The following is a 144,179-nucleotide window of genomic DNA, read 5'->3' on the forward strand; positions in this document are numbered from 1 at the left end:
TTTCAGCGAAACCTTTCACTGCCTCAGCGTAACTAATCCCTTGAGTTACTTTAACATATTGTATCTCAGCTGCCTTCTTGCTAATAATGCACCCTCGATAAGCTGCAGTGTTCCTCACCACAATTGCAACATTTCAGCCTAGCTCCCGCCTCACACTTTCCGTATTCATGTTCTCCAGCACATCTCCCACATCTTTGTTTCCCTCTGCAGACCGCTGCAATATGCCCAAATTTCTGACATTTAAAACATCTTAAAGGCAGTGGTATATATATATTCTGACCTCATAACATATATACCCTAAACAATCTCTCTTCATCAAAGTTAATCATCACCGATAAACTATCACACTTTTTTCCATCTCTTGTAACTTTCAAATGTTTGGTCTCAATAATCTTTGCTCCTTTTATGTTCTATTTAATCTCATCCATAGTAACTTTTGTTGCTATCTCCGAAATAACTCCTCTAGTCCACTTTCTATTGTCAAGTATTGAACATTGTACTATTTCACAGTCTATTTTATTTAATCTTATCACTTTGCCTTGCTGAGTGCTATCCCGACATATCACTAATAGCAATCCATTTTGTAATACCTTGGTTCTTTTAACTTCGCCTGTACATTTGTTGATTACTTTAGTCAAATAAATTGGGTTCCAATCCCCGAAAGATGCTCCGACTTCACTCAGTTTTATAATTGCTTTAATCTCATCTTCTTCCATTCTTTTGCTATCCCTTTTCAATCATCCCCTGGCCCCTCAGAATTTGACTGCTCATACCTCTGTTTTCTTTTCTTACTCTTTACACTCCATTCCTCTTTCCCGCCATCTTCCATCTCTAACTCACTTCCCGAATTGTCACTTCCTCCTGCCATCCTCTGTCCATTCACAGTCTAGTTGTTTAGCCAACCACCATCGTCTTCTGAAACACCAGCAAAAATCCAAAGCAAAACACTGCAGGCAGAACTCCAGTCGTCTCCCCTATAACTTCCTTTCTTCCTCTCTCCCTTCTTGAAGACTGGAGAGACATTTGCAATTTTCCAGTCCTCCAGAACCATGGCAGAATCCATTGATTCCTGAAAGATCATTACTCATGCCAACTGGCCCTGTCTACCATCTCCTCTTTCAGTTTCCTAAGTACCTCCACCCTAGTAATAGCAATTGCACGCACTTCTGCTCCCTGACACTCTCGAATTTAATGCATCCTGCTCATGTGTTCCACAGGCAAAAAATTGAGGAGAAACCACTTCACCAACAGAATGGTGTCCCTTTGGACCCCACCACGGAGAGCGAGAGGGGAACAGCAGGGATGGATTTAAAATGGCTGTTGTGAAACAGAAACGGTAGCAAGGACCAGCTCAGCTGATTTATATAGATATATAGACACACACACACACACACACACACACACACACACACACACATATATATAGAGAGAGAGAGAGACAGAGAGAGAGAGAGAGAGAGATATAGACATATATATATATATTTCTATCTCCTGACTGCACACAAGGTGTGTTGTAAATTCACTAGGTACCTGAGACAGAGTTTGAAATAGAACTGATTTATGTGTCAGAGATCCAGAACATTAAACTCCAGTCCCATTACAGGTGAACTTTAGTAGAAACACCTCCCAGTCCCAGTGACCAGGGTGCAGAACTGGATGTGGTGAGCAGCAGCAATAATTGCGGAGTTCGACACCAACAGTCAATTGTGAACTTGCCTCTGGATTGAGCATGCAGCTTATTTAAACATTTTCCCCAGTGTGAGCTTGCTTGTGTGTCACAAGGTTGGATGACAGAGTGAATCGGTTCGGGCAGTCTGGGCAGGTGAATGGTCTGTCCTCAGTGTGAGGTGACTGGTGTGGTCGGTAGGTGGGATCAGTGAGTGTACCCCTTCCCCCACAGTCTGAGCTGCTAAATAAGGGCCACTCATTTCAAACAGAGACGTGTGGAAATTTCTGGAATTCTATGTCTGAGTGTACAGTCTCTGGGATTCTCTACCCCTGTGAGTGGGGAGGCCTCATGTCTAAGTATATGTCAGGCAGAGATAAATAAATATTTAAGAAATTGAGGAACTGGGGGTTATAGGAACAGGTATAGGAGCTGGGATCAGTGACAATTGTGTGAATAACCACAAGACTATAAGATACAGGAGCAGAATTAGGCCATTCAGCCCCTTGAGCCTGTTCTGCCAATCCATCATGGCTGATTTGGCATCCTTATTGACACCATTCTCCTGTCTTCTCCTTGTTATTCTTCTCCCGGAGTTATTCATTATGGACTGTGCTTCTAAAAAGAGATAGAGAGCGTGCCGCTCTACAGCACAAACAGCTTATTATTGAGAGAGACAGTGAGGAAAAGGCTGCTCACAGTTTGTCTGGGATTTCTGCAAGGACACTGCCAGCTTCTGAGTTCCTACAGAGAGAGAAGGGAGGAGCTACTTGATGGACAGCTGGTGTTCAGCTCGACAATATTTAAACCAGCGTAATTGCCTGTTTCACAGGACACGCAGACACACTAAGGTGTGGTGAAGTTACCACTATCCTCTTCAGGTACCCACGAGTGTGGGACTGAGGATCGATTTTGAGGGATCAATCTGTGATTATTAGTGCATGAAAGAACGACCCTGTGGAGTTTACCCGAGTGTCTAAACTTTACCTGCGTTGGTAGATTATCACTTGAAGATGGTGCTCTTAAGTTGGTCAAGTTTGGCTAACTTGGAAGTCTCAGAGGGTAACGGGAAGATTGACGGCATCAACTCACCTGAAGAACTAGATCTCGATCTCTCTCTCTCTCTCTCTCACACACACATTCTCTTTCTCTCTCTTCCCCCCCCCAAACAATACCACAAACGGAACTGATTTCATTTACCAATCATCGTAAGTCTGTATCCATTTACCTCCTAACCTTGAAGAAGCTTGGCTTTTATATTTTTCCACATATATATATATATAAAATCATTGCTAACCTGTTTGATAGATCTGAATTTATACTACTGTATTGCATAATTACTAATAAATGAGCATTAGTTAACAGCAATACCAGACTCCAAGATGTTTTCCATTACTGCTGGTACGTTAACCTGTTATGGGGTACATTACAAAAATTGTGGCCTGCGTCCAGGATTTAAACAAATTGTTTGGAGGCTTATTTGAATTGATTGGAGAAAATCCCTTTTGATTGGTCGTGTGGAAAAACGGCAGACATGGATGTTCAAGATTTTCTGGCAGGGCCAGACCCTGTGGTTTTGAAGAGAGCTAGAAAGGATGAGTTGTGGAAAATTGTTGAGGAACTCGAACTTAAGGAGGTCAAGAAGGGTATGGCTAAGGTAGAAATTCAAAGAAAAGTAGTTGAATATTATATTTTGACAAAGCAATTTACTGAGGATGCGTTGAAAATGTTCGCGCAAGGTAAACCTACTAAGGCTGAGGTTCAGCTTCAGTTGGCAAAATTAAAGATGGAGCATGAATTTCAATTAAAAAGGCTTGAGGCTAGGGAGGCAGCAAAACAGAGACAGTTCGAGAGGGAGATGTGACAGCTGGGAGGTCCAGTGTTGGACCCTAATGATTTTTACAGCTTGAAAGAGCTTGTGTTGATTGAAGAATTTAAGAAGTGTGTCCCTGATGATGTAAGGCATACCAAGATGAAGAGGATACCGACACCCTGCAGGGGTCTGCTAAGACAGCAGACGAGGTTGTTTTAACCCACAAGGTTGAGTTTACTCCAGATGAGGGTTTCCCAGAGAGTAGCTGGGAGGTTCAGGGTAACCTTGAATTTGAAACTGGGACAAGTGATGATAGCCTAGAAGAGGCAGCTGTCCCGATTGCCTGTGTTCAGGTTGTTGAAGTACCTGTGGATTCACAGAGTACTGAACCTTGTGTTGAAGCTCAGTTAAGGTCTGAGGTGTCTGACTCGGTTGACAAGGAATGCAGACCTTTTTTGTCAGATGGTTTTGGTTCAGTGAATAAGGGGTTAACCTTGATACCAGTGGAAATTGAGTATTCACAGTCACTTGTAATAGACAGTGTTCTAAAAGTTGGTGAGGAGATGAAAATTGGTAAGGTAAATGTTACTGAAGATATTGAAGAAAGTGTTGTTTCTGGACTTTTGAATAAAGTACTTGTGAAGTTTGGATTGATTTCATGACCTTTGACCCTGCATTCAGGATAGCGGCCTACTGAAGAAGTATGTGCCACTCTGTTGAATTTTGGTTTAACATTTGGATGTAAACACCTTCAAAGTTGTGGAGTTGCTTTTCACGATTGTGATGTGGAGAAAAAGGATTGTTTTGGTTTTGAGAGGCCATTTGAAGAGGTTACTATGGAGATGGATTGAGCTGAAGGTTGTAACAATGGAATAAATGGATTGTTTGGAATTTTCACAATATACATATGGTTTTCGTAAGTCTGGGGATAGTGCTGAGTTTAGTAAACATTGGGGGTAGGTTGACACTTATCCAGGGTGATGTTTATTCAGCAGTGCAGCTAACGAGAAAGCCTGCTGCTGCTGAAGACCCAGCCATGGATACTGATGTTTACCCCACACGCGCAGTAACTCGAAGCATGTCAAAAAAGTCTGCTGATGCTCATGATGATTTATCAGAGACTTTCCTGCCATCCCTATTCCAATAGGACTTAGAGGGTAGTAAGGCTGATGAGAAAGGCTCGTCCTTATCTAGAAAGGAATTCATAGACGAACAGAAGCGATATTCTGAAGTTGTGACTTTAAAGGAGACATCCCTCTCTGATGATGAATTTCAGAAAGAGTCAGTGGGATACTACCTTAAAGATGGGGTGTTACTGAGGAAGTGGAGACCAACCACTGTGCTTGAAATTGAGGATTGGTCTATTGTGAACCAAGTTGTGGTCCCAAAAGTTTACAGGACTGAAATTTTAAACCTAGCCCATAATAACCCTTTAGGCGGACATTTTGAGGTAAAGAAGACAGTGCACAGGATTATGAGGGAATTTTATTGGCCCAATATGAGGAAGGATACTGTGAATAATTGCAAAATTTGCCATATGTGTCAGGTGGTGGGAAAACCTAATCAGGCCATCCCAAAAGCTCCACTTTGGCCAATACCTGCTTTTGGTGAACCGTGTTCCTGAATCATAGTGGATTGTATTGGCCCACTGCCAAGAACTGCAGCTGGCCATCAGTATGTGTTAACTAAAATGTGTGCCACTTCTAGGTTCCCTGAAGCAGTTCCTCTTCAAAATATTAGACTAAAACAGTGGTGAAGGCTCTCCTCAAGTTTTTTTACCATGGTTGGTTTGCTTAAAGAAATCCAGTCAGATCAGGGCAGTAACTTTACATTGGGAGTATTCCACCATATAGTTTCTGAGCTGGAGGCTAAACAAATTGTGTCATCTACATGCCACCCGGAGTCCCAAGGAGCCTTGGAACGGTTCCATTCCACTTTAAAGACAATGATTAAAACCTACTGTTATGAGAATAACAGGGACTGGGATGAAGACATATACTTATTTCTCTTTGTTGTTAGAGACTCAATTCAAGAATCATTAGGGTTTAGTCCGTTCAAGCTTGTTTTTGGTCACAGGCCCAGAGGACCTTTGACCTTGCTCAGAGAACAGTGGTCTGACCCGAAGGTATGTGTCAGTGTGCTGGATTATGTTTTGGAGTTTTGGGATAGGCTTAACAAGGCTTGTGACAAAGCAGAATTTGCAACACTCTCAAATTAAGATGAAGCTCTGGTATGATCCGAAAGCGAGTGAACAGGTGTTTCAGCTTGGAGATAAATTCTTGGTTTTGTTTCCCCTTTTGACCAATCCCTCCAAGTGCAATTTCATGGACCGTACCAGATTATTAAGAATATTGACACTCTGAATTATGTTGTTGAGACTCCTGACTGGAGGAAAGCTACTCAAGTGGTACAGGTAAACATAGTAAAGCCTTATTATTATGACTCGGAGATAGCACCTGTGAGTACTGTTATGAAAACAAATGGAGTCGTGGAGGCTGGTAATCAGATACCAGATAATTTTAACAAGCTGAATATAGTCTCAACCAGGCTCGAGAATTCAATTGTCTTGAAAAATATTAATAACAAAGTCCATCATTTGGAGCCTGCACAGCAAAAACAATTGAAAGAATTAATTGGCAATTGTGAGGATTTGTTGTCTGATGGCGGTGCCCAGACGGTGCACAGCTGCAGTGCATGATGTCATTGTAGGCTCAGCCGAGTTGATCAAACAGCATCCTTACAGGCGCTCGGCAGAGGATGGTGCTCAGGAGGCTGTATCGGAGACGCTTGTCAGAAGCTTGAAGTTTTCAGATGGATGGACTCAGTGTCAGCTGCTTCTAAGGTATCGGCAAGTTGACGGTGCCTGGAGGTTTATGGCAGGGAGTTTCTCCCTTTTGCCGCCTGCTATCGGGGACTCAGGAGATGACCAACTCGGGACTTTGAGACTGTTTTTTACTGTGCCCATGGTCTGTTCTTCATCAAATTATGGTATTGCTTTGCACTGCTGTAACTATATGTTATAATTATGTGGTTCTGTCAGTGTTGGTCTTTGGTTTGTCCTGTTTTCTGTGATGTCACTCCAGAAAAACATTGTATCATTTCTTAATGCATGTATGCATTTCTAAGTGACAATAAAAAGAGGACTGAGTGTTCTCATAATCTAAATACTTGGGAAAAGTGAAAGATTTGTATGGAGTGAGCTTTGCCAGGAAGCCTTTTAACGACTAAAAACTATTCTGTGTTACCAATATGTGCTAAAAGCACCAGATTTTTCAAAACCATTCTCTATAGTGACAGACACTAGTGGTGAAGCTGCTGGGTCAGTATTGTTACAGAAGAGTGAGGATGACATTGAACATCCTGTAGCATATTTCTCGAAGAAGTTTAATGTGCATCAGAAAAATTATTCCACTGTTGAAAAGGAGTTGCTATCACTTATTCTGGCTTTACAACATTTTGAAGTCTGTTTGTCCTGTCCAGAAACCATTGGTGATTTACACGGATCACAATCCATTAGTGTTTCTAACTAAGATGAAGGATAAGAATAGAAGTTTGTTAAACTGGAGTCTGATCTTGCAAGAATACGACCTGAAAATAAAACATGTGAAAGGTACTGACAACATTCGAGCTGATTGGTTATCCAGATGCTGAGTTAGAAGTTGCACACGTTTTACTCTGTTATCTGATAATTGTACATGTATCGTTTCAAACATTGTAATCTACAGTTAAACCAAAACTTTTGCTCCTTGATCAAAATTTTTCCCAAAAGGAGGGAGGTGTGATGATATCCGGAATTATTTATTATGGACTGTGCTTTTAAAAAGAGAGAGAAAGAGAGCGTGCAGCTGTACAGCACAAATAACTTGTAATTGAGAGAAAGTGAGAGGCGAAGGCAGCTCACAGTTTGTGATTTCTGCAAGGACACTGCCATCTTCTGAATTCCTACAGAGAGAAGGGAGGAGCTGGTGTTCAGCACAACAGTATTTAAACCAGCGTAATTGCCTGTTTCACAGGACACGCAGACACACTAAGGTGTGGTGAAGTTACCACTATCCTGTTCAGGTACCCACGAGTGTGGGACTGAGGATCGATTTTGAGGGATCAATCTGTGATTATTAGTGCGTGAAAGAGCGACCCTGTGGAGTCTACCTGAGTGTCTAACCTTTGCCTGCGTTGGTAGATTATCACTTGAAGATGGTGCTCTTAAGTTGGTCAAGTTTGGCTAACTTGGAAGTCTCAGAGGACAATGGAAAGATTGACGGCATCAGCTCACCTGAAGAACTAGACACCTCTCTCTCTCTCTGTCTTCAACACTACTCAAATCAATACCACAAACTGAACTGATTTCATTTACCAACCATTGTAAGACTGTATCCATTTACCTCTTAAGCTTGAAGAAGCTTGGCTTTTATATATTTCCGCATATATAATCATCACTAACCTGTTTGATATATCTGAATTTATATTACTGTATTGCATAGTTACTAAAAAACTCTAGCAAAGAATATCACAGATTCACCACCCACTGGCTAAAGAAATTCCACATCTCAGTTCCAAAGGCTGTGCCCTCTGGTCCTGGACTCTCACCTGTAGGGAAACATCCATTCTATTGAGGACTTTCAATATTCAAGGTCCTTCTCATTCTTCTAAGCTCCAGCAGCTGCATGCCCAGGGCCATCAAGCACTCCTTGTACATTGACCCTTTCAGTCCCAGAATCATTCTCACTAAGTTCCTCTGAATCCTCATACTATCCACCACCACCACAAATCTGGAATAGTCCATCAACCCCACCCCCAAGTCTGCTATGTCTCCACCCCCTGAAACTCTAACTGAGCTATATTTTCCTTTCTTTTTCCTCTCTCCTTTCTTAAAAAGTGGAATAAAATTTGCAGTTTTACAGTCCTCCAGAATCATACAATCAGGTTGGTGCTCGATTCAAGAGATGACAGAGGATATTGCTCAATGGGAAAAAGACACAGGAGAGTTAGTAATGGGTGACAAAGAAATGGGAGATGAACTTAATCAATATTTTGTGTTAGTCCTCACTGTTATAGACAACTGGAAGTCAGAACAGTGTGCCAGAAATTCGAGAGTGTTGGAGGCAGAGTGAGGGTAGTTGCTATGACTAAGGGGAAGGTACTTGGAATGTTGAAACGTCTAAAGGGAGATAAATCAACCAATCTGATGGACAACACCCCAGAGTTCTGAAGATTGGTTGACAGGCAGAATAAAGGAGGTCCTTTGGCTGCTGATGTCTAATGATGTTCCAAAGGGGTCAGTATTAAGATCACTACATTTCACGTTATAGGTCAGTGATTAAGATGACAATATTGATTGCTTAGTGGCTACGTTTGCAGACAGTACAAAGATAAGTGAAGGAGCAGTAAGTGTTGAGGAAGCAGGGAGTCTGTAGAAGGGTTTGGACAATTTGGAAGAAGGAGCAAAGAAGTCGCAGATGTAATATAGTGCAGGGAAGTGCATGGTCATGCACTTTGGAAGAAGGAATAAGGGTGTAGACTATTTCCTAAATGGGGAGAAAGTTCAAAAATCAAAGGTGCATAGAGACTTGGCAGTCCTTGTGCAGGATTCCCTAAAGGTTAACATGCAGGTTGAGTTGGTGGTAAGGAAGGCAAATGCAATGTTCGTATTCATTTCAAGAGGACTAGTATATAAAGGCAAGGATATAATTCTGAGGCTTTATAATGCATTGGTTAGGTTGCACTTGGAGTATTTTGAGCATTTTTGGCCCCTTATAAAGTCGTAGAAAAGTACAGCACAGAAACAGGCCCATTGACCCATCCTAGCCTGTGCCGAAACCAGTTAAACAGCTTATTCTGATTGACCTGCATTGGGACCATAGACCTTCATACCCCTACCATTCATGTACCTATCCAAACCTCTCTTAAACATTGAAATCAAGCTCGCAAGCACTACTTGCACTTGCATCTCAATCCCCACTATTCCGACCCTCTGAGTGAAGAGGTTCCTCCTCATGTTGCCATTAAACTTTTCACCTTTCACCCTAATCCATGACCCCTAGTTGTAATCCCACCCAACCTCAGTGGAAAAACCCTGCTTGCATTTATTCAGTCTTTACCCCTCACAATTTGGTATACCTCTATCACATCTCCTCTCATTCTTCTATGTTCCAAGGAATGAAGTTCTAACCTATTCAATCTTTCCTTTAACTCAGGTCCTGAAGACCCAGCACCATCCTTGTAAATTTTCCTTTGAACTCTTTCAACCTTATTTACGTTTTTCCTGAAGATAGGTGACCAAAACTGTACACAAGACTCCAAATTAGGCCCCACCAATGTCTTGTACAACTTCAACAAAACATCCCATCTCCTGTACTCAGTACTTTGGTTTATGAAGGCCAATATGCCAAAAGTTTTCTTTACAATCCTATCTAAAATATGATACCAATTTCAATGAATTATAAACCTGTATTCCCAGATCTCTTTGTTCTACCACACTTTTCAGCCCATTTTTCCAGCTGGTCCAGATTCTGCTGCAAGCTCTGAAAGTCTTCCTCACAGTCCACTACACCGCCAATCTTGGTGTCATCTGCAAATCTGCTATTCCAGTTAACCACATGTGTCATCCAGATCATTGATATAGATGACAAACAGCATCAGACCCAACATCAATCCCAGCAGGACATCATTAGTCACTAGTCTGCAGTCAGAGAGGCAACCGTCTACTACCACTCTCTTGCTTCTCCCACAAAACTAATGCCTAATCCAATTTACTACCTCATCTTGAATGCCAAGTGACTGAACCTTCCTGACCAGCCTCCCATGCTGGTCCTTGTCAAATGCCTTGCTAAAATCCAGGTAGACAACATCCACTGCTTTAACCTAATTTCCTGCTACTTCCTGAAGTTATGCATAAAGTGATGCTGGTTCTCCTTAATCAGTCCATGTCTAGCCAAATACTCGTATATCTGGTCCCTTAGAATACCTTTCAATAATCTTCCCACTACTTCTGGCAAGATGCTGGTGTGACTGGTTGCAGCATCTTCTACGGGGTCAACAAAAGGTGCTAATGTTCTACTTAAACCTACTTCAAATGATCACAAGATATTGCTAAATGTTGAGAACTCAAAGTAGCTCAGGTGTGCACCATCAGCGAGTTGCTCATTGGTGGAGATAATGAAGGAGCTGCTGCCCAAGTCGATGGAGGCTCACAGTCAAATAGCCAGTGGCCGTTATGGTCGATTTTCTTGTGATCACAAGACCCCTTCCCTTTCGACATTGTTCATCTGGTACACTGCAAGTTCAGTTCGCTGATTTATTGGATGAGAGCGGGGCGGAGGCAGGGAATCTTGCTGACCTCGGTTGCAGCGATCACTCGGGCTGAAGCCATGGTGTCACCTGTTTGCAGCCACAGGAGTGAAGGGACAAAGCCACGGTGCTTCACTGCGGGTGGTGTGGCACGGGATCCAGAATGGAATTGGCACTGCCCTCCCAGGGCTTTACTCGGCAGAAGACAAGCTCTGTTGAGGTCTGCTGCAGATTTGTTGGCATCACTCAATGGAATTGGGCCTCAAGCTGCAAGGTCACTTGATTTTCAGCCACTGGGGGCATGCGCTACAGGTGGAAGAGTAGCGCAGATGTGGTCAACTGAAGATTTCAATTGGAGTGCGGGGTCTGGACTATATACAGATATATTTGTCTGGTTGTATTGGGCATCGGGCATTCTGCCAGTCGAGAGATGATCTCAGAGGACTTGGAGGTCTGGATTATATACATACATATTCTGTGTTGTTGTATTTTTACTAATATTCTATATGTGCCTGTAGATGCCAGGAGTGGTCCTCTAACCCACAGTAACACCTAGTGGGTATTGGGGCAGATTGACAGATGATACTGAGGGGCTGTGGGGTCTGGACTATGTACATGCGTAATCTGCATCGTATTTTACTGATATTCTGAACGAGTTTGTTGATTTGTATGTGCCAGGCATGGGCATCAAGCTGCGATATTGTGGGGATGGGGACCCTGGGATTCTTTTATTCCGTGAATGAGTTTTTGTATGTGACTGTTGTTAATGTGTTTTTAGCACCTTGAACTGCAGTAATGCTGTCTTGTTTGACTGTATTCATGAGAATTCTTGTATGGTTGAGGGACAATTGAACTTGAATTGATGTCTGGCTCACTGACCTGTAATTCCTGTTTTATTTTCAGAGCCTTTCTTAAACATAGGAAGAACGCTGGCTACCCTCCAGTCCTCTGGTGCCTCACTTACCCAAGAAAAGATGTGCTGAGCACTAGAGAGGATCGAGAGGAGGTTCACAGAAATTATCCCAGGATTTAAAGTGTTAACATATGAGGAGCATTTGATGGCTCTGGGCCTGTATTCTGTGAAGTTTAGAAGAATGAGGGGGTCTCATAGAAAACTTTTGAATATTGAAAGGCTTAGAGTGGATGTGGGAAGGATGTTTCAATAGTGGGGCAGACTTGGACCAGAGGGCATGCCTCAGACTATGGGGACATCGATTTAAAACAGAGATGAGTTCTTCAATACCCTTGAGGGCCCTACTCATTTCCACAGATGCACCTGTGCTGTGCCTCCAGCTAAAGAGTTTTCTGTCACTGTTTCTCACCCAGAGCACAGAACAGTACAGCAGAGGAACAGACCCTTCTTCCCACAATGTCTGTGCTGAACACAATGCCAAAGGAAACTGAATCTCTTCTGCCTGCATGTGATTCATATCTTTCCATTTCCCATCTAAAAGCCTCTGAAATGTCATAATCATATCTGCTTTCACCACTCCCCATGGCAGGCCGTACCACTCTGTAAATAAAACCAAATTACTTACCCTGCATAACTCCTTTAACTTCTCACCCTGTGATCTTAAAGCAATGTCTTCTCATGTTTGATATTTCCACCCTGGGAAAATGACCCTGATTCTCTATCCTATCTAGACCTCATAGTTTTATAAATTTCTATCAGATTTTTCTTCAGCTTCTTTCGCTCCAGGGAAAATAGTCCCAGTCCATCCAATCTTTCCTTGTAACTCAAGCCCTCCAGCACAGGCAATATTTCTGTGAATCTTTTCTACATCTTTCCAGTTTAATCACATCTTTCCATTAGTGTGGTGTTGGAACTGCACAGGGATCTCTGGGTGTGGCCCAGTGAATGATTTGTACAATATGATGTCCCAACTCCTCTCACAGCCTTTGCTGATGAAGGTAAACATGCTGTGCACCTTCGTCACTACCTTGTCTCCCAATGTTGCTACTTTCAGTGAACCAGGTACAATATCAGTATCCGAAGAGCTTGCTGTTCATTCACAGTCTGCAGGACCATGACATTCACTGTGTGTGCCCTGGCCTGTTTTAACTTCCCAAAATCCATCTCTTCACTTGTCTGACACTGTAACAACAGTTCTCTGTTTCTCTGCACCAACCACCCAACAATAAACATCAATGCACCATTCACCATTGGCCACTCACTGTACCTGTCTGCTGTTTGTGTGTAACTCAACACCCAGACCCCATGTACTTCACTCATGTGCAGTCTCGCTCCACATAAATTATAGTCTCTCTTTTGATTCCTCCTACACGGGACAGAACCTCACATTTTCCCACATTAAACTCAATTTACTAAGTGTCCTCCCACTCACCCACCTCTCTGGTGGAGACACTGGCTTCATCATCAGTCACTGCTGAAGTTGCTGAAGACCAGAATGTGCTATTGTCATTCAATTGTTTAAAAAGTGCAGCAAGGATAAGCCAGGGAATGACAGGCCACTCAGACTCACATCAGGAGTGGGGCATTTACTGGAGGGGATTGTGAGGACAGAATCTACCAGTATTTGCACAGATGGAATCTGATTGTGAGGAGTTGGCATAGCTTTGTGTGTGTGAGAAATCGAGGCTGGGGACTTGTGATGTGCCACGGGTGTCAGTGTTGGCACCCTTGTTATTCTTTTGTAATATAAACGCTATATTACAGACGCACAAGGTTTTTACCAGTAAGTTTGTGGAGGACACAAAATGAAGAGGTATTTTTGATAGTGAAGATGACTACAGGGAGATCTTGCTCAGTTACTGAAGTGTAACTGAGAATTGACAAACGGATTACAATTCAGATGATGTATTTTGGAAAGTCAAACCAAGGTAGGGCTTATACATGGAATGGTGGGGAACTCGGGAGTGTCACGGGAGAGAGGGATTGAGAAGTACAAGAGCTTTGTTCATTGAAAGTGGCGTCACTGGCAGACTGGGCAGTGAAAGACGTGTTTAGCATCAGTCAGTCGGGGCATTTAATCCGGGAGTTGCGACGTTATACCGACAATTTATCTGCGCTTTGCTGCTCTATGACTCTACCGCCTAGCTTAGTGTCATCTTCAAACTTTCCATCGGTGTGTTGTACACTCTCATCCAAATCCTTTATATGAATGATGAAAAGCAATGGGCCCAGCACCGATCCCTGTGACTCGTCACTCCTCACTGATCTCCAGTCCCGTAAACAACCTTCGACCATCACCCCCGTCTCCTAACATCAAGCCGAGTATCTATCCACTTCTCCCTCTCCCTGGATTCCCGTATCATCTAACCTTCCAGACTGCAGTTCCATGGGGACTTTGTCTAATTAATGTTTCATTGATGCTTTTCTTGTGATGATATAATACGATGTGGCTGTGATACACTCGCCAAATCTCTGGGTTACCTCTTCAAGGAACTAGAACAGATTTGTGAGAGTAACTGAGGAATTGAACAGAAAAGCAGAGCGGTTTGTGTCAATTCTATCGAATTTTGTTGATCAAACAGCAGGACACAGCAAATGGTCTTCATCTCCTATTTAAACTGAACGTGCAGCCCACGTAAAGAGGAGATGAATCCAACCCAAACCAAGGGATCAGGGTGGTGAGGAGCGCCGGCCTCGGGGTGTTACTGATCTGGGAATCTACAAATAACACGCGATAATCCGGAGAGCAGGTCGAGCGGAGAGGAAAACCTGCGCTGGGAACGGTGCACCGGGCCAACAGTTGGTGCTGTGAATGTACAGATCTGAACGGTGTGTCAGGGAGAGTGTGCTAAGAGGCCTGACAGCTTAGACTGGTATCACTGTGTTTGTGAGTCCGGTCACATCGCTGAATTTTTCATCCCCACCTAGAGAAAATAAAACAATTTGCCTGCTCCGGGATAGCACAGTTCCCCAGCTCAGTCCTGAAGTGGGAATTAACCGCGATTTTTTAGTTGATTTCAATATTTCGATCGGAAAACAGAGAAAATGTCCTGATCCCGGGAAAGAATGAGGTCAGTGCAGCAGTGAAACGGGTTGATATAGAAACTGCTGCATTTAATTCGGACCAAACTTTCTTTACAGCAGAGAATCCGGCCTCGGGCACAGACAGAGAGCGGTCTGGGTCTTGGGGATGTCCTATTTTAATCGGAATCGGAGAGTTTTTCGGGAGAGAGAAACACAGAGAGACGGAGCGGCCGGGAGCTGACTGCAGGATGTCTCCGCCCCGTCCGCTCGCTGCCTTTAAATTGCTCAGCACCGCCGCCTCTCGCTTCATTTCTCACTCACTTCAGAGTTCGAGAGAGTTTGTGCAGAGTTTCCGACCATGACCGAGACCGCAGAAGTGGCCCCACCAGCGGCACCCGCCTCTGCAACCAAGGCTGCCAAGAAGAAGAAGGCGGCCGTCCGGACCAAGTCAACCGGTCCCAAACTGGGCGATCAGATCGACAAGATTGTGGCCGATTGCCGCAGTCAGCGAGGGGTGTCCGTAGCCGCGATAAAGAAGAGTTTGGCCAGCAGCGGCGTCGATGTACAAAAGCTGAAAGGTCAGATCAGGATGGCCATTAAAAGGAAATTGGATAAAGGCACCCTGGTTCACACTAAGGGCGCAGGTGCCTCCGGCTCCTTGAGAGCCGCTAAAAAAGAACATACCGGGAAAGTCGTGAAAAAAGCGAAGAAACCAGCGGCCAAGGCATCTAAGACCAAGAAGACAGTGACCAAGAAATCTGTGGCCAGGAAAACAGGTGCCAAGAAATCTCCCGCCAAGACCAAAGGGGTTAAGAAAACTGCGGTTAAAAAAGCGGCAGCTAAGAAAACAGCGACCAAGAAGACCGCGCAGAAGCCCAAGAGTCCGAAGAAGGTCGCAGCCCCCAAGGTGGCCAAGAAGTCGGCAAAACCCAAGCCGAAGGCAAAATCTGTGAAAGCCAAGAAGACAGCGGCCAAAAAGTAAATGCAGTAAAGACCCGAAACCAAAGGCTCTTTTAAGAGCCACCCACATTTCCCAGATAAGAGCTGATCCAGAATCGCGCGATTCCAGATCCTAGTCGGTTTAGATGTCAGTACGATCTATTTACTTTTCCTATATTATCATTTCCTATATTGCATAGTACTGCTGCCGCTAAATTAATAAATTTCACGATATATGCCGGTAATATTAAACCTGATTCTGATTCAATAAAGAACTCGCGCTTCTGAAGGATTGCGCGGAGCGCTGTATTTCAATTCTATGTTCGACACTCCTCTCTCCGACAGGTCAGGTCGCATTAGTTTGCAGGGACTTGGAGCGGGACGAGATTAAGAATGAAATTATATGTTTACAATTATCCATATGATTCTGTAAATATTTCAGCTCAGTGTGGGTTCATGCAATCCTTTCACGGCTTTATTTTCTCCAAAAACTATTTAGTAAACGCAATAAATAAAATTGATTTCAACCCTCTTCCTGTCCTCCTGTTTCCGGCAGAAACGAATGCACTCACCTCGAGAAGCTATTCGCTTAATATGCAAACATTCATATAACTAATTGAGAGAAGTAAAAACAATTCTTTCAATGAAAGTAAAATTTGATAATTCATGATTTCTAGTTATTGTAAGAAACTAGCTCCGGCTGCTTTAGAAATTGGCGGGCGATTTGAAATTAACCGGGGATCCAATCTGCTGTCGGATTGGCTGAATAGTGACCCTAGGCGCCAGTTTCCATATTTGGTCACAGATACTATTCCCCGCCCCCCCGTCGGCCAGCTTCAAACTGATTAAGGACAGGCATCCAATCGCACTGCTGAGACCCTATGATGGACATCTCCATTCCAACCAATCAGAGGGAGCTGGGCGGCCCTTCATCAACTCTTTAAAAGCCAGACCCAGCGTCTGCTCTGACACTTCAATCCTGATATTTCAGGCTGTGATCGCACTGCTGAAGGAGAATGGCTCGGACCAAGCAAACAGCGCGTAAATCGACCGGTGGCAAAGCTCCCCGCAAACAACTGGCGACCAAAGCGGCGCGCAAGAGCGCTCCGGCAACAGGCGGAGTGAAGAAGCCCCATCGCTACCGGCCCGGCACCGTGGCTCTGAGGGAGATCCGGCGCTACCAGAAATCCACCGAGTTGCTCATCCGCAAACTGCCCTTCCAGCGCCTGGTGCGCGAAATCGCTCAGGACTTCAAAACCGATCTGCGCTTCCAGAGCTCGGCCGTCATGGCCCTGCAGGAGGCCAGCGAAGCTTACCTGGTGGGTCTCTTTGAGGACACCAACCTGTGCGCCATCCACGCCAAGCGAGTCACCATCATGCCCAAAGACATCCAGCTGGCCCGGCGTATCCGCGGCGAGCGCGCCTAAACCTGACCTCGGCACCAAGCACAACAAAAGGCTCTTTTCAGAGCCACTAATCCGGCAGAGAAAAGGGCTGTCAATATCTGTTCACTACCCCTTTGTTAATCACGCCATTCCCTGTGGGAGTTTTGATCAATAAGACATTACAGCTTCTCACAAACCCCTCCTCCAACCCAACCCCCCCCCCCACACACACACACGGCCGACTCCCCTCAACACAGAATCAGTAGTTCGGTGCAGCTGGATTAACGGGAGTCAGCTGTTAGTGTATCCCTGTCCCGCACCCCATCCGTGTACGGTTGGTTGTTGTGGGCAAGGTTTCCAGGTATTTGGGGCTGGAGAATGGGTTTTAATAAATGCAGTTCTTCCATTTGGTAACCAGTCCCATTTCTGACCGAGTCCATGGGGATACAAGTCTGCAGATGCTGGAATTCCGGTTTTTTTCACAGAAGGAAAATAGTCTCGTTGGAACCTCGCCTTCGCCCGCAGTTTGAGAAGAGACCGGTACACACAGACCGACTGCCAATATAGACTGTGGATCGACTTTTCGAAGCTCAATAACTAGAAACATTCATATTGGCAAGTAAAATAACGCCCGGGTTGTTAATGTAAAATAAATCTTCACCGAATTAGTGATTCAATGCATACTTTTCCAGACTACAGATCAATAAATAACTTTCGGCGGGATTTTCAAATTTCGGGAGAACTGGCGGTTATTTTCGGCACTTTTCTTTCTGCTCTCTGTTCATTGGTGAATAAGGCAGCTCTCTGATTGGCTTACTGGGCTCGTCAGCAGTGAATCGGAATTTCACCTGCAGACCCTTCATGTATCGGGTGCTCAAGGCCCGATACCGCCCACCCTGGCCTATTTAGTCATGTGCATCCAAATATCCCGAAACCACGTCCTTAACAATCGATGCTCAACAAATGAGGTCAAACTAACTGGCCTATAATTTCCTTTCTTCCTCTCTCCATTCTTGAAGAGTGGAGTGACATTTGCAATTTTCTAGTCCTCCAGAACCAGGGCAGAGTCCATTGATTCCTGAAAGATCATTACTCATGCCAGCTGGCCCTGTCTATCTTCTCCTCTTTCAGTTTCCTAAGTATCTCCTCCCTAGTAATAGCAATTGCACGCACTTCTGCTCCCTGACACTCTCGAATTTAGTGCATCCTGCTCCTGTCTTCCACAGGCAGAAAATTGAGGAGAAACCACTTCACCCACAGAATGATGTCTCTTTGGACCCCCACCACGGAGAGCAAGAGGGGAACAGCAGGGATGGATTTAAAATAGCTGTTGTGAAACAGAAACAGTAGCAAGGACCAACTCGGCTGATTATATATATATACTCCTGACTGCACACAAGGTGTGTTGTAAATTCTCTAGATACCTGAGACAGAGTTTGAAATAGAACTGATTTATTTGTCAGAGATCCAGAACATCAAACTCCTGTCCCATTAAAGATAAATTTAGAAGAAGCACCTCCCAGTCCCAGTGACCAGGGTGCAGAACTGGATGTGGTGAGAAGCAGCAATAATTGCGGAGTTCGACACCAACAGTCAATTGTGAACTTGCCTCTGAATTCAGCATGCAGCTTATTTAAACATTGTCCCCAGTGTGAGCTTGCTTGTGTGTCACAAGGTTGGATGACAGAGTGAATCGGTTCGGGCAGTCTGGGCAGGTGAATGGTCTCTCCTCGGTGTGAACTGACTGGTGTGCATGTAGGGTGCGTAACAGAGTGAGCACCTTTCCACAATCAGAGCATGTGATCACTCTCTCCTCAGTGTGAGGTGACTGGTGTGGTCGGTAGGTGGGATCAGTGAGTGTATCCCTTCCCCCACAGTCTGAGCTGCTAAATAGGGGCCACGCATTTCAAATGGAGACGTGTGGAAACTTCTGGAATTCTATGTCTGAGTGTACAGTCTCTGGGATTCTCTGTCCCTGTGAGTGGGGAGGCCTCATGTCTGGGTATATGTCAGGCAGAGATAGATAAATATTTAAGGAATTGAGGAACTGGGGGTTATAGGAACAGTTACAGGAGCTGGGATCAGTGACAATTGTGTGAATAACCACAAGACTATAAGATACAGGAGCAGAATTAGGCCATTGAGCCTCTTCTGCCAATCTATCATGGCTGGTTTGGTACCCATTCTCCTGTCCTCTCCCAGTAACCTTTGACACCCTTCCTAATCAAGAACCTATCAACCTCCACTTTAAATATACCCAATGACATGGCCTCCACAGCCACCTGTAGCAAAGAATATCACAGATTCACCACCCACTGGCTAAAGAAATTCCACATCTCAGTTCCAAAGGCTGTGCCCTCTGGCCTTGGACACTCTCCAGCACGGAAACATCCATTCTATCGAGGTCTTTCAATATCCTAGATCCTTCTCATTCTTCTAAGCTCCAGAAGCTACAAGCACAGGGTCATCAAGCACTCCTTGTACATTGACCCTTTCAGTCCCAGAATCATTCTCATTAAGTTCCTCTGGACACTGAAACTATCCACCACCACCACAAGTCTGGAATAATCCATCAACCCCACCCACAAGTCTGCTACGCCTCCACCCCCCTGAAACTCTAACTGAGCTATATTTTCCTTTCTTTTGCCTCCCTCCTTTCTTAAAAAGTGGAGTAAAATTTGTAATTTTCCAGTCCTCCAGAATCATACCAGAATGCAGTGATTCTTGAGAGATCATTACTAATGCCTCCACAATCTCTTCAGCTTCCTGTTTCAGTACCCTGCGTAGTAGTCCATCTGGTCCAGGTGGCTTGTCTACTTCTGCCCCCAGCAGTTTCTGCAATACTCTTAGTGACTTCTACAGTGAACAATGACACAAAATACTTAAATTCACCCACCATTTCCTTGTCCCGTTGCTACCTCTACAGCATCATTTTTCAGCAGTCTGATATCCTCTCTTGCCTCTTATTTACTCTTGATATTTCTTTGGTGGGGGGGGACTTTTGGTGTGCTTTCTCTGTATTATTGGCTAGTTTATCTTCATATTCCATCTTTTCTTCATTATTGCTCTTTAGTTGCCTTCTGTTGCTTTTTAAAAAGCCTCTCTGTCCTTTACTTTCCCACTATTTTCCTCCATTACATGCCCTCTCTTTTGCTTTTATTGTCTTTGACTTCCCTTGCCAGCTACAATTGCCTCATCCTTCCTTCAGCCTACTATTTCTTCAGATGAAGCTATTCTGCACTTTGTGAACTGTTCAGAGAAATTCCAGCTATTGCTGCTCTGCCATAACCCTATTGATTGGAAGGGGAAAGCAGCTTTGGCCAGCTCCTCTCTCATGCCCGTGTTATTCCCTTTACTCACTATAATACTGATACATCTGATTTTAGCTTCTGAAACTGCAGGGTGAACTCTATCGTATTATGATCACTGGCTCCTGAGAGTTCCTTGTGTTAAGCTCCTTTATCAAGTTCAGCTCATTGCACAACACCCAATCCAGAATAGTTGATCCCCTAGAGGAATCAACCACAAGCTGCTCTAAAAAGCCATCTCGCAGGCATTCTAGAAATTTCCCTCTTGTGATCCGGCACCAATCTGATTTTCCCACTCTACATACATATTGAAATCCTCCATGACTTCCATACATGTGTCATAAGGTGGTGGCTGGGAACGGACCCAAGTGCAAGACACAGACACTGAAGTACTAGGGACAGGACTAGGATACAGGGCGATGGCAAGGACATGGACAGGAAAACCAGGAACCTGGAACAGGACTGAACAAGAGAGCTAGGAGCCCGGGCTTGGACTCCGAGCCAGAGACTGGACAAGGACCCCGTACCTGGGTCTTGCCTCTGGCTTGGACCCCAGAACTAGGCAAGGACCAGGCTTGGCAGGCAGGCAGGACAAGGCTGGACTCTTCAGGCTAGAAGCTAGGGCTAGAGACTTGGCTTGGCTTGGCAAGAGGCTAGAGGCTAGAAACTTGGCTTGGCTAGAGGCTGGAGTCTACAGGCTCGAGGCTAGGCAAGAGACGAGGTGAGGCTTGGCAGGAGGCTGGAGACTTGAGACTAGAGGCGAGGCTGGAGACCAGAGGGGAGGCTGGAGACCAGAGGGGAGGCAGTCTCCACCTGGGCAGGGTGCGGATCACCACCCGAGAGAGGCAAGGGACAGAACCAACCCCATGTAACAGCAAGATGACCTGGCTTACCTGGGCGGAGGCAAGGGACAGAACCAACCCCAGGTAACGGCAAGATGGCCTGGCTTACCTGGGTGGAGGCAAGGGACAGGAAGGGACAGAACCAACCCAGGTAACGGCAAGACGGCCTCTCTTACCTGGGCAGAGGCAAGGGACAGAACCAACCCCAGGTAATGGCAAGACGGCCTGGCTTACCTGGGCGGAGGCAAGAGACAGGAAAGGAGCTAGGTACAGGGTGGCTCCAGGACCAGACAGCAAGAGAAGGCAGGCCTTCTGGCAAAGCAAGGTGAGACAGAACTTCAGGTGAGGCGAGAGTTACCGGCAAGACAAGGCAGGGCTTCAGGTGAGGAAACAGAAGGCAGAGGAAGGGATCCCAGGAGTAAGAACAAGAACAATCCAGCAACCATGCCCTGGTCTCTGGAGGTATTTATGCAGCCAGCCCCAACAAGCATCAGCTGCCTCAATTAGCTCCACAAGGACAGAAACAGGGTAGATAGGAAAACCTGGAGCAAGGGTCGATGGACTGGACCGTGAACCGGAATACGGACCTCACGGACCGGACTATGACAACATGACCTTTCCACATCTTCTCTACATCATATCTTAATTTGTAATCCACATCCTGACTACTGTATATAACTCCCAACTTTTATCCTTGTAGTTTCTTAACTCTACCCACAATGATTCTACATCCTCCAATCCTATGTCACCTCTTTCTAAGAATTTGATTTCATCTTTTTAGCATAGAGCCATGCCACCCCCTCCACCCAACTGACTCTTCTTTTGATACAATGTGTATCCTTGGATGTGAAGCTCCCAACTATGATCTTTTTTCTGCCATGACTCAGTAATGACCATAATGTCACACCTGCCAATCTCTAACTGCAGTATTAGATCATCCACCTTATTCTGTATAGTGTGTGAATTCAAATATCATAACTTCAGTCCTGTATTCATCACCCTTTTTGACTTTGCCCCCATGTTACACTTCAACTCATCCCACTGACTTCCAACTTACCCCATCGTTACCTCACTGCACACTGCATCTAATTGCATACCAACCTCCCCATCCTCAGCCATATCACTCTGCAAAATTAGTTTAAACCCTACCCAAGAGCTTTAGCAATCTGCCTGCAAGGAAATTGGTCTCATTTAGGTTCAGGTGTGACCTGTCCTTATTTTGGCACAGGTCATACCCTCCCCAGAAGAGATCACAATGATGCAGAAAGCTGAAAACTCGCCGCCTCAACAAAAACTTGTGATATCTGTGCTACAAATTAAAATAATCAAAAAACAAGCAACACACACACAAAATACTGGTGGAATGCAGCAGGCCAGACAGCATCCATAGGAAGAAGCACAGTCGACGTTTCGAGCCAAGACCCTTCGTCAGGACTAACTGAAAGAGAGAGAGTAAGAGATTTGAGAGGGGGAGGGGGAAATCCGAAATGATAGGAGAGGACAGGAGGGGGAGGGATGGAGCTAAGAGCTGGAAAGTTGATTGGCAAAAAGGGATACAAAGCTGGAGAAGGGAGAGGATAATGGGACGGGAGGCCTAGGGAGAAAGAAAGGGGGAGGGGAGCACCAGAGGAAGATGAAGAGCAGGCAAGGAGTTATTGTGAGAGGGACAGAGAGAGAAAAAAGAGGAAAAAATTATAATAAATGAATAAATAAGGGATGGCGTAAGAACAGGAGGAGGGGCATTAACAGAAGTTAGAGAAGTCAATGTTCATGCCATCATGTTGGAGGCTACCCAGACAGAATATAAGGTGTTGTTCCTCCAACCTGAGTGTGGCTTCATCTTGACAGTAGAGGAGGCCATGGATAGACATATCAGAATGGGAATGGGACATGGAATTAAAATGTGTGACCACTGGGTAATCCTGCTTTCTATGGCGGACAGAGTGTAGGTGTTCAGCAAAACAGTCTCCCAGTCTGCGTCGGGTCCCGCCAATATATGAAATATCAAAATGTATATATTCTTCAGTCATATGATTATGCCATAGCTAGGCAAATTAGTAGGCACACCTGAGTTTGAACTATTCTGTTAATAGTTGCCTTTAAACAAAAAATAAAGATGTAAATTACAAAAAGATTATATTAGTGTAAATAATATGACATAATATTGAGTGACCCTGGTTTCCAAGACTTAAAAATGAATCCAAACAAAGAAATCCCATCCATCACTTCAAAATTCAAAGTTAAATTATTATCAAAGTACATTTTTGTCGCCATATACAACTCAGATTGATTTTCTTGGAGGCATACGAAATAAATCCAATAACCATAATAGAATCAAGGACAGACAACACCAGCAGGGCACACAACCTGTGTGCAAAAAAAGGAAACTGTGCACACAGATGTATTTTCAACTGATTCTTTACGAATGATCAGCCAAATTATTTACAGTTTGTCTTCAGACTCGTCAGGTATAGCACTGCAAAAGTCTTAAGCACATATTTAAGTTCTTAAACAAGAGAAAATCTGCAGATGCTGGAAATCTGAACAACACACCAAATGCTGGAGGAACTCAGCAGGCCAGGCAGCATCCATGGAAAAGAGTACAGCTGACATTTTGGGCTGAAACCCTTTATAAAGCTAGGGCGCCCTAAGACTATTGCACAGTGCTTTATTTGTCAACGTAGAGCGGGAGCAAGGGATGTTGGGAATAGGGGAGGTGGAGTGCTGCAGGAGGGGTGTGGGACAGGTGGCAGAGGAGGACTGCCAGGGATGAAGCTTGGCATTAGCTGCAAACTCACTTGGTTCCTGAGACTCCAGGTAAGATAATTTCATTCCAATAGAGACAAATATCAAAATCAGTTTTATCATCACTAGTGTATGCCATGAAATCTTTTTTTGTAGTAGCAATGCAGTGCAATATATAAAATTACTACAGTACTGGGCAAAAGTCTTGGGCCTCCAAGCTCTATCTATCTATATATACGAGGGGTAATTGATAAGTTCATGGCCTAAGGTAGAAGGAGTCAATTTTAGAAAACCCAGCACATTTATTTTTCAACATAGTCCCCTCCTACATTTACACACTTAGTCCAGCAGTCATGGAGCATACGAATCTTGGACCTCCAGAAAGTGTCCACAGCAGGGGTGATTGATAAGATTGTGGCCTAAGGTAGAAGATGAGTTATACAGCTCTCGTTACATGCACATGCAGTTCAACTCTTTGAGTGATTATGCAGAAAGTTTAAGGTTAATAACTCACCAGGGGTGATTGATAAGTTAGTGGACTAAGGTAGAAGGGGTGAAGGCTCTATTCCCTCACAAATTAGGTATTGTTCCATGAACTTAGACCATTTCATATTACTTGACAAGGAGCTTTATTGAATTGTAATATTTTACTAATTTTTCAATAAAAATTCCAGAATAACTACCCCATTTAGGACATTATGATGTGTAATTGCACAAACTATTCCCTACTGGAATGGTAGCTTCTGAACTCAAGCAAATCGTCACTTAAATAGTAAACATATGAAAAGATTTAACAGCTTTGTCATGAACATTAGATGTGGCATATCACAGGGTAAGACATGAATCAGGTCAGATATGATATTCCTTCAATCACGCTGATTAAAGTTACATAAATGATCCTGTTTAATATGATATGAGGGAGCGTGATCATTGTATATTTATAAATACAAGAAATTCTACAGGTGCTGGAAATCCAAAGCAATGCACTGGAGATCAGACAGCATCTACGGAAATTAATAAACAGTGACATCACAGGTATAATGTTTCCATTATCATTTCTGGAATGTCTAATAAAGGGGGCAAATGTTTGTTCTGGATCGTCAGGAAGCCCACACATTAAAGGCCCAGCACTAGTGAATATTTTGATGTGTGCTGTATATTATTTCATCACTGTCGTCCTCACTTGAGACACTAGAGGTCGCTGCAGAGTCCATGCATGTACATGCTGCAGTTCCGGTGTCTCTGTCCCGGACAGTCCAATGTAGGCTGTAATTCCTTAGAACACCACCCAATTCAATATGTCAGTCCATGGCCTCCTCTGCTGCCATGAACGGGCCACACTCAGGTTGCATGAGTAACACCTCATATTCCGTATAGGTAGCCTACAACCTGATGGCATGAACATCGTTTTCTCGAACTTCCTGTTATTGCTACCCCTCTCCTCTCCTTCACCATTCCCCATTCCTGTTTCCCTCTCCCACCTTATCTCCTTACCTGCCCTCATCACCCTCTGATGCTCCTTCCCCCTTTTCTTTTTTCCGTGGTCTTCAGTCCTCTCCCGGCTCTTTACTTCTCCCCCTCACCTGGTTTCACCTATCATCTACTACCTTGTACTTCTTCCTCCCCTCCCCCCACCTTCTTACTCTGACCTCTCTTCCTTTCCTGTCCTGATGATGGGTCTCAGCCCAAAACGTCTACTGTCTACTCTTTTAAATATATTCTTCCTGGCCTGCTGAGTTCGTCCAGCATTTTGTGTGTTTTGTATTAGATTTCCAGAATTTTCAGACTTTCTTGTGTTGGCAATTCTTTGGATGGTGTCGCTGACTCAGACAGTCTAATATAGGTTGTAATTCTCTGGAGTTCAGATGTGGTGCTGTACAGGGAGACTGTTCAATGTTAGCTCTCCCATTTCACGCACCCCATCCTCCCGCCACCCCACTAGGGATAGGGTTCCCCTTGTCCTCACCTACCACCCCACCAGCCTCCGGGTCCAAAATATAATTCTCCATAACTTCCGCCACCTCCAACGGGATCCCACCACCAAGCACATCTTTCCCACCCCCCCCTTTCTGCTTTCCGCAGGGATCGCTCCCTACGTGATTCCCTTGTCCATTCATCCCCCCATCCCTTCCCACCGATCTCCCTCCAGCACTTATCCTTGTAAGCGGAACAAGTGCTACACTTGCCCTTACACTTCCTCCCTCAACACCATTCAGGGCCCCAGACCTTCCAGGTAAGGTGACACTTCACCTGTGAGTCGGCTGGGGTGATATACTGCGTACGGTGCTCCCGGTGTGGCCTTCTATATATTGGTGAGACCCGACGCAGACTGGGAGACTGTTTCGCCGAACATCTACGCTCTGTCCGCCAGAGAAAGCAGGATCTCCCAATGGCCACACATTTTAATTCCACGTCCCATTCTCATCCTGATATGTCTATCCACGCCCTCCCTCTACTGTAAAGATGAAGCCACACTCAGGTTGGAGGAACAACACCTTATATTCCGTCTGGGTAGCCTTCAACCTGATGGCATGAACATTGACTTCTCTAACTTCCGTTAATGCCCCACCTCCCCTTCTTACCCCATCCGCTATTTATTTATTTTGCCCCTTTTTTTGTCTCTCTCTGTCCCTCTCACAATAACTCCTTGCCTGCTCTCCATCTTCATCTAGTGCTCCCCTCCCCCTTTCTTTCTCCCTAGGCCTCCCGTCCCATGATCATCTCCCTTCTCCAGCCTAGTATCCCTTTTTGCCAATCAACTTTCCAACTCTTGGCTCCATCTCTCCCCCTGCTGTCCTCTCCTATCATTTCAGATCTCCCCCTCCCCCTCCCCCTTTCAAATCTCTTACTATCTCTTCTTTCAGTTAGTCCTGACGAAGAGTCTCAGCCCGAAACGTCGACTGTGCTTCTTCCTATGGATGCTGTCTGGCCTGCTGTGTTCCACCAGCATTTTGTGTGTGTTGTAATGTTAGCTGTAGTTCCTGGGGCAGGGTTTTAGAAGCAGCTGTTTCCCTGGGTGGAGCGCCAGGTAAGCATCTCAAGCAGGACTTGAAGTCGCAGCTACACGTTCTGACATTACATACACGAGGAAGTCTGCGGAAGCTGGAAAATGCAAAGCAGCCCATAGCAAACTTCCTGACATTGTTTCAGTTTGTTTCTGAGCCCCGAATAATGCACAACTATTGATTTAAAAACACAAGAGATTTTGCATGCTGGAAATCCCGAGCAAAACACACAAAGTTCCTCCAGCATTTTGTGTGTATGACTGATTGAATCACCGTCTTGTTTTTTCACTCATCAGGTTAATGTGAAGATTTACTCTTTAGACTTTGTACTGTCTCCATCATGCTGTTTTTGTAGTGTTTCTTCAGTAAAATACTTCCCCCATTCCGCTAACTCACTCACATTCCATTAAGTCAACAGCAGCCAATTTCTATTTTTAACATGCATTCTTATTGTTAATAAACTTAACATTTTTAGTATTACTCAATGGACTTTTTCATTCATTTATCAAACTTAAATGTTTATTTAGGTAAAAGTTCTTTGTAGGTTTTAGGACCTTAGCCATTTCCTTGATTCTATCTTGATTGGTGCCTACTTTTTATTACTTTGACTGCAATCTCAAAATTTTAAGTTTGAAACTGAAATTTTAACAGGTTTCTTGCAACTCAAATTTATGTTTTTCCCCATTCCTCTGCTAGCTTATATTCAAGTTTTTTCACGCACTCCACTGGCTCACACAAATTTATTATAAATTAATCCATGCTCAACTGGTTGTACAAAGTTATTTTTTGACCGTCTACTGACTTGCATATTTAACTTGCGCTCTACTGTTTTGTATGTGGCTCTACAAACCTGTTTTTAAAAATAGCAAGGGAAACAGTAATCAATCCTGATTTCCATCTGATGATGAAAAACTCAGAACTGCTTTTTGTTCCTCAGACAATTTGGAACATAAAATTAAGTTCTTACAACTTTTGTTGCACACTGAATATTCTCTCTCTCTTGGATTGTTCCAAGCTGTAAATCCTGCCAACTACACCAAATGACGGATTTTGGTGTTTAAATCCAAAGTTCTTTTAGGAGTCAGGAACGAGGCATAAAACTTGTTGCTTCACGATGGTTTTATTCAAAGTTGATAGAACAAAGACAGGGGTCTGTTACTTGAAGAAGAGAGAGAAACTAAATATGGCACCTAGCATAAAACAGCTACTTTTTATATCCAGAGATAAGAAAAATTCCATTCAAATCTATAGATAATAATAAACCTGTTAGAAATCACTTGATCAAAACTGCAGTTAAAATTAACCAATAAGAAAACACTCATTTAATAAAGTACAAGCTTCAGAGTTATAGTTTGTACAGCCACAAGAGGAATATTAAACTCCTATGCACATAAAGACTACTTAAAATACAAGCAGATAATGAATAGTTAAACTGCAAAGAAAATGACCATTAAAATTTAACAGTTGGATCCAACAGACTCTCAGGCCCTGTGCACTCGATCCACAGAGATAATGCATTCTAAAGCTCAGATTTCTGGGTAAGAACAGTGCCACTGAAAGTGTTTACAAGCATTGCCTCCCCAGTCAATATATTTTATGAGAACTCAGTAGCCAGTTTAACACAGCAAGCTCCCAAAAGGAGTATCCTCAATGTAAACAGGCATTGTGTTTGTGTGTCAACAGTCAAAGTCAACCCAATTGTTTTTTGTCATTCAGCTTCCAAATACTGCTACTCTGTCATTCATTGCCATCCACCCCACCCCTTGCTCTGATTCGCTGTTCCTGATCACATGCTCCTGTCCAGAGCCCCGAACTCTGCTCTGTGCCACTCATCACTGGTTTCTGACCCTGCTCCACACAACATCCAACTAGTGGTTCTCCTTTCAGACTTTAGAGGGCAGTGGTGTGTTCTAACAACCCAGCTCATTGGAAGCAGTAACAACAACCAATAACATTGATATTTGCAGGGAATAGGAGATGAACTACCAATGTCATTCTTTCTCAGCACAGACACACGAGGGATGAAGAACATGTCAGACATACCTGCAGTCAGCTTGGCTTCTTCAGTCAGCAGGAAATCCAACCAATAGTCACTTTTGAACTTTCCTCTGGATTCAGCAACTGTGATGTTTAAATATCCAGCTGCTTGTTTAAACATTTTCCCCAGTGTGAACTCGGTAGTGTGCCACAAGGGTGGATGACCGAGTGAATCCCTTCCCACATTCAGAGCAGGTAAACGGCCTCTCCCCAGTGTGAATTCTCTGATGTAGCTTCAGTTGAGATGACCGACTGAATCCCTTCCCACAGTCTGAGCAGGTGAACGGCCTCTCCCCACTGTGAATTGACTGGTGTGTCTGTAGGTTGGACAACACAGTAAATCCTTTCCCACATTCCGAGCAGGTGAACGGCCTCTCCCCAGTGTGAACTCGCTGATGATCCTTCAGTTGAGATGACTGTGTGAATCCCTTCCCACATTCTGAGCAGGTGAACGGCTTCTCTCCTGTGTGAACTGACTGGTGTGTCCGTAGGTGAGATGACCAAGTGAATCTCTTCCCACAGTCTGAGCAGGTGAAAGGCTTCTCCCCAGAGTGAACTCGCTGATGTACCTTCAGTTGGGATGACTGAGTGAATCGCTTCCCACAATCTGAGCAGACATACGGCCTTTCTCCTGTGTGAAATCGCTGATGTGTCTGTAGATGGGATGACAAAGTGAATCCCTTCCCACAGTCTGAGCAGATATACGGCCTCTCCCCAGTATGAACTCGCTGATGTACCTTCAGGTGTGAGGACTGAGTGAATCCCTTCCCACAGTCTGAGCAGGTGAACGGCATGTCCCCAGTGTGAACTCGTTGATGTACTTTCAGATTAGATGACCGAGTGAATCCCTTCCCACAGTCTGAGCAGATGAACGGCCTCTCCCCAGTGTGAACTCGCTGGTGTGCCAGTAGGTGGGATGACAGAGTAAATCCCTTCCCACAGTCTGAGCAGATGAATGGCCTATCCCCAGTGTGAAGTCGTTGATGTACCTTCAATTGAGATGACCAAGTGAATCCCTTCCCACAGTCTGAGCAGGTGAACGGCTTCTCCCCAGTGTGAACTCGCTGATGTGTCAGTAGATGGGTCGACTGAGTAAATCTCTTCCCACATTCGGAACAGGTGTATGGCCTCTCCCCTGTGTGAACTCGCTGGTGTTTCAGCAAATCAGATGACCGAGTGAACCTCTTCCCACATGCGGAACAGTCGAAGTGTCTCTCTCCCATGTGAACTCACTGGTGAGTCTGCAGGCGGGCTGACTGAGTGAATCTCTTCCCACAGTCTGAGATGTACAGCCTCTCCCCAGTGTGAACTTCCTGTGTGTCAACAGATCAGATGACCAAATTAATCTCTTCCCACACAGGCAACAGATGAATGTTCTCTCCCTTGTGGAACTCACAAGTGTGTCTGTAGGTGAGATGACCAGTGAATTTTTTCCCACACACACAACACACGCACGGTCTCTCTCCCTTGTCAACTCACTGGTGTGTCTGCGCGTAGGATGACTGAGTGAATCTCCTCCCAGACACACAACAGGTAAGCGGCCTCTCTCCCCACGGTGAACTCACTGCTGGGTCTGTGCGTCGGCTGAGTGAGTAAATCCCTTGTTGTGCTTGAAACTCCTGTACATAATTTTTTTTTTGTTGTTTCTAACCTGTAAAAAGAATTACAAAAGACATCAATGGGTGAAGTCAGAATTTCAGACAAGATCATTCTATGATCTCTGACATCACACCATTACAACAAGTTGGAGGAACAACTCCATCTTCTAACTGGGCCCGGATCAGGGATTTGGACTAACCATCAAATTCTCTATTTTGTCTGTATCACAATGGGATATTTCTATCACCTTCAATCCATAACGTGGCTCAGTTTGGCTCGCCCCATTAATATTATTTCAAGATCTAGTCATGTCCCACAATGCTGCAAAGAGCACATGGTTGATCGTGGTGACTTTCTCATTACTCTGACCCCCTGGCCTCTCAGATGATTGATGGTGGTGAATTCATCGATGGCAATGCCAATGAATATGAAGGGGAGGGTAGAGGCCTTTCTCATTGGAGTGTGGCACTTCTGTGATGTCAAAGCTACAGGTTACTTGTTACCCAGGACAAAGGTGTTTGATATCAATAGGTACCCAGAAAGAATGAGACAAAACATGCTGTCATAGGTAGGAAGGACCAGAACAAGAGAAGGTCGGACAAAGGTGATTTTCTCAAGAACTGAAACTGTTGGAAAGATTTTCTTTTTCCCATGCAGCACTAATTGGCGTTTTCATTGACTGGAAGGTGGACTCTTCATCCAAAATTAACTCGGAACTATATTTTTGTTCCGAATTCTATAATTCTTGGATTTAGATTGCTGGAGCTTTGTAGTACCTGATAGATCCACCTGCACGTTTCCAATCTACACTTCAGACTAACGGGGAAAGCGTTGGGAGTGTCACCAATGGCTGCTTCTATACCCAGAAACCCCCACGAACGAGAAACCCATCTATCCATCAATGTACCAGCGATGCGCGTGCGCCGCAGACATGACGCGAGCGCCTTAGCCTATCAGCAGAAAACCTCCCCAGAGCCCGAGTACGGATCGTGGGGCTGACAGAGAGCGAAAAGACCGCGACTGTCGAGGATTTGCGGTGCCACTTGGTGTCCACAGCTCACGACAATTGACCCTCAGTCACGGTGCGGACGCCGGCTCCAATGAACACGCACCGGAGCCCCGCTCCTACCTGCTGCCGATGCGCCGAAGCCTGTTGTCCACTACGCGCATGCGCGATATTTGGAACATCAGCGACCTGCACGCTTGCGCAGTCGAGGGGTCACTGCTGGTCAACTCTAAACGTGGAGGCGTCTGAGTTGGTAGTAGTGTCTACAAGTAACGGCTCCATGCCGCACGCTTCAAACACAGTCAAAACTGTTACTTTAATACAGCAAGCTCCCACAGTCCTACAGTCAACATCAACAGGCATTCCGTGTGTCACAAGCACGAGAAAATCTGCAAATGCTAGAAATCCAAAGCAACACGTACAAAATGCTGGAGGAAATCAGCAGGGCCGACAGATTCTATGGAAAATAGAGTAAACAGCCGACGTTTCGCGCTGAGATCCTTTATCGCGACTGGAAAGGAGATAGGTGGAACCGGGGTGAAGTGAAGAGCTGGGAAGTTGATTGGTGAAAGAGATAAAGGGCTGGAAAGGGCGGGGGGGGGGGTGGGATCTGGTAGGAGAGGACTGACGACCATGGAGGAAAAGGAAGAGAGAGGAGCACCAGAAGGAGATGATGGGCAAGTAAGGACATAAGGTGTGAGAGGGAAACAGGAATGGGGAAGTGAAAGAGAAGGGGGGGCAGATACCCAAAGTTCGAGAAATCCATGTTCTTGCCATCAGTTTGGAGACTAACCAGATAGTACGTAAGATGTTTCTCCTCCAACCTGATAGCATTGTCATCTGTTCTCATAATTTAGAGGAGAGTGGTTTAGAACAAACCAGCTGTGTAAAGTACAACCCTTTGAAATCAGTGAAAACAACCCATAACATCGAGGAGAGCAAGGAAGAAGTTGAACCACCCAGGATATTGTCCCTTCGCCCTGAGGGAAGAGGAATATTTGAGACAAAACCCCAGTGAAATTGTTTTCTGCTCTGCAGAAAGTCATAGAGGAAACTTTAGGGAAACCAACAGAGTGGAGACCAGTTGTAACCTGTCATCACAGGGAGAGTGAGAGGTGAACAGCAGGGGTGGGTTTAAAAGTACTGTTATGGAACAGAAACACAGACAGTGACCAGTTGGACTGAGTGGCCCCTCTACCGCACAATGGGTGTGTGACAGAGACAGACAGTAAGCACCAGGTTAATTTAAGCCTGACATCAGCAGAGCAAACCCCTCCAATGCTCAGTGACTGGGGTTCAGTCCTGGATGTGATAAGCAGCCTGCAGAATCTGACATTAACAATCGGTCAGGAACTTGCAAGTGAATTCAGTCACTATGGTGGTTAAAAATGTTAACATGCATCTTATTTGAACTTTCTCCCTGGTGTGAAGTTGCTGGTGGGACGAATGAGTAAATCCCTTTGCTCACTCACAGAAGTGTTGCCTCTACTTATTGCTGACTCACTGAAGCCTCACAAATGTGAACTGTCTGGTGCTCTTGCAGGTCAGATGCTGGGATAAATCCCTACCTACATGAAGCAGGTGAACGGCCTCCCCCCATTGCAAACTTGCTGGTGTTTCTGCTTGGATGAAAGCATATGCATGTTTCCAGCTGGGATGAGATTTGACTTCTGTTCCAAGGATCGACAACTATAGGAGCCATGGAGGTTAATTTCTGTCTGTCTGTATTGTATTTTGTGTTGCGTGTTTTTTTATGGGCATTTGTCACATGGGTTGGGGTGCGATAGAAGCAAATGAGTATAGTTACGTATTCTTGCTTTCTCTCAGGTAGTCAGTTTAGTCTAGTTGAGAGTTAGAGGCAACCGGGGAATGGTCCCACCACTGACTGTACGGAGGTTGTACGTTCTCCCTGTGGTTATGTGGTTTTACCCCGGGTGCTCCGGTTCCCTCCCACAGTCAAAGCCGTACCAGTTGGTAGGTTAATTGCCCATTGTAAATTGTCCCGAGATTAGGCGAGGATTAAATTGTGGGATTGCTGGGCAAGGCAGCTCAAAGGGCCAGAGGGGCTAATCCACACTGAATCTCAATAAAAAAGAGTTTATTTTTTGTTCTCTGCTAAGTACACTTATTTATTACTTTCACTTAATTATACTAATTGGGACACGTCATTAATTTTAGTTTTGTTAGTTTTTGTCACTGCAGATTGCTCATCTTGGCTGGTTTGATAACAAAGGATCGATCATACCTTTTTTGACTTGGAACTCAGCGAACTGGAAGCACGTCACACAGTGCCAACTCCTGTACGCCGTCTCAGCTGTTTTGGTTTGTTTTCAAGTAACCGCAACACGTAGTTATTCCAAATGAATACCAGTCTCCGGCAAACGATTGCCCCAGACCCGTTGGAGAAATTGGAATCACAACACTGGGAAGACTGAATGCCAGCAACTGGAGCAGCTTGCGGTCAGATGTTCCTCAGACTTTTGTTCGTTCATGCTGTGTATTCATGGTTTGAACACAGTTTTGATTGGTCAGCGCTGCCTGTCCATTGGGGACCGTTGCTCGATTGCATGGAGTTTGCCTGAGGATTTTGTCGCTTCGCTGTATTGAAGTGCTGAAACCTGGTCCTGGTTGCCGATATTTGAAATAAACACTGTTTGTTTGCCCTGGTTTAAACTCTGTGGATGCGCGGTCAGTCTGATTCCTAGGTTTATTGAACAGGATATCGCCGGTGTGTTTTGCAGATGCACTGCGGGTGAACAAAGAGTTAATTGCAAGAGGCTCAATAAGGAGAAAGTAACGTGAGTGCATAGAAGTATGAAACTGTCATCAGTGACCTTGAAGTTGGAGTTTGCAAAAGAGAAGTTAAACTTAATTTGAAAGCTTTAGCAAATAGAATCAAAAGTCTTCAAAAAGAGTATACATGTAAAACAAATGTGAACAAAATTAAAGGATGAAAATCACTAATCAAGGATTTTATGGGAAATAAGGAAAACAACTTACAAGTGCTATCTTGACTTGGGGATTTGACCAGTCACTGTGAAGCTGTTGTTAAGCAACATCACATGCTAATCCCATTATTTCCCAAGGACAAACAGGTGAAAGCAAAATAGTTGTTTTTCAAACATTTTTAGCCTTAGTACTGCTTTCATAGAACGTATGAAACAATGGTGTGACTCAAATAAGTTGTATTGAAAGTTATGTTTCTTCAGATTTTAAACAGTAAAAGAGAGTCAAATGTCGATATCAGACCACTAGAACATGATTCTGGAGAGGTAGTAATGAATGAGGAAATGGTGGATGAGCTGAATACTGTGAGTATTTTGCATCAGTCTTCATGGTAGAAGACACTAGCAGTATGCCTGAAGTTTGAAAGTGTCGAGGCAGAAGTGAGCAAAGTTGCCATTATTAGAGAGAAGCTGCTTGGGAATGGTCTGAGCCCCAGGGTTCCAAAAGAGATGGCTGAAGAGATTGTGGAAGCACTAGTAAATGAACTTTTGAGAATCAATGGATTCTGGCGTTGTCCAGATCACAGGGAAATTGCAACTGTCTCTCCAAAAAGGGAGAGAGGCAGGAGAAAGGAAATTATGGGCCAATTTGGCCTGAAGTCAGTGGTTGGGAAGATATTGGAGTCAATTGTTAAGAATGATGTTTCAGGGTATTTGGAGGGAGATGATAACATGGGCCAAAGTCACATAGTTTTCTTCAAAGAAAATCTTGTCTGACACATCTTTGAAGAAATAACAAGCAGGATAGACAAACAATAACTGTTGTACGCTCATAATTTGTGTACTTGGATCTTCAGACAAAGTGCCACATATGAGGCTACTGAATAAGTTAAAGGTCCATGGTATTTCAGTAAAGGTCCTAGCATGGATAGAGCATTGGCTGATTGGCAAGAGGCAAAGAGTGTGAATAATAGGAGGCTTTTCTAGTTGGCTACTGGTGATTTATAGTATTCCACAGGGGTCCGTGTCGTGACCACTCTATGTTATATGTCAACAATTTGGATGATAGAATTGATGCCTTTGTGGCCAAGTTTGGGAATGGGGAATGGTGAAGAAGAGGAGTTGTATTCCAACTAGGTAACCTCCAACCTGATGGGATGAACATCAATTTCTCGAACTTCTGGAAATTACTCCCCTCCTTTCCTTCACTATTTCCCATTCTTGTTTCCATGTCACACATTCTCTTCTCACCTTCCCGTCACTTCCCTTCAGTGCTCCTCCCCTTTCCCTTTCTTCCATGGTCTTTTGTCCTCTTCTATCAGATTCCCCCTTCTCCAGCCTTCTAGCTCTTCCACCAATCAACTCCCGGAAGAGGGACAATATTACTTCTATCCTGGCCTCTCTCCACTGGCTACCAGTACGGTTTAGAATTGATCTTAAGGTTCTCCTGTTTGTTTTTAAAGCCCTAAATGGGCTGGCTCCCCCCTTATGTCACAGACCTTCTAACCACTTGCTCTACTTCCACGTCCCTTAGGTCGGCTGACTTGGGGCTCCTGGCTGTCCCGCGATCTAAATGTAAGTGGAACAGCATTCCCCTCCCTATCAGATCTGCCCCCTCCCTTGACTCTTTTAAGTCCAGGCTCAAATCTTACTTTATTCACTAGCGTTTGAATCTTCCTGATGCGGCTGAATTTTGGCTTGTACCCATAAGCTGTGTGCCTTCTTGTTTATATCTATGTTTCTCGTATTTGTGATTTTAGCTACCTGTTATGGATTGTACAGCACTTTGGTCAACATGGGTTATTTCAAATGTGCTTTATAAATAAATTTGACTTGACTTTAATTCACCCCTCCCCCTCTCCCAATTTCACCTATCACCGGTCACCTTTTACTTCTTCCTCCCCTCCTCCCACATTCCTATTTTGACTTCTCCCTTCCTTTCCAGTCCTGACGAATTGTCTTGGCCTGAAACGTCACTGTTTATTCCCATCCATAGATGGCGTCTGACCTGCTGAGCTCCTCCTGTACATTGTGCGTATTGTTCTTTTAGTTCTTCTTTCAGATATGATTCTGCTACTAAGCTGTGTATGATTGAAACCTGTAATTTACATTTTAATGGTGTGTTTTTAGACTGGTTGAGTGTTCTGTTGCTTTGACGTCTCCAAGGGAGTTCAGTGAGAATTCGGAGTGGAGTTTGTGGCCTGGAGGCCTGTTAGCTTAGAGACGGGGCACAAACCCATGATGGACTGCATTGCTTCTCTCTGATTGAGGCATCAAGCGAGGTTGAAGCTGACGAGGAGGAATGGGTGTTCAGTGCCGTCTGCTTGCATCTGACCAGCTTTCCTCTCCCTCTTGCCAGCTGCTGTCGAAGGAAAGTGCGGGAGTCTTGAAATCCATGTTGCAGCAATTGACCAGAGAGGCAGTGGACTCATTTTGGGGGACATGGGTGCTCATGTTGCATTTTTCCCTGAATTCTGGTTATTCTTTTTTTTTGCTGTTTTTGAACAGTTTGATTGGAGCAATAGGTACGGACAAAAGCCGTAAGGCCTGCATTCGGCCCGTGGCATTATGCTGAACCGAACTAAACTGAATACTATAGAACTCCTGGTTTAACATTTGAAACTCTATGTGTTATCTGCTTGCTTTTTGCCATTTGCACGATTTATTCTTTTTCACGAGTTGGGTATTTGATGTTTTCTTCAATAGGTTCCATGGTATTCGTGGCTACCTGCAGGAGGACGAACCTCAGAGTTGTATTCTGTAAACATAATTTGATAATAAATGTACTTTGAATCTTTGGTAAGAGCACTTTGTGACAAAGTATTATGACTTGGAATTTGCCATGTAAAAGGGATTCAGTGGGACCCTGCTGCACTACAAATTTAAACAGGTTAATATTGGAGGCCTGTCACATAATATGTTACATCTGGTCAATCTTGCTGTGTGCTTCCGAGACATGGACTACAACACCAGAACTCCAAAGAAACTTAGAAGCAACAGAAATGTAGCTTCTTAGAAGAATGGTGAAAATATCATATAGAGATAGGGTAACTAATGAGACAGTACTCCAACGTGCCCATACAAAAAGACCTTTAATGAGAACATCAAGTGAGAGGAAACTTAGATTCCTGGGCCATGTCATCAGAAAGGGAGAAATAGAATGCCTTACATTATAAGGCTTTATGCCTGGGAAACGTGGAAGAGGAAGGCAAAGAAGAAAATATTGTTGTTGTGGCTATCCCTCGAGGTCGGGGATGATGGTCTTCATTCCGTACAGAGCGAAGATGCCTGTGCGTGTATTTGTTTAACGTGTACTTGATGTTGCACTCCAAGAAGCACACGATACTTCACAAATCAACCAACTGATTCCAATGACATGGAAACCACGACAATTGGAGCTGATGGATTTGTTGTAGCCTTCATCCGCCTTCACAGCCATTGAATTCGAAGTAATTTCGCCTGCCTGTTCCACCGTTGAGGTCTTGGTTGGATTGTTCTTTGTCAGGGACCTCACCCTCAACCTTACCACCATGGGTGACCCTACCAGGAGCATAGCTCCAGACGGCATTGCTCTCGGGATCTCAGGACCACACAAACTTCTCCACCGCAACCAGGTGACAATCCACGGAGAAGAAAATATATGGACACTGTGAAAGAACTAATGGATCTAAGTGTGTGAGATATCATTGACACTGCATGGGATCAGTCGACGTGGAAAGCCATGATCACCCAAGCGTGTAACACACAAGGCACATGAAGAAGAAGATTGGAGGCAAGACTCCAGTACAGCACCACAAGTCCAGATTGTAAAAGAGGAGGTTGCATCACTTATGATCAAAAATGTTCATGTAACATTTAACAAAAAGAATATAAGATATAAATAGTGACAGGTCAGAACCCAGGAATAAATACTGCAAAGAATGACTAAGAGATTATTTTACTACATTTTAGAAATACATCGCAGAATAGGCCCTTCTAGCCTTCGAGCAGCACTGCCAGCAACCCACAGATTTAACCCTAGCCTAACCACAGGAGAGTTTACAATGAACAAGTAACCAACTACCAACTAGGATGTCTTTGGACTGCGGGAGGAAACCACAGCACCCAGAGGAAACCGATACACACACGAGCAGGAATGTACAGACTTACTTACAGTGGACACCAGAATTGAACTCTGCCACCATAAGCTTTAATAGCATCACGCTAAAACTGCTACGCTATTAGGCCATCAATTAGGAAGGGGGAAAAAAATCACAAATCAGCTGGAAATGTAAAACATACTGTAAGTTTGTCTGTGGGTACTGCATTCTAAATGAAAATAAAGGGAGGTGCAGAGGGATAAACAGATGTTCTGTATCAGTCTTACTGTAGAGAGTACAAGGAAAATCCCACAACACGCTGGAGGAACTCAGCAGGTCGGGCAGCATCCGTGGAAACGATCAGTTGATGTTTGGGCCAGAACCCTTCGTCAGGACTGAAGAGGGAAGGGGCAGAGGCCCTATAAAGAAGGTGGGGTCTCTGCCCCTTCCCTCTTCAGTCCTGACGAAGGACCCAACCCTTTGGCTCTTCAAGGCTTCAGCAAGGATAGGCTTGAGTGAGAGAAAGTGAAAAGCTGCAGGTAAACTTTCTCCCCACAGCTTATTTCCTGTTATTTTTTTTTCCTTTTTTATGTATGCACAGTTAGAACAGTAGGGATGCCAGGCAGGATAGTGGTATGTGGGAAGACAGGGAGACCTCCAGTGTCCCCGACGACTACACCTGTGAGGAGCATATTCAACTGCAGCTTCTAGCACTCTGTCAGGGAATTGGAGCTGAAACTGGATGAACTCCAGATCATTTGCGAGGCTGATGGGTTATAGATTGCAAAGAGGTAGTTACACCCAAGATGCAGGACACAGGACACTGGGTGATAGGAAGGGGAAAGGGTTAAGAGCCAGTGCAAAGTTACACAGTGGTCATCCTCCTTAGTAACAGGTGTACCAATCTGGATAGTGTTGTGGGGGGGGGGGGAATGAGGAGGGGTTGGGGCAGAAATGACCTATCAGAGGAAAGTCACAGCAGTCATGTCTCTGGCACCGAATATTGTTCTGTGACTCAGTGTGAAGGGAGGGGGGAGAAGAGGTGAGCTGTAGTGATAGGGTATAAATTAGGAGATCAGAAAGGAGGTTTTCTAGATGAGAATGAGGTTCCTGGATGGTACGTTGTTACCCGTGTGGAAGGTCCAAGACATTGCCAGTCGAGTCCTCAGCATTCTTAAGCGGGAGGTTGTTGTCCATGTAGGTACCAATGACATTGGTAGAGAGAATGACAAGGTTCTGTAAAATGAGTTCAGAGAGTTTGGTGCTAAGTTAAAGGGCAGGACCTCCAGGGCTGTAGTTGCACGATTGCTACCCATGCCGCATGCTAGTGAGGCCGGAAGTAGGAAGGTTATACACTTTAATACGTGGCTAAGGATTTGGTGTAGGAGGGAAGGTATCAGATTTTTGGATCACTGGGCTCTCATCCCGGGGAAAGTGGGACCTGTACAGGAGAGGTGGTTTGCATCTGAAATTTAAACTGGAGTCGGGCTAACATCCTAGTGAGAATGTTTGCTAGTGCTGCACAGGGTGCGGGGGTTCAACTAGAGTTGCAGGGGATGGGAACCAGTGAGCTAAAACAGATAGTGTAGAGGTTGTGGAGACACAAACCTTAGACAAAGTCAGGAATCAAAAGATTGAGTATTATGCGTTTAATGTCCTGAGAGCGTATCTTCAATGCAAGAAGTATCGTATGAAAGGCAGATGAGCTTAGGGCATGGATCAGCACGTGGAAACGGCTGGAAAGAAATAAAAAAGGTTGTTTATTTTTGAAGAAACGCTGGAGGAACTCGGTGGGTCAGGCAGCATCAATGGAGAAGAATAAACAGTCGAAGGTTTGGGTCAAGACCCTTCCTTCAACATGTTGGTGACTGGTGAAAGGGTTCGGATTGAGCCTCGGCTGTTTATTCTTCGGCATCGATGCTGCACAACCTGCTGAGTTCCTCCTGAATTCGTGTGTCGCTCTATGTTTCGAGAATCTGCGGAATCTCGTGTTTCATATCTGCGTTTGTAAGTAGGGTCCGCATTGACAGTTGACACACGGAATACCTGTTGATATCGAGTATATTGTTTGTGGGACCTTGCTGTGTTAAAGTAGCTGCTGAGTTTTCTTCATAAAAGCATTGACTGTTTAGGAGGTGTGTGGCGTGGAACAAGTGCTTGCAGGCACTATTAATGGCATCTTGTTTACCCAAGAACCTCCGCGTTTCAGAATTCACCTTCGATCTAATATGCAAGCGTCAGGGTCGATACAGTCCCGAATGTCGCGCATGCGCTCAGTGGCCACCAGGCTCAGGAGGAGCCACCGCAGGTAAGGGCGAGGTTCCGGGCGATGGTTCAGTTGGCACTGGCGTTCGCACCGCGACTGGGGGACAATTGTTGCGATCTCCGAACACACCGTGGCCCTGCCAACCCGGGAGAGTCCCGGTCCTTTTTCCTCTCTCAGCCTCAAGATCCGTACCCGGGCTCCGGGGAGCTTTTTGCTGATGAGCGAAGCTGCTGGCGCCATTTCTGCAGCGCATGCGTATTGCTGGAACTGACTTTTATCAAAGTCAGTTATTATCAAAGAATGCATGCAGTATACAACTCTGAGATTCTTCCCCACGATAACCACCGAACCCATTCAAAGAAAAAAAAAACATCAAGCCCACTCCACCTACGCGGAAAAAAAACAATGAATCGTGCAAAAAGCAACATAACGAGCTGGGAAACAGAATCAAAAGCCATAGTTCAGTGCAGCTCAGTGTTCATTATCTGTAGGCCACTCAGCTTCGAAATTGCCCAAACTAGCAACAAAAAGGAGCAACCAGAAAAGCTAGAAACACATCATACATGAATTAGAGTCCAAAGTCCACAAACTGCATTGATTAAACCCTGCTCCAGCACCGTCCCCTGACAGCATCGAGGGAGAGAGGTCATTCAAATGCAAGGACCTTCCCTCTAGTGCATAAGGAGAGAGAGAGAGAGAGAGACCTTCCTCTGGCAGCAGCAAGTGAGAGTCAGCTGGATGGTGCTGAACACTCGCTTGCCCTCTGCGTCCGCTTCGATGATTATAATCTATCTCAGTGCGTTAATCAGTGGGGGATGGAGTCAGTCATGGGTCCGCGCCCTGACTCCAGGCTGTACACTTCTCTCGAGACCTCAGCCAAATCCCTAAGAGGCAGCAAAGTGCTAGATCGCCCAGATCACCTGGTGGATGGTGCTAAACGGTGAATCCTTTGCTTGCATCTTCGAAAACAGCTCTATTTCCATCTTTAATATCTCTATTTTCTTCTTTCAAGGTTCTTTTGAAGACCCTGACCTGCAGTTACATGCTGACTTTAGCTCTTTGCGAGAATGGGACCCGCTCTTGGAGTTTCATGACTGGCTGTTATTTGACACACCAAGGCGGCGGCCTGAGAGCTTTGCTTGCCTTCGTAGGTCCAAGATCTCGTGGCTCTGGAGACAGGCGGATCGAAGGTCGGTGTCCCGGCAGGAGATCATGGGAGTCAGAAGATCTGTGACTGTGTGTCCAGAGACCCGAGATCTTTGGACACAGAGCTCAGAAAAAGCAAAGCAACAGACTTTTAACATCATAAACCAGCAAGTTGTTTGTTATGTCTCCCCTCTCGCTGTGAAACGGAGACACCCCTTTCTCCCTTGTTAGGTGGTATGTCGAATACTGGGTGAACGAGTAGTCCTTGGGGTACTGCAAGTCTGTGTCTTTGCTGTATGCTTGAGTGCTTGGTGGTGGGTGCTGATTTTTTTTTTGCTGATGGGGGGGGGTCGCTGCTGCTTACACACAGGAGGGAGGGGAGCCTGGGGGACTTTGGAGTTCTAACATTTAACTGTCATTCATTCTTTGGGGGCACTCCTCTGTTTTTGTAGATGGTTGTGAAGAAAAAGCATTTCAGGGTGTATATTGTATACACTTCTCTGACATTAAATGTATCTTCGAAGGACACACCATCAGAATGTAAATAACAGGCTCCAATGGTAGCAGAACCACATCTGATAGGAAAAGAAAAGGAAATGAAGGGACTTGCTTCATGACCCATCTTGAGGACTTCACTTTTGGTAGAGTTGTTCACAGGCAGTTCTAGTACAGAGGCAACTGTTGTTGTCACAACACGGCATTCACTGTCAGTCCATAGGGTGTGTTTGGAAGTGCAGGCAGAGGGAATAGGAGTGGATGGATCTCAGACACTGCTGAGCTCCGGTTATTTAATTCAAGGATTAGGAACTGGACAGAAATATACCTCTGAGTTAGTCTCAAGTGAAGAGTCTACCATTCAGTCAATGAAAATGGCAATTAGTGTTGCATGGGAAACAAGCATAAAATTCTTCCATCAGATTTAGTTCTTGAGAAAATCACGTGTGTTCCACCTCCTCTTGCTCTGGACCTTTGTACCTGTGAGGACATGTGTTGTCCCATTCTCTCTGGGTACATAATGATATCAATTACCTTTGTCCTGGGTAACAAGTGACCTGTAGCTTTCACATGACAATAGTGCTACACTCCAGTGAGAAAGACTGCTGCCCTCCCCTTCATATTCATTGGCATTGCCATCGATGAGTTTACCACCGTCAATCACCTGAGGGGGCAAGGGGTCAGAGTAATGAGAAAGTCTCCAGGATCAGCCATGTGCTCTTTGTACCGCTGTGGGACGTGACTAGAACTTGAAATAATACAAATGCAGAGAGACAAACTGAGTGACATCACAGATTGGGGGTGGGTAGAGATGTCCCATTGTGATATAGACAGGAAAATAGAGAATTTAATGGTCAGGCTGGACGCCTGATCAGGGCCCAGTTAGAAGATGGAGTTGTTCCTCTAGCGTGGGTTGAACCTTGTAACAGTGTGATGTCAGAGCTCATCATCGAGACTAAAATGATCTCATCCAAAATGCTGCCCTTCGCCCACTGATGTCTTTTGTAAATCTTTCTACAGGTTAGAAACTGCAAAGAATTTGTGCACGGGAATTTCAAGCACAACAACAAGGGATTCGCTCACTCAGCTGACCCACAGACCCAGCAGTGAGTTCATTGTGGGGAGAGAGACCATTCACTTATTCTGTGTCTGGGAAGAGATTCACTCACTCAGCCAAACTACAGACACGCCAATGAATTCACCGTGGGAGAGGCCAGTTACCTGTTACCTGTCTGGGAAGAAATTCACTCACTCAACTGACCTGCAGACACACTAGTGACTTCACTGTGGGGACAGAAGCCATTCACCTGTTGTGTGTCTGGGAAGGTATTCACTCACCCAGTCTACCCACAGTCACTCCAGGGAGTTTAGTGTGCAGATGCCATTCGCCTACTCTGTGTGTGAGAGAGGATTTACTTACTCATCCAGCCTGAAGGTACGTCAAAAGTGAGAGGGTTCATCTGTTCCGATGTATTGGCACGTGGCTAAGGCATTGGACTAGTAATCTGAAGGTCGCGAGTTTGAGCCTCAGCTGAGGCACGTGTTGTGTCCTTGAGCAAGGCACTTAACCACACATTGCTCCTGCACGTTTATAGCCCAGTGGCAGCGGTTGGTGCAGTATGGACAAGACAAGATGGTGGGAAGCAAATCATTGGGTCATTCATGCTGAAGACACATCAGAAAATCCACTCCAGTGAGAGACTGTTCGCCTGTTCCGTATGTGGGGCGAGATTCGCTCAGTCAGCCCACCTGCAGAGTTTACAAGGGAAAGAGACACTTCAGCTGTTGCGTGTGGGAAGCGATTTACTTGGTCATTTGATCTCCTGATCAAATGCGATTTCACACTGGGGAGAGGTTGTTCACCTGTTCAGATTGTGGGAAGGGATTTACGCAGTCATCCCACTGACAGACACACCAGTCAGTTCACACTGGGGAGATGCCGTTTTCCTGCTCAGACTGTGGGAAGGGATTTCCTCACTCATCTCAACTGAAGGTACATCAGCGAGTTCACACCGGGGAGAGACCGTTCACCTGCTCAGACTGTGGGAAGAGATTTACTCAGTCATCCCACCTACAGAGACACCAGCAAGTGCACACTGGGGAGAGGCCATTCACCTGTTCTGTGTGTGGGAAGAGATTCACTCAGTTAAGCAACCTACATGCACATCAGTCAGTTCACACTGGAGAGAGGCCATTCACCTGCTCAGATTGTGAGAAGGGATTCTCTCGGTCATCTCACCTACTGGCACACCAGTCAGTTCACACTGAGGAGAAACCATTCATCTGCTCAGACTGTGGAAAAGGATTCACACGGTCATCTCATCTGAAGGTACATCAGCAAGTTCACACTGGGGAGAGGCCATTCACCTGCTTGGACTGTGGGAAGGGGTTCTCTCGGTCATCTGACCTACTGGCACACCAGTCAGTTCACACTGGAGAGATGCCTTTCATCTGCTCAGACTGCGGGAAGGGATTTCCTCGATCATTTCAATTGAAGCTACATCAGCGAATTCACACAGGGGAGCGGCCGTTCACCTGCTCTGAATGTGGGAAGGGATTCACTCAGTCATCTACCCTTGTGGTCCACTACCGAGTTCACACTGGAGAGAGGCCGTTCACCTGCTCCGAATGCGGGAAGGGATTCACTCACTCATCCAACCTCGTGGCACACTACCGAGTTCACACTGGGGAAAAAGTTTAAATAAGCTGCATGCCGGATCCAGAGGCAAGTTCAAAACTGACTGTTGGTGTCAAACTCTGTAATTATTGCTGCTGCTCACCACACCCAATCCTGCACCCTGGTCACTGGGTTTGGGAGGAGTTTCTACTGCTGATGTTCACCTTTAATGGGACTGGAGTTTAATATTCTGGATCTCTGACAAATAAATCAGTTCTATTTCAAACTCTGCCTCAGGTACCAAGTGAATCTACAACACACCTAATGTAGAGTAGGGTCAACTCAGCCCAGCTGTTCCCTACCAGTGTCTCTGTTCGATGACAGTCCTTCTAAATCCATCCCTGCAGTTCACCTCCTGCTCTTCCTGTGGCAGTGGGTTCCAAGCAGTCACTCTGTTTATGATGTGGTTTCCCTTGCATTTCCTGCAGGACTTTCTCCAGACTGAAAAAGATGAGGAGCTGACTGCAGTTATGTCTGACATGTTCTTTGCCCTCAAATCTCTGAGCTGAGGAAGAATGACACTGGTAGTTAATCTCTTTTTTCGGCTCATTTCAGTGTTATGGGGCATTTTCACTGCTTCTGAAGAACTGTGTCTCTCGCAGCTGGGTTGTTAGAATGTACCACCATCATGTAAAGTCTGAAAACAGAATGGAGAATGATAGCTGGATGTTCAATGAAGCAGGGTCAGAAACCAGAGACAGGTCAGCGCAGGCAGGGCTTGGGGCTCTGGACAGAGGTAATGGTAAGAGCATGTGATGAGCAGCAGGGGCGTGGCAACAAATGACTGGGTAGCAACATTTGGAAGCTGATTGATAGAGAAAAAAATTAGATTGACTTTGTTGACACATACAGTACCTGTTTGTGAGGCTTTCGACTGGTTGAGGAACTCCTGTGCTTTGATTGACTATGTCTGTTAAGTAAATTGTTCTTGCTTCTTTATCCTGTAATATTATATCCAGATGGTTGTCATCTCTATAGCAAAAGATTGGTGGTAATATAATTTGTAAGGCACTGTCTCTAAAACTGGACCAGGCTTATATTTATAGTAAGTTATGGTGTCTTTTATGAGTTTGTATTTTAAAGCAAGATTTTAGTGAGTGATGTTTGCAACTTGATTGTGCCCGTGTCAGTAATCAGGTTGAGTTAAACTGCTGCAGGATCCTGTAATGTGTTAGATTGTTTCTGTTGGCACTTTCTGCATTTATTGTCTTGAATTTGTGGGTCTTTTATTATGTATATTTGATATTTTTTTTGTGGTAACCACCTGGTTCTGTATTGCCGCAAGGGACCCTTCTGTTTCTGGGAAGAGGTTTCTAACACTGAGCCAAGCATTCTTGTCGACACCTAGTCTGTTCAGATTCTTGGGATGTCTTCCATGGAGGGTTGTGCTCTTCAGTTGGTTAACATTTTCTTCTATAGTGATAATTTCTTCATTTTTCTGGGTTCTCCTTTCACTTAAGTTTGGTGGTGTGTACTTCCTATCAGAAATGCATACTTGTGTGGAGCGCTGATTCCTGTTTCCGTTGATGAAAATATACCTTCATAATTTTTTTCTGACTTCTATGTCTGTTACTCCTCTTGCTCCTCCTGTCCTAGGTTGTTTTAATCCAAGTGCATTCAAGTGTACAATGTTATTTAAAATTTGTCATTTCAGTCCTTATTTTTCTTATGTTAATATGGGTATAACAAACGTGTCTATTGCCTTTGTTAAGTTTTTACAATTCAGCTCTGTTTGGCAGCTTTTCTTAAGCCTTGAAGTAAATTCTGTCATGAGTTTTCCCTTTATCGCACTAAAATCAATTTTATAATCATCCATTGGTTGTATTGTATCATGTTGCTCTATTTTGTGTTCTAGTAGCTCTCTTACACTGATCTTTGTGTTTAAAATTCTGCACGTATCAATTCACATCAAGTCAAGTTTATTGCCATTTAACTACTTGCATGTATACTGTCAAACAAGACGTTTCTCTGGACTAGAGTGTAAAGCATGGTAGTACACATAACACACAATAATTTAGGAAAGCAAGGATAAAATCTGCAAATGAGTTATGCATAAATAAACAAAGTAAAGTGCATAATTTAAATATTGGGTACAGAACAGATTAACCGGTGACACTTCAAATACGATGCAGCAGGGAGTTCAGAAATCCAACGGCCTGAGGGAAGAAACTGTTCCTTATCCTGACCGTTCTTGTCTTTATGCATCAGAGTCTTCTGCCTGATAGTAGAAAGTCAGAGAGATTGCTGAATATATGGGTGGGATCCTGAATAACATTAAGGGCCCTGTATACACAGCAATCCTAATAAATGTCCCTGATGGATGGTAAGGAGACCCCTATAATCCTCTCAGCTGTACTCACAGTCCATTGCAGGGGCTTCTGGTTTGATGCTTGGCTGCTCCCATACCAGTTGGAGATGCAGCTTGTATTTTGCAGGGGGGGGGGGTAGTCTCACTTTCCTCAATCTCCTCAGGAAGTGGAGGCAATTATACACCTTTTTAGGGACCAGGTGAGCTCACCCGTGATGTAAACTCCCAGGAACTTGGTGCACTTAACTCTCTGTACGGAGAAGCCAAGTGTTTGCAGACAGAGTTGGTTCATCTGCACCTTCCTGAAGTCCACAGTGATTTCCTTGGTCTTCTCCATGGTCCGACTTGGGTTGTTCTCTCACACAGTCCACCAGCCGCCTCACTTCCTCTGTGTACTTTGACTCATCATTGTTGTTGATAAAACAATCCACTATTATATCACCTGAAAACTTACTGACACGGTTTGAGCTGAATCCTGCGACACAGTCATGCATCAGCAGCGGGCTGAGTTCACAGCCTTGGGGAGTGCCAGTGCTCAGCATAATGGGACTAGGGACATTGCTGACTACATGGATTGTGCTTTTTCTGTGAAGTTCAGGATTCAGTTACAGAGGGAGGTGTTGAGACTCAGCAAGGATGGTTTCCCCACCAGTTTCTGGAGTATGATGGTGTTGAACACTGAAATGAAGTCTATAGAAAGTTGTCTGACATATGAGACCCCATTTTCCAGGTGGGACAGGACAGAGTGGAGAGCAGAGGCTATTGCAACATCAGTGGATCAATTCGAGTGATAGGTGAACTGGAAAGCTTCCAATGCAGCCGGGAGAAAGGCTTTAATGTGCTGTATGATAATTCGCTCAAAGTATTTCATAATGGTTGATGTCAATGCCACCAGACGATTGTCATTTGGTACTGGAATGATGGTTGCCTCCTGGAAAACTGAGGGGACAATGGACTGTTGCAGAGAGGTATTGAATATATCTGTCAGCACATCAGTCAGCTGGGCTGTGCAGTATTCCAGAACCTGACACCACGACTTGGCATGGGTTGACTGTGACCTCACCTCAGCTTCAGCCAAACAGAGTGTCTGCTTCCTTGGAAGGGGTGAGAGGCCTTCCTCACTAGCACTTTGTTTTGTGCATCAAACCAGGCGTGAAAAATATTTAGCCTGTCGTGGAGTGAGGTATCCTGGTCACCGATGTGCAGGGTAACTCGTACTCCGTAATCCTCTGAATTCCCTGCTGCAGGCGCAGTGTGTCTCTGATATTGCAGAAGTGGTTGTATACTATATTCTCTGAGAATGCTTCCGTTTTGCTGCCTTGATGGAGCGAGAAAGCACAGTTCTTGCTTTCCTGAGAGCTGTAAAGGCAGCATCACAATGTCTTTTGTGATGATAACACAAAATACACCAGTTCTTATTTATGTAACTACAGATACCGCCACCGCGGGTTTTGCCTGAGATCGCTAGATTCCCGTCAACCCGAAACCTTCCCGGTGGATGGCCACATCCAGAATGGTGTCCTGAAGCCATGTTCCCGTGAGAATGAGTACACAGTTGTTCCTCATCTCTTGCTGATTGACAGTCTTAAGCCCAAGCTGCGGAGCTAGTCCAAAGTTCATGTTTATATCTTCAGAAAACAGTTGTACTGTTTGAATTAATGGCTTTGGCTGTACTGATGAAGGAGCATGTAGTTTCAAATCGTCCATGTATAGAAGCTGTGTCAAGGTGTTATTATATTTTTATTTTTTTCTCATCTCAAGCTGGTTAAAACTGAGGTATATGCATAGCCAAACGTGGCTTATTTCTCAATTGCTAGGAACTTTTTGACTATTCTAATGGTGTTTAGTATTGTAGCTTTCTGAGGATCTACATAAATATTGTGTGGCCTGATTGTTTAATGCTATTGTGTAGTGACTATGGGATGATAGTTGTATATATTACTGTTGGGACAATGTATACCCTGTTCATGTTCCATAGTGTTTCAATTCGCTCTTAATTCAGTATATTTCTGGTAGTTTTTCACGACTGATTTATTTATGTTATGTGTGTTTGGATCAGCTAAATCTATTAAGTAAGTTGTCTTTGCTTGTGTTTCCTGTAGTATTAGATTTAGATTGGTATTATGGATTGCCCTATCTGTAACAATAGCTAGGTCGTAATATAATTTGTAGGGCTCTGACTCTAAAACTGGATTAGGCTTTAGTCATCAAAGATCTCACCGTTAAAGGAGTGGACATTGTCATTGGATTTCGATGGACAACCGGAGAGAGATAGTAGGGTATAGTGTCTTCTATGAGTTTGTATTTTAAAGCAAGATTTTGGTGAATAATATTTGCCACTTGATTGTACCCGTGTAAGTAATCAGATTGAGTTAAACTGTTGCAGGATCATGTTATGTGTTGGATTGTACCTGGCTTCTCTTGGCATTTTCTGCATTTATCATCTTGAATTTGTTGGTCTTCTATTACGTATATTTTATAATTTTTTGTGTTAACTAACTAGTCCTGTCTTGTCGCAAGGAAGTATGATTATGCTTTTTTATTATCTTTTGCGTGTTGGTTATTCTCCGTCTCGTTCGGTCAGCTCTTTCGTGGATTCTATTGTGTTTCTTGGATTTACTGTACATGCCCGCAAGATAACCTATCTCAGGGTTTTATATGGTGATATAAATGTACGTTCATAATAAATTTACTTTGATTTTTGAACTTTGCAGACACACCCGAGATTTCACACTGGGGAGAGTCTGTTCACCTGCTCCATCTGTGGGATGGGATTCATTCAGTTATCTGGGCTACTGACACATCAGAGAGTTCACACTGGGGAGAGGCCGTTCACCTGCTGGTTGTGTGAGAAGGAATTTCCTGGTCATCCCACCTGCAGGCATACCAGTGAGTTCACACCAGCTCAGACTGTGGGAAAGGATTCACTCAGTGATCCCACCTTGTGAGGCAATAGTGAGTTCACACCAAGAGGCTGCACACTTGTCCTGTATGAGTAAAGAGGTTTACTCCATCATCTCACCTGCTCAAATACCAGCAAGTTCACATAGGGGAGGCAGTTTAAAAAACTCTTTGTTGAATTTTTAACCTTCACATTTGATGAATCCAGTTTCTAGTTGAAGAGTGACTGTTGGGGTCAGATTCTGCAGTTATTGCTGCTGTTCATCACACCTGGAACTGAACCCTGGTCACTGGGCATGGCACGGGCTTGTTCTGATGACATTAACCTTTAATTGGACTGGAATTAAATATTGTGGATCTGTCAAAAATAAATTTAGTTCAAGTTTAAACATCATTCAGCCATACATGAATGCAGACAAATAAAACAGCGTTCCTCCAGGGCCACATTACCGACAGTCATACACAGCCCAAGGTACATATAGCACATAAGCGATAGCAAGTAAAGATACAGTCACACAAAAACGTGTCTGTAGCTAAAGATCCTAGGAGACATCTCTTGTAAACTAATGTGCATGAGTGTTACCGACAAGAACGAGCAGTCATCTACAGACAAATGTACACATGCTGTCAAGCTTGTCCTTCCACCAGCGAACATTAGATATGAAGATTGGTGCCATTGTGGGTAGTGCAGGAGGCTGGCAAAGAATACAGCAGGATATAGATCAATTGCAGATATGAACAGAGAAATGGCAAATGGAGTTTAACCTAGCCAAATGTAAAGTGTTGCAGCTTAGTGGGTCAAATGTAAAGAGGCAGTACACTATTAATGGCAAGACGCACAGCAGTGTTGAGAGAGATTTTGGGGTCCAAGTTCGTAGCTCCCTGAAAGTGGCTGCATTGGTTGACAGGGTGGTTTAGAAGGCTCCTGGCACACTTGCTCTTATGAAGCATTGGGTTCAAACATCAGGAAGTTGTGTTGCAGCTTTATAAAACTCTAGTTAGGCCACATCTGGAGTGTTGTGTACAGTCCTGGTCGCCCCATTTTAGGAGGGATGTGGAGGCTTTGGAGAAGATGCAGAAAAGATTTCCCAGGTTGCTGCCTGGCTTAGAAGGCATGTGCTAAAACAAGGAGTTGGACAAACTTGGGTTGTTTTCTCTAGAACAGCGGAGGCTGAGGGGAGATCTGATGGAGATTTATAAGATTATGAGAGAGTAGACAGGCTTATTTTTCCCAGGGTTGAAACGTCTAATATCAGGGGGCATTCATTTAAAGTGGGAGGTGGTAAGGGGCAAGTTTTATGTACAGAGAGTGATGGGTGGCTGGAACGCCCTGCCTGGGGTGATGGTAGTGGCACTTTAAGAGGGGCTTTTAAGAGACATTTATATAGACACGTGGGTGTGAGGATATGGAAGTGTCAGCAAAAGAGATTAGTGTAGTTGATCATTTGGTCACTAATTGGTTCAGCACAACATTGCGGGCCGAAGTGCCTGTTGCTGTGCTGTACTGTTGAATGTTCTATCATTTCTTAGATAAGGGGTCTAAAAATGCTCTCAATATTCTAAGTACAATCTGATCAATGCCTTATAAAGCCTCAGCATTACATTCTTGATATAATGTCGAGTCCTTCAGAATGTCCGGTCCTGAACGTCAACTGTTTATCCCTTTCCATAGATGCCACCTGACCTGCTGAGATCCTCCAGCAATTTGTATGTGTAATTCTGGATTTGCAGAATCTCTTGTGTATGACATTACATACTACTTTATACTCTAGCCCAGGGTTTCTCAACCGGGGTTCCAGCGAGAGATTGTGATTAAAATAAAATAAACATTCTGTTTTTGAACTTAGTGTAGCAGGCGGTGCTGGCGCTCGTGGTGGTGGGCCGTGACCGAGCAGCCCCATTAGCGGTCTCTCAGCCCAGTCAGGCAGTGTGCAGTAGGACCGTGTTTATTTGGTTGAGTCCATTCTCAGTTTTTGAGATGAGATAGGGAGGCTGTTGACAATTGGTGAGCACTGTATTGCACGGAGGGGAGGGTAGTAGGCTGATAATTGGTGAGGGCTGTATTGCACACAGGAGAGGACGGTAGGCTGATGAGGAACATGAAGTGCATTGTCCGAGTATTGGATGGACTCACCCATTTTTATATTTTATTAACCCGTGTTTTACAGACATGTCTGACAGTCGGAAGTAGCTATTTTTGAATTACAATCTTCTGAGTCATTTCACTACAGTAGTGCAACAACGGATACAAAAAGTCTGACTTTACAATGAAAGCTACTTATCAGTGGGTTTTACATGTACTGGTGATCCAAGTTGTCCTATTCCATTGTGCCTAGTCTGTGGTAAACAACTTACAAATGCAGCAATGGCTCCAGCAACATTGAAAAGACACTTAACTACAAGTTACAGCCCTATGACTCATAAAAGTGCTGATTATTTTTAATGGCTATTTGAATCTTAAAGCAAACAGAGCAAAACGTTTGTTAATAAAGTTACTGTTAGTAAAAGCATAAAGGAAGCAAGTTATTTAGTAGCAATGCTTATTACCCAGAAAAGGAAAAGTGAGAACCTAACGATGCCAGCATGTAAAATTACAGTGCATAAAATGCAGTACGAGAAATTGAAAAGGTTTCATGTTCAATGATGATGAGTCCTGGCCAGCGGAGCTGCCTGAGGAGCAAAGTGGCTTCAATGCTTGGAAGATGAGCCTTCTTCAGGACCTCGTTGTTGGAGACATGATCCTGCCATCTGAGCGGAGGCAATGCTGATAGAAGTGCAACCTGATTGCAGTACAAGACCTAGGGTTCAGAGCCATACAGCAGTGTTGTAGCAATGGCAGCCCTGTACACCTGGATTTTTGTGGACAGACACAGCAGGTGGTTCTTCGCACACATTTCTGAAGGCACTACTAGCTCTGGTAAGTCGATTGTCAGCATCCCTTACAACTGTAGTGTTGTTGGAGACTACACTGCCCCGGTAGGTGAACTGCTCAACCATGGTGAGGGGGCTGTCATCAATGGTGATCTGCCTTGGATTGTAAATGCCATGAGGGAGGATCTTTGTTTTCTTCAGACTGATCGCTATCTCAAAGCCCTTGTAGCCTTGGTAAACTGTGACTGCAGCCTGTAGCGCGTCTTCTGCGTGAGAAGAGCACAGTCATCGAAATATAGTAGCTCAAGAATGGACTCTTGCGTGGTTCTTGTTCAGGCAAGAAGGCGGCCACTCTTAATACGATAAGTCAACGTATCGATGACATGTCATATGATGCTGAAGAAGTTTTGTGTGATAAGCTGGAGAAAAAAAAACAACAGTTTCTCTATCCAGGTTGATGAGTCAACAGACTTCACCAATAAATGTCATGTTGTAGCATTTGTAAGGTTTGTAAATGACAGTGAAATTCAAAAAAACATTTTCTGTTGCAAAGAGCTGCCCAAAACAAGCAAAGGCCAAGGTATATTTAATGTATTGTCTTCATATCTGGAAACGTCTTGAAGGAACTATGTTGGCATCTGTACTGATGGTGCCCCATCAATGGTTGGCTCCATGAGAGATTTTGTTTCTTGTAAAAAAAAAAAGAAAATCATGAGGGTGTCACTACACACTGCTTTCTTCATAGAGAAGTGCTGATGTCAAAGACTCTTGGAGATGAAATGAACTAAGTTCTGGATGATGCTACAAAAATGGTTGACTTTATTAAACAAAGACCAGATCAATCGAGAATGTTTTTAAAAAAACTGAAAACCTGAACAAAGAGCACACCAATCTTCTGCCACATACAGAAATCCATTGGCTTAATAGAGGAAGAGTTTTCAACAGGGTATTTGAGCTGAAAGGTGAATTGCAAGAGTACTTTGAAGAAAATAAGCCAGATTTTGCTGAGTACTTTGGAGATGAAGAATGGCTGCAGAAACTAGCCTACTTAGCAGACATTTTTCATCATATGAACCAGTTGGACAAGTCTGTGCAAGGCCTTGAAGAAAATAGTTTGACTTTGTAAAAAAATCATTGGATTTAAAAGGAAACTGAATCTTTGGAAAAATCATGTTGCAGAAGGAAATCTTGAATTGTTTCCACTGCTGCTTGGGCTTGAGAATAAGCAAGAATCAGAAAGTCTCGAGTCTTATTGAAAACCACCTGGAAGAACTGCAAAACAAAATTGAATAGTATTTTCCTACCTTTGAAAGACGAGAAAGAACTTTGTAAGATGCAGTTCTTGTGTACTCAAGATGAGATTTACCGACCTGGGCCTAGACAAGTTTGGATTTCTGTGAAAGAAGTGTCTCCTGACATTCCTATTCATAGGAAAGCAATGAACATTTTGCTGCAGTTTTCAACTTCTTACATGTGTGAGCAAACTTTTTCTTGATTAACAAGCATCAAGAGCAAGGCTAGAGATTGTCTCATTCCAGTTGAAGGTGAAATCTATGTGTGCTTATCTCAAATTTGACCCAGAACTCAGTATTTGTTCAGCAAAAAGACAAGCACAGGTTTCACATGCTAGGCCTATATTTGAGCCTGATCATGTCACTTAGTAAGAAAATGGTTTTTAGTATTTTACTATTCAACATTGTCAATATTTTTTCATGTTGTAAATAGCATTAAATAAAATCAATTTACAATCTTAAATTAAATCTACCAAACCTACTTTTAGAAAAATTAAATCCCATTTTGGCTTAAGCCAGTTATTTAATAGATACTTATTATGTTTGCCTTATGAGTTTTTAAAATTCATGAAAGGGAAAGAAAGAGATTAATTTAAAGACAGGCCACTGCAGACTGAACATAGGTACTCGCCAAACCTACCGCTTTCCCCCACCAGCATCTGGTTTCAGTACATCATTTTCACCATTATCTATTCCCAAATCTGGAGGCTGCTGCTCACACTAAATTCCCAAAACATTGCTGTCAACTGGTTCCCTTGTACACATTCCCACATCCCACATTAACACCATTTTGTCTTACAAACTTCCAGTTTATGGTGCACATTTTGGTTATAACAAGGAGGAATCAAATTTAAGTCCTTACAAGGACCAAAAGCCTATGTTACAATAAATAAATAGTGTTATAGGGGAATTGTGAAGTCATGTTTATAGGTTTGTGGACCCTATAGAATCTGATGGCAGATGGAAAGAAGACTGCTGATGCGTGTCGAGAATAACTTTGGATGATAAGCACAGTGCCAAGAACTCCAGTAAACAGGAACTATTGCCCTGGAGCCAGGAGGGAGGATGCGTCTGGGGATAGATTATGAGTCCTGATAACAGGAACCAAAGATGACTATTAGACCCTCGCTGAGAGATAATTAACATGTCTTTTAAACGATTGATTATATACTGACTGGGATGCTGAACAAAGTTATATGAAGTTGTTTGTCTTGCTCTATAAATCTGAGTGTAGTATAACCTAAAAATCAGAACCTTGGTGGCGGTTTAGACTGACGCAGACTCTCCGTGATATCATGTTAATAAATTTAAAACGAAACTCGAAGTCACTCTGGTGTTCTTAGTGTTTCCACGACAAACCTTCCTGGGAGTCAGCTGATATGACAGGCTCAAGGACAGCTTCTATCCTGCTGTTATCGGACTCTTGAACACATTTGTTATACACTAAAGGTGAACTCTCCATCACCGAATTGGCCCTTACATGATTTTATTTTATTTAGCGATACAGCTTGGTAATGACTTTTCCTGGCCTTCAAGCTGTGAAACGAGCAACCCACTGATTTAACCCTAGCCCAATCATGGCAGTCTCGGGGGAGACCCAGACAGCACATCCGGAGTGAAGCCCCTAAGGAACCTGTTTGTCATTGAGCATCTTTCTGGCAGTTTCAACAGTCAAGCTGGTGCCAAATGTATTGCTTCATAAGCTTTCCTTTGGACTACACTGGTGAGGCCGAGAGGGGGATCTTGATGACTGGGCATCTTAGGATATCCATACCTTCCGCCCAGGCTTGTGATGGTAATTATCATCACCCATTGTGCTTCGAGAAAGACGGATGCCAACCAGTCATGGGACAATTTATAATGATCAATTAACTTCATAACCAGTACATCATTGGACTGTGGGAAGAATCTGGAAGATCTGGAGAAAACCCACAAATTTCATGGGGACGATGTACAAACTCCTTACAAAGGATCACAAACAGAATGCTGGAGGAACTCAACAGAACAGGCAGCGTCTATAGAAGTTAATAAACAGTCAACATTTCAGGCTGAGACCCTTCTTCGGGACTGAAAAGCGAGGCAGAAGATGATAGAATAAAAAGGTGGGGAGGAGGGGAAGGGGGCTAAGCTGGAAGGTGACAGGTGAAGCTAGATGGGTTGGAAAGGAAAAGGGCTGGAGAAGGAGGATTCTGATAGGAGAAGAGAGTGGACCATAGGAAAAAGGGAAGGAGGAGGGAACTCAGGGGAGGTGAGCAGAGGTAAGAGGCCAGGGTAGAGAATAGAAGAGAGGAGGGGAAGAAAAGATTCTTTTACAGGAAGGAGAAATCGATTTTCATGCCCTCGGATTGGAGGCTACCTAGACGGAATATAAGGTGTTGCTCTTCCACTCTATAGTTGCCTCAACTTTGGCAGGAAAGGAGGCCACGGGTCCACATGTCGGAACAGGCATGGGAATGGGAATTACATACGATGTTTGGTCACCGCGAAATTCTACTTTTGGCTGATGAAGCGGAGGTGCTCGACGAAGCAGTCCCCCAGTTTATGACGGGTTTCACCAGTGTAAAGGAACCTCGATCGGGAGCACCCGACCTCAGAGATTAACAGGTGAGGTGTTGCCTCGCCTGAAAGTAGTGTTTTGGGCTCTGAAGGGAAGTGAGGGAGGAGGTGAATGGGCAGGTGTAGTGTAGAGTAGTGTAATTGGTGGATCCATACAGAATTCGCAACCACCTACATTGAGTTGGGGTTCCCCTTAAGTGGCAGGTCTGACGTGCTGAGGTAATTACGTAAAGGATTTTTACCGCGCCTCGTGTTCAGTTTTTGTTGTTCGATAAATAAGTTGCTATGATTTTTCTTATACATAAAATACCAATGCAGTTTTATTTGTGAAAATTGGCATTGGTGACCATGATGCGCTAGGACGATTCCAGAATTATTGAGAATGTCGGCCGACGCGGTCGCTTAGAAACTGCTGGATTTTTGGGAGCAAACTGCCGTTGCTCGGTTCGTACAAGCCAAAGTTCAATTTGCGCTGCAAGAAATCACCGCCGGCAAGACCATTTCTATGTGGTAGCATCGCTCAGTAACTCCACAGCTGCGAGAGTAGTGCGTCCACTGAACATGATAAATACAGATCGCTGAAAACTCACCTTTCGCAGACTTTTGGACTGTCGGAGTCTGAGCACACCACACAGCCTCTCTCCTTACCTGATCTCGGCGATGCTAGGCCTTCAGAGCTAATGGACCACATGCTGTCCATCTGAAACAAAAGGTTTCAAAGGTACATTCAATGTCAGAGAAATGTATATAACATACATCCTGAAATGCTGCCCCAAAGAATGAACGACAGTTAAATGTTTTCATGCAGCAGATTCCTGATCCAGTTCGAGTAGCCCTCGGTAATGCATCCAAGAAGTTTGCTAAAATGGCTGTTAGTCTACACTCAGCTAGGCAGCGGAGCATCATTCCTCCTCCTTTCTCTACTTCAATAAGCACAGTCAGCAAGGCCCCTAACATAAGGACGCCCTTGGCTGCGAAACAGATAACACTTGTGTGTTTACCACAGTTGCTTTGGTACAAGCGCTAGGAAGTGTCAACCGCCTTGCAGCTACGACAGTGCCATTGCTTCGGGACATCAGAGGTCGGAGGACATCACGGATTCCAGCTGCCAGGTTTCACGGAGCACGGTTTCAGGGCAACACTTTTTATGTGATACGGGTGCTCAAGTGAGTGTGCTGCCAGCATTGCCTATTGAAGAGAAGGCAAACGGCGACAAAATCTCACTGGAGGCCGCCAAAGGCAGCAGGATCCAGACCTAAGGGACACAACAGGTGATGGTCTGCTTCAGTGGGCGACATTATACGTGGGACTTCGTCTTGGCTGAAGTGGCTGCACCTGCTTGGTGCAGATTTCCTGTGTGTCAAAGGACTATTAGTCGATCTTAAGAACTGCCAGCTTGTGTATGTCAAGGACTTCGGGTCATTACCAAGTAAGCTCCCCACAACGACTCTGTCAAACATATGCACCACCGCTTGTGAGCTCACTCGACTGTTGGACGAATTCCCAAACCTCACCAAGCCCACATTCTCCACTACAGTCACAAAACATGGGATCAAGCACCACATTCTCATAACTAGCCCACCAGTCCATGCCCGCGCACCCAGACTGGACCCAGAAAAGCTGGCAACCGTGATGGCTAAGTTTGCCAACATGGAAAAACTTGGCATTGTAGGCCGGTTGAATTGCCCCTTGGGTTTGCCCCACCATGTGGTCTCTAAGTCCACTGGTGGCTGCTGCCCAAGTGGCAATTACCGACGCCTTAATGAGGCCACCAACCCAATTGTTACCCGATCCCACACTTCCAGGAATTTTCGACGCATTCAGCTGGAAAGTTAATTTTTTTCCTAAAGGCGGTCTAGTTAGGGGCTGCCATCAGGTGCCTGTGTGCTCGGAGGGCATTCCCAAAATGGCTGTGATAACCCCAGCCTCTTTGAGTTTCTGTGCATGTTGTTTGGGCTGATGGATTCTGTATTTTTTTTTATAATTTTTTAATTGAGTTTTCAAACTTGGTTACATAGAATAATAATATCTACCCTCCCCCCTCCCTTTAACCCTTCCCCCTGATACATACCCCTATCTAAAAGAAAAGAAAGAAAAAGAAAAAAAAGAAAGAAAGACTGCCTGGATATTGGAAGGCCTCCACATGCTCCATGGCATTGATTCTGTATTAAAATACTTAGATTTTCTTTTTGTTGATCTGGATGACATACAGTACTCGTCACCAATGTATCCAAATGCGAACACGTATCTCACCTAAGCACATTTTTCGAGCACTTAAGCCAACACAGTTTGATTATTAACCCTGCTAAATGCCAGTTTGGGTTGTCAACCATTGTCTTTCTCGCCCATCGCACCTCTGCAGAAGACGCGAATTTCCTCCCATCAGAGATAGCCGCTATTATGGATTTCCCACTGTCCCGAATCATGGACTTGACTGGTCAGCTGACATGACCAGGGCATTTGATGATACCAAACAAGCTCTTTCCAATGCGACCCTGCTGGCACACCTGCTCTCCACCGCACCCAAAGCCATTACTACTGAAGCTTCAGACTATGCTGTGAGCTCTGTGAACAAGCAGTTGGTCGAAGGCGTGCGGCAGCCGCTCGCCTTCTTCGGCCGGCAGCTTCGTCGACCTGAAAGGAGTACGGCACGTTTGACCCTGATATGGTAGTATGGCGGCGCGATTTGTCGCACCAGCTTCTACAGGGTCAACAAAAGCTACTACCATTGTACTTAAACGTACGTCTAATCATCGCAAGATCCTGCTATATGTTAAGAACTCTAAGTACCTCAGTTCTACACCGTCAGCGAGTTGCTCGCTGGCGGAGATAATGAAGGAGCTGCGCAACGTGCTGCTGCCGGAATCGATGGAGGCTTACAGTCCACTAGCGAGTGGCCGTCATGCTCAAGGGTGATTGCGAGACCCTTTTGGACATCGTTAATCTGGTACACTGCAAGTTCAATTCGCTGATTTATTGGATGCGAATAGAGAGAGCCTAATCCTCAGTTTTAGCGAGGGCGAGGCGTGAAATCACCGTGTCGCCCGTTTGCAACCTCTCGGAGAGAGGGGACGAAGCCGTTGCCGTGGCGCTATGTCCAGAACAGAGTCAGAGCTGTCCTCCCAGAGTTTTGCTCACCACAAGACAAGATGTTGCTGTCAACTGCAGAGTTTTTAGCGGCACTCAGTGGACTCGGGCCTCAAGCTACGGGGTCGCTTGCTTTTCAGCTGCCAGGTAAGCCTCCGAGCTATCACGCTCTAAACAGGGTGCTAACTGAACATTTAAAATGGACTGAGGGGGCTGGAAAATGTATCTATATATATTTGTATGGTTGTGTTTTTACTAATATTCTATATGTGCTCGTATATGTGAGTACTGGGGGATATGGACTGGATATATATATATATATATATATATATATATATATATATACACACACACATGCATATTCTGGGAAGTGGTGGGGGGCGTGTAGACGAGGAAGAGAAGGGTTCAAGACGGGAGAAGGGGCCATCCGTGCGGGATGTGGAATTCTTGCCAAAGAATTGGGCGATGGAAGAAGAGTTCAGCGTCGTGACGGGCAGGGAACACGTTGGGGTGCGGGCAAAGTGGGGGGGTGGGGAGAGAGATAACGCTTTTGCTAAGGACAGAGCGTTCTGCATCTGAGTCTCCAGGGCTGGTAGATCCATCACTGCCTTCCGGCTGAATGTCTGTAATTGAATCAATGTTCTGAAAACTAGTCAGCTGTGGTGAGGGTAGGAACCTATTTTATCCATGCAGACTACATAGGAGTGAGTCTCTCAATACGGTTCGCTTTGTTTTAACTAATCTTTACAGTCTGAGTCTGAAGAATTTCCCCCGCTAGTCGGCGAAGAAGAGATGTTAATGCAAGTGAGCTGTCATTATTCCATACACGACAAAAGCAGCTGATGCTTGAAATCTAAGCAACACACACACACAAAATCCTGGAGGAACTCAGCAGGTCAGACAGCATCTATGGAAAAGAATAAACAGTCGACGTTTCGGGCCGAGACCCTTCATCAGGACTGGAAAGGAAGGGAAGAAGTCAGTGTGAGAAGGTGTGGAGCGGAAGGGGTGAAGTACAAGGAGGTGGCTGAAGAACAAGGTACACGCGAGGGTTCCGTGGCTTAACTGGTCAAAGCGCCTGTCTCGTAAACAGGAGATCCTGGGTTCGACTCCCAGCGGAACCTTTAAGTTATGGGGTGAATTGAAGGCGGTTTCAGCAATCCAATACATACACTGCAAATTAAAGTTTACATTTCATAATGCGGAGCAAGACCGGCTGGCTTGTTTACGTTGTTATAGCGTTTTTACAGTGTAAGGTTGTTTTACGGTGACAATCGTTTACAAAATGTGGCCGTTATCTGCTTAATGAACTTGCCCTGGTCTTACTGAGAAACGATCTCACGCTCTGTTTCAGAAGTCTTTCCAATCAAACTCTGACGAATTCGCTACATAGATCAAGAAACCGGATAGACGACGTTACAGAAATGAGAGAGAATACATATAGATGTTAAATACGTTCATACCCGCTATTTTCGAAACACGGAGGCGACGAGCCCCACGTGCCACAGCGTAATCTGAAGTGTTCTGCAGCCCACAGTAATATACTAAACCCTGACACCAATATTGCGTTGTAGTCATGTTGATCTGTGATTCTCCGATTTTGTTCTGAAAAATGTTTCGGAATTCACTATAATAGTGCAACCAAAGTCCTCGTGGAAAAGAGAGAATACGTGTATAACGATGGCAGTGGTGGGATTCGAACCCACGCCTCCTTGGAGACTGGAGCCTTAATCCAGCGCCTTAGACCGCTCGGCCACACTACCACGCTGTTTTATTCATTACACAATGGCAAGGATTGGTTGACCACGTTAATTTTGAAAGTTTTATACTTGTGGCGAATGCTTTGAAACAATGTACTTGAGACTTGATGTTTTTCCTATTTTCCAACCCATTCAATATTTCTGCAAAATGGACCAGACAGAACGGTGCCACAGATTTCACGCTCCGTTTCAGAAGGCTTTCCAATCAAACTCTGACTAGTTCGCTGCATAGATGAAGAAACCGGATAGACGACGTTACAGAAATGAGATCGAATACGTATAGATGATAAATACATCCGCTATTTTCGAAACATGGAGGCCACGAGCCCCGCGCGCCACATCGCAATCTGAAGTCTTCTGCAGCCCACAGTAATATACTAAACCCTGAAACTTCAAACTGCCGGGTGGCAGACAATGCTTTTCCAGACGCTAATTTTCTTGACTATTCTCACTTTACACATGGGACATTAGGTTAAATGTTCACATTTCCAACAGATGCGAAGAGTAAAATTACCCCCTATCACCCTATTGTCATGTTCAGCAACTATCGCACGTGTACTCCAAAGATTAAGAAACACAGGATAAAATGATAATATCTTTCGTGCTAGTAGGTCGTGAGCACTCGTTCAAGGCTGCGTTGGTCTTGGGAGTGGCGCAGGGTTAACACGCGGGGGTTTTCCTCTTTCCTCTATGTTTCATCGATTAGTCCACCACATCTCCGGAGGGCTCGACGATGAGTTTTGGCGTCCCAGAACCAACCCCACGTCCCCCCCCCCCCGCCCAGTTGTGTCTTTCCATTCTCTTGGTGCGCTATTAGAGCCCAGGAGATTCTTTTTTCGCTTGATCCAAAGCCAGTGACTGCTTGTTTCCGCCACCTGTGATGGTTTGCAGTAGATTCTGACCATAGATCCCTAGCTCCTTCAGCAATTTGACGGTGTATGTGGCTATAAATCCCCTACAACCCACTTCCACAAGGCCGACTTTGGTTCTCCAGCCCCGTCGCTGAGCTTTAACTCCTAGATCTGCATAGCGTAGCCTCTTGCGCTCATATGCTTCCGCCACTGAATCCTCCCACGGGACTGTGAGTTCCACGATGTAGACGATCCGCAATGAACTGGACCAGAGAAACAAGTCCGGTAGCAATCTCCGCTGGAAAGCTTAGTTGTTCATTGGCACCCACCAGCATTTTCCCCAGTCGCGGGTTATGTTCATCTGGCCTGTTTCTGGCTTAGGAGAGAGATTAGTTGGTCCTTTCCCTCCCTCCTGGATGAATGCTGCTGGTGTCAGAGCGTTAGTCGTTCTAGGGGGCAAGCAGTTGGTTGCTATCCTTTTCGTCTCGATTGCCGCTGTCAGATTCAGCAAGACCTGGTTGGGACGCCAAGTGTATCTGCCTTGTGTGAGGCTGGTTTTGCAGCTTGCCGGGATATACTTGAGGGTTGCTGGAGTCGTGCACAGGGAACAAGCTGGGTCTTCACCGAAACACCGGTGGAGTTTATTTTTGTGAGGGAAGCATATCGTAGGAAAGTCTGATGAGAAAGAGTTTGCTTCCATCTCCCATATGTCCTTTCAGATGATTTTCCTCTTCTTAATGCTTCCCGCCGCCCTTCCTCGACCAACATCTTCCTCCGCTCTGGAATCGTGGCCTTGTGCCAAGTAGGTCTGCTTGCTGGCAGACCAAAGCCACCCCTGCCCTGTTGGACTTGCTCCACACTGTCTCCGGGACTAAGGGCATCAGCTGGGGTCCATTTCCACCTAGTTGATAAGGTCCATGCAACGTTACTGATGGTCTTGTCGCGAGAGTCACCCGCAGACGCACCTTAGAACACTTGAATCCCTCTGTAAGGCCAGTGAAAGGCAGTTTCCTTTACCAAAGAGACTGATGTTACTGATACACTTTGGGACACTGACACTTCTTTACGAACGACTTATGGTTCACTCGAGCTTCTTCACAGTGAGTGACCACATCACTCGCGATAGGAGTCCAAACTGTAAGCACTAGAGCTTCAGTTTTCCTGGCAGCATGGTCTTGTCGATGTTATCCAGGCCGTTGGCGATGTGTTGCTTTAGTTGCTGCACCTGCTGTTTGTCCGTGAGGCTGGTGTTGTACCATCTACCCAGGCCTTTGACAAGCTGTTCAGACACTGTTGGAAATGGATCATCGCCAATGAAGAACTTTATGTCTTTCAGCATTCCCTTGACCGTGAGATGCTTCGTGACTTGCTGGGTTTGATTTTCATTTTGGCCCACTTGGTGTTTTCCTGCAGCTTTCCGGGTAGTCGCTTGGTGCATGCTGCAGTAGTAGTTAGTGTTGTTATATTCTCCATGTATGCCCTAAGAGGGGGAAGACAAAGTCCAGCGCCTGCTCCTTCACCGGCTACCACCCATTCTGAAGTCTGATAATGACCTCCATGGCCATTGTGAAGGCCAGGGGTTATATAGTGCACCCCACCATAATGCCTACTTCCAGTCTCTGCCATGGTAGTATTTGCTGTTGTGAGGCACAATTGCAGGTCTTAAAAGTACAATTTCACCAGCGTTGTGATAGGCTCTGATATCTGGAAGAAGTCAAATGCTTCTCAGAGAGGTGAATGGGGAATTGAGCCAAATGCATTGGCGAAGTCCAGGAAGATCACATGGAGATTCCTTTTACCATTCCTAGCTGCTTGGATCTGGTGCCATGTCATGCTTACATGTTCCAAACACCCGGACAACCCTGGAATTCCTGGTTTCTTAATTATGTGGTTTTTGTCAGTTTCTCAGTCTTGGTCTGTCTTGTGTTCCTGTGATATCACACCGGAGGAACATTGTATCGTTTCTTAATCCATGCATTACTAAATGACAATAAAAGAGGACTGTGTGTCCTCATAATCTAATTAATTAATTCTGTACAGATGTATCAACGTACATCTTTCTCTCCAGGAAACTGGCCAACCTCTGTACTACTACAGTGAAGAAGATTTTCCCCTTGAAGTTCAGAAGGCAGATTGGTCGAAACTGACTTATGTTTTTCAGCATCCTTTTCTTTTGGAATCTGGACACCTCCGGCCCTTCGCCACGCGTTGGCTATTATTCGCTTCTGCCGACAACCCTCAGCCTTCAGAGAAACCGCAAAACGTCCGGTGCGTTATTTAAAAGGCTATATGGTACTCCATTAGGCCCGGGAGCAGACGCCGCTCCTGCCCGTCGGACTGCCTTCGCCACTTCGCTCCATTTTGGAGGATCAAAATCCAGGTGGTAGGTAGGGGGTTGATTTGGCCAGATGTCGGATAGAATGATCACATGTTCCTGTCTTTTCAAGTCAGTGCGAATCTTTTCCAGGTGCTCTTCTGGTGCCTGCTTTGATGTTTTCAAAGTTCCACTTTTTTTTCGGTCTGAAGAGATCTTTAATAAACTTAAAGGGTCTTTGTAGAACTGTGTTCTTGTTTGATCTTTCTTTCTGTGCTGCTTCCTTAGATTCTAATCTCTTCGCAACTTCGTCAGCCGAATCTTAATGTCCGCTTGAAGTTGGCCGAGGCCTTCCCTTTCACTGTCTGGGGTTTCCTTCCACTGTTTCCTCGGCTGTCTCCTTTCTCTAACAAGTCACATTCCTGCTGTCTCCAGTATTTATTTGTGGTGACGTCGTTCCAAAAGACTTTCCAATAGAACTCAGACCAGTTCGCTGCATGGATCAAGAAACCGGACAGACGACTCTACAAAAATGAGCTAGAATACATACAGATGTTAAATACTTTTACAACCACTACTTTCAATAAATGGAGGCCACGAGCCCTAAGCGTCCACAGCAGCCCCAGCGCAATCTGAAGTGTTCTGCAGCCCACAGTAATATACTAAACCCTGACACCAATACTGCATCACCGTCATGATTTGTAATTCTTATTTTTTCCCTGCAAAGCATTTCGGAATTCTCTATAATAGTGCAACCAAAACCTTCGAGGAAAAGAAAGTGGAGACACGTTGGCAGTGGTGGGATTCGAACCCACGCCTCCTGGGAGACTGGAGCCTTAATCCAGCGCCTTAGACCGCTCGGCCACACTACCGCGGTTTTAAATTTATTACACAATGATGTGAATTAGTTGATCGCTTTAATCTTGAAGGTGTCCTATCATAGGCATATGTTTTAAAATAATCTCCCACATACTGAGATTGAAGCTTGATGCATTTTCTATTTTTCCAACCCACTATCTCTGCAAAACAAACCAGAAAGAACCGTGGCACCGAGTTGCCTTTTCAGACTGCCGGGTGGCAGATAATGCTTTTCCAGATGTCAGTGCAAGGACGCTAATTTTCACGACTATTCTCAGTATATACGTGGGACATTAAGGTTAAGTGTTCATATTTACAGCAGATGCGAAGAGTAAAACCGCCCCCTATCGGCCTATGTTGTCATGTTCAGCGACCTTTGCGTGTGTACTCCAAAATGCACAGGTTTTCATTCGGATGAAGCGATCCCAGCTTCCGCAGCGTAACAATGCAGACTAAAACAATTATATTGACAAGAGTTCTGGAATATCTGTACTCAGCCCTTTCTGGGATTTTTAAAGCCGTTCTAAAATACAAACGCAAACCTCCGATATGAGCTAAAACTGTTTTTATGAAGTTATTTGATGATTAAATAGTATTAACTCGCACCAGGACCAGTCAGCACTATTCTGCCGCTTGCCCTCCAAGTCTGGGTTTTTAATTATAAATAGTAATGAAGATACCTATCTTCAAACAGTGTTTATGTGGGCACTGGGTATCAGGTAAATTGGACACTTGGCTTTTTGGGAGGCGACAAATTCCGTGTTGTATCCTGAACCACAGAAAACGCAAAACATCTGTACGCATCAGCGGGAAGAAGACTACCCAGACCTGTCATTACATTATGTCATGGTTGATCAGATTGTCTGCACAACTCGTCATTTCCACCATTCTTGTTAACATATCACCTTCTTTTCGTTAATATCTTTTTCCATCTCATGAACAAACGAGCACGCGGTTCCGTCGCATTTTCTCCGATCATTTCCGAGACAACGACGCGCTGAGAGAAATGCAATCACCTGGTTGGCGTGTTGAGTGAATGGTTCGATTACTCCAAACTATGGAAAGTGTACAGTCATTTCTTCTACCAAAGTGCTTGACCATACACTTCCAAACACTGTATTCCATTTGCCATTTCTTTGCCCATTCTCCTAACCCGTCTGTCTTTCTGTAGCCTCTCTACTTCCTCAAAACTACCTGCCCTCCACCTATCTTCATATCGTCTGCAAACGTTGCAACAAAGTAATCAATTCCATCATCCAAATGATTGACATATAACGTAAAAAAGAATCTGTCCCAACACAAACCCCAGTGGAACACCACCTGTCACCGGCAGCCAGCCAGAAAAGGCCCCCTTCATTTCCACTCTTTGCCTCCTGCCAATCAACCACTGCTTTATCTGTGCTAGTACATTTTCTGTAATACATGGCCTTCCAGCTTGTCAAGCAGCCTCATGTGTGACACCTTGTCAGAGGCTTTCTGAAAATCCAAATACACAACAGCAACCGATTCTCCTTTAACCATCTTGCTTGTCATTTTTTTCAAAGTATTCCAACAGATTTGTCCGGCCAGGTTTTCCCTTGAGGAAACCATGCTGACTACATGTGCATTCAATTACCCTGAGACCTCATCCTTAATAAACGACTCCAACATCCTCCCAACTACTGAGGTCAGACTAACTGGCCTATAGTTTACTTTCTTCTGCCTCTCTCCCTTCTTGAAGTGGAGTGATATTTGCAATTTTTAGACTTCCAGTACCATTCCAAAATCTAGTGATTCTTGAAAGATCGTTACTATTGTCTCCACAATCTCTTCAGCCACCTCTTTCAGAACCCTGGGGTCTACACCATCTGGTCCTGGTAACTTATCTACCTTCAGACCTTGCACTTTCCCAAGAACGTTCTGTCTAGTTATGGTAATTTCACACACTCCATATCCCCTGACAGCTGGAACTTCCACCATACTGCTAATATCTTCCACAGTGAAGACTGATACAAAATACTTATTCATCCGCAATTTCATTCTTTCCTATTACTACCTCTCCAGCATCGTTTTCCAGTGGTCCGATATCCACTCTTGCCTCTCTTTTACACTTTATGTATCTCACGAAACTTTTGGTATTCTATATTATTATCTTGATTACTTTCATATTCCATCTTTATTTTCTTAATAACTTTTTCGTTGCCTTCTGTTAGTTTTTAAAAGCTTCCCAATCCTCAAACTTCCCACTGATTTTTGCTCCGTTATATGCCCTCGCTTTGGCTTTTATGTTGGCTTTGACTTCTCTTGTTAGTCACGGTTGTGTCATCTTATCACCCAATTTTTTTTTAATCCTTAGTTAATTTAATCGGATTGATATCAGAAACAGGCCTATATTCCAAACTCAGCAATATCTTAAATTCTGCCTTCCTTCTTTAATTTAAACCCTGTCTACTTGCCTTCACCACTGGACGATAAACCACTACAATCTTCAAGTAACACTCACACACACACAAAATGCTGGTGGAACGCAGCAGGCCAGGCAGCATCTCTAGGAAGAGGTACAGTCGATGTTTCGGGCCGGGACCCTTCGTCAGGACTAACTGAAAGAAGAGATAGTAAGAGATTTGAAAGTAGGACGGGGAGGGGGAGATCCGAAATGACAGGAGAAGACAGGAAGGGAGGGGCGGCATCTTTTCTGTGAGTCACCTAGTTGCTTGTTTCCTGCAACCGAGCGGTGACTACCTCCCTTCAGCTCCCATCTATCACCTCTTGTTTCTCCCGGATGAGCTAAGGGTCACTGAGCTGCATCTCCAGTTCCATAATATGTTCTCTCAGGAGCCGAAGATCGGTGCACTTAGTGCAGATGTGGTTTCCGGGAGTCTGAGAATTCCCGCATCTCACACACAGAACAAAACACTGCCCCTGGCGCCATTCACACAACCCTACGGTGCCCTAACAGACGAGGAATTAACAAATAAGAACAAAAAGAGAAACTTGCCAAATACCTTACTTCACCCAAGCCTGATGAGCGAAAGCCACTCTAAACACTGGGACACTCAAAAGAATGGCCGCTCCACTTGCACTTGCAGTTATTCTTATCCGCCATTGCTAATAAATCCCGATCGATGATTGTTTGCAGTGCCAAAAGAATCTGCCATGAAGCCCTGCCTTTTAAATCTTGATTGTGGACCTGATTGAAAAGGCAACTCTATTTGCGTAATCTTGCTTGGCGACTGGTGGCAGTGCAACACCCTGCACTCGTCTGCATTAAATTCTATCTGCCATGTTTCCAGCTGGTCCAGATCCTACTACAAGCCATGATAGTTTTCCTCGCTGTACACTACATCCCCCAATCTTGGTGTCATCGTCAAATTTGCTGATCCATTTAACCACATTACCATCCAGATCATTGATATAGATGACAAACAACGACGGACCCAGCACCAATCTCTGAGGCCTCCAGTCAGAGAGGCAACCATCTAGTACCACACTCTGTGGCTTCTCTCATAAAGCCAATGTGTAATCCAATTTACTACCTCATCTTAAATATCAAACGGCTGAACCTTCTTGACCAACCTCCACGCAGAACCTTGTCAACTGCCTTGCTAAAATCCATGTAGACCACATCCACTGCCTTGCCTTCATCAACATTCCTGATAGCATCCTTGAAAAACTCTGTAAGATTGGTTCGACATGATCTACCACGCACGAAGTCATGCTGACTGTGCTTAATCAGTCCATGCCTATCCAAACACTTTTATATCTGGTCCCTTAAAATACTTTCCAATAACCGTCCCACTACTGATGTCAGGCTCGCCGGCCTATAGTTTCCCTGTTTATTTATAGAGACTTTCTTAAACGGCGGAATAACATTAAGTTCTCCTCCAATCCTCCTACACCTCACTTGTCGGCTAAGGATGATTTAAGTATCTCTGTCAGGGCCCCGGTAATTTCTGCACTTACCTCCTGCAGTGTGTCCGAGGGTAAACCTTGTCAGGCCCTGGGGATTTATCCACCCTAAGTTGCTTCAAGGCAGCAAGCAACTCCACCTCTGTAATTCTTTGACCTCACTTCTACAGACTCCGTGACCATCTCCTGAGTAAACACAGATGCAAAAAAAAAGAAAGAATTTCAGTTCAGTTCACAAACAACAGGAATTCTGCAGATGCTGGAAATTCAAGCAACACACACCAAAGTTGCTGGTGACCGCAGCAGGCAAGGCAGCATCCTAGGAAGAGGTACAGTCGACGTTTCAGGCCGAGACCCCCACCGTTTTATTCTGGCACATCTCCCCCTTCCTTGCCAGTGCTGGAGAAGGGGCTCGGCTCGAACCGTTGACTGTTTGACCTGCTGAGTTCCTCCAGCATTCTGTGTGTGACGGTTAGGAAAGATCTGCCGAAGTGGCCCTGTCATTTATCTGCTGCCTTATCGGCCACGACATAAACCTGGATTGTGACGTAACTGCAAATGGGGCGTTGAGATGACATTTTGCACCTTGCACCACCCAGCCCCATTCCCCAAGCCCCGTCCCTTCAATTCAGACATCGGTAACAGCAGAACCTCGCCCTTTACTCACAGCCTCTGTCGTCCCGATACACACCGGCAGCGGAGTCCGTTCACCACTTTAACAGCTTTCCCAAAGTTTCTCTCCATTTAGCAGCGCCCGATTGATAAAATAATCAGTTTCCAAGGCCATTCACTCAAACGAGTTGTACGTAACCCTAACTAAAGTCGTACATTCGCAACAATATTCAGAATTACCAGCTCGCCGAAGTTGAGGTGCGTCTCAGTTCCCCTTCCGACTGTCAGCAAATATCCCCCGCGCTGCGCTGACTGTCCATGCCGCAGATTTCTCCGATACGCTCCTGTTTCTGCACCCGATTCGTAACCATAGTGAGCTCAGCATCGAGGAAAGGAATATAGAAAATTCAAGACAAGAGTACAGATCAAGCTGTGAAAATGTAATGGAAACAGTCCCGTGTTCTGCTGAGACACAACGACTGCCCGTGTAGCCACCCGCTCAGAGGGAAGCTCCCCGATTCGGCCATTTGTCATTGCACACAGAAAGAAAAGAATACGAAATACAAGACGTACTGCAGATGCTGGAAATCTAGAACAAAACACACAGTGCTTGGCAGCTCAGGCAGCATCTATGGATCGACGTTTCGAGCCGAGATCCTTCATCGGGACTACAGGAAAGAATAAGCAGTGTGAACGACCTCCAGCTGGAAAATCTGGCAAGCAGCGCCAGCAATGCTTGTTTTTTTTTAATCAATACCTGTATGTAGATTCAGAAAGAGAGAGGGAAAGAGGGAATGGGAGAGATAGGGAGGCAAAGAGGGAGAGGGAGAGACGGAGGGTGAATGAGAGGGTGAGTGCCAGGGATAACGTGGAGAGGTAGAAGAAAAGGGGGACAGAGAGAGAGAGAGAGAGAGAGAGAGAGAGTGGGGGAGAGGGGGAGAGAGTGAGAAATGGGGACGGGGAGTGGGAAAGAGGGGATAGCGAGAGGAAAACAAATCAGATTTAGAATCAAGTTTAATATCAAAGGGAGATGTCGTGAAATGTGTTAACTTTGCTGCAACAGTACTATGCAATACATAATAGAGAAAAAAAAAGAAAACTGCAAATTACAGTAAGTCCTATATTTAGTTAAATCAAATAAGTAGTAGACAAATAGGGAATTTAAAACAAAATCAGTGAGGTAGTGTTCATGGGTTCCATGTACGTTCAGAAATTGGATGGCAGAGAGGAAAAAGCTGTTCCTGAATTGTTGAGTGTGTGCCTTCAGGCTTCTGTACCTCCTACCTGACGGTAGTGTTGGCCAGAAGGAACTACAGTCTTGAAATCAGTGGATTCGAGTGAATCAAGGACAGGGGAAGCAGACAAAGCAATTATCTTCCCCCACCCCACCCCCCACACTCCACCCTGCCATTTTGTGAACGCAGAACAGATACTTGCTCTGGGATAATCCAATCAGAGCAATCGAATATGGACACAAAGAGCTTCAACTAAATCGGACACCATTCTTAGTCGAGTTTTTATTTATTATGTAAGTGACAGACTTTCTAAAGAAGTGATCTGTAATCTCGTTAGAGTCAGTGTCTGGGTCAACTTGTTTAACTAGTTTGGAGCAGTCAGTTGAAAGGTACAAAGGCGAGGGGCTAGGGGACAGAACCATAGAACAACGTTGGCTGTAGCCCTGGCCTAGAGCCAGTAAGAAAGTGACCTAGAGCCAGTGGGGTGGAGATCCATCAGTTCAACTGATGAGGAACATTATAGAGTCAGGAGCTCCAGATGCGTAATGGCAGTAACCCTTCAGCAACCAGTACGCATGCGGAGAAACCCCGGCAACGTGGCGATCAGGAGCACGATGAACGCCTGACCAGCGTAGTCTCCACTCCCGGGTAATGTCACTTCTCTCCTTTGACTGTTCATGGAGGGTCAGGAAATTCTAGTGGGTGTGTACGCAGGTAGTTAGTTTGTGAACCCACGTGCTTTTTAGTTGAGACGGTAAAGGTAAATACACATTCTGTCTGTGCCTCTCCGATCATTATTACTAAGGGGGCAGATCTTTATAACAGTAGCAATGAGAAGAGGCCACGTCCTGGGCGGTGGAGGTCCTTAATGGCGAAAACCCCCTTTCTGAGGCACCGCTCCTTGAAGATGTCCTGGATACTACGGAGGCTAGTGCCCATGATGGAGCTAGCTAACTTTACAGCTCTCTGTAGCTCAGTCCTATCCTGTGCAGTAGCAACCCCCGCCCCCCCCACCCCCCGCGCCCCGCGATACCAGATGGCGATGCAGACGGTTCATGGTCATCTGTAGAAAAATTAGAGTGTTCTGGTGACATACCAAATCTTCTTGAAACTCCTAATGAAATAGTCGAGTCAACATACATTTACTATCAAAGTATATATACTTTATTCAACCTAGATTCGTCTTCTTACAGACAGCTACGAAGCAAAGAAACCCAACAGAACCCATTAAAAGAAAAAAAAAGATCGTCAAACACCCAAGACGCAGAGGAAAAAAAGTGCAAACAATAAAAGTAACCAAACAGCTTTCAGAACTGAAGTTCACCAAAGCGATTTTACATCGTGATAGTTCCAAAGATGAGTAAATCTCGCGGTGTAACGTGTTGAAGTTCAGCGCGGAGACGGGTAAACCTCGCGGAGCAGCGACTTGAACTGGCTGGTGCCTCGCCCCCGGTCCCGACACACGGTCCTTTTCAAACTGGCCCTGCGCTTAAGTAGGTCAGACCTCGCTCTCGGACCTGGACTCTGCCGCTGCGATACGCTCTCGGGCCGGTGCCCTTCCACCTTAATTCGGCTCGGCGTTTAAATCGATCTTTTCTCGCTCTCATGCCCACCCCACCGCCTCGACTCTGCATCGCCTCTGTTCGCTTCGCCTCGGTTCTGCCAAATCGAAATGCCTCCAAGTTGGTTCCAGGAATGGCCGAACATTGGCTCACTCACTTCCCGCTCTCCGACCCGGACCCCGCCGCCTCGATTCAGCCCGTGCACACAACGCCGCAGCCGTCCTGCTCCTTCGAGACTTCAGTTCCCACTGCAAAAATGCCAGGCGGTTTGAAAGCTCAACCCTGTCAGGGAAGTCTATCGTTTGCAGTGAACGTTTAGCAGCAGAAGTGTTATTAATGAAGGGTTTACTTGTTTTCTTTGTTTCATTTGCCACCAGCAAGCAGTCGCTGCTCTTCACCAGCGCCATCATAAAACAGATTTGCTGTCTTATTGAGTGCGTCGATATGTTGGGTCCAGATTCGGTCTTCAGAGAAATTAACACCCAGGAACTTGAAACTGCTTTCTCCAGTTCTGATCCCTCTACGAGGTTCCGACGCCTAACTATTTCTGAAGTCCACAATCAGTTCTTTGGTCTTACTGGCGTTGAGTGCAAGGTTGTTAGTAAGACACCACCCAACTAGCTGGTATATCTCGCTCCTGCATCCCCTCCGGTCGCTGAAATTCTGCCAACAATGGCTGGATCGTCAACAAATTGATAGATGGCATTTGAGCTGTGCCTGGCCACATGGTCATGGGTGTAGAGAGAGTAGAGCAGTGGGCTGAGCACACATCCCTGGGCTGCGCCAGACTGTGCTCTTCCAGTTAGGAAGTCGAGGGTCCAGTTGCCGAGGCCCAGGTTCTGGAGAAGGAGAGGCAGAGAGGGGAGGGAGAGAGAAAGGGAGAGGGAGAGACTGAGAGCAGAAGGGGAGGAGAGTCGGAGAGAGGGGGTAGGAGGGGGAATTGGGAGAGAGAGAGAGGGAGAGCAGAGAGGGCTGTAGAGAGGGAATGTGAGTTGGAGGGTGTTTGGGTGGGTGAATGGGAGGGTGAAAGTGAGTGTGAGTGCGAGGGTGTGGGAGAAGAAAATGGAGAATTCGTGCAAGAGGGAAAGGGTCATTGATGGGTGAGAAACTTTAGAACAGGGTTCAGAGAGTCTCTCTTTAACTCTCCCAGATAAGGGAGGGAATGTCTCCTGGTAATCCGAAGACTCCTACGTTAACAGGATTTCCGAAGAGGGATTTCCTAACAGAGAAGGGACTCCCTCTTTATCAGGGGTCTCTGATGGAGGAGGGGGTCCCTCTTTAACAACAGTGTCTGATGAGGGTGAGACTCCCTCTTTAACAACTCTCTGTAATGGGGGAGAGACACCCTCTTTAACAGGAGTCCCTGTTGGAGAGAGACCCCCTCTTCAACAGGAGTCTCTAATGGGGAAGAGGCTCTCTCTTTAACAGGATTCCCTGATACTTTATACTTTATTGTCGCCAAACCATTCATACTAGAACGTACAATCATCACAGCGATATTTGATTCTGCGCTTCCTGCTCCCTGGTTTACAAATATTAAATATTTAAAATAGTAAAAATTAGTAAATATTAAAAATTTAAATTATAAATCATAAATAGAAAATAGAAAAATGGAAAGTAAGGTAATGCAAAAAAAAAACCCAGAGGCAGGTCTGGATATTTGGAGGGTACGGCCCAGATCCGGGTCAGGATCCGTTCAGCAGTCTTATCACAGTTGGAAAGAAGCTGTTCCCAAATCTGGCCGTACGAGTCTTCAAGCTCCTGAGCCTTCTCCCGGCAGGAAGAGGGATGAAAAGTCTGTTGGCTGGTTGGGTCGTGTCCTTGATTATCCTGGCAGCACTGCTCCGACAGCGTGTGGTGTAAAGTGAGTCCACGGACGGAAGATTGGTTTGTGTGATGTGCTGTGCCATGTTCACGATCTTCTGCAGCTTCTTCCGGTCTTGGACAGGACAACTTCCATACCAGGTTGTGATGCACCCTAGAAGAATGCTTTCTATGGTGCATTTATAAAAATTAGTGAGAGTTTTAGGGGACAGGCCAAATTTCTTTAGTTTTCTCAGGAAGTAGAGGCGCTGGTGGGCCTTCTTGGCAGTGAACTCTGCTTGGTTGGACCAAGTCAGGTCATTTGTGATATTGACCCCTAGGAACTTAAAGCTTTTGACCTGTTCCACTTGCGCACCACCGATGTAAATTGGGTTGTGCGGTCCGCTATTCCTTCTGAAGTCAACAACCAATTCCTTCGTCTTGCTGACGTTGAGGGATAGGTTATTGTCTTCGCACCATGCCACCAGGTTCTTAATTTCCTCTCTGTACTCAAACTCACATTACCAGAGATACGGCCTACAATTGTTGTGTCATCAGCAAACTTATATATTGAGTTTGATTGAAACTTGGCTACATAATCATGGGTGTACACTGAGTACAGCAGGGGGCTGAGTACACAGCCTTGTGGGGCACCGGTGCTCAGAGTGATTGTAGAGGAGAGCTTGTCCCCTATTTTTGCAGACCGGGTCCTGTCTGTGAGGAAGTTGAAGATCCAGCTGCAGATCAGAGTGCTAAGGCCCAGGTTCCGGAGCTTAGGAATCAGTTTATTTGGAATGATGGTATTAAAGGCAGAGCTGTAGTCAATGAAAAGGAGCCTTACGTATGCATCTTTATTCTACAGGTGTTCTAAGGAGGAATGTAGGGCCAGAGAGATGGCCTCTGCCGTTGACCTTTTGCTACGGTAGGCGAATTGCAAAGCGTCTAGGTTGACCGGTAGGCTGTGGTTGATGTGTGCCATAACCAATCTCTCGAAGCACTTCATAGCAATTGATGTCAGAGCCGCAGGTCGATAGTCATTCAGGCATGCCACCTTGCTCTTCTGCGGCACTGGGATTATCGTTGCCTTCTTAAAACACGAGGGGATCTTAGACTGAAACAAGGAGCAGTTGAAGATGTCAGCAAACACTCCAGCTAGCTCGCTTGCACAGGCCCGGAGAACCCGTCCTGGGACGCCATCTGGGCCCGTCGCCTTCCTTGGATTTATCTTCAGGAAGGCCCTTCTAATGTGCTCCTCGGTGACGATGAATCTCGATGCCACCAGGTCCGGTTCATCCGGAGGGAGCGGGACGCTCCTCTTCTGTTCGAATCTTGAGTAGAATACATTAAGTTCGTCAGGAAGAGAAGCGCCACAGTTATTGATATTCCCAACCTTTTCTTTGCGCCCAAGGATCTCATTTAGACCCTGCCATAGTCTACTGGCATCCCTCTGATTAACCTGGGCTTCCAACTTATTTGTCTGTTATTTGTCGTAGGGTGCCATGCACAATCCTGATTTAATGGAGACAGACGTGAGAGTACGGAGGAACATCTCGAGAAACTTCTGAAATGCCTGCTTCGCTGCTGCTGCTACTGTGTGATCCGGAATCTCCGGAAGAGAAGGCCCCGAGTCCTCGGCTTTCCTTGTTGCTCGGCGGCCGGGCAGCGTCGAAGCGCTCGGCAGAGAATGGTGCTCGGAGGCTGTATCGGAGGGGCTGGTCGGACGGACTCAGAGTCGGCTGTGGTCGGGTGCTTCCAATGCATTGGCAGTTCTCTGCGCCTGGTGGTTTATAACAGGGAGAGTTTCTCCCTTTTGCCGTCTGCTATCGGGACTATCGGGAGTCGATCGGAACTTTGAGATTTTTTTTTACCGTGCCCATGGTCTGCTCTTTATCAAATTATGGTATTGCTTTGCACTGCTGTAACTATATGTTATAATTATGTGGCTTTGTCAGTTCTAATCTTTGGTTTGTCCTGTTTTTTTGTGATATCACTCTGGAGGAACATTGTATCATTTTTTAATGCAGGCATTTCTAAATGACAATAAACGAGGACTGAGTGTCCTCATAATCTAATTTAATCCCCCCGGATAACCACATCCGCACCAGGTGCACCGAGCTGCAGCTCTTCAGGGAACGTGTCAAGGTACTGGGGCCGCTGCTCGATGACCTTCGTCTCATACGGGAGAATGAGAAGGTGAGAAAAGCTATAAGGAGGTGGCCACCCTCAGGTTGCAGGAGACAGGTAGCCGGTTGACGGTCAGGAGAAGGAAGCACAGAGGACCATTGTGGCTGTTCCCCTTAATAATAAGTATACAACTTCAGATACTGTTGAGGGAGACGGCCTACGGGGTGGGGGAGGGGGTACCCAAAGTGTGACCGGGTATCAGGGTATTAGGCAATGAGTCTGTTGCTTGCCTCAGAAGAGGAGAGAGCTTAAGAGGATTCGAGTAGGAATAGGAGATTCCATAAGGAATAGAGAGCGTTGGAGAGAACCAGGTGCCTCAATATGTTGCCTCCCAGGTGCCAGGCTCAGCGATGTGTCAGATCGGGTCCACGGCATTATAAAGGGGGAGGGAGAGCAGCCAGAAGTCTTCGTATATATTGGCACCAATGACATAGATAGGAAAGATGAGGTAGTCCTAAAGGGAGATTTTGGGGAGCTAGGCAGAAAGCTGAAAAGCAGGACGTTCAGGCTAGTAATCTCTGCATTGCTACCTGTGCCACGCACCAATGAGGGTGATTTGGCCGATGAATGCGTGGCTGAGGAACTGGTGCAGGGGACAGGAGTTCAGTTGTCTGGATTATTGCGATCTCTTCTGGTGGAGGTTTGACCTGTACAAAGAGGGCGTTTGTTTGTCAGAAACTGTAATTTTCTCTTCAGTAAATTTATCTTTCTGCACAAAAGAGTGTTCCCGTGTGCTCTGCGGCGCAAGCTGACTGCTCTGTGTGCTCTAGTGTATTGGGCTTCTACTGATGAGTGACCAAGTACTGAGTAAAACGGTTTTGAGTTCGAGTTCCACCAGAGACGATATTTTCTCTGCACTCGTTACATTGGTAAACATGGCCGGAAATCGAGTGGCTGATGACGTGGCATGATGGTGGAAATGACGAGTTGTGCAGACAATCTAATCAACGATGACATAATTTAATGACAAATCTGGGTAGTCTTCTTTCTGCTGATGGGTACAGATGTTTTGCGTTTTCTGTTGTTCAGGATACAACACGGAATTTGTCTCCTCCCAAAAAGCCAAGTATCCAATTTACCTGGTACCCAATCCCCGCATAAACACTGCTTGAGGACAGTAATCTTCATTACTTTTTAAATTACAAACCCGAATTTGGAGAGCAACCTGCAGAAGCGGGCTAACGAACAGTTTCTGAAGCGGTGCAAATGCAGGTCAATAATGTTTAAATCATAAAACAACTTCATAGAAACTATTTCAGCTTGTATTGGAGGTTTGTGTCTGTATTTTAGAATGGCTTTAAATATCACAGAAAGCGTTGAGTACAGATATTCCAGAATTGCTGTCAATGTGATTGTTTCAATTTGCAGTGTTAGGTTGCGGAAGCTGGGATCGCTTCATCTGAATGAAAACCTGTGCATTTTGGAATACACATTGCAAAGGTCGCTGAACATGACAACATAGGGGGTGATTTTACTCTTCGCATCCGCTGAAAATGTGAACATTTAACCCTAATGTCCCAGGTGTATTAGAACATTAGAAAGTTTTTGACAGAAAAGGGCATTCGGCCCAACAAAGCTTGCCAAATTCCTATTCACACAGTGTGTGAAAGTAACTATCGAGTTTAGGTTTGAAAGTCTCTAAGGTCGTACTCTCAGCTACACAATTGGGTAGTTTGTTCCATTTGTCCACAACTTGCTGTGCAAAGAGATGCTCCCTTATGTTAGTCTGAAATCTCCCTTTAACCATTCTCCATCTACAGCCCCGTGTCCTTGATGGTGGATTAATTTTGAAGTAGTAGCTGGCATCCACCTGACTTATATCGTTAGTGATTTTGGACACTACTGTCATGTCTACTCTCATTCTGCATCTACTTAGGCTGAAAAGATTTAATTCTTTCAATTTTTCTTCATAGTTCATAATCTTCGGACCTGGAATGAGTCTAGTCACCCTTCTCTGAACTCTCTCCAGTGCCTTCACGTCCCTCACACAATATGGAGACCAAAATTGTACACAGTATTCAAGGAGTGGCTTCACAAGCACATTCTGCAGCTTAAGGAGAACGTTTCTCGGCGTTCTAGACGTAACCTACTCTGAGCGCATTACATAGCCCAACAGCCTATTAGCCTTCCTAATCGTTCCTGTGCATTGTCTAGATGTCGTCTACCAGGACACCCAAATCCTTTTCATAAAACACACTTTCTAACTCAAGAGCCCCCGATGTATATTTATATCTAATATTTCTACTTCCTATATGTAGTACTTTAAATTTACTTGCATTAAATTTCATGTGCCCACATCTCGCTTTTGTTTAGATCTAACTGTATTGATTTTGCTACCTGGATGTTACCAGCCCGACCCCCTAATTTTGTGTCATCGGCAAACTTTACAAGTTTATTTGTTATGTTTATCCAAATCATTTACTGTAAATTAAAAACAGCAGTGACCCCAAAACTGATCCCCGCAGAACTCTACTTTTAACATCTTCTAGGTCCTCTCACCATATCTTGGTGTTTTCTGTTTTTGAGCCAACCCTGTGCCCATTTGCACACCTTACTCGTGAATCGCTATCTCCTGTAATTTGATTATTAATCTTTTCGTGGGGTACCTTGTCAAAAGCCTTCTGAAAGTCAAAGTAAATATATCAACCGTTCTATTGTTGTCTTAAACTTTAGATGCATCTTCATAGAAGTTCAGCGTATTTGTAAAACATGATTTCCCCTTTCTGAACCCATACTGGCTTTCTGCTATGGTGCCTGTTCTTATCAGCTGCTTCACCATCTCATTCTTTATTATTGTTTCCATTATCTTGCCTGTGATATGCGTTAAGCTCATTGGTCAATAGTTACCAGGGTCAGTGCAGTCAGCCTTTTTATATACTGGGACAACATTAGCCCATTTCCAGTCCTAAGGGATTTCACCAGTTTTCACTGACTGTTGAAAAAACATGTTAGGGGTTTAAAAATATAATCACAGACCTCTCAGTACTGTTGGATATATGTTGTCTGCCCCTGGAGATTTATTAACTTTCAGCCTTTTCAGCTGTAGCAGAACCTCGCTCTCTAAGTCACAGAACAACCATATTTTTTCTCTACACTTCCTGGCATATTGCTAATATCTTCACAGGTAAATAGTTGAGCAAAATATGAGTTGAGTATCTGCTATGTCCTCTGCATAATTTAATTCCCCACTATTACTCCTAATACAGAAAGCTTTCTCCTTGTCTTTTATTTTACTAATGAAATATTGAAAAAAAATCCCTTAGCCCCAGTCTTAGCATTATCAGCAATATCCTTCTCAACCTACCTTTTGGCAATCCGAATTCCCGTCTTGACTATAGCGTTCACTTTTTCATGTACCCTACAGTTAATATCATAGAACACAGAAGAACATAGAATAATACAGCACAGTACAGGCCCTTCAGCCCACATTGTTGTTCTGACCCTCAAACCCTGCCTCCTATATAACCCCCACTTTAAATTCCTCCATGTACCTGTCTAGTAGTCTATTAAATTTCACTAGTGTATCTGCTTCCACCACTGATTCAGGCAGTGCATTCCACGCACCAACCACTCTCTGAGTAAAAAACCTTCCTCTAATATTTCCCTTGAACTTCCTACCCCTTACCTTAAAGCCATGTCCTCTTGTATAGAGCAGTGGTGCCCTGGGGAAGAGGCGCGGGCTATCCACTCTACCTATTCCTCTTAATATCTTGAATACCTCTATCATGTCTCTTCTCATCCTCCTTCTCTCCAGAGAGTAAAGCCCTAGCTCCCTTAATCTCTGATCATAATCCATACTCTCTAAACCAGGCAACATCTTGGTAAATCTCCTCTGTACCCTTTCCAATGCTTCCACATCCTTCCTATAGTAAGGCGACCAGAACTGGACACAGTACTCCAAGTGTGGCCTAACCAGAGTTTTATAGAGCTGCATCATTACCTCGCGACTCTTAAACTCTATCCCTCGACTTATGAGAGCTAACACCCCATAAGCTTTCATAACTACCCTATCTACCTGTGAGGCATGTACCCCCAGATCCCTCTGCTCCTCCACACTACCAAGTATCCTGCCATTTACTTTGTACTCTGCCTTGGAGTTTGTCCTTCCGAAGTGTACCACCTCACATTTCTCCGGGTTGAACTCCACCTGCCACTTCTCAGCCCACTTCTGCAACCTATCAATGTCTCTCTGCAATCTTTGACAATCCTCTACACTATCTACAATACCACAAACCTTTGTGTCGTCTGCAAACTTGCCAACCCACCCTTCCACCCCCATATCCAGGTCATTAATAAAAATCACGAAAAGTAGAGGTCCCAGAACCGATCCTTGTGGGACACCACTAGTCACAACCCTCCGTTCCGAATGTACTCCCTCCACCACGACCCTCTGCCTTCTGCAAGCAAGCCAATTCTGAATCCACCTGGCCAAACTTGCCTGGATCCCATTCCTTCTGACTTTCTGAATAAGCCTACCATGTGGAACATTGCCAAATGCTTTACTAAAATCCATATAGGTCACATCCACTGCACTACCCTCATCTATATGCTTGGTCACCTCCTCAAAGAACTCTATCAGGCTTGTTAGACACGATCTGCCCTTCACAAAGCCATGCTGACTGTTCCTGATCAGACCATGATTCTCTAAATGACCATAGCTCCTATCTCTAAGAATCTTTTTCAACAGCTTTCCCACCACAGACGTAAGGCTCACTGGTCTATAATTACCCGGACTATCCCTACTACCTTTTTTGAACAAGGGGACAACATTCGCCTCCCTCCAATCCTCCGGTACCATTCCCGTGGACAACAAGGACATAAAGATCCTAGCCAGAGGCTCAGCAATCTCTTCCCTCGTCTCGTGGAGCAGCCTGGGAAATATTCCGTCAGGCCCCGGGGACTTATCCGTCCTAATATATTTTAACAACTCCAACACCTCCTCTGCCTTAAATTCAACATGTTCCAGAACATCAACCTCACTCATATTGTCCTCACCGTCATCAAGTTCCCTCTCTGTAATGGCCACTACATCATAAATCCATGTATGTATCCAAGCTCTCAGTTCATCACCTTTGTTCCTGATGCTTCTTGCATTGAAGTACACACATTTCAGCCCTTCTACCTTACTGTCTTTACACCCTTTATTCTGCTTCTCTTTCCTCAAACCCTCTCTATAATCTTACTTTACTCCATGCACTTCTTTCACTGCTCTATCGCTCTGGGTCCCATCCCCTTGCAAATTAGTTTAAACCCTCCCAACCATGCTAGCAAACCTACCTGCAAGGATATCGCTCCCCGGAGTTCAGGTGCAACCCATCCAATCTGTACAGGTCCCACCTTCCCCAGAAGAGATCCCAATGATCCAAAAATCTAAAACCCTACCCCCTGCACCAACTCCTCAGCCACGCATTCAACTGCCATCTCCTCCAATTCTTCCCATCACTGTCACGTAGCACTGGCAGCAATCCTGAGAACGCCACCCTTGAGGTCCTGTTCTTCAGCCTTCTGCCTAGTTCCCAAAATTCACACTTCAGGACCTCATCCCTCTTCCTGCCTATGTCGTTGGTGCCAACATGTACAGTATTACGACTTCTGGTTGCTTTCCTTCTCGTACCAGGATGTCGTGCACCCGGTCAGAGACATCCCGGACCCTGGCACCCGGGAGGCAACAAACCATGCGGGTGTCCTTCTCACGTCCACAAAATCTCCTGTCTGCTCCCCTGACTATAGTCTCCAATGACGACAGCTCTCCTCTTTTCCGTCCCACGCTTCTGCACCGCCAGGTCAGACTCAGTGCCGGAGGCCCTGCCACCGTGGCTCATTACTACTTTTTCTGTATTCCTTATATAGTTAAGAATATTCGCGAAATTTGGCATCGTTGCATTGACATCTGGCAAACTATTGTCTGACACCCGGCAGTTTGAAGAGGCAGCACTGTGCCTCTGTTTCTCCCTGGTCTGTTTTGCAGAGATACTGAATGGGTTAGAAAAATAGAAAATGCACAGTATGTGGGGGAATTTTTCAAAGCTTAGGCCAAAGGTCTAACACTTTCAAGATTAGCTGGTCAACCAGTCCACGCCATTGTGCAAAGAATAAAAAGCGTGGTAGCGCGGCCGAGCGGTCGAAGGTGCTGGATTAAGGCTCCAGTCTCCCAGGAGGCGCGTTCCACTGCCATCGTGTGAACGTGTATTCTTTCTTTTCCACGGGGAATTTGGCTGCAGTATTAAAGTGAATTCTGAAATGTTTTGCAGAACAAAATATAAGAATCGCAGATCACCATGACTACGATCCAGTATGGGGGTCAGGATCAAGGATATAACTATGGGCTGCAGAACACTTCAGATTGGGCGGGGGATGTTGTGGATGCGAGAGGTTCGGGGCCTCTCGAAGTGTGTGTAAAGTTCTGAATATCTATATGTATTCTAGATCATTTCTATAACGCCATCTGTCTAGTTTCTTGGACTATGCAGCGAGTTAGTCGGAGTTCTTGGAGCGCAGTGTGAAATCGTTTCTCAGTAAGACCAGGTCAAGTTCATAAAGCGGATGACGGACGCATTTCGTAACCTTACACTGTAAAAACGAGGCAAACAAGCTAATCAGAAATGTCACTATCACAGAAATGTCCTGTTTCTTGCACCGCACACACCGCCAGACTTGCAACGTTTTCGAGGAATCTTAACCTTCTCTGAAGTGTAATTTTGATTTGCAGTGTTTTTGGCGGTATTTGCTGACCCCCCCCCCCCCACCCCCACCATCACATGGCAATTCATCCCATAACTTACAACGTAATACGCAAAATACACTGTAATTCAATCACATGGTAATGCATCTCATATCTTAAAGGTTCCGCTGGGAGTTGAACCCAGAATCTCCTGTTTACGAGACAGGCGCTTTGACCAGTTAAGCCACGGAACCCTCGCTGAAATAATGATAGCTCACTTGCGTTAATTTTGCTCTTCGCCGACTGGCGGGGACAGTGCTTCAGATTCGGACTGTAAAGATACGATAAAACAAAGTTTTATCCTCCCCTCCTCCCCCTAAATAATAGCAACTAATTCTGCTATATATATACTGATAAATGATTAGTAAGATGTTTCTTTATTGTTACCTATAATTCAGGCAGAAAAACAGCCACACCAACATTCCTAGTTAAATGATCTTTTGATCGATCAGTAAAAATGGTTATCGTATCACAATAATTTTCCTTAACTTATTGATAAACTAACAGACCGTCAGGCATATCAGGATCCTTGGACTTCATTAAATCAACTGTTGTTGTTGTTCGTCCTTCGTAGTCGAAGATGACCATGGCTTCAAAGTCAAATAGGAGATTGGTGGCTGTGGGTCCGGAGGTGACTGAAGGCTCGCCCACATGTGAGACATAAGTGGGTGGGTGCTGTCGTGGCAGTGGATGCTGCTCGGGCCTTGCGCACAGCACGCTTTCGTTGCGCCTCGATGGTGCGCCTGACTTCAGCTGCACGGGCTCCTGTGGTGATCTTGCTGCGCCAAGCTGGACGGTCGAGGGCAAGCGTCGCCCACATGTTGATGTCGACACCCAGGCCTTTGAGGGACGCTTTGAGGCAGTCTTTGTAAAGTTTCTTTTGCCCCCTGACTGAGCGCTTCCCTGACACAGTTCTCCGTACAGCAGCTGCTTAGGCAATCGGCTGTCTGGCATTCTGACCACATGTCCAGCCCACCTGGCTTGGGCTTTCAGCAGGAGGGTGTAGACGCTGCAGAGCCCAGCTCGTTCCAGGATTTCCGTGTCGGGGACTTTGTCCTGCCAGCTGATGTGGAGGAGTCTGCGGAGACAGCTCAGGTGAAAGTGGTTGAGCTGTTTGGCGTGTTTGCCGTAGACTGTCCAGGTCTCGCTGGCGTAAAGGAGGGTGGTAAGGACCACTGCACAGTAGACCTTCAGCTTGGTGGTAAGGCTGAGTCCTCTCCGCTCCCAGACGTTCTCACGGAGTCTCCCAAAGGCGGCGTTGGCTTTGGCAATCCTGTTGTTGACCTCAGCGTCTATATTCACTGCGCGAGAGAGTATGCTGCCCAGGTAGGTGAAGTTGTCGACTGCCTGGAGGTTCTGGCCCCTCACCGTGATGCGCGGCTCCTGGTATGGCTTTCCTGGGGCAGGCTGGTACGTAACTTCGGTCTTTATGGTGCTGATAGTGAGTCCGAAGTTGTCGCTGGCTAGTGAGAAGCAGTCCATTTCACGCTGCATCTCCTGCTCTGTGCTGGCGTTGAGTGCGCAGTCATCAGCAAACAAGAAGTCTCTGATGACAGTCTCTCGCACCTTTGTAACTGCCTGCAGGCGTCTAAGGTTGAACAACCTGCCGTCAGTCCTGTACCTGACGTGGATTCCTTCTTCGTAGTTACGGAAGGCATCTGTCAGCATGGCAGAGAATACCATACTGAACAGAGTCGGGGCAAGAACGCAGCCTTGTTTGACGCCATTTGTCACTGGGAAGGCCTCCGACTCGTCGCCGTCATCCAGAACTTTCACCATCATACCGTCGTGGAACTGCCGGACGATTGTGATGAACTTGCTGGGGCAGCCAAACTTCTCCGTGATCTTCCACAAGCCTTCTCTGCTGACCGTATCGAAAGCCTTGGTTAGATCGACAAAGGTCACGAAGAGATCGCTGTGTTGCTCTTGGCATTTTTCCTGGAGATGGCGCGCAGCAAAAATCATGTCCGCAGTCCCACGTTCAGCACGGAAGTCGCACTGGCTTTCTGGGAGCAGACCTTGCTCAAGATCTTGGAGAAGGCGGTTGAGCAGGACGCGGGCCAGAATCTTCCCCGCAATGGACAAGAGGGAGATGCCTCAGTGGTTGTCGCAAGACTGGCGGTTGCCTTTCCTCTTGTAGATGTGGACTATGCTGGCATCTTTCAGCTGTTGCGGGACCTGTCCCTTTTCCCACATGGACTGGAAGAGAACAGTCAGCTTTTGCATCATGACAGGGCCTCCTGCTTTGTATACCTCAGCAGGGATTGCATCGGGTCCTAGCACTTTGCCACAGGAGAATTGCTTCACTGCCTTCCTGACTTCATCTACTGTGGGGAGGGTGTCGAGCTTCTTGTTGATCTCTACCTGGGGCAGGCAGGCAATGGCCTCGTCGTTGATGTCGGCAGGGCGGTTAAGGACGTTGTTAAAGTGCTCAGCCCACCGATCCAGAATCTGCTTCTTCTCTGTCAGCAGCTGCGTGTCATCTGCGTTGAGGAGAGGTGAGGAGCCGGAGAACTGGGGTCCATATACAGCCTTAAGCGCACCGTAGAAGCGCTTTATGTCATGGCTGTCTGCATAGCCCTGGATTTCATCAGCCTTCTTGCTGAACCAGCTGTCCTGCATCTCGCGAAGTTTTTTCTGCACCTTTCTTCTTGCGTTGGTAAAGGCATCTTTCTTGGCTAGCGACGTGGGGTCGTTCTGATGCGCTCTGTAATGTTGATGTTTCTCCGTTAGTAGTGCCTGTATTTCTTCATCATTCTCATCGAACCAGTCTTGGTTTCTTCGGGTTGCTGGTCCGAGATGTTCGAGGGCGGTAGTGTAGACAGCGTCTCTGAAGTCCGTCCACTGTTCCTCAACGCTGGTCCCGTCTTCCTGTGGTGTGTCTGGCAGTCTGCCTTCAAGGTCATCGACGAGTTCTTCTGCAGCCCTGCTGCTTTTCAGCTTGGAGACATTCAGCCTCTTTGCAGTCTTCTGCCCTTGGGGTCTTCTCATGGGCAGAATGCGAAGCCTGAACTTGGACACAATGAGGCGGTGGTCGGTCCAGCAGTCGGCACCACACATGGCTCTCGTCACTCTGACATCCATCCTACGCCTTGGCAACACCAAGTTGGAACTGCTGGAGCCGCTGGGCGAGCGCAGCCCGATCCTCGGCTTCCTCCGCAAGAACCCTGGCGGCTGCACCCACCACATTTGCCTGGAGGTGGACCACATGGCCGCCGTCCTTCAGCAGCTGTGGGCCCAGCAGGTGCGTACCCTGATGCCGCCTCTTGGTGAGGCCGAGGCCAGGGCCCGGCCCCGGGCCGCCCGCCGCCACCGCACCGTCGGCGGCCTGCAGCCAGTGCGAGGCGGAGGGAGCGAGGCCCGAGGCCTGGAGCTGGCCTGCCGCTCGTCGCGACCGCCGCCGCCCACCCCTGCCGCCTGGTACGGCCAGTAGGGCGGCGAGCAGCGAGCCCACTTCCATAGGCCAGTAACCAAGGTGATCATCCCAACGGCGGAGCAGGCGGAAGAGAAGACATCTCCCAGCGGCCGCAAAGGCGGATGAGGATGCCCAACAATGGGTAGGGAGGCTTGCGAGCACGCCGCAAGAACCGCCATAGACCCACAACAGTCAGGGCTTGTCTACCTAGTGTGTAAAGCCTGGATTCGGCGGACTGCACGGAAGAAACCATCACTGGTTCACCCGGCAGAAAGGCGATTCTCAGCAATGCGTCGTGGAGCGCTAAGAGGGCACAGTGAGACACACAGAACACTGCTGGCCATCCACTGCATCCTGACCTATCTCCAGCCGTCTCGACTATGTCTTGCCACTGGGTCCAGATAGGCCGGGATGAGAGAGTGAGGCTGACGACCTGCGCAACTCTCCCTCACTTTAATCCAAGTCAAGCGCAAGTCATGACTTCAAACCCAACGCGCAACCTAAAGTCCTGTGGTGATGGGGGAGTGGCGAAGCAGCAGGTACGGATACACTGGAAGCTGTAGTCACAAATCTGCACACAGGCGGCCCAGGGCATAGGGTCGCTCTCTACTGGACCGAAGCAGCAGTTGAGTTCGGCAGCCCCCTGGGTGTCTGAGCAGCCCTCTTTAGGATCACTCTGCTCACCTCCATGGAGGAAGGGGCTGGAAAAGGTGCCTCAAACATAGTCTGCTTCACTTCACCCTGGCCAGCTTACCGCGGCTGGTGGGGATCCCTCATAGTGGTCGACCTACAACAGTGAAGAAGAAAGTGATGGTGCTCAACCTTGGCACATGGAATGTGAGAACTCTACGAGATAACATCAAGGCAGACAGACCAGAGAGAAGAACTGCACTGGTTGCAAAAGAGCTAGCTCGCTACAACGTGGACATAGCAGCTCTCAGCGAAACGCGCCTAGCAGACAAGGGCCAGCTGACAGAACGTAGTGGTGGATACACGTTCTTCTGGAGCGGTCGCAGCAGCGCTGAACGACGAGAAGCAGGCGTGGGATTTGCCATCAATTCTAACCTCGCCCGTAAACTCACCAAGCACCCAGAGAGCATCAACGACCGCCTGATGACACTTCAGCTCCCACTTGCAAACAAGAAGAGTGCTACGCTGATTAGTGCCTACGCTCCCACCATGACCAACCCAGATGACATTAAAGACAAGTTCTATGAAGAACTGGACGCCCTCATCTCAGCAATCCCACAGTCAGAGAAGCTCATCCTTCTCGGGAACTTCAATGAGAGTAGGGACAGACTACCAAACCTGGGAAGGGATTATTGGAAGACACGGCACTGGCAAGTGTAGCAACAACGGCCTTCTGCTCCTCAAGACATGTGCCACACACGACCTTGTCATCACCAACACCCTGTTCCGCCTACCTACCCGTAAGAAGACGTCATGGATGCAACCACGCTCGAAGCACTGGCATCTGATTGACTACAATCAACTAAAGTCATTTGTAAATAACAAGGTGGGGTTACCGAGAACTCTGCAGTGGGATAATCCAGCAAACCCATATTCCTAACGTGATAAGAATCCAGCCACTCAAAACTAAAAACACTCTTCATGTGATGTTCCCAGCGGTCCTCTACATCCCTTTAACAGGGTGGTTATTCTCTGCACTTCAAATTAATCCAGTGTGCAAACATCAACTTCACCTTCCGCAACTGTATGGGTAAAGCCAAACCAGGAGACGACCTTCCTGCACCACAACACAGTCTTAAAGCATGTGCTTGTATTACATCCAAACACTTTAAAATTGAAGATAAAGCTGATCCATAAGCAAGTACAAACAAATATAAATGATCAACTAAGATTTTCGTGTAGCACCCCAAGAATTTTTTAATATACAGTATTTCCTTTTTTGCACATTTCTTAAAATCTATTCAATATACATAATTGATTTACTTGTTTATTTATTATTGTTTTATTTTATTATTATTATTTGTTCTCTCTGCTAGATTATGTATCGCATGAACTGCTGCTGCTAAGTTAACAAATTTCACGTCACATGCCGGTGATAATAAACCTGATTCTGACTCTGTATACTCACATAGACATCTGAGGACATTTAGTGCTCCTATATATTTATCAATTATTTTACTGGTATGGCGCTTCCATGTCAGCTTATTATCCAGCCACATGCCGAGAAATCTTACTACTGACACTTCAAAAGTTTGACCATATCATTTCAAATCAAGTGCAGATCTATTGATCCATTTTGTATAACACGTAACTTGTGTTTTAGCTACTGAAAGCTTAAAACCCCACATACTTGCCCACTGTTCGACCTTATTAATTGTTAATTGCACCTTATATACAGTTACGTGGAAATTTCTACCTCTAATCCACAAAGCTCCATCATCTGCAAAAAGTGATTTACTCAACCCAGTATCTAACGCAGAGAAAATATCATGAATCATAATATAAAACAATAAAGGGCTACAAATACTCTATCTCATCATCATCGTCAGGGGCCATGCCCAGTTTGAGCTTTGACTGCTATGGCCCACACACTCCTGTTTCGGGTCAAGTGGATCAATTCATTGGTATTCATTTCCAGTTCTCTGGCTGCTGTCTCCATCATCATTTGTCTTTGTCTTCCTCTTGCTTTCTTTCCTTCAATCTTTCCCATAATTACCGTGTATTCTAACTCCTCTTTCCTAATCACATGTCCAATGAAGTTACGTTCCCTTTTCATGATCTCATACATTATTTCTCTTTTTGTGCTTATTCTGTTCATGACATCCTCGTTAGATATTCGTTTCGTCCATGATATTCTTTGCATCCTCCTCAAAAACCACATCTCTGCTGCTTCAATTTGTTTCCTCATGTTACTAGATATTGTCCAACATTCTGAGCCATATAACATAACTGGATAAATGTAACATTTCAATACTCTGAGGCGGGCTGTCATGCCTAGTTTAGTGTTGGTCAGTATACTCTTCATTCTCGTAAAGGTGTCTTTTGCCATCTCTATTCTTCTTTTGATGTCCATGTCGCACCTGCCATCTGATGTCACCCAGCTTCCTAAGTAGCAAAAGTTCTGTACTTGTTTTATGTCTTCCCTGTTTATTCTCAGCTTGCAGATAGGATTCTCCTTCTTTTTGGATATCACCATACATTCTGTCTTTTTGCAATTGATAGATAGACCCATTTTTGCACTTTCTATGTTACGTGACCACGGGTTTCGTTTACTGTGGGTGTCACTTTAAGCGCCTGGACGAGGCGGGAGTATGACGTCAGTATAACAAAATGCGGACAGACTGCTGGGGGGGGGAGGGGTGGAGAGCGAGGGAGAGATTCGGGTGTGTTATGTGGTATCCATTTGTGCTGAGGAATATTCCGTGACTGTCACCTTGTAATATCTCTACGTGGATTTCGGAGTACAACTCGACGCTGAGATCTCCTGTGACTGTTACTTCGTTTTTCCAGCGTGGAAATGCTAATCACCTCTCCTTTCCAAACTACAATTCAAACGCTCTATTACCAAATTTTCCATAAGTTTACACAAACGGGATGTTAATGATATTGGTCTATAACTAGAAGGATCTGACTGGGGATTTCCCGGGTTTTAGAATAGGCCGTTTTCCATGAGGAAAAAGATGGTCCAATCGACAAATATGATCCAAAAATTCTAATACTCTCAAGAGAGTTTTCAGTCATATGTTTAATTATAACATCCTTTCCTGGAGACATCGGACCTGCCTTCTTAAATTCACGCAAAGAAAACTCTACATCATTGCTTCAGCTGATTTCCAATACACTAGGGTATTCACTTAAAACCTCATCCCTATGTTGTTTAACCTCTTCACTTCAGTTCGGGTGCTCTTTAAAGATGGCAAGCCCGGCACCAAAACATGGCCGCCAATTAGCGGGGTGGGCCTGAATCTTTAAAGGGGCCGCACCAACTACTCATATTCCGTAGAGCCGGCGTGGTCGAAAGCATATCGTACCAGCTAACAAATCTTTTTCTGGTCTCCCTCTGTAAGAATACTGAAGTGCCCTGAGCCCAACCCTAGGCTCTTACCAGTTTCTCCCATGTAGAAGATGAGGCATTATTTACGCTGAATTACTTACACTAAATTCAGCAGCTTGCAAATTATCCTCTTCTCTGGGTCCACTTTCAAGTGGCGCTTGTTACTTACGCTTTTAGTATTTTCTAATATTTATTTGCCTGACATTGACTCCCCTCTAACACCCTTCCACTTCGTCTGGGACTTCCTCCAGTACCTGGCATGTATTTTTGCGGCATCTGGAGGATCTCTTATGTTTTATATCCGCATTTTTAAGTGAGTTGGCTTTGACATTTCACACTCAGAATGTCTGTTGCTTGTGGGAGTTTGTTGCGTTAATATAGCTGCTATTTTTTTCTACGTAAAAACGGCGACTATTTTTGAAGCATATGACTAGAAGCGATGCTTACAAACACTTTCAATGGGACTTTGCCTACCCAGAAACCTCGAGGACTTAGAATTCGCCGTCAGTGACCCAGCTATCAAATGCGCAGGCGTAAAGATAGCAAAAAATCGCGCATGCGTTCGGTTGACAACAGGCTCCAGAGGATCGACCGCAGGTAGGAGCAGACTCTGGGTGGGGTTTCTTGTCACCGGCGTCTTCACCGCGACTGAAGGACAATTGTTGTGAGATCCGGACACAACGTGGCAGCGCACCCCAGGACAGTCCGGTTCGTTTCCCTCTCTTTTGGACCCACACTCTGTACCCGGGCCCCTGAGAGCTTACTGTTGTTGTGCGAAGGTGCTAGCGCCATTTTGTGACGCATGCGTATCGCTGGGTCCACGACGGATAGATGGGTCTCTCGTTCGTGGGGATTTCTGGGTAAAGGAGCAGCCATAGGTAACACTACTAGGGCTTTTCCCGTCAGTACTGGTACAGAGCGGATAGACCTCTCAGACACTGCCGAGTTCCAGGTCTCGAACTCCAAGCATTAGGAACTCGGAACAAAACATAGTTCCAGGTTAATTGTTGATGAAGAATCAACCTTCTAGTCAATGAAAATGTCAATTAGTGCTGAATGGGGTAGGGGAGGGAAAGCAAAACCTTCCATCAGCTTTAGTTCTTGAGAAAATCAGCTTCGTTCAACCTCCTCTTGTTCTGGACCTTTCTACCAGCAAGAACATGTCTTGTTCCATTCTCTCTGGGTACATAATATCAAACACCTGTGTCCTGGGTGACAAGTGACCTGTAGCTTTCATGTTACAAATGTGCCACTCTCCAATGAGGAAGACTTCTGCCCTCCCCTGCATATTCATTGTCATTGCTGTTAATGAGTTCACCACTGTAAATCACCTGGGTTGGGGGGGGGTGTTGGAGTAATTAATCAGGAACCCATTACCCATTAATCTCCACCTTAATGACTTGGCCTCCTCAACTGTCTGTGGCAATGAATTCCACAAATTCATCACCTTCTGTTAAAGGATATTTTCCTATCTCTGTTCTAAATGGATATATTTCAATTTTGAGGTACAGCCCTCTGGTCCAGACTCTTTCCCCCCCCCCCCCCCCCATAGGGAACATCCTCTCCACATCCACTGTATGGAGGCCTTTCAGTATTCAAAAGGATGCAATGGGATCGCTCTTCATTGTTCTAAACTCCAGGAAGTACAGGTATAGAGCCATCAAAATCTCCTCATGCATTTTAACCCCTTCATTCCTGAGATAATTCTCATGAAACACCCCTGGACGCTCTCCAATGCCAGCACATCTTTTATTAGTTGAGGGTCCAAAACTGCTCAGAATATCCGGATGCAGTCTGACCAATGCCTCAGCATAACATCCTTGCTTTTGTATCCTAATCTTCTCAAAATGAATGCTCACATTGCATTTGCCTTCCTTACCACTGACTCAACCTGCAAATTAACTTCTAGAAAATCCTGCACGAGGACTCCCAAGTTCCTTTGCACCTCTGATTTTTGAATTTTCTCACTGTTTAGAAAATAGTCTATACTTCTATTTCTTCTACCAAAGTGCATGACCATTACTTCCCAACTCTATTCCATCCACCACTTCTTTGCCTATTCTCCCAATCTGCAGACACCCTGCTTTCTCAGCACTACCTGTCAACCCCCGCCCACAGCTATCTTCATATCATCTGCCAGCTTGGCCATATCATGTAAAAAGAGGTCTCAACATAGACCCATCTGGAACACCACTAGTCGCTGGTAGCCAGCCAGAAAAGGCCCCCTTTATTCCCACTGTTTGCCTCCTGCCAGTCACCAAACCTTCTATCCGTGCTGGTGTCTCTCCTGCAATACCATGGCTGCTTCTTGTGTTTAGCAGCCTCGTGTGTGAATCCTTGTGAAGGGCTTTCTGAAAATCCAAATAAACAGCATACATTGACTCCTTTGTCTATCCTACCATACTTTCCTCAAAGTATTCCAGTAGATTTATCAGGCAAGGTATCCCCTTGATGACTTTGGCCTATTTTATCATGTGCCTTCAAGTACCCCAAAACCTCATTCTTAATAATAATTCCCAATGTCTTCCCAACCACTGTGGTCAGACTAATTGGCCTCTAATTTCCTTTCTTCTTCTTCTCTCCCTTGAATAGTGGAATGACACTTGCAATTTACCAGTCCTCTGAGGATAAAGGGGAAGCCTTTTAGGACCGAGATTAGGAAAAACTTCTTCACGCAGAGGGTGGTGAATCTGTGGAATTCTCTGCCACGGGAAACAGTTGAGGCCAGTTCATTGGCTATATTTAAGAGGGAGTTAGATATGGCCCTTGTGGCTAAAGGGATCAGGGGGTATGGAGAGAAGGCAGGTACAGGGTTCTGAGTTGGATGATCAGCCATGATCATACTGAATGGCGGTGCAGGCTCGAAGGGCCGAATGGCCTACTCCTGCACCTATTTTCGATATTTCTATGCCAGAATCCATTGCTTCTTGAAAGATCATTACTAATGCCTCCACAGTTACTTCAACCACCTTTTTCAGAACCCGGGCTGTAGTCCACCTGGTCCAGGTGACTTGTGTACATTCAGACTTTTCAGCTTCCCAGGCATGTTCTCTTTAGTAATAACAATGGCACTCACTTCTGCCCCCCCCCCCCCCCCGACACACTCATTTCTGGCATTTGGCTAGCTTCATCCACAGTGAAGACTGCCATGAAATAGTTAAGCTCCTCTGCTGTTATGTTGTTCGCCATTGCTACCTCTCCAGCGTCATTTTCCAGCAGTCCAATATCCACTCTCGTCACTCATTTACTGTTTATATATCTGAAAAAAACTTTGTATCATCTTTCATATTATTGACTAGCTCATCTTCATATTTCTCTTTTTATTCCCCTTTATGGCTTTTTTTTTAGTTGCCTCTGTTAGTTCTTAAAAACTTCCCAGTCTTCTACCTTCCCAGTGGCGTTTTTGCTATATTATATGCCCTCTCTTTTGCTTTTATGCTGTCTTTGACTTCCCTTGTCAACCAAAGTTGCCTCATCCTACCTTTAGAATACTTCAATTTGGGATGCATCTATCCTGCACCTTCTGAATTGCTCCCAGAAACTGCAGCTATTGCTCTTCTATCATTGTCCCTGCTAGTGTTCCCTTACAACCAACTTTGGCTGCCTCCTCTCTCATGCCTCTGCAATTCCCATTACTTCACTGTAATACTGAGCATCTGACTTTATCTTCTCCCTCCCAAACTGCAGGGTGAATTCTATCACATTATGATCACTGGCTCCTACTTGGTTTGCTTACCTAAGCTTCCCAATCAAATCTGGGTCATTACATAACACCCAATCCACAAATGCGATTCCCCTTGTGGGCTCTACCAGAAGCTGCTCTCAAAAACCATCTCGTAGACATTCTACAAATTCCCCCTCTTTCGAATCCAGCACCAACCTAATTTTCCCAATCGACCTGCATATTGAAATCCCCCATGACAATTGCAACATTGCTCCTTTTACATTCATTTGCTTGCATTATAATTTGTAGCCCACATCCTGGTTTCTCTCCAGAAGCCTGTATATAACTCGCATCAGAGTCTTTTTAGTCTTGCATTTTCTTAACTCTACCTGTAATGATTCTACATGAATTCTGATCCTATGTCACCTCTTTCTAATGATTTGATTTAACTTTTTGACAAAACAGCCACCCCTGTCTGCCCTTTTGATACAACGTGTATCCTTGGATATTAAGCTGCCAACTATGATCTTCTTTCAGCCATGACCCAGCGATGCCTACAACATCAGGCCTGTCAATCTCCAACTGCACTACGAAATCATCTAACCTAATCCACATACTGTGTACATTGAAATATAACACCTTCAATCCTGTATTCATCGCCACTTTCGATTTTGGTCCCCTGTTTCACTTTGACTGCAATTTTGCCCCAACATTAAATAGAGCTAAAGTTGCAGATTGAAAATGGGCAGAAATGGCCTCTTTGGATACTGTCTGTCTGTCTAGGTACCATATCCGATGTGGACGTTGGTGACCACGGTTTTCCATATAGATCTATCCCTCATCTTTGGATGCTTCCATTTCCTCGGTGTGTAGCCACCTGGCTATGCTTTTGATGTACATAAGCCAAGGTCTTCCTCTAGGTTTACTCCCGTCAATCTTTTCAGAGAGTATGAGTTCTTCTAGTTCATCTTTCCACATGATGTGTCCTAGGAATCTGAGTTGTCTTTCTCTTATTGTTGGTATGAGTGATCGAACTGCTTGGGCTCTTCTGAGAACTTCTTCATTTGATGTGTGTGTGGTCCATTATATTTTTAACATTCTCCTGTAGAACAATAATTCAGCTGCTTCTAGTCTCTCTTCCATTGCTGGAGAAATGGTCCAGCATTCAGTTCCATAAGTCAGGATAGAATAAATGTAGCACTGCAGTATTCTGTTTTTAGTGTACGTGCTCATCTTTCTGTCTGTTAATATGGTCTTCATTTTTTGGATACAGACAAAAAAAAAAGTCAGTGAATTTGATGAACACTAGAATGTCTGCAGATGCTGGAAATCCAGAGCAACACACACAAAATGCTGGAGGAACTCAGCAGGTCAGGCAGCCTCTATGGAAATAAATAAACAGTCAACATTTCCTCAACCAGTATCTTTCAGTCCTCTCTAGCACAGGTGAGGTTCCAGAGGACTGCCAATTCACTAATGTTGTACCTCTGTTTAAGAAGGAAATAAGGGAAAATCCTGGGAACTATGGACTGTTGAGTCTCACATCAATTGCAGGGAAATTGCTGGAGAATGTTCTTAGGGATGGGGTAAATGAGCATTTGGAAATCCACTTGACTGAGTTTTTTGACAAGGTGACGAGAGAGATTGATGAGGGTAGGGTAGTGGACATGGTCTATATGCATTTGACAAAGTCCCTCATGGGAGGCTCATCCAGAAGATTAAGATGCATGGGGACTGTGGTGAATTGGCTGTTTGGATCCAGAACTGGCTTGTGCATAGAAGTAGTGGTTCAAGGGACATTTTCAAACTGGAGGTCTGTAATTACTGATGTCTCACAGGGATTTGTGCTGTCACCTTTGCTGTCTGTGATGTATATAAATGACTCGGATGAAAATGTAGAAGGATGGGTTACTAAGTTTTTGGATGACACCAAGATTGGTAGAGTTGTAGATAGTGTAGAAGACTGGCAGTGTGTTAGAGATCAGTTGCAGATATGGACAAAGAGTGTCGGGTGGAGTTTAACCCAGATAATTGTGAGGTAGAAAAACATAGAAAACCTACAGCACAATACAGGCCCTTCAGCCCATAAAGCTGTGCCGAACATGTCCTTACCTTAGAAATTACCTAGGGTTACGCATAGTCCTCTGTTTTTTTTAAAGCTCCATGTACCTATCCAAGAGTCTTAAAAGATCCTATCATTTCCGTGGGAAGGTGTTTACTCAGTCATCCCACCTACAGCGACACCAGTGAGTTCACACCAGGGGGAGGCCGTTCACCTGCTCTGAATGTGGGAAGGGATTCTCTCGGTCGTCCAACCTTAAGGCACACTACCAAGTTCACACTGGGGAAAACACTTAAATAAGCTGCATGCTGGGTTTTTAACCATCACAGTTGCTGAATCCAGAGGCAAGTTCACGAGTGATTGTTGGTGTCAAGCTTTGCAATTATTCACATCCAGTTCTGCACCCTGGTCACTGGGACTGGGAGGAGTTTCTGCTGAGGTTCACCTTCAATAGCACTAGAGTTTAATATTCTGGATCTCTGACAAATCAATCATTCAATTTCAAACTCTTGTCTCAAGTACCGAGTAAATCTACAACACACACAGTGTAGGAACTCAGCAGGTCGGGCAGCATCCGTGGAAAAGCAGGCACAGCTGGGATCTTTCTATCTAAATCCAAGGATCTGGGACTCGGGCAAAACATATAGTTCCCAGTTACTTATAATGTGTCTATAAGTAGATAAGCAATTTTCTACCAATTGAAGTGGAACTTTGAGATCAGGTCCAATGTCCAGAACCAGCTGATGTCCATACCTCAGCAGATAATAGGAATAGTTGAAAGAGGCCTAAAAGAAAGACCTAGGCCCAACTTGCAGTGAATTAAATACCATTTAGAGCTGAAAGGGATAAATAAACTATTTTCATCGCTTTTGGTTCTTTAACAGATGGACTCTGTTGAACATCATCTAGTTCTGGATCCTTCTACCAAGTGAGAACACAGTTTCTTCTCACTTGTCTGAGTGTATTATGATAATAAACACTTCTGTCTTGGGTAACAATTGACATACAGCATTCACACCACAAAAATTCCACACACCAACAACTTCCAGCGAGAAAGTCGAATCACCTACCCTTGACATTAATGGGTATTGCCATTACTGAGTTCACCACTGTCAATCACCCCTTCACCCTCCACCCTCCACCTATCCTTGACACATTTTCCAACCTGACTCTGAGACACACCCTCTACCCCACACCCCCATTCCAGTACTCCCCCACCCCCAGCCTTCCAGTCTCTGCAACTGAACCAACCCCAACCCCCATCTTCGTTCCTGATATCCCCACTGTCATCCGAGTGATGCCCCCCTTCTGGGACTCTTCATACACACTTCGTGTCTCTGGGACGACACCTCCCCTTTCTCCTCCTCTTGCCCCAATTCCTGCCCCCGGTCACGTCTCAGGATTGGCCCCCTCCTGTTTACTGGAGCACCCGCTCTTGGGACAACCACTCCCTCTCCATTTCCAGGATGCCTCCCCCCCCCCCCCCCCCACACACCCTGTCTTTGGCTCAGTACCATCAGTCCTTCCCCATGTATCTGGGATGCCCTCCACACCCCATCTCAGCAATACCCCCTTCCCTCCTACACAGCCCCATCTCTGGGATGCTCCCTTCGCTCTCCCCATCCCCTGTCTCTGGGGCACCATCTTTCCCCTCCTTATCCCCCATCTCTGGGATGCTCCCTTCCCCCTACCCATCTCCTGTTTCTGGCACGGCTACTTTTCCCATGACTTTGCCTGCTACCCTTATCCCAATCCCTGTCCTTGGACTGAAATAAACTTCCTTGCACCATCATGTTCCTGAACCTATCCCTGGAGTAACCTCTACCTTCCAGACAATCCCTGCATCTGCTGTTTGTATCCAGAACCTTTCCAACTCCCTCACACTCTAAACTCCGCCAACCAGAAACAGCACCAGGGAATCTTCCTGCAAGGATGTTGTTTCTCCTCGAGTTTAGGTGCAACCCGTCCCTCTGATACAGGTCCCACTTGGCCTTGAAAGGAGTCAGCAATACATGTACCTGAAGCCCTCGCTCCTGCACCAGCTCCTAAACCACATATTCAACTGCACTATATTTATTTCTTGGTGAGGGCTACTGTAGGAGGTCCCTCCACCTGCCCCATCCCATGCTGGGATTGGTGGACAAGCTGTATAGTTGGTCAGAGTACAAGGAGTAGGGCCAGCTCACATTTTAAGGGGGAAGAATTTTCAGACCCCTCCATCTCCATGACCTCTCAAATTGGATTATAAGACCATAACTTATGGGTGCAAAATTAGGCAATTTGGCCCAACTATTTTGCTCTGCCATTTTATCAAAGCTGATCCATTACCCTTTCAGCCCCAACTCCCTCCCCATATCATTTTGTACCCTGACTAATCAAACATCTATCAACCTCTGGCTTAAATATACCCGCTTACTTGGCCACCACTGCTGTCCGTGGCAACAAATTCCACAGATTCACCACTCTCTGGCTGAAAAAAATTCCTTCTCCTCTCTCTGTTCAAAATGTACATTCCTTTATTCTGAAACTGTGTCCTCTGGTCTTAGATTCTCGCACCATAAGAAATATCCTCTCTATACCCACTCTATCAAACCCTTTCAACACTCAGTGGATTTCAATGAGATCCCCTTTCATTCTTCTGAATTCCAGTGAGTACAGGACCAGAGCCATCAAACACTCTTCATATGATAAGCCTTTCAATCCTGGAACCATTTTTGTGAACTTCTTTGAACCCTTTCCAATGTCAGCACATCTTTTCTTAGATAAGGGACCAAAACTACTCTCAATAATCCAAGTGAGACCTCACCAGTGCTTTATAAAGCCTCATCATTGCATCCTTACTTCTATATTCTAGGCCCCTTGAAAGGAATGCTAACATCGCATTTGCTTTCCCCACCACAGATTTAACCTGCAAGTTAACCTTCAGGGAATCCCGCACAGGGACCTCCAAGTCTCTTTGGACCTCAGTTTCTTGTATTTTCTCTCCATTTAGAAAATAGTCTACACTTTATTTCTTCTACGAAAGTGCATGACCATATACTTCCTGATGCTGTATTCCATATACCACTTTGCTCCTTCTCCTAATCTGTCTTATTTGTTCTGTAGCCGCTCTGCTTCCTCATAACTACCTGCCCCTCTATGTATCTTTGTATTGTCCAGAAACCTGGCCACAGAACCATCATTTCAATCATCGACACATAATGCAAAAAGAAGTAGTCCCAACACAGATCCCTGAGGAGCATCACTAGATTGTCAGTCAACCAGAAAAGGCCTTTTATTCCCACTATTTGCCTCCTGTCCAACATCCAATGTTCTATCCATGTTGTTACCTTTCCAGTAATACCATGGGCTCTTAACTTGTTAAGCAGTTATCAAAGGCCTTCCGAAAATCCAAGTACCTCAACGTACCCTGAAGCCACATCCTTAACAAACAATTCCAACATCTTCCCAACCACTGAGGTTATGCTAACTGGCCTATAATTTCCTTTCTTCTGCCTCTCTCCCTCTTGAAGAGTGAAGTGACATTTGTAATTTTTTAGTCTTCCAGAACCATTCCAGAGCCAGCTAGAAAAGGCCCCCTTCATTCCCACTCTTTGCCTCCTGCCACTCTGCCACTGCTTTATCTGTGCTAAGAAATGCGCTCTTAGCTTGTTAAGCAGCCTCATGTGTGACACCTTGTCAAAGGCTTTCCGAAAATCCAAGTATACAACATCAGCTGATTCTCCTTTGTCTATCCTGCTTGTTATTTCTTCAAAGAATTCCAACAGATTTGTCAGGCCTGATTTTCCCTTGAGGAAACCATGCCGACTAAAGCCTATTTTATCAAGTGCATCCAAGTACCCTGAGACCTCATCCTTAATAAATGACTCCAACATCTTCCCAACCACTGAGGTCAGACTAACTGGCCTGTAATTTACTTTCTTCTGCCTCTCTTCCTTCTTGAAGAGTGGAGTGACATTTGCAATTTTCTATTCCTCTCGAACCATGGCAGAATCGACTGATTCCTGAAAGATCATTGCTAATGCCTCCACAATCTCTTCAGTCACCTTTTTCAGAGTCCTGGGATGTAGACCATCTAGTCCAGGTGACTTATCTACCTTCAGGCCTTGCAGTTCCCCAAGCATCTTCTCACTAGTAGTAATGCAACTTCACTCGCTTCTGCTTCAGCACTCTCAAAATTCAAGCATATGGCTAGTGACTTCCACAGTGAAGACCAGAAGACATAGGAGCAGAATTTGGCCATCTGGCCCATTGAGTCTGCTCCGCCATTCAATCATGGCTGATCCTTTTTTTTGATCTCCACAACTCCAGTTCCTGGCCTTCTCCCCATAACCTTTGATGCCATGTCCAATCAAGAACTTAACAATCTCTGCCTTTAATATGCCCAACGACCTGGCCTCCACAGCTGTATGTGGCAACAAACTCACCACCCTTTGGCTAAAATAATTTTTCCGCATCTCTGTTTTGAAAAGGTGCCCCTCTATCCTGAGTCTGTGCCCTCTTGTTCTAGACTCTCCCACCATGAGAAACATCCTTTCCACATCTACTCTGTCTAGGCCTTTCAATATCCACAAGATTTCAATGAGCTTCCCCTCATCCTTCCGAATTCTAGCGAGTACAGACCCAGAGCCATCAAACATTCCTCATATGATAACCCTTTCATTCCTGGAATCATCCTTGTGAACCTCCTCTGGACCTTCTCCAATGCCAGCACATCTTTTCTAAGATGAGGGGCCAAAAACTGTTCACAATACTCAAGATGAGGCTTCACCAGTGCCTTATAAATCCTCAGCATCACGTCCTTGCTCCTGTATTCTAGTCCTCTTGAAATGAACACTAACATGGCATTTGCTTTCCTCACCACCAATTCAACCTGCAAGTTAACCTTCAGGGTGTTCTGCACAAGGATTCCCAAGTCCTTCTGCATCTCAGATTCCCGGATTTAGTTCCGTTTAGAAAATGGTCTGCACATTTATTTCTACTACCAAAGTGCATGACCATGCATTTTCCAACATTGTATTCCATTTGCCACTTTCTTGGCCATTCTCCTAATCTATCTAAGTCCTTCTACATCCTACCTGTTTCCTCAACAGTACCTTTCCCTCCACCAATCCTTGTATCAAGTGCAAACTTGGCAACAAAGCCATCTATTCCATCATCTAAATCATTTATATACAGCATAAAAAGAAGTGGTCCCAACTAGCGGAACACCACTAGTCACTGGCAGCCAACCAGAAAAGGATCCTTTTATTTCAATTCGCTGCCTCCTACCAATCAGCCAATGCTCTCACCACGTTAGTAACTTTCCTGTAATACTATCGGTAACTTGGTGAGCAGCCTCATGTGTGACACCTTGTCAAAGGCCTTCTGAAAGTTCAAATATACAACATCCACTGCATCCCCCTTATCTATCCTACTTGCAATCTCCTCAAGGAATTCCAACAGGTTCATCAGGCAGGATTTTCAGTGCTGACTTTGTCCTATCTTGTCCTGTGTCACCAAGTACTCCACCTCATCCTTAACAATTGATTCTAACATCTTCCCAACCACTGAGGTCAGGCTAACTGGTCTATAATTTTCTTTCTGCTGCCTTCCTTCCTTCTTAAAGAGTGGAATAATATTTGCATAGACTAATCCAAAATACTGATTCAATTCATCCACCTGTTCCTTGTTGCCCATTATTACCTCTTCAACATCAGTTTCCAGTAATCCAATATTTACTCTTGCCTCTCTTTTACACTTTATATATCTGAAGAAACTTTTGGTATCCTCTTTTATATTATTGGCTAGTTTCTTTCTTTATGAAAGTGTGGGAGCGTTTGAACTAACTTGGCAGGAGGAAGGGAACTGGAGTGATAGTGCTGAAGATGAGGTAGTTGGTTTACAAATAGAGGCAGTGTACAGTGACACTGCCAGCAATGAGAGGCCTGTGACAGGGAGAATTTGCAGTCAACCGTAAAGTGGACAAAATCAAAAAGAGTGAATACAGGAATGATGGTTTTATTTTTGAATGTGCACAGTACATGGAATAAGGTAAGTGAACTTGTAGCACAGTTACAGATTGGCATGTCAGACATTGTGGATATCACTGAATCACGGCTGAAAGAAGATTATAGCTGGGAGCTTAACATCCAAGGCTACAAATTGTACCAAAAGGACAAGCAGGTAGGCAGAGGAGGCTGGATGGCTCTGTTGGTAAAAATAAAGAAATCACATCATTAATTAGAAAGAGGTGATGTAGGGTTGGAAGGTGTTGAATCAATATGGGTAGAACTAAGGAACTGCAAGGGTTTAAAAAAAACCCTGATGTGAGTTATATACAGATCCCCAAACAGTAGTAAAGATGTGTTCTACAAACTAAAACAGAAGATAAAAATTGCATGGCAAAAAGGTAATGTTACAATAGTCATGGGGGACTTCAGTATGCAGGCAGTTTGAGAAAAATCAGGTTGGTGCTAGATCCTAAGAGGGGGAATTTGTAGAATGCCTACGAGATGGCTTTTTGAAGCAGCTCGTAGTTGAGCCCACTATGGGATCAGCTTTCTGGATTGGGTGTTGTGCAATGAACCAGAATTGATTAGAGAGCTTAACGTAAAGGAACCCTTAGGGGGAATTGATCATAATATGACTGAATTTACCCTGCAATTTGGGAAGGAGCTAAAGTTAGATGTATCATTACTACAGTGGAGTAAAGGGAATTAGAGAGGCATGAGAGAGGAGTTGGCCAAAATTGATAGGAAAAGAACACTGGCATGGATGATGGCAGAGCAGCAGTGACTGGAATTTCTGGAAGCAATTAGGAAAGCATAGGATGTACACATCCCAAATAGTGAGAAGTATTCTAAAGGCAATATGACACAACTGTGGCTAACAAGATAAGTCAAAACCAACATAAATGCCAAAGAGAGGGCATATAATAGAGCAAAAATTAGTGGGAAGTTAGAGGATTGAGAAGCAACAGAAGTCAACTGAAAAAAACATAAGAGAGAGAAAAGATGCTAGCCAATAATACACGGGGTGATTGATAAGTTTGTGGCCTAAGGTAGAAGGAGTCAATTTTAGAAAACCTAGCACATTTATTTTTCAACATAATTCCCTCCTACATTTACACACTTAATCTGGCAGTCGTGGAGCATACGGATCTTGGACCAGCAGGGGTGATTGATAAGTTTGTGGCCTAAGGTAGAAGGAGCTGAGTTATTAACTTCAAACTTTCTGCATAATCACTCAAAGAGTTGACCTGCATGTGCATATAAAGAAAGCTGTATAACTCACCTCCTTCTACCTTAGGCCACGAACTTATCAATCACCCATCTGTGGACACTTTCTGGTGGTATGCTCCACGACCGCTGGACTAGGTGTGTAAATGTAGGAGGGGACTATATTGAAAAATAAATGTGCTAGGTTTTCTAAAATTGACTCCTTCGACCGTAGGCCACGAACTTATCAATCACCCCTCCTATAAAGAAGGATACCAAATTTTTTTTCAGAAATATAAAGAGCAAAAGAGAGATGAGAATGGATGTCAGTCCATTTGAAAATGATACTGGAGAGGTACTAATGGGGGGCAAGAAATAACGGGTGAACTTAGGTCACCTGGCCTATATGGACTAAAGAAAGAAAATCAAAGGCTATTTTCTAAATGGGGGAAAAATCCAGAAAACAAAGCTGCAAAGGCACTTCTCATTTCAAGGGGACCAGAAGATTCAAGTTTCAAGACTGTTTATTGTCATTCTTCAGTAAACAAGTGTAAAAAGAGAGTGAAATGATTGTTGCTCCATATCTAATGCACCATGAAAACATGTAAATGCATAATGAAAACATTACATAAGATTGGCTTATATACATGGACTGATTATATGTCCATAAGTGACACAAATGTAATGTTAGCATTTATTCTGAGAGGACTAGAATGTAAAAGCAAGGATGTAATGCTGAAGCTTTATAAGGCATCGGTCAGACTGCGTTCAGAATATTGTGAGCAAGTTTGGGCTGCTTATCTAAGAAAAGATGTCCCATTATTGGACAGGGTCCACAGGAGGTTCATGAGAATGATTTCAGGACTGAATGACGAGTGTTTAATGACTTTGGAATTTAGAAGAATGGTGTGGGGGGTGTGGATCTCGAATATTGAAAGTGGATGTGGAGAGGGTGTTTCCTATAGTGAGGGAATCTCGGATCACAGGGCAAAGCCTCAGAATAGAGAGACATCCCATTAGAACAGGAATGAGGAGGAATTCCTTTAGGCCAGAAAAGTGGTGAATGTGTGGAAGTCAGTGCCACAGGCAGCTGTGAAAGCCAAATCATTGGGTATATGAAAGCAGAGGTGGATAGGTTTTTGATTAGTGAGGGCATCAAAGGTTATGGGGAGAAGGCAGGAGAATTGGGTTGAGAGGGATAATAAATCAGCCAAGATAGAATAGTGGAGCAAACTTGATGGGCTGAATAACCAAATTCTGCTTGTATACCGCACAGTTTTATGGTTATATAGCAAGATTGGGGTTAATCTACAGTGATCCCAGCTCTTGTGCCTGTTCCCCTACCCCTCAGTTCCTTGCTCCCTTAAACTTTTATCTATCTCCAACCTCAAATATACCCAGTCACCTGGCCTCTCCTCCAACTGGAACAGAGAATCCCAGAGATCATACACTCGGACAGAATTGCAGAACTTTCCACACGCCTCTGTTTGGAATGACTGACCCTTTATTTAGCAGCAATCGATCCCTGTCCATGGCTCTCTCACTGATGGAGGGATGCTCGATCAATTCCCCTCAGGATCGTATGTGAATATATTCTAAATTCGTGCCCAAATTGCCTCACCTCTGCTGATCAAACATCCCAGGAATTTCCGTGGTGAATCTCCTCAGGACTGCCTCCAATGTCACTCTTATTGTTTCTTTTAGGTCAGGGATTAAAAGCATGAGTGGCCTCACCAACACCGTGTACAATGGTAACTACACTGCCCCATTCCTAAACTCCACTCCCTGTGCAGTAAAGGCCAAGTGCCGTCTGTTTTCTTGATACAGAATCACAATGATTTCCTTCCTCTGTTTCTGTGTCAACAGTGGACTTAGACATCTCGCATCCCGTTCCCCCCTGGTCATCAAACAGTGAACCTCTGTGACTAGAACCAATCCCTGGGGTACTATAAAAGTTGCCTCTTTCCAGTCTGAAAATGACCCACTTATTCCAGCCACACACACAACACCAGAGGAACTCAAAAGTTGAGGCAGCTTCTATGGAGAGGAATGGATATCGACAAAATCCTTAAGAAACCTTTGCTCGTTTAGGAAGTCACCTCTGTTCAACATCCTGTGGTTCTGACTGTCCACCACTGACACCATGTTTCTCTTCTATTCTCTCTTGGAACATAATAATGTACTGGGTAACAAGTGATCAGCAGCATTCACACCACGAAAGTGCCACACTGAGAAAACCAAATCTCCTACTCTTGAGGTTAATAGCATTGCTGGCTCTGAGTTTACCACCTTCAAATGCCAGGAGGGTCACAATAATCAGAAAGTCTCCAGAACCTGCTATGTAAGTACAATGTACTCTTAGTAGGTCTATGGGATATACCCAGAATGTAAAACTAATGGAGGGAGGCAAACTGAGCCAAGTCACAGATTGATGAAGGGCAGAGATGATCCATTCTGATACAGACAGGAAGACAGAGAATTTGATGTTGTTCCTGGATGTCTGAACTGTGTCCAGTTAGAAAATGAGGTGTTTTTCCTCCAAATTCCTCACCGTAACAGTGCAATATCAGGGGTTACCATTGAGACTAAAGTTATCTTTGCTGAAATGGCTTTCGCCCATTTTTGTCCTTTGTTAAATTTTTACAAGGTAGAAAAGGCAAGAGATTTGTGTATGGGGATCTCAAACACAACAGCTTGTTACTTCTGCTGTCTTGTCAGTTCACCAGCATCTGAATGGCACCGATCCATGAATATGGAGGAGGAGATCCTTGAGAAGACGTCACACCAGTCGTAGCAAAGAGAACCAGAATACATATACACTTCAGTGATCTGACCTGATAAATCACTGTAGAGTTGGTAGCAGTGAGATGTCATTCACTGGCTCTCATTTTGTCAGGGATTCACTAGGCCACTGCACCTGCAGATGCACCAGCAAGTTCACACCGGAGGAGAGACTGTTCACTTGCCCCATGTGTAGGAAGAGATTTGTCCAAGCATCCGATCTGCAGAAACAGCAGAGAGTTTACCCTGGGGAGTGACCATTCATCCAATCCAAGTGTGGGATGAGATTCATTCAGTCACCTGAGCTACTGAAACACCAACCATATAATGCAGGGGAGTAGCTCTTCACAGCCATAGAGTGGGAAGAGATTCATTCAGTTATCCCAGCTTGTGAGGCTCCAGTGAGTTAACAATAAGCAGAGGCAATACCTCTGTCCTGAGTGAGCAAAGAGATTTACTCAATCATCCCCCTGCTGAAACACCAGCAACTTCACTTCAGGGAGGAAGTTCAAATAAAATATATGTTTTTTTTTAACCACCAGTCACAGAATCCAGTTGCAAGTTCATGAAGGACCGTTAATGTCAGATTCTGCTGATCATCATACTCTGGAATGAATCAAATTCAGAATCAGAGAATCAGGTTTGATGTCACTGGCATTTGTTGTAATATGGCAACAGTACATTGCAATACATAAAAATAAAAGCTGCAACTTACAGTAAGAAATGTATGTATATATTTAAAAAGGTAAATTAAATAAATAGTCCATAAAGGGAAAAAACAAATTAATGAGGTAGCGTTGATGGGTTCAATGTCCATTCAGAAATCTGATGGCAGAGGGGAATGAGCTGTTCCTGGATCATTATGTGTGTGCCTTTAGGCTACCTAATGGTAGCAACGAGAAGAGGTCATGTGCTGGATGATGGGGGTCCTAAATGATTGAAGCTGCCTTTTTGAGGCATTGCTCCTTGATGGCCTGGATGCTGGGGAGGCTAGTGCCCATGATGGAGCTGACTGAGTTTATTCTGCAGCTTATTTCGATCCTGTACAATTCCCCCTCTCCATACCAGACTGAGTTTATTCTGCAGCATATCTTGATCCTGTGAAGTGCACTCTTCCCGCCCCATACCAGACAGTGATGCAGCCAGTTAGAATCTCCACAACACTTCTGTAGAAATTCACAAGTCTCTTTGCTGACATACCAAATCTCCTTAAATTCCTAATGAAATATAGCCGCTGCTGTGCCTTTTTTGTAACTGCATTGTTATGTTGGGCCCAGGCTAGATTCTCAGAGATGTTGACACCCAGGAACTTGAAATTGCTCACCCTTTCTACTTCTGATCCGTTGATGAGGAATGGTGTGTGTTCCCTTATCTTACCCTTTCTGAAGTCTACAATCAATTCTTTTACACTGAGTGCAAGGTTGTTGTTCGATACTCAACCAGCTGATCTATTTTGCTATTGTATGCTTTCTTGTCACCATCTGAAATTCTGCCCTAATAGCTGAGCATTGGAGGGGTTTGTTCTGATGATGTTACCATGAAATTAGACTGGTGTTTAATATTGTGGATCTGTGACAAATAAGTCAGTTCTATTTTGAATCATGTGTCTCAGGTGCTTACTGTCTCGGTTGCATGCCAAATGTACAGTAGAGAGGCCACTTGGATAAACTGGTACCTGCTTGTGTTCCTCTTCCACATCAGTGCTTTTAAATCCATCCCTGCTGTTCACCCCTCGCTCTCCCTGTGATGACAGGTTACAACTGGTCATCACACTGCAGATGAAGAGGTTTACCTTGAATCTTCTCTATGATTTTTTGCAGGTTACAGTAGAAAACGGATTAACTGTTTTTTCCCCCAAATAATCCTCATTCCTCAAGGCATCATGGGCGATTAAACTCATTCTTCCCTGGTCTTTCCAACTATTTAAGTCCTTTTTACTGGTTTCGAAGGGCTGTGGCTCATACAGCTGGGTTATTACAATAAACCACTCCCCTCTAAAGCGTAGCAGCAGAATAGTGGGTATATCTTCCATGGAGCAGGGTCATAAATTTTCTTAAAAATCCAGAATGTGAAGGGGGTTAGGAGGAGGAGGGAATCAGACCAGAAGATGTGACTACAAATGAAAGATCAGCAACATTTGGAAACTAATTGACTGAAGGAACTCAGCAGGCCAGGCAGCATCTATGAAGATAACATTTCGGACCAATACCCTTCACAATGCCTTGAGAGTTTAGTCCCCTGCTTAGATGCCTCCTGATCTGCTGTGTTCCCCCAGCGCTTTGTGCGTATATTCTCAGTATCTGCGGAATATCTCGTGTTTTATATCAACATTTCATTTCTTGGACTTTGACACATAGAATGTCAGTTGATATTAATTACATATTGTTTGCGGGAGTTTGTTGCTTTAAAGTAGCTGCAGAGATTTCTGCTTAAAAACAGTAACTATTTTCGAGGCACGTGGCTTGGAAGCGGTGCTTGCACACAATTCTAATGGCACCCTGCTTACCCAGAAACGCCTGCGCTTCAGAATTCGCCTTCAGGGGCACAGCAACACACTCAAAATGACTCAGCCCGAAACGTCGACTGTACACTTTTCCATAGATTCTACCTGCCCTGCTGAGTTCCTCCAGCATTTTGTGTGTGTTGCTTTGGATTTCCAGCATCTACAGATTTTCTCATGTTTGCGATCAAATGCACAGGAATAAATTAAAGGGCACAGAAAATTGCGCATGCGCTCTCGTGAATCGGCAGCAGTTAGTAGCGGAGCTCGGTGCGGGGGTTTCGTTAGCACCAGCAACTGAGGGACACATAACGTGAGCCCGGACATGCCGTAGCTCTGCAAACTTGGAACATTTCCGGTCCTTCCCCTCTCTCTCTCAGCTCCACGTTCTGTGCCCGGGCCTCGGGGAGCTTTCTGCTGATGAGTGAGGCTGCCGGAACATTTCGAACCGTGGCGGAGAGACGTGTTTCACGTTCGGAGCAAAAATAGTTCCGAGTAAATCTTTAATGATGAGTCTACCTTCTAGTCATGAAGCAGTCAATTACTGTTGCATGAGAAAATAAAAAGAATCCTCCCATCAGCTTTAGTTCTTGATAAAAATCACCTTTGTTCTACCTCCACTAACGTGAAAATCTGCAGATGCTGGAAATCCAAACAACACACACGAAATGTTGGAGGAACTCAGCAGGCTAAGAAGTATCTATGGAGAAGAGTAAATAGTCGACATTTCGGGCCAAAACCCTTCGTGGTGACTGGGCCTGAAACGTCAACTGTACTCTTTCCATAGATGCTGCGTGACCTGCTGAGTACCTCCAGCATTTTGTGTGTGTTGTTTGTTCTACCTCCTCAAGTTCTGGACCTTCGTACCTGTGAGGACATGTGTTGTCCCATTCTCTCTTTGTACATAATGATATCAATCACCTTTGTCCTGGGTAACAAATGACCTGTAGCTTTCACATCACTGGATTTTCAGAAGGCCTTTGACAAGGTGCCATGCATGAGGATGCTTAACAAATTATGAGCCGATGGCATTACAGGAAAGATTCTAGCATGGATAAAGCAGTGGCTGATTGGCAGGAGACAAAGAGTGGGAATAAAGGGCACTTTCATGGTTGGCTGCCAGTGATTACTGGTGTTCCACAGGGGTCTGTGTTGGGACCGATTATTTTTACATTAAATGTCAATGACTTGGATGATAGCTTTGTTGCAAAGTTTGCAGATGATATGAAAATAGGTAGAGGGGCAGATAGTTTTGAGGAAACATGGTATCTGCAGAAAGACTTAGACAGAATGGGAGAGTGGGCCAAGAAATGGCAGATGGAAAAAAGTGTCGGAAAGTGTACAGTCATGCACTTTGGTATAGGAAATGAAAGGGTTGACTATTTTTTAAATGGAGAGAAAATACAAAAAGCTGAGGTGCAAAAAGACTTGGGAGTCCTTGTGCAGGATTCTCTAAAGGTTAATTTGCAGGTTGAGTCTGTGGTGTGGAAGGCAAATACAATGTAGGCATTCTTTTCAAGAGGACTAGAATATAAAAACAAGGATGTAATGTTGAATCTTTATAAAACACTGGTGAAGCCTCACTTAGAGTATTGTGAGCAATTTTGGGCCCCTTATCTTAAGAAAAGATGTGCTGAAACTGGAGAGGGTTCAAAGGAGATTCACAAAAATGATTCCAGGATTGATTGGCTTGTCATATGAAGAGCATTTGATGGTTCTAGGCCTGTATTCACTAGAATTCAGAAAAATAAGGGGTGACCTCATTGAAACCTATCGAACGGTGTAAAGTCTTGATAGAGTGGATGTGGAGAGGAGGTTTCCAACGGTGGGAGCGTCTAAGACCAGAGGACATAAAATAAAGAGGTGTTCTCTTAGAATGGAAGTGGGGAGGATTTTCATCAGTCAGAGTGGTAAATCTGTGGAATTCGTTGCCACCAGCAGCTGTAGAGGCCAAGTCTTTTTGTATATTTAAGGCGGAGGCTGATTGGTTAGGGTATGAAGGGATATGGGGAGAAGGCAAGAGTTTGTGGCTGAGGGGAAAATGGATCAGCCATTATGAAATGGTGGAGCAGACTCAATGGATCAGATATCCTAATGCTGCTCCTATATCTTATGGTCTTATAAAGTGCTACACTCCAGTGAGAAAGACTTCTTCCCTCCCCTTCATATTCATTGGTGTTGCCATTGATGAGTTCACCACCATCAATCACCTGAGGGGGCAAGGGGTCAGAGTAATGAGAAAGTCCGCAGGACCAGCCATGTGCTCTTTGTAGCGCTGTGAGACGTGGCCAAAACTTAAAATAATACTGATGAAGAGGGTCCGTAAGACATAGAAACAGAACTAAGCTGTTCGGCCCATCCAGTCTGCTCTGCTATTCTATCATGGCTGATTTATTATCCCTCTCAGCCCCATTCTCCGTAACCTTTGACACCCTCATTAATCAAGAACTTATTAACGCCCACCTTAAATATACTTAATGACTTGGTCTGCACAACTGTCTGTGGCAATAAATTCCACACATTCGTCACCCTCTGGTTAAAGAAAATATTCCTCCTCATCTCTGTTCTAAATGGATACATTTCAATTCTGAGGCTGTGCTCTTGGGTTCTAGACGCCCCCACTATAGGAAACATCTTCTCCACAACCAGACTATATGGGGCTTCCAATGTTTCATAGATTGCAATGAGGTTCCTTCCCCCTGACCCCCCCCCCCCAATTCTTCTAGATCCTCTCCATTGCCAGCACATCTCTTCTTAGATAAGGGTTCAAAACTGCTCACAATACTCCAAGTGAAGCCTCACCAGTGGTTTATAAAGTGTCAGCATTACATTCTTGCTTTTGTATTTTAGTTCTCTCAAAATGAATGCTTACATTGCATTTGCCTTCACCACATTGCACTGACTCAACCTGCAAGTTAACCTTTAGGGAATCCTGCTCATCCCTCTGCACCTCCAGTTTTTAAATTTTCTCCCCATTTAGAAAATAATGTATGCCTTTATTCCTTCTGCCAAAGTACATGACCATGCACATCCCTACACTATATTCCATCTGCCCATTCTCTCAATCTGTCTATGTCCTTCTGCAGACACCCTGCTTCCATCAACACTTCCTGCCCTTCTACCTATCTTTATATTGATTGCAAACTTGGCCACTAAGCCATCAATTCTGTCATCCAAATCATTAACATAACACAAAAAGAAGCGGTCCCAACATCGACCTCTGCAGCACACATTAATGAATTCCAACAGATTTGTCAGGCAAGATTAACTCTTAAGGAAACCATAATGGCTTTGGCCTATTTTGTCATGTGCTTCTAAGTACCTTGAAACCACATCCTTAATAATCAACTCCCAACATCTTTCCAACCACTGAAGTCAGGCTAACTGGCCTAATTTGTCATGTGCCTTCAAGTACCCCAAAGCCTCATTCTTAATAATAGACTTCAACATCTTCCCAACCACTAAGACTAATTGGCCTACAATTTCCTTTCTTCTGCCTTTCTCCCTTCTTAAAGAGTGGAGTGACATTTGCAATTTTCCAGTTCTCTGGAACCATTCCAGAATCTAGTGATTCTTGAAGGATCATTACTAATGCCTCCACAATCTCTTCAGCTACCTCTTACAGAACTGTGGGCTGTAGTCTATCTAATCCAGGTGATCTATCGACTTTCAGACTTTTCAGCTTCCCAAGCTCCTTTGTAATAAAAACAATACTTCTGCCCCGACACTCTTGCATTTCAGGCGTGTGGCTAGTTTTTTCCACAGTGAAGACTGATGCAAAACACTGATCAGGTTCCTCTGCCATTATTTTGACCCCAATACTACCTCTCCAGCATCATTTTCCAGTGGTCCATATCTGCTGTTGTCTTTTACTCCTTATACATCTGAAAACAACTTTCTGTATCCTCTTTTAAATTATTGACTAGCTTACCTTCATATTTCTTCTTTTTTCTGTGTACAACTTTTTTTGTTGTCTTCTGTTGATTCTTAAGTTTCCCAGTCTTCTACCTTTCCACTATTTTTGCGATATTATATGCCTTCTCTTTTGCTTTTATGCTGTCTTTGACTTCCCTTATCAACCATAGTTACCTCATTGTCCCTTTTAAATACTTCATCTTTGGGATGCATCTATCCTGCATCTTACAAATTGCTCACAGAAACTCCAGCCATTGCTGTTCTGCCATCTTCACTGCTTATGTCCTCTTCCAATCAACTTTGATCAGCTCCTCCCTCTCATTCCTCTGCTAATCCCTTTACTCCACTGTAATAATGGTACATCTGATTTTAACTTCTCCCTCTCAAAGTGCAGGGTGAATTCTAACACATTATGATCACTGGCTCCTATTTGGCTCGCTTACCTAAGCTTCCCAATCAAATCTGGGTCATTACATAACACCCAATCCACAAATGAGATTCCCCTAGTGGGCTCTACCAGAAGCTGCTCTCAGAAAACATCGCGTAGGCATTCTACAAATTCCCTCTCTTTCAGATCCAGCACCAATCTAATTTTCCTAATTGACCTGCATATTGAAATTCCCCCATGACAATCACAACATTGCTCTTTTTACACGTGTTTTCTATCTTGCATTATAATTTGAGTGGGTACGTGGCCAAGTGGTTAAGGCATTGGACTAGCGACCTGAAGGTCTTGAGTTCGAGCCCCAGCCGAGGGAACGTGTTGTGTCCTTGAGCAGGGCACTTAATCACACATTGCTCTGTGACGACACTGATGCCAAGCTGTATGGGTCCTAATGCCCTTCCCTTGGACAACATTGGTGTCATTGGAGAGGGGAGACTTGCAACATGGGCAATTGCTGGTCTTCCATACAACCTTGCCCAGGCCTGCGCCCTGGAGAGTGAAGACTTTCCAGGCAAGATCCATGGTCTCGCAAGACTAACAGGTGCCTTAATAATTATAATTTGTAGCCCACGTCCTGGTTCCTGTTCGTTTTCTTTTACTCTTGCAGTTTCCTAACTCTTCCAATCCTATGTCACCTTTTTCTAAAGATTTGATTTCATTTTTTATGAACAGACTCATGCCACCCCCTCTTGCTATCTGCCTGTTCATTTGATACAATGTGTAACACTGGATGTTAAGTTCCCAACTATATTCTTCTTTCAGCCACGACTCACGATGCCTACAACATCATACCTGCCAATCTCAAACTGCGCTACAAGGTCATGTACCTTATTCCGGATACATTGAAATATGACACTTTCAGTAGAGTATTCATCACCCTTTTCAATTTTGCCCCCCCCACAGTTCTCGTTAACTCACAGTGACAGTAATTTTGCCCTTTCATCAAACTGAGCTTAAGTCATCAATTGAAGATGGGTAGAAATTGCCCATTCTGATACACAGGAAGACAAAGAATTTGATAAACACTGGAGATTCTGCAGTTGCTGGGAAATCCAGAGTAACATACACAAAATGCTGGAGGAACTCAGCAGGTTAAGCAGCATCTATGGAAACGAATAAACAGTCGACACCTCAGGCTGAGACTTTTCTTAAAGACTGAAAATCAAGGGGGGAGACGCCAGAATAAATAGTTGGGGGGAGGGGAGGGAGTATAGCTAGAAGGTGATAGGTGAAGCCATGTGGGTGTGAAAGAAGCAATCTGATAGGAGAGGAGAGTGGAACATAGGAGAAAAGGAAGGAGGAGGGTATCCAGGTGATAGAGAGGTGAAAAGAGGAAAGAGGCGAGAGTGGTGAATAGAAGAAGAGGGGTTGGGGGGGGGGATATTTTTTACTGGAAGTAGAAATCAATATTCATACCATCAGGTTGGAGGCTACCAGGCAGAATATAAGGTGTTGCTCCTCCACCCTGAGCGCGGCCTCATCTTGGCACGGGAATGGGAACAGGAATCTGAAATTAATATGTTTGGCCACCGGGAAGTTCTGCTTTTGGTGGATGGAGCAGCGATACTCAACAAAGCTGTCCCATAATTTCAGAGTAGTCTCACAATGTAGGGAGGCTGCATTGGGAGCACTAGACACAATAGATAATCCCAGCAGATTCTCGCCTGACCTGGAAGGACTGTCTGAGGCTCTGAATGGAAGTGAATGGGCTGCTTGCACAGATAAGTGCTGGGAAGGATGAATGGACAAGGTTATCACAGAGGGAATGATCCCTGTGTGTGTGTGTGGGGTGGGGGGGGGGTGCACTAAAGATATGAAGATAATTTGATTATCAGTCTGGCTGCCTGAGATTCGAGCCCAGTTAGAAGATGGAGTTGTTCCTCCAACTTGGGTTGAACCTCACTGTAACAGTGTGATGTCAGAGTTCACCATTGAGACTAAAATGATCTCATCTGAAATGCTGTCCTTCACCCATTGATGTCTTTTGTAAATCTTTTTGCAGGTTAGAAATGGCAAAGAATTTGCTTACGGGAATCTCAAACACAACAACACATCAGATTTGCTGTCTCTGTCCAGATATTTAATGAGTGACCAGATATTCCCTTTGTAACACCAGTACATCTTTTGTTGATCTTTGGGGATGAAGAAGTATCTCACTCTAGCTGGAAACGTGCTTTGTGTCTGAAATGAAGCTTTCTGGTGTAACTCAGCGAAATCCACTCGAACCGGCATTTGATCACTGGAGATCAGTTCTTCATCTGCATCAATTGTGCGAGGGATTCACTGTGACCAACATCTGACTTGAATTGCCAGAGAATTGATCGCAGGGAGATATTACTTATCTGCTGCCAGTGTGAGCTAACCATCACAGTTTCTGAATGCAGAGGCAAGTTCAGAAGTGACTGTTGGTTTCGAACTCTGCAGTTAACGCTGCCGCTCTTCACACACAGTTCTGCACCCTGGTCACTGGGCATGAGAGGAGTTTCTTCTGATGTTCACCTTAAATAGCACTGGAGTTTAATATTCTAGATCAGTGACAAATAAATCTGTTCTATTTCAAACTGTCTCAGGTGTGTTCGTCTATTGTCAACGTCATTGAGGACCTCGACACCATTATGATGGTGTCGAGACTAGCGCTTGATTTGGATTTAAGTGACGGAGAGTTGCGCAGCGTCAACCTCACTCTCTCTTCCCAATTCCCATCTTGATCCAGTGGAAAGACAGAGTCGAGACAGCTGGAGATGGGACTAGGCGCAGTGGATGACTAGGACGTCTTCTGTGTCTTGTCCTGCTCTACACGTTCCATGACGCTTGCAGAGACCGCCTTCTTGACCGTTGGACTCGACATTGGTCTCGTCCGCTCAATGCACCGGAATCTGTCTTCACATGCTGGGATAGACAACTCACTATCTCACCGAGGGTTTGAGACACGTCGGCTACCCTCACCTGGTTTAGCCGGCTTGTTGAAGCCGTTGCCCGGGGTGTGGCCGCTGTTGCATGCAAACAGCCACAGGTGAGAGCTGAGTGCCAGGTGGGGACCAAAGGTGGACAAACCACTTTGAAAAGGACTCAACGTGTTCCCCCACCAGAGGTGCTACCCCTCCCTGACACCCATACACCCCATGTCTCAGGTACTTAGTGAAACTACAACACACCCAGTGTACATAAGGGAATCAACTCTCTGTTGCTAGTCCCTGCCAGTATTTCTGTTCCACAATAGTCCTTTTAAACCCATCCCTCCTGTTTACCTCTCGCTCTCCCTGTGGTGATCAGTTCCAAACAGCCACCACTCTGCGGGTGAAGAGGTTTCCTTGAATTTCTTGCATGATTTCCTGCTGACCAAAGAAAACGAACTGACTTCAGTTGTGTCTGACGTGTTCTTCATCTCTCAAATCTCTGGGCTGAGGGAGATTGTCATTGGTCATTTCATCATTATAGGTTATTTTCACTGCTTCTAAAGAGCTGTGTTTCACACAGCTGGGTTGTTAGAATACACTACTGTCCTCTAAATTCTGAAAGCAGAATGCAGACCCATATGTTGGATGTTCAGCGGAGCAGCATCAGAAACCAGAGGCAGGTCAGCACAGGGCAGGGATTGGGGCTCTGGACAGTGGTAGAGGTAGGAGAATGTGATGAGGAGCTGGGGGGGGTGGGGGAGTGTGATGATGAACGATTGAGTAGCAAAATTTGGAAGAAGACTGACAGAAAAAAATTAGGTTGGCTTTGACTGTTGACACACACAATCCCTGTTGACATTGAGGATATGCTTATGGGAGCTGGTTCTGTTAAGCCGGCTACTGAGTTCTCATAAAAACATTGACTAGATTGATGCAATTTGGCAAAGGGGAGGCGATGCCTGTAAATGCTTTCAATGGCTCTGGAAATCTGTGAGCTTCACAATTACCATCACAGCGAGTTGAGTGAGTAGGTGCTGAGAGTCCACAATTGTGCCAAAAAGCGCGCGTGCAGTCAGTGGACAAATGGTTCAGGGAATGGGTGCACTAGACCTCTTGGGCACAACTGAGATCCTGCTATCTAAATCTAAGGATTTTGGACAGATGAAAAATATAGTTCTGAGTTTATCTTGCATTAATAACTTGTGTTGAATCTTCCAGATAAGTAGATAAGCAGTTTTCTACCAATTGAAGTGGAACATTGAGATCAGGTCCAATGTCCAGAACCAGCTGATGCCCATACCTCAGAAAATAATGGGAATATTGACACTGAGGACTAACAGAAAGAACTGGGTCCAACTTCCAGTGAATTATAATGCAATTAGAGCCAAGCATGACAAAGAAACTCATTGCCTCACTTTTGCTTCTGTAGCAGATCACCTTTGTTGAACATCATCTGGTTATGGATCCTGCTACCAAGAGGAACCATTGGTTCTTCTCACAAACAAGAGAAAATCTGCAGATGCTGGAAATCCAAGCCACACCCACAAAATGCTGGAGGAACTCAGAGGACCAGGCAACATGGATGGAAAAAAATAAACAGTCGTTGTTTCGGGCCGAGACCCTTTTCATAGATGCTACCTGGCCTGCTGAGTTCCTCCAGCTTTTTGTGGGTATTCCATTGTTTCTTCTATTCTGTCTGGGTGTATAATGATAATATACACCTCTGCCTTGGGTAACAATTGACCTGCAGCATTCGCACCACAAAAATTCCATACATTACCAGTCTCCAGTGAGAAAGTCCAGTCACCTACCCTTGACATTCATTGGTAATGCCATTACTGAGTTCACCACTGTCAATCACCTCAAGGTCACAGTGATCAATCAGGAAGTCTCTGGGAGCAACTGTGTAAATACCCTGTGCCCCTAGTCAGGCAGTGGCACATGTCCAGAATTGTTAAGGTATAGAGACACACTGAGCCAAATCATAGATAGATGACAGGTAGGATTGACCCACTATTTTACAGACAGGTAAACAGCCAGGGAATGTGGTGCTGATTGCAGATGCCTGAGCCATGTCCAGAAAGAAGTTGAGGATTAGCTCTCTTAACTTGCACTGAGCTTCACTGTACGAGTGTGAGGATAGTGATCACCACGGAGACTGAAACTATCACCTGAACCCCACTCTCCTGCCTTCTCCCCACAACCTTTGACGTCCTGATTAATCAAGACCTTATCAACCTCTGCCTTAAATATATACCCAATCACTTGGCCTGCAGAGCCGTCTTTAGCAGTGAATTCCAGATTCACCACCCTCTGGTTACAGAAATTCCTCATTTTAAATAGAAACCCTCTATTCTGAGACTGTGCCCTCTGGTCCTAGACTCCCTTACCTTAGGAATCATCCTCCATAGATTTCAATGAGATCCCTCCACCCCTCATTCTTCTAACCTCCTGCAGGTACAGGCACAGATTTATCATATGGTCCACATATGTTAAACCTTTCATTCCTGGGATCACTCTCATGAACCTCTTTGGACCCTCTCCAATGCCAGCACATCTTTTATGTAAGAGGCCCAAAACTGCTTAAATACTCCCAAGTGTGGTCTGACCAATGCCTTATAATGCCTCAGCGTTACATCCTTGCTTTTGTGTTCTAGTTGTCTTGAAATGAATTCAAACACTGCATTTGCCTTCCTTACAACTGCTGGAATCCTGCTTGATGACTCCCAGGTTCCCCTGCATCTCTGATTTTTGAATTTTCTCCCCATTTAGAAAATAGTCCACACATTTATTCCTTCTGCTGAAGTGCATGACCCATGAATTTAGAGAAATTATATTTCATTTGCCACTTCTTTGCCCATTCCCCAAATCTGTCTTTAAGACCTTCTACAGATACCCTGCTTCCTCAACACTACCTGCCCTTCCAGCCATCTTCATATCATCTGCAAACTTGGCCACAAAACCAACAATTCCTTCATCCAAATCATTGACATACGATGTGAAAAGAAACAGTCCCAACATTGACCTCTGTAGCACACCACTAGTCACCGGCAGCCAACCAGAAAAGGCTCCCTTTATTCCACTCTTGGCCTCCTGCCAGTCAGCTGATCTTCACAGTGGGAAAAGGCCATTCGCCTGGTCTGTGTGTGGGAAGAGATTCACTCAGTCATCCAGCCTGAAGGTGCATCAGAAGTTTACGCCACAGAGCAACTGTTCACCTGATCTGGCTGCGGGAGTGGATTCTTTCTGTTGTCCAACCTGAAGACACATCAGAAAATTCACACCAGGGAGAGACCATTCACCTACTCCATGTGCAGGATGGGGTTCCCACTTTTTTTTGCTCTTTGGGGGTTTGATGTTTTTCCTTAAACAGGTTACATGCTTTTCTTTGTTTCGTGGCTGTCTGGAAGATGAATCTCAGGGTTATATACAGCATAAATACTTGAATAATAAATGTACTTTGAATCTTTTAAAACAGTGCTTCTGCAAGGTGATTTAATATATTTCACAGTATTTTCAAACAATTGAAAATTTATCAGAAAATATAACTCATGTAAGAGACAGCTGAACAGAAACAGGCCCATGTTCAAAAACACAAGATATTCTGCAGATGATATTCTCAAGGTCAAAGTCATTTTCTGACTTGGTTGTTAAATATTCTGCAGGGTGATTTAATAGATATCACCTTATTTCAAACAATTGATAATTTATCAGAAAATATAACTCATGTTGACTGTCTCGAAGCAGTCTGCATTCTTGAACTGTTCTTTAATCAGCAGGATAAAGAATGAGGAAGAGAGACAGTAGAGCAGAATCCTATGATTGCCCTTCTCTTTATGCACCTGAGAAAGTACAGGCCAGACCAGTGACCACGTGGTCTCATACCCTCACAGGAGAGGAGGACGACCAGTAACGTGTGAGGAGTTGTATAGTGGACCCCTCAAAGATGACAGACGCCAGGAAGTTCTCCGTCAAGGAACTTGCTGGATTTAGGGCAAGGTACAGGCCAAAGCCAGGAGAACTTCTGGCCACGTTGCTACTGAGCATTTGGAACCTGGGGGGAGAGTGGAGGGAATGCTGAAATGGTTTTATATCATAGATAGATGAGCACCTTTGGGGCGGGGCTGTCATCACATTGCATGATAAAGATTGTACTGAGAATGCTGCCTGCTTCCAAGGGGGTAATACATAATTATGGCATCAAGTGGCAATGACGGTCAATCCTTGAGTGGGATTAAAAGTACCAGGAGGAATGGAGCACAGTGCCTAATATTTTGGTAATGGTTTAAGAGCAAGTTATTTTCTGAAATGGTTTAAAGTATGACTCGCTTGTGTTTCAAATGTTGTGTGAGGTGTGGCCGTGTGTGGCTGTATTTAAGTTAGTAAGCACGAAGGCTCTCGTGTTTGCTCAGTCGATATTGGAAGTCTGAAATAATCCCATGCTTCAGTAGTAAAGGTGACCAAATGAAATATTTCGCAACTCGGTGAAGTGAATTTTCAGGAGCTCTTATCTTTTAAGAAGGCAATGTGAGTCAATGTGTCAGGGCCACCACCCATCAGACTTTACTTTGTTCTTTGAGAAATGTGTTAAGGTTTTGCAATTAATTGTTTGTTCTAAGTTTTGCAGTTACTTGTGAAGGTTCTTACCTTCGGTAAGTACTGATTGCAAGTACTTACTGTGGTAAACCATGTATATATGTTGTAACTGGGTTAACTGTCTGGACACGCGCCTCTGCTGACTGCCACTGTGGCTCCTCCCACAGACTCCTGAATAAAGGTGATTTTGCCTTGCCCTCCCCCTCAGACCAGGGGCAGACACTCAGCATGGAGGTCACGTCTTACTGCGAATAAAACCCTTTCAGTATTTACCCTACTTCAGTCTTTTGGAATTATTGAAGGTGCTTCACTTAGCAAATCCACAAATTTGTTTCCCCACAACAAAGCTATTTACCAGTCTTTGGCCCGCTTATGCAGCTGATCAAGAACCTCCTGTAACTTTTGATAGCATTCTTTACTGCCTTCAGAACCACTTATTTTAGATTCATCCACAAACTTACTATGCATTTTACATTCACGCACAAATCGTTTATATCAATAATGAACAAAAAGTCACAGGATTCCAGTGTGAGTAACAAAATTTCAGCCATCACTCTACTTCCTACATTGATTCAAAGATTCAAAGTATATTTGTTATCAAAGAATTCAGCAACCTTGAGATTTGTCTACTTAGAGGCAGTTGCAAGGCACGAAACGTGAAAGAATGCAAGAAAAGACCAACACCCCCAATGCACAAAGAGTAAAAACCACAAATCACGTAAACAATAGAAGCAAGCAACATTCCGAACCAAACTGAGCCGATTATGAATCTAGTTAGCAATTTCTCCCTGAGTACCACGGGGTCTAACCTTCCATATTAGCCTGCCATGGACGACCTCGCTGAAATCCAAATAGAGTTATCCACCTTAATGCGCTTCAAAAGACCCAACAATATCTCCTCCTCCATCTCAAAATATCCAATTTCAGCATCTTCCATGTCCTTGGTGAACACGTGCAAAGTGCTCATTTAGTACTTCGCCAACATCCTTGCACTCCAAGGATAAATTCCCTCATTTATCTTTGAATGGCCCTACACTTTGGCAACTTAACCTGTTTTTAATGCACATAAAATGATGGTGCATGGCCAAGTGGTTAAGGTGTTCAGCTAGTGATCTGAAGGTCACTAGTTCGAGTTTTGGCTGAGGTAGCATGTTGTATCTTTGAGCAAGGCACTTAACCACACATTGCTCTGCGACGACACCGGTGCCAAGCTGTATGGGTCCTAATACCCCTCCCTTGGACAACATCGGTGGCGTGGAGAGGGGAGACTTGCAGTATGGGCAACTGCCGGTCTTCCATACAACCTTGCCCAGGCCTGCACCCTGGAGACCTTCCAAGGCGCAAATCCATGGTCTCACGAGACTAACAGATGCATAAAAGAAAGAAAATGATAAAGTGTGCAAAGAGTTAACACAGTCAGGTAAACACAGCAACCTGTTTTTCTGCAAGAAACGCTGATGATCAACAGATGTGCTAATCTTGCTATTCAATGCTGAGCCATACTTCTTCTTGCAGTTAGACAGTCAGTGCTTCAAGGTCCTTGTCTCTTTGTGCAGTCATGCGCATAGATAAGACCGGCTCTAGCCTGTCCTGTGTAAGTGAGCAACTATGTCTATCCTGCAAGAGGAACTGCTAGTTAGTTGGTGGACCAAGCAGAAACAGTCACTGACTGCTCCTGTTTGAGCGACAATCCGAAGTGTCCCGGAGGCTTTGAATAAAGGGTTTATACTTTATTCTCTGAGTGAGTTTATCCGGATTTGACTTGCACAAAAATGCTTTGGGATTCTTATTTCATGCCCATTTTGGTCTTTCTAATTCCTTGCTTGTGTTCTCAGCTTTCTTTATATTCTTCCACTGTCCATCCTAAACCTTATATGCTTCCTTTACTATTTTGACTAAATTCACTATTGCTCTCACGTTTCCTTTAACTTACTACCTTTGTCTGTCCTGAACCCTTGTCAAATGTTTTATTTTTAAATGATTCCACATGTCAGATGTGGACTTACCCAATAACAACTCTTCTTAATTCGTTCTGCCAAGGGACTGCCGAGTAATTTGCAGGACTGTGATACAATACTCTTCCAATCCCCATCCAGACATTAACAACTATTGCAAACTTTAAAAGGTTGTGATCACTGTTTTGCAATATACTCTTCCACTGAAACCTGGCCAGGCTCATTTCCCAGTACAGCGTTCAATGTGGCCTCTCCTCTCGTTGGACTATTCACATACTATTTGAAGAAACCTTTTTGGATGTACTTAACAAACACTTCCCCATCTCTGCTGCTAACACTAAGGAAGACCCAGTCAATATGAGGTTGTTAAAAATCACCTGCTTCAACAATCTTGTTCCTTTTAGATTTTTCCATAATCTGCCTACATATCAGTTCCCCTCTCTCCCAGTGGTTCTCCACTCTTTAAGAAAGGAGGAAGGCAGCAGAAAGTAAATTATAGACCAGTTCGCCTGACCTCAGTGGTTGGGAAGATGTTGGAATCAACTGTTAAGGATTAAGTTATGGAGTACTTGGTGTCACAGGACAAGATGGGACAAAGTCAGCATAAGGGAACATCCTGTCTGATGAACCTGTTGGAATTCAATTCTTTGAGGAGATTACAGGTAGGATAGATAAAGGGAATGTAGTAGATGTTGTATATTTAGACTTTCAGAAGGCCTTTGACAAGGTGCCACACATGAGGCTGCTTACCAAGTTAAGAGCCTATAGTATTGCTGGAAAGTTACTGGCATGGTTAGCGCACTGGCTGATTTGTAGGAGGCAGTGAGTGGAAACAAAAGGGTCCTTTTCTGTTTGGCTGCCAGTGGTGTTCCGCAGGGGTCAGTGTTGGGACCATTTTTTTTTATGCTGTATATTAATGACTTAGATGATAGAATAGATGGTTTTGTTGCCAAGTTTGCAGATGATACAAAGATTGGTGTAGTGTTGAGAAGACAGGTAGGCTGCAGAAGGACAGACAGAGCAGGAGAATGGGCAAGAAAGTGATAAATGAAATACAATGTTGGAAAATGCATGAACATGTACTTTGGTTGCAGATATGAAAGTGCAGACTATTTTCTAAATGGTGAGAAAATCCAAAAATCTGAGATGGAAAGGGACTTTGGAGTCCTTGTGCAAAACACCCTAAAGGTTAACTTGCAGGTAGAGTCAGTGGTAAGGAAGGCAAATGCAATCTAGCATTTATTTCAAGAGGTCTAGAATACAGGAGCGGGGATGTGACGCTGAGGGTTTATAAGGCATTGGTAAGGCCTCACCTTGAGTACTGTGAACAGTTTTGGGCTCCTCATCTAAGATAAGCTGGCATTGGAGAGGGTTCAGAGGAGGTTCACAAGGATGATTCTGGGAATGAAAGGGTTATCATATGAGGGACATTTGATAGCTCTGGGTCTGGACTCGCTGGAATTTAAAAGGGGATCTCACTGATACTTTTCAAATGTTGAAAGGCCTAGACAGAGTGGATGTGGAAAAAATATTTCCCGTGGTGGAGGAGTCTAAGACAAGGGGGCACAGCCTCTGGATCGAGGGGCATCCATTTAAAACAGAGATGCGGAGCAATTTCTTTAGCCAGAGGTTGGTGAATTTGTGGAATTTATTACCACAGGTAGCTGTGGAGGCTATGTCATTGGGTGTATTTAAGGCGGATTCTTAGGTTCTTGATTGGTCACACTATACGGCCAGAAGGTGGAGGAGTGGGGCTGAGGAGGGGAAAGAAGGGTCATCCATGATTGAATGGCAGAGCAGAGCTGATGATGGCCTAATTCTGCTCCTATGTCTTATGGTCTTATCAGGAGGTTTGTAGTATAATCCCATAAGAGTGGTTACACCTTTCCTATTTTGAGCTCTACCCATATTGTCTCAGTGGATGAGTATCCTGTGTGTCCTACCTGAGAACAACTGTGACGTCCTCCCTGGTGAGTAATGCAATTGTCCACTCTTTACCTCCTTTCTCCATCACATCTGAAACATTGGTATCTGGAACGTTGAGCTGTCCCCCTCACAACCATGTCTCTGTGATACCCATACCATCACAGTCCTGTTCACTGATACAGACACTAAGTTCATCTGCCTCACCTCCAATACTCCTCGGACTGCAATAAACTTCCTTCCACCCATCAGTCCCACCAAGTTCCTAAACCCATTCCTGACCTAACTCTACATACTATCAATCCTTACCTCTACTCATCCGCTGTTTGTTTCCCAGCACCTCCCCCAATTCCCTCACACTCCAATGTAAACTCCCCCTACCAGGAGTAGCTCCTGCGAGGATGTTGGTTCTCCTTCAGTTTTGGTGCAGCCCGTCCCTCTGGTACTGGTCCCACCTGACTGGGAAGGGAGCTAGCAATATGTGTACCTCCTGTACCAGCTCCTAAATCACATAATCAACTGCACTGTGTTTATTTACTGCGAAGGGTAATAGTAGGTCCCTCTACCTGCCCTGTGCTGTGCAAGGGATTGGTGGACAAGCTGTGGGGGGTCAGGATGCAAGGGGCAAGGCCAACCTACATTTTAAAGGGGAAAAGTTGCAAGCCCTCTCCCTCAAGCTCTCCCTCCCCTTGATCTCACAAAGGGAATTGTCTTGGGCCATCTCATAGTCTGTGACCTAACAGAGCTCCTGGCCCTGGCAACAGTTAGTGATGTATGGGACCGACGTTAAAGAGTGAGCCCAGATAGTGAGGAGCATTGCAGAGCCTCTCTCTGTCCACTCCAGAAGTTCAGCCAACCTCGGACATCACTTCGTCCAACAGGAACACAACTCTTCTTTGAGTATTTAATTCCTGTCTGCCAGACGACAGAGGGAAGGTGAGAGCCGGAGAGACAAGAGGTTGGAAATTAACGAGGGGATCGTCAGAGGCCTGTGTGGTCATGGTTCAAGAACTACCCTTGGAGGCTAAAAATGTGATGTTGTGGGCAAGCCCCTCCTCTGGGGTTGGGCAAAAGCACTGTCCACAAGGTTCAGGTGTAACCATCCTTTTTATACCTTCCCCAAAAAAGATCACAAATATCCAGAAATTTGAGACCCTGTGCCCTACACCAATTCTTCAGTAATAAATTCATCTGCCACATCATCCTACCTTACCCTCACTGGCACATGTTGAAAGCTTTACAAATTCTATATAGACAACATCCACTGCCCCACCCTCAATTACCTTTGTCACCAATGCAAAAGATAACTAAATGCTGTCTCTAACTATTTCCTCCAGTAATTTCCAAATCGTTGATGCGAAGCTCACCACCTCAGATGCATGTCACTGTCTGTGAAAAAGAAAGAGGGCAAAGAATATTTATGAGGATGTTTCCAGTACTACAGGGCCTGATTTGCCTAGAGGGATACGTCAGCCAGATCATCTCTATTCCTTGGAATGTAGGACAATGAGGTGACCTTACAGAAGTGCGCAGAATTGAGAGGCAAAGATAAGGTAGCTGGTAATAAACTTTTCCCCAGAGAATGGGAGTCCAAAACTAAGAGGTACAGATTTAGGGTGGGGGAAGATTTAAAAAGGACTGGAGGGACAATGCTTTCATGTAGATGGTGATGAATATATGGAATGAGATGATGAAGAGAGATGAGCTTTATTTGTCACATGTACATTGAAATATCAAACATACGGTGAAATATGTCCTCTACAGCAAATCAAATCAGCAAGGATTGTGCTGGGGCAGCCCAGAAGTGTCAGCATGCTTCCCAATACAGCATTCCCACAATTCAGTCAACCTAGCCATAAGTTTTTGGAATATGTAAGGAAAACAGAGCACCTGAAGAAAAGCCACGCAATCATGGGGAGAACATACAAACTCCTTGCAGGCAGTGGCAGGAATTGAACTCTTGATCTGTGTTGCTGGTGCTTCAATAGCTTTACACTAATGCAAAACAGATGCTGGAGGAAGCAATTGAAGCAGATATTATGGGAAAAGAAAACACTCCTACAAATTTGCTGACGATACAACCATTGTTGGTAGAATCCCAGGTGGTGACGACAGGGTGTACGGGAGTGCGATATGCCAGCTAGTGGAATGGTGCTGCAGCAACAACCTGGCACTCAGTGTCAGAAAGATGAAAGAGCTGATTGTGGACTTCAGGAAGGGTAGGACGGAGGAACACATACCAATCCTCATAGAGAGATCAGAAGTGGAGAGAGTGAGCAGTTTCAAGTTCCTGGGTGTCAAGATCTCTGAGGATCTAACCTGGTCCCGACACATTGATGTAGTCATAAAGAAGGCAAAACAGCGGCTATACTTTATTAGGAGTTTGAAGCAATTTAGCATGTCAACAAATACACTCAAAAACTTCTATAGTTGTACCGTGGAGAGCATTCTGACAGGCTGCATCACTGTCTGGTATGGAGGAGCTACTGCACAGGACTGAAAGAAGCTGCAGAAGGTTGTAAATCTAGTCAGCTCCATCTTGGGCACTGGCCTACAAAGTACCCAGGACATCTTCAGGGAGCAGTGTCTGAGAAAGGTAGTGTCCATTATTAAGGACCTCCAGCACCCAGGGCATGCCCTTTTCTCACTGTTACCATCAGGTAGGAGATACAGAAGCCCGAAGGCACACACTCAGCGATTCAGGAACAGCTTCTTCCCCTCTGCCATCCGATTCCTGAATGGACTTTGAAGCTTTGCACACTACCTCACTTTTTTAAATATACAGTATTTCTGTTTTTGCACATTTTTTAACTATCTATTCAATGTGTGTAGATTTATTTATTTATTTATTATGTTTTATTATTTTTCTGTCTCTGTTAGTTTACATATTGCATTGAACTGCTGCTGCTAAGTTAACAAATTTCACATCACATGCCGGTGATAATACACCTGATCCTGATTCTGAGAGGGATATGGGTCAAATGCCAGAAATTGCAACTAGCTACGAGGGCACCATGGTCAGCAGGAACTGGTTGGGCCAAAGGTCTGTGTACTTGCTGTATTGCTCTATGACCGTATCTCTACCCATCTAAGTCTTATACACTTCTTCCTGGTCACCCTGCATTCTCTTTCACTCCAGGGAAAACAAGACCAGCTTACCCATCACTTCCAAGAACTGAAGTTCTACAATTCAGGCAATGTCTTGGAAAATCTCATCAGCACTCTGCAGCACAGCCACACCTTCCTATAGAGTAGTGACCAGAAATGTACATGTACTCCAGGTGTGGTCAAAACAGTTTTTCAGCTTGTAACATAATATCCTAATTCTCATAACCCATGCTGAGCTGCATATACAGTATTTCAATGCAAGAATTTCGCAGGAAAACCAGACGAGCTCACGGCATGGAATTATGATATATTGTAGCCTTTTTTGTGTGTGTGTGTGTGTCATACTCTGCCAGAGTCTCAGCGATAACTTTTTCAAGTGGTTGTCTTGGAGGAAAGATTCTGTGAGTGGTCCCCCAGATCCTTCTCACAGCGCAGTTTTTTTTATGAGGCTGAGTTGTGAGCTCGACACTCAACCTGGCACGGATGGAAAGCGTGCCCGGGAGCAGCCCAACTGGGTTCGAACTCAGGAACCTTCACTCTGGTGTCCGGCGCTGATGTCACCGAGCCACCAGCCGGCCTATTGTAGCCCTCAGTGAGACTATTGCAGGAGGGGCAGGACTGGCAGCCCAATATTCCATTGCTTTAGATACAACAGAGCAGGAGGGATTAAAGGAGGAGGGGTGGCATTACTAGTCAGGAAAAATATCAAGACAGTGCTCAGTCAGGATAGACTGGAGAACTCATCTTGTGAGGCGTTATGGGTGAAACTGAGAAATAAAGGCATGACCACATTAATAGGGCCATATTACAGACCACTCAGCAGTTTGAGGGACTTGAAGGAACAAATTTGCAGACTGATGCAAGAAGCATCTTAACTAGGAACCTCATGCTGTATAAGGACTCAATGTGATGGAGTTTGTCAAATGTGTTCAGGAAAGTTTCCTTAATGAGTATGTAGAAGTCCCAACGAGTGTATGAAACTTGATATTAGGAAATGAAACCGGGAAGGTGACAGCAGTTTCTGTAGGGGAACACTTTGCATCTGGTGATAATTTTTTAAAGGCATCTGTTAGTCTCATGAGACCATGGATTTGCACCTTGGAAAGTTTCCAGGGTGCAGGCCTGGGCAAGGTTGTATGGAAGACCAGCAGCTGCCCATGCTACAATTCTCCCCTCTCCACGCTATCGATGTTGTCCAAGGGAAGGGCATTAGGACCTATACAGCTTGGCAACGGTGTCGTCACAGAGCAGTGTGTGGTTAAACGCCTTGCTCAAGGATGCACACTCTGCCTCAGCCAAGGCTCGAAGTAGCGATCTTCAGATCACTAGACGAACGCCTAACTAGTGATCATTACTTTCAAAATAAATATGCAAAAAATTTCAATGGGTTGAGATTCTAAATTGGAGAAAGGCCAATTTTGGTAGTGTCAGAAAGGATCTGGCAAGTGTGGATTGGAACTGGCAAAATTGTACTTGGTAAGTGGGAGGCCTTGAAAAGTGAAATTTTTAGAGTACAAAGCTTGTAGGTGCCTGTCAGAACAAAAGGTAAAGATAACAGGTGTAGGGAGACTTGGTTTTCAAGAGATAAATAGAACAATAGTACAGACAGACTTATCTAAGTGGGGAAAAAATTCAAGCATCAGAGGTGCAAAGGGACTTAGGAGCCCTTGTGCAAGACTTCCAGAAGGTTAATTCACAGGTTGAATCTGTGGTAAAGAAGGCAATGAGGTGCTTATAGAGTATTTAAGTGCCTCACATGAGGCTGCTTAACAAGACAAAATCCTGTGGTGTTACAGGTAATATATGCATGGAGAGAGGAATGGCTGACAGGCAGGAGGCAATGAGTGGGAATAAAGGGGGCCTTTCTGGTTGGCTGCCAGTGAGTAATGGGGTTCCTCAGGGGTCCATATTGGGACCGCTACTTTTCACATTGTTTGTCAATGATTTAGATAGTGGAATTAATGGCTTTGTGGCAAAGTTTGCGGGTGGTATGAAGATAGCTGGAGGTAGGATGTGCTGAGGAAGCACTGCAATTGCAGCAGGACAAATTGGAAGAGTGGGCAAAAAAGTGGTAGATGGAATACAGTGTTGGGAAATGTATAATAATGCATTTTGGTAAAAAGAACAATAGTGTAGACTTACCTAAATGGGGAAAAAATTCAATCAGAGGTGCAAAGGGACTTAGGAGTCCTTGTGCAAGACTTCCAGAAGGTTAATTCACAGGTTGAATCTGTGGTAAAGAAGGCAAATGCAATGTTGATATTTATTTCAAGGGGAAAAACAAAAGATAATGCTGAAGCTTTAAAGGACACGAGTCAGGCTGCACTTGCAGCCTGTTTTGGGAGCCTGTCAACAGTTTTGGGCCCCTTATCTCAGAAAAGATGTATTGTCATTGGAGAGAGTCCAGACGAGGTTCACAAGGATATTTCCAGAAATGAAGGGGTTAACATGAGGAGCATTTGGCAGCTTTGGGCCTGTACTCACTGGAATTTAGAAGAATGCAAGGAGATCTCAATGAAACCCACCGAATGTTGAAGGACAAGATAAAGTGGATGTGGAGAGGATGTTTCCTCTGTTGGGAGTATCCAGAACTAGAAGGCACAGCCTCAAAATTGAGGACTAACCTTTTAGAACAGAAGGAAAAATGATTTTTTTTTTAGCCAAAGTTGTGAATCTATGGAATACTCTGCCACAGACTACAGTAGAGACCAAGCCCATGGGTGTTTTGCATCTGTATTTACTCAAGAGATGGACACTGTATCTATAGAAGAGAGGCAAAGTGGTATCAACTCCATGGACCCGAGGTGTTTGCTGTCCTGAGGGAAATTAGGGTGGATAAATCGCCAAGGCCTGACAAGGTGATCCTTCAGACCCTGCAAAAGGCAAGTGCAGAAATTGCTGGCCCTTAGCAACAGGTGAGGATTGGAGGATAGCCAATGTTGTTCAGCTGTTTTAAAAAAAAACTCTAAAAATAAACCAGGAAATTATAAGCCATTATAATTTGCAGATATAAGGAACCAGGTATATGAGTATGTGGATTTAAGAACAGTCAGCATGGTAGGTCATGTCTAACCAATCTTATATAGTTTTTTGAGGAAGTTACCAGGAAAGTTGGTGATGGCAAGGCAGTGGATGTTGTCTACATGGACTTTAGCAAGGCATTTGAAAGGGTCCCGCATAGGAGGTTGGTCAAGAGGGTTCAGTTACTCAATATTCAGGATGAGGAACTAAATTGGATTAGATATTGGCTTTGTGGGAGAAGCCAGAGAGTGGTAGATGGTTGCCTCTCTGAATGGAGGTGTATGACTAGTGGTATAACACAGGAATTAGTGCTGGGTCTGTGTTGTTTGTCATCTATATCAGTGATCTGGATGATAACGTGGTCAACTGGATCAGCAAATTTGTGGACAACTCCAAAATGGGAAGTATAGTGGACAGTGACAAAGGCTATCATGGCTTTCAGAGGGATCTGCATCAACTGGAAAAAATGGCAGATGGAACCTAATGCAGACAAGTGCGAGGTTTTGCACTTCAGTAGGTCTTACACAGTGAACGATGGGACATTGAGGAGTGTGTTACAACAAAGGGATCTGGGAATACAGGTACATAATTCATTGAAAGTGGTGTCACAGATAAAGGGTCATAAAGAAAGCTTTTGGCACATTGGCCTTCATAAATCAATGTATTGAGTACGGAAGATGGGATGTTATGATGAACTTGTATAAGATGTTGGGGAGGCTTAATTTGGAGTGTTGTGTCCAGTTTTGTTCACCTACAAGAAAAAAGTAAACAAGGTTGAAAGAGTACAGAGAAAATTTACAAGGATGTTGCCAGGTCTGGAAGACCTGAGTTATAAGGAAAGATTAAATAGGTTAAGACTGTATTCTTTTGAACATAGATTAAGTGGAGATTTGATAGAGATATACAAAATTAATAAGGATATAGATACAGAGGCATGCAAAAGTTTGGGCACCTCTGGTCAAAATTTCAGTTACTGTGAATAGTTAAGTGAGTAGAAGATCTCCAGAAGTCGTGAAGTTAAAGAAGAAACATTCTTTTCAACATTTTAAGCAAGGTTAGTGTATTATTTTTGTTTTGTTCAATTTTAGAGTGAAAAAAAGGAAAGGAGCACTATGCAAAAGTTTGGGCATCCCAAGAGATTTGAACGCTCAGATAACTTTTACCAACGTCTCAGACCTTAATTAGCTTATTAGGGCTATGGCTTGTTCACAGTCATTGTTAGGAAAGGCCAGGTGATGCAAATTTCAAAGCTTTATAAATACCCTGACTCCTCAAACCTTGTCCCACCAATCAGCAGTCATGGGCTCCTCTAAGCAGCTGCCGAGCACTCTGCCCATAAAGCAGGAGAAGGCTATAAGAAGATAGCAAGGTGTTTTCAGGTAGCTGTTTCCTCAGTTCATAATGTAATGGGAGGAGAAGATGGCGACGCAACGCAGCGCGTGCAGCCATTCCAAATGAACATCAATATGTGTTAACTATGGGGCCATGCACAATCCGGATTTGATAGAGACAGCCATGAGAAGCACAGAGGAACACCTGGAGTAACTTCTGAAATGCCTGCTTCGCTGCTGCTGCTACTGTGCAATCAAGAATCTCCGGAGGGGAAGGCCCCAGAGCCTTGGCTTTGCCTATTGCCTGTTGCCAGGACCGGGGTCGAAGTGCTCAGCAGAGGTGGTGCTTGGTGCTCGGTGTCAGAGAGCTGGTCGGAGGCTCGGAGTTTTCAGATGGATTCGGAGTTGGATTGTGGTCGGATGCTTCCAGTATGCTGCATTGGCAAGTTGGCAGCACTGGAGGTTCACCGTCTGCGTGAGATGATGGGGCTTTCAAGAGACTTTGAGACTTTTACCGTGCCATGGTCTGTTCCTATCAAATGACGGTATTGCTTTGCACTGTTGTAACTATATGTTATAATTATGTGTTTTTGTTAGTTTTTAAGTCGGTTTGTCATGTGTTTCTGTGATATCATTCTGGAGAAATATTGTATCATTTCTTAACGCATGCATTACTAAATAACAATAAAAGAGGACTGCGTGTCCTCCTAATCTAATAATTAAGAAATGGCAGTTAACAGGAACGGTGGAGGTCAAGTTGAGGTCTGGAAGACCAAGAAAACTTTCCGAGAGAACTGCTCGTAGGATTGCTAGAAAAGCAAATCAAAACCCCCGTTTGACTGCAAAAGACCTTCGGGAAGATTTAGCAGACTCTGGAGTGTTGGTGCGCTCTTCTACTGTGCAGTGACACCTGCACAAATATGACCTTCATGGAAGAGTCATCACCTTTCCTGCATCCTCACCACAAAATGCAGCATCAGAAGTTTGCAAAGGAACATCTAAACAAGCTTGAAGTTTTTTGAAAACAAGTCCTGTGGACCGATGAAGTTAAAATAGAACTTTTTGGCCGCAATGAACAAAGGTATGTTTGGAGAAAAAAGGGTGCAGAATTTCATGAAAAGAACACCTCTCCAACTGTTAAGAACGGGGGTAGATTGATCATGCTTTGGTCTTGTGTTGCAGCCAGTGGCACAGGGAACATTTCACTTGTAGAGGGAAGAATGAATTCAATTGAATACCAGCAAATTCTGGAAACAAACATCACACCATCTGTAAAAAAGCTGAAGATGAAAAGCAGATGGCTTCTACAACAGGATAATGATCCTAAACACACCTCAAAATCCACAATGGTGTACCTCAAGAGGCGCAAGCTGAAGGTTTTGCCATGGCCCTCACAGTTCCCCGACATCATCATCAAAAATCTGCAGATAAACCTCAAAAGAGCAGTGCATGCAAGATGGCCCAAGAATCTCACAGAACTAGAAGCCTCTTAAATCCCCCAAACAGGAATTGAAAGACTCTTAGCTGGCTACAGAAAGCGTTTACAAGCTGTGATACTTGCCAAAGGGGGTGTTACTATGTACTGACATGCAGGGTGCCTAAACTTTTGCTTTGGGCCCTTTTCCTTTTTTGTTATTTTGAAACTGTAAAAGATGGAAATAAAAAAGTAATCTTGCTTAAAATATTAAAGAAATGTGTCATCTTTAACTTTATGCCTTTTGGAAATCAGGTCATCTTTTACTCAGCTATTCACAGTAACAGAAATTTTGACCAGGGGTGCCCAAACTTTTGCATACCACTGTAGGGTTAATGCAAGCAGGCTTTTTCCACTGAGGTTGGGTGGTATTACAACCAGAGGTCATGGGTTACGGGTGAAAGATGAAAAGTTTAAGGGGAACGTGAAGGGAAACTTGTTCACTCAGAGGGTTGTAAGCACATGGAATGAGTTGCCAACACAAGTGGTGCATGCGAGCTCAATTTCAACACTTAAGAGAAGTTTGGATATGTAAGTGCATAGTAGGGAAATGGAGGGATATGGTCCCAGTGCAGGTTGATGGGAGTAGGCAGTTTAAATGTTTTTGGCATGGACTAGATGGGCCAAAAGGCCTATTTCTGTACCGTACTCTATGACTCTAAGTTCTTGGGATAGCTGCAGGCTTCAGTTTAGTATATCTGAAATGCCATTCAAACTCATTTTGTGGAATGACAAACAGCTGAACCAGTATCTAATTCCACTTTAATTAATTTGAGGAAGTGATAGATAGGAGCTACAGGGAGGGTAGTCACTCCTAGATTGCAGTAGGCAGTTAACTAACTGGTTGACTTTTAGGAGCAGGAAAGAAAATGCATAGCCAGTGCAGAGTACCTCTGTGGTCATTTCCCTCAATAATAAGCATATCACTTTGGATACTATTGAGGGGGGACCAACTGGGGGGAGCCACAGCCATCAAGTCTCTGGCATTGAGTCTTGTGCTGTGGTTCAGAAGAGAACAGAGGTGAAGAGGACTGCAGTGATACTAGAAAATTCCATTGTCAGAGGAATAGAGAAAGATTCTGTGTGCACAAGAGACACCCAGGTGCCAGGGGTCAGGGATGTGTTGGATCAGGTCACGGCATTCTAAAGGGGGAGGGTGAGCAACTAGAAGTCTTGGTACATATTGACACCAATGACATGGGTAGGGAAAGGTGAGACTTTGGTAGAAGAAAGAAAAGCAAAGACCATTTTCTAAATGTGGAGAACATTCAAAAATCCAGGGCAGAGAAATTTAGGGTCCTTGTGCAGGATTCCCTGAAGGTTGGGTTGGTAATGAGAAAGGCAAATGCAATGTTAGCATTCATTTCGAGGGGACTAGAATCTAAAAAAAATAAGGATGTAATGCTGTGTCTTTATAAAGCACTGGTAAAGCTTCACTTGGGAGTACTGCGATCAGTTTTGGGCCCCTTATCTAAAAAAGGATGTGCTGACATTGGAGGGGATTCAAAGGAAGTTCATAAACATGATTCCAGGATTGAAAGGCTTATCATATGAGGAACATTTGATGGCTCTGGGCTTGTACTCACTGGAATTTAAAAGAATGAGGGGGATCTTATTGAAAACTATCAAATATTGAAATACCTAGATAGAATGGATGTGGAGGCAAATCTTCCTATGGGGAAAGGTTGGGAGGGGGGGGGGTGGAGTCCAGGACCAGAAGGCACAATCTCAGAATACAGTGATGTCCATATAGAATGAAGATTAGGAATTTTTAAGCTGGATGGTGGTGAATCTCCAGAATTCATTGCCACAGAGGGCTGTGGAGGCCAGGTCACTGGGTGTATTTAAATTGGAGGTTGATATGTTCTTGATTAGTCAGGGATAAAAAGTTATGGGGAGAAGGCAAGAAAATGGGGTTGAGGGGGAAATGGATCAGACATGATCAAATGGCAGAGAAGACTCAATGGGCCAAATGGCCTAATTCTGCTCCTATGTCTTATGATCACTATTGGATAAACATTAATACAATTTAACTATAAAAACTTAATAACCTCCTCTGTTATTGTTGCTATCATTTCCATTTGCAACCCCTCAGTGTGCACTACAATCTCTGCATCTTTATTTTACTGTATTTATTATTACCGTGTACACTTATTTAGTCTGAGCTCCACACAAGCAAGGAATTTCACTGCATGCTGGAGTATGTCACAATAACTAATCTGACTTTAAATTCTTCCAATCCCTCCCCTTCTCCGGAGTTCCTATCCCCAAGCTCCCCACAGCAATGTTCTAATTTTTTTTTATATATACACAGTAGCTTCGCAGACTAACCATTACTGAGCAGGAAATATTTACCAGGCCTCAACCTGTGCAACACTTTAAATAGTTTATTTTGCAATAGGCTTATTTTGGTATAGGTTTATTTTGTTATTATGAACATTTAGAATGAAAATTTTAAAAAGTTTGTCTATTCGTTGAAAAGTATAATGAAATACAGCACAAAGAAAATCTTTCATGTTTCGTAAACTTTTCCTTGTCTGTCTTAATTACAAATCTATTGTCTATAAACACTGTCCAGGTGAAAGGTGCAACTTAATCCTCATTAGATCATAGAAATATTCCTGTTTCTGGTTTTACATTTAAATGAATTCATAAGACTGAATTAATGTTCTCAGTCAGCACTACAAGCTTGAAATGTTTCAACTATAGCAAGAATTGATAGTTCTTCAAATTCTTCATTTCTAAGCACGTAGTTCATCATATCAGCGAATGTGTTAACTGAAAGTCTTAACTTTCTCAGAAATGACATTTGAAATCACAGCATTGCTGCAATATTTTTGTCGCAGTTTGCAATAGTGGCTTGAGTACAACATTCTCTTTTTCAAATGTAACACTCACTTTGCCTAGTGGCATGATCTCCAGGGTTATGATGCCCCTGCCCAGCCAAACTTTAGAATTCTTGTTTGGGTGGATGCTGCGTGATGTGTCCCATGTCAGATCAGTACCCCGAAATAACAGACAGTACATGATATGTGGTTAGACAAGTAAGATTTTATAACTCTTACTTTGACTATGAGACTAATAGAGAAATAAAAGGTGCTAATAACCTTATTAAACAGTCCAGTGCACAAATCATTGGAGCTCATGGATTTTCCTTTGCTGATCCTCCTTTGATCGTTGTCAACCTCTGGGCTCCTGCCCAGAGGGTCGGGCAACCCACCGACTCAAGTCGCATCTTCTCTCTTCATCCTCCTCGTGCCTTCTCCCTAACAGCTTTCACAAACAAGAAAAAATAACATCTCTTCCATTGGTTAGCACTGAATTCCAAAGTCCCATTATTCCTACCCAAACATGCTGCTACAGAAAACCCATTACCTCAGCAGTTAACATTATTAGAAATGCCATTATATTATTACACAACAGAGAAGCCATTTTATTAGCCTTAGCAGTTAACATAAGAGAGAAACCCTTACTTAAATTCAAAATTGTTTGCTTTTACAATGGCAACAGGGTCAGAAAGCTTGCCATTCCCTTAACTCATCATCAGGAAATCCCTTATCCAAGTGATTACACATACACTGAAAGAATCGAATAATAGGCACAGTAACAACATAATTTACAGTATATGAATTCTCTGGTTAAGATGCTGTTTTAAGTAACCTGACTTCCATTTTACCCACTACTGAAGTTTCAACTAAGGAGGCCAGACAGTTCAGCTTTTGAATATTCTGTCCTCCATCTGGTGCCACCTTGAGCTGGATGTTAATTTGTCCTCCTTTTTTGGGTCTGACTAAAAATATAAATTATCTCAGATATACTTAAAACAGTGGGAACTGAAAGCTATAACAACCATTAACATTTTTATTATATGTAGTTGCCATTGTCAACACTGCTGATGAGCCGCAGTGTACAAGTCACGTCAGCACGTCTGACAGGGTCAGTCTGCCCCGGGCCGCTGCAGTGGAGAGTGGTTGACTTTTTTGTTCTTGTTTCAAGCCCCTAAAGAAATGCCGAAAAGAAAGACTACATTTAACCATGAATGGGCCAAAGAATTTGGATTTATTGCTAAAAGCAGAAAAGATGATATTCTTGTTTTTTGTACACTATGCCATTGTGATGTAGCGATTGGCAGTAAGGGAAAAAGTGCAGTTGAACAACACGCTACCACAGATAAACATAAAGTTAACACTCATACTGCTGGTACGTCATCATTGTTATCATTTTTCTCCCCAGCTCGATCAACTCAAGATGACAAAATCTTGGCTAGAACTGTGTAAAGTGTATCATGCTGTGAAGCATCATCAGTCATACAGAAGTGTTGATTGTGGAGTAGAAGTTGACAAAGAAATATACAGTGACTCATTGATAGTGAAAGGTGTAGCATGTGGGAAAACTAAAGCAAAAACTCTGTGAAAATATTCTGTACAAAAGCATGTGGAGTATATCAAAGAACATGGCTTGCCCTTTTCACTGATGCTTCAAACAAAGGTGCAACAAAGTGTTTCCCAATACTTCTGAGATACTTTCCATTTTGAGAAGGGAGTGCAACATGTGTTACTTGACTTTTTACAGCAGTAACAATTAATCATCAGAACACATAACAATCAGCTACTGGTTAAACTAGAGACATCAAGTCTGGATCTGAATAAAGTGTCTGCATAAACTATGGAAACACAACAGTGTTTATCAAAAACTGAAAATGGCTCAAAAGAACATTATGCTGCAAATTATCTGGCCCACATTTTGTACAATGCAACAAAATTTGCTACAGGAAAACTGGAAATTGATGTTGAAAATATTGTGTACAACCATTTCAGCATCTCAGCTAAAAACAGCACAGTTAAAAGAATTCTGTGAATTCGTGGATGTTGATAATTGTAATCTGTTAGGGCATGTTGTGACTAGATGGTTCTCTCTTAAGTGCTGGAAAGTCCTAAAAAGTTATTTTCAGAGTCTAGGTGAAGAGGAGTGTCCCAAGATAAATGTGGAATTGCTTTGGAGGTGAAGGAATTGCCTGTGAATCCTCAGAGATCTATTTCTTCTTCCTCAGTCACACTCTTAAATTGTTCTCAGACACGATTGAAGCACTAGAAGCCAAGTCATTCAGCATAATTTCAGTATTTAAGCTAATGGCTGAACTGAAAAGTAAACTTGAGAGAGGAGTAAAGGACTTTTTTTGGCTTTGCAGTGAACACCAAGCTTAGCCAGCTTACCTCTGATGTGTCTAAGAAATGTGAAGTACTTCATTGTTTTCTATGAAAGAGTCATAAAGTACTTAACTTCTCTGAAAACAGCTTTCATAACAAAGTGTCAAAATTGAGCCTAACAAGTGCCATACCTTTTGGAGAATTCTGTGATGTAGTCAAGGCCTGTAACCTTCAAGATATTGATATGGATGAATTATATGAAGAGTATGGGATTGTGGAAGCAATTATCAATACTCCTGAGATGGTTGATAGCCATAGTGAAGAATGTTATCTTAAGTTGTTCAGTAAATCTGAGGTCTCTTTTACAAACCTGAAGGTGGTGAGTGCTTATATCTTCTCTATTCCATGCAGCAATGCTCACACAGAACGAGTTTTTTCAATGATGACCTCAGTTTGGAGAAACGAGAGAAACCATCTGCAAGTGGACTCAGTCAAAGCAGAGCTCCAAATATGTAACAACTCAGAAGAGTGCCCAGCCATGTACAGAAAACCCCTAGCCAACAGAAAACTCCTGGAGATGGCAAGTAAAGGGCAGAAATACAAAAAACAGACAACCATACCTGGCAGTCCATGGTAGGCCTAAGTAGGCTACTTCCTTTAGTTTGTGAAGTAAGTTAATTTGGTTAGCATATCTGCTTCAGCAGGAGTAAAACTAAAGATTCATTTCTTTCAGGTCTTTATTTATACTGTATGAATGCATGTATGTATGTAATATGCAGAATGATGAATCATTGAAGGGCTCTGGTAGAAAATCACTGATTAATGATGAAACAGCTAGATTTTTGCTGGATTTATATAGGCAAAAAAGTATCATGTTAGAATGTTTATATAATAAAATAACTGAAGTGATCATCTGTTTGCATTTGTTGTTTTTGCAATACGGTTTAAATTTTTTAAATATATTCTTTTTATTTCTTTATTACAAACAAAAAAACAAAAAAATACAGCACGTCCACAAAAACCACGACATTAAAATCTAATTAAATATTGAGCAGCAAAAGGCAGAAAAATATAAAGGCAAAAGTAAACATACACAGCAGAGGTGCACCACACCAAAAAACCTCAGTCCTCACCCCGTAAGAAAGTCCAATACAGGGCCCCATATCCTTTCAAAGATGTCCCCTCTGTCCTCATTACATAGTCTCAGTCTCTGCAAATGTAAAGTATTTGCCAGTTCTCTCAGCCACAGATTGTACGTAGGCACAGAGTCCATTTTCCACATTTGCAGGATTAACTTCTTAGCAATCACCATTCCAAACAATATAGCCATTTTTTCATACTTACTGGCTGAAGATAGGGAGCTTGTTGCTCCAAGGATGGCTATGAGCGGGTCTGGTTACCACCACTTCCCAAAAGCCTCAGAGAAACACTGAAAAATACTTTTCCAGTGTGCATAAAGCTTACAACATGACCAGAATGAATGTGACAAGTTACTTTTCACAGATTTACATCTATTACAAACTGGTGAAACATCAGGGTAGAAACTCTGCAACTTTTCTTTGGAATAATGGAGTCAATGTATTGTTTTAAACTGTACAAGTCTGTGTCTGACATTGACCAAACAATCATGTATACTCTTTAAACACTCATCCCAGACCTCCTCTGTCAGTTCTATACCCAATTCATCCACCCATACCTGTTTAAAACCTGCAGTATTCACCCGAGCTCCATTATGTAGGATCTGATAAAAATAGGATACTGCACTACGAGTAACAGGATCAAATTTATTAAAAAATATTTTTGAAACACACTGTGTGTGTGTGTGTGTATATATATATATATATAGAGTAACCTACGACCATGTATGCAATGTCCTCCTTTTTGGAAATGGCCACCCGAGTTTCAACTACCCAACTTGTTACTTCTGCACAAAAGGTGTACAGAACATTGCCAGCATCTTGATATGTAAAAATATCACCAATTTTTATTTTTTGATGCAAAAATGGTAGTTCAGTATGGGTTGCAAAACCCATTTTACCTTAAAATTTTCCCCAAGTTTTGTTCTTCAAAGAATTTAATTCTTCTGCTTTGCAACATCCTTCGGATACTACAATTATATAATTTTTAATTTAACAAATCAAATAACTTGTAATTTTAATGACTACAATCATAAGAACAATTTTATAGAAATGAATTTTTACTTTGTTTTAATTTTTAATTTAAAAATTCTTATTAGATTATGATTTTTTTTGGAAAGATTCCTCAGCATAAAAGCCAAAACATAGAATTTTTCCACATTGAGCCATTACAAACCTCAACTCACAACACAAGTAAATGATGCCAGGCAGTCAAAACAACTGACAGGGACAATGGCAAAAGTAAAATGTTTTGACGAGACAGCATCAGCATTCAGAGGGCCGGCAGTTCACTAACAATCAGCTACCAACTTACATTTTGTATTTATTGTTACAATTTGTAACACTTCTAACTTGAAACATGGACACTGTAAATACGTTGGAACTCTAAAATGTTAAGGTTATGGTCTGTTATTAGGAAAATTTATTGATTATGTACATTACAATTGCAGGGCATTTCATGATATATTAACAGATTTCAAAATTACATTAGCATAATATCTAAATTATATTAACATTCCAGCTGCGAGCAACAAAGGCTACATGCACAGGAGCATTTCAGTTACTACACAGCTGCTCACCCCTGCAATTTAGAGGGAACAGTGCCCTGTAATCCACTCCCAAATTCACCCTTCTCTGCCCCCTTCTCCTATGCATCTGGCTATGCCCCACCTTACATCCCATAACCTGTGTTCTGTGGTCCTTTCCTCCCCCCTTCCACCCCAATTGTCCACCTCTGTACTCCTCCCTACCCCCACTCAGGAGTTGGATGGGGGAGTAAGACAAAAATACACTCACCTTCCTCCTTACAGCTGAGTGTCCTGTAACACTATGGGGGGGGGGGGAGGAGGAAGAGAAGGGCTGTATGTCCATTGGTCAGATTCAGTAGACTAGGTGAGGGTAAAGGCATCACCTATGAAGAGAGTGGAGCTTTTCAGCATGGGCCCATGCTGGACTTCCAAGAGGCCAGACCCACTAGACACATCCCCTTCCTAAGGGCTTGCAAACTCGCTTTGCTTCCAGCTCCTGCAGGAGGGACACCACAGCTCAGACATGTCTAGAGAGCACATGGCACAGAGCCAGAACCACACATACAGAAACTGACCTTCTTACCTTTCCTTTCATACTCGTTGCCTCCCTCTGAACCTTCTCCTTCACTTTACCCCTGTCCTCTCCTATCAGATTCCTTCTTCTTCAGCCCTTTACTTCTTCCAGCTATCACTTCCCCTCCACCACCCCCGACCCCCCCGCCCCCCAGCCACCTTATTCTGGCTTCTTCTCCACTTCCTTTCCAGTACTGGTGAAGGTCTTGGCCCGAAAGAATGACAGTTTATTATCCTCCAAAGACGCTGCCTAATCTGGCTGGGGAATGGGGGGGGGGGGGGCGCGGGGGAAGGGGGAGAGAGCACGACCAGCAGAGCTCCAAATGGATCCGATAGAGAAGGTTCAAGTTAAATACAGTAATGATTAGCATTGCTCAACGTTTCTGTTTGGGTTGTTCTAGTGAGGCCATTCCCACTGGAGACCAAGGCACACCAAGTGAGGTCCTCAGAAGGTGTACAGGGTTGGGGAGGGACAGTGGATGATACCCCACGTTGGATTTGGTGATTTCCGATCGGCATTTTCTTTTAAAAGTCCAAGAACGAGTTGAAAACTTGTGGCTTCTTGATCATTCATTGAAAGTTTAAACAAAGAAAGGCACAGAGCACATGAAACTAACTAAAGAACTAAGACAAAGACAAAGACAAGATGGTGAATTTTGCAGGAGCTGACATTTTTATACCGGGGTGAAGCATATTCCTGAGATAAGCAAAGGCCTATAAAAAGATACACAGGTAGAGTATGTTTAACACTTAGCTATTTAAATTTAAAAATGATTGACCATTATGTAACTTCTAATGACTTGCCCCGAGTAGCTGGAGTCTTGCACCACATATTGTGAAAAATACAAGTTATATATGACTGAAACTACCATCTTATTAAAAGCATAAAGAACAGATTCTAACAATCCTCCTCAATTCTAAATCACACAATTTGAATAATTATGTCTGAAAATTTGGATTATTCTGGTGATGATTGCCTTCAAACATGCACAAAAAAGGTTGATTATGACAATGCATATTAATACGAATATTTGACTGAATATTGAGTAACCCCACCTTCCAAGACTGAAATTAATCCAATCAAAAAATCCCATCCATCAGTTTGATATAGTTTAGAAACTGTTTTACAAATCTGGTCAGCTAAATTAGTTCTGTCTGCAGCTATGTTGTGGATAAGGTCAGGTGTGTTATTTCTCTAACCATGTTGATCATATTCACATAAATGACTCAGTTTGAGACAATATGTCGGGGGTATGACCAGTATACTCATGTCCCTTATAACCATATAACAATTATAGCCTGGGAACAGGCCATCTTGGCCCTTCTAGTCCGTGCCAAACTCTTACTCTCACCTAGTCCCACTGACCTGCACTCAGCCCATAACCCTCCATTCCTTTCCTGTCCATATATCTATCCAATTTAACTTTAAATGACAACATCAAACCTGCCTCAACCACTTCTGCTGGAAGCTCGTTCCACACAGCTACCACTCTCTGAGTAAAGA

General features: G+C 44.4%; 5 protein-coding genes, 2 long non-coding RNA genes and 4 other non-coding genes across 13 annotated transcripts in view; 6 read left to right on the forward strand and 5 right to left on the reverse strand.

Annotated features, from left to right (window-relative positions):
• Nucleotides 1–3,001, forward strand: part of LOC140205456 (uncharacterized) — an 8,658-nt gene extending 5,657 nt beyond the window's left edge. The window contains exon 3 of the mRNA XM_072273063.1: nucleotides 1,218–3,001. Within this exon, the coding sequence (XP_072129164.1) occupies nucleotides 1,218–1,312 (95 nt within the window). The 3' untranslated portion in view covers nucleotides 1,313–3,001. The remainder of the gene's footprint in view (nucleotides 1–1,217) is intronic.
• Nucleotides 3,002–15,028: 12,027 nt separating this feature from the next.
• On the forward strand, nucleotides 15,029–16,158 carry LOC140205457 (histone H1-like). Its single transcript, XM_072273064.1, has one exon. The coding sequence runs from the start codon at nucleotides 15,062–15,064 to the stop codon at nucleotides 15,683–15,685; it is 624 nt and encodes a 207-aa protein (XP_072129165.1). The 5' UTR covers nucleotides 15,029–15,061; the 3' UTR covers nucleotides 15,686–16,158.
• A 365-nt stretch (nucleotides 16,159–16,523) lies between these two features.
• On the forward strand, nucleotides 16,524–17,206 carry LOC140205458 (histone H3). Its single transcript, XM_072273065.1, has one exon. It carries the CDS (start codon nucleotides 16,659–16,661, stop codon nucleotides 17,067–17,069), a length of 411 nt encoding a protein of 136 aa, XP_072129166.1. The 5' UTR covers nucleotides 16,524–16,658; the 3' UTR covers nucleotides 17,070–17,206.
• Nucleotides 17,207–28,080: 10,874 nt separating this feature from the next.
• Nucleotides 28,081–31,719, reverse strand: LOC140205459 (uncharacterized). The gene is made up of 2 exons (XM_072273066.1): nucleotides 31,693–31,719; nucleotides 28,081–30,615 (listed from the first exon to the last, which is right to left on the reverse strand). Exon 2 carries the CDS (start codon nucleotides 30,185–30,187, stop codon nucleotides 29,078–29,080), a length of 1,110 nt encoding a protein of 369 aa, XP_072129167.1. The 5' UTR covers nucleotides 30,188–30,615; nucleotides 31,693–31,719; the 3' UTR covers nucleotides 28,081–29,077.
• Nucleotides 31,720–40,884: 9,165 nt separating this feature from the next.
• On the forward strand, nucleotides 40,885–46,937 carry LOC140205461 (uncharacterized). 2 transcript variants are annotated; one of them, XM_072273068.1, is made up of 3 exons: nucleotides 40,885–40,901; nucleotides 41,872–42,239; nucleotides 43,521–46,937. In XM_072273068.1, the coding sequence occupies exon 3, from the start codon at nucleotides 44,437–44,439 to the stop codon at nucleotides 45,199–45,201; it is 765 nt and encodes a 254-aa protein (XP_072129169.1). In that variant the 5' UTR covers nucleotides 40,885–40,901; nucleotides 41,872–42,239; nucleotides 43,521–44,436; the 3' UTR covers nucleotides 45,202–46,937. The 2 variants fall into 2 exon arrangements, with proteins under 2 accessions (XP_072129169.1, XP_072129168.1); XM_072273067.1 differs by having other exon boundaries at nucleotides 41,872–42,049.
• Nucleotides 46,938–61,242: 14,305 nt separating this feature from the next.
• On the forward strand, nucleotides 61,243–61,316 carry trnat-cgu (transfer RNA threonine (anticodon CGU)). The gene has a single exon. It is a non-coding gene; the product is annotated as a tRNA-Thr (tRNA).
• A 557-nt stretch (nucleotides 61,317–61,873) lies between these two features.
• trnal-aag (transfer RNA leucine (anticodon AAG)) lies at nucleotides 61,874–61,955 on the reverse strand. The gene has a single exon. It is a non-coding gene; the product is annotated as a tRNA-Leu (tRNA).
• A 3,952-nt stretch (nucleotides 61,956–65,907) lies between these two features.
• On the reverse strand, nucleotides 65,908–65,989 carry trnal-aag (transfer RNA leucine (anticodon AAG)). The gene has a single exon. It is a non-coding gene; the product is annotated as a tRNA-Leu (tRNA).
• Nucleotides 65,990–84,100: 18,111 nt separating this feature from the next.
• Nucleotides 84,101–84,174, reverse strand: trnat-cgu (transfer RNA threonine (anticodon CGU)). Its single transcript has one exon. It is a non-coding gene; the product is annotated as a tRNA-Thr (tRNA).
• A 7,801-nt stretch (nucleotides 84,175–91,975) lies between these two features.
• On the forward strand, nucleotides 91,976–116,546 carry LOC140205462 (uncharacterized). The gene is made up of 2 exons (XR_011887848.1): nucleotides 91,976–92,016; nucleotides 115,988–116,546. It is a non-coding gene; the product is annotated as an uncharacterized lncRNA (long non-coding RNA).
• A 20,945-nt stretch (nucleotides 116,547–137,491) lies between these two features.
• The window catches only part of LOC140205464 (uncharacterized), a 10,589-nt gene continuing 3,901 nt past the window's right edge, over nucleotides 137,492–144,179 (reverse strand). The window contains exon 3 of one of the 2 annotated variants that reach the window (XR_011887850.1): nucleotides 137,492–137,563. This is a non-coding gene — a long non-coding RNA (uncharacterized lncRNA). Of the gene's footprint in view, nucleotides 137,564–138,233; nucleotides 138,290–144,179 lie in introns of those variants that run through there. The other variant, XR_011887851.1, reaches the window with a different exon arrangement.

The sequence above is a fragment of the Mobula birostris genome, chromosome 11 (genome assembly GCF_030028105.1).
Source record: "Mobula birostris isolate sMobBir1 chromosome 11, sMobBir1.hap1, whole genome shotgun sequence".
NCBI lineage: Eukaryota > Metazoa > Chordata > Chondrichthyes > Myliobatiformes > Myliobatidae > Mobula > Mobula birostris.

Bases quoted from the DNA above. Each gene is read 5' to 3' on its own strand.
- LOC140205457 (XM_072273064.1), top strand. From the start codon at position 15,062: ATGACCGAGACCGCAGAAGTGGCCCCACCAGCGGCACCCGCCTCTGCA.
- LOC140205459 (XM_072273066.1), bottom strand. From the start codon at position 30,187: ATGGGAGAGAGACACTTCGACTGTTCCGCATGTGGGAAGAGGTTCACT.
- LOC140205458 (XM_072273065.1), top strand. From the start codon at position 16,659: ATGGCTCGGACCAAGCAAACAGCGCGTAAATCGACCGGTGGCAAAGCT.
- LOC140205461 (XM_072273068.1), top strand. From the start codon at position 44,437: ATGCCGTTTTCCTGCTCAGACTGTGGGAAGGGATTTCCTCACTCATCT.